The sequence below is a fragment of the Erpetoichthys calabaricus genome, chromosome 13, assembly GCF_900747795.2.
Source record: "Erpetoichthys calabaricus chromosome 13, fErpCal1.3, whole genome shotgun sequence".
Classification (NCBI taxonomy): domain Eukaryota; kingdom Metazoa; phylum Chordata; class Cladistia; order Polypteriformes; family Polypteridae; genus Erpetoichthys; species Erpetoichthys calabaricus.
The window spans coordinates 74,146,500-74,290,678 of record NC_041406.2 but is presented as its reverse complement, the minus strand read 5'-3'; the positions used below and the strand labels follow the sequence as shown (position 1 = coordinate 74,290,678).

The window sequence follows — 144,179 nt, the reverse complement described above, 5'->3', positions numbered from 1 at the left end:
AAAGAATCAATACAATTTTATAATTTACCAAGTACAGTATTATGTTGATCTATCAGATTTTGGTCAGACACAATATTAATAAGTTGTTCAGACAACTAACGTTAGTGATTTGTAAGTGTTTTTGATCAATTCTGAAATTTACCATACCATACCATACCATTCTCCAACCTGCCGAACGCTGAATCCAAACACAGGGTCACGCGGGTCTTCTGGAGCCAATCCCAGCCAACACAGTGTCGCAAAGCAGGAACCAATCCCGGGCAGGGCACCAACCCACTGCAGGACACACACACACACACCAAGCACACATTAGGGACAATTTAGAATCGCCAATGCACCTAACCTGTATGTCTTTGGACTGTGGGAGGAAACCGGAGCACCCGGAGGAAACCCACGCAGACACAGGGAGAACATGCAAACTCCATGCAGGGAGGACCTGGAAAGCGAACCCAGGTCACCTTACTGCGAGGCAGCAACGCTACCACTGCGCCATCGTGCCGCCCATTCTGAAATTTGTCATATGATACAAAGCAGACTACCAATATTGCACTCATTTAATACACTTTCACAGAATGTGTTTGTCTACAGCTATGCTGGGCAGTGGATAAACATGAAAATACATAAACAACATAAAAACAGAAAATAAAACATCATGTGTCCAGTGGCCAGAGTACTAGGCCATCTAATAAAAATGTAATAGAGATTGCTGTGGTACGATACATTTAGTCTTTTCTTAACAATTTAAATAGCCCCGTCTAGTGGTTTGTAGCTGAACACATTTGCAGGTTCAGCTGTAAGAAAACGTGTCTTGCATATAACACTGATCTCACCCATATGCAGGTTAGGTTGGTTAGCAGATCTCCACTGCTACATGTGAATGAGAGTGGGTGTGGGTTGGAGAACATCCGAGGTGGACTGGTGTCCGGTTCAGGGCTGGTTCTTACCTTGTGCCCGAGGCTGCAGAGTTTGACCTCAGGAAAATAAATGCATGAATGTGCTTCAGGAGAATGTTGAAAAAGAAAAAGCTAGATTAAAAAATAGACTTGAAAGACTTAACTAGTATTACAGTATCTATGGTGTATTCAACATTTGGATGCTACAGCAACTGACGGAGAGTATTTATAAGTTGTATTTGACTCTGTGCTTGATTATAACCCACTATGGAAATTCCAGCCACTTAAGCATTCCCTAATCTGCCTAAACCAGGTCAGGGTCATTGATGTTGCCATTTTATTTCAGCAGTACAAATACAATAGAAGAACCACTCTTGAATGGAACACCAGCCACATTCATGCACACATCCACATGAGGCGGGGTTAGAATGCCAGTTAATTGAACATACACAGTATTGGGGTGCAGGAAGCAATCTCTCCAAAAACACAGCCTGGGCTGGGATTTGAACCCAAGATTCTGGAGCTAAGAAGCAGCAAAACTGCCCATTGCAAATGCACTTATGGGGTGTATTGTTAATAGGGATGAGTGTGGGAGTCAGGTGGAGAAGTTTGTTTCTTGATGCAAAGAGAATTGTTTGCATCTTACCATCAACAAAACCAAAGAACCGGTTATTGAGTTTCACCTCTATATCAGGTCACTATTCAGGGGGGTCCACATCTATGACAAATTGGACTGGTCACATAAGAAAGAGGAACTACAGTATATAAGAAAGGAGAGAGCAGGATCTTTATCTTAGAAGACTTTGATCCTTTAATATGGGAAATGACAGCCTTCACATCTTCTACAAGTCTGTGATGGCCTGTACAATTTTCTATGCTGTGATATTATAGACTGGTAACATCACTTCAAGAGAGGCCCACCGAATCAACAAGCTAATTAAAAGGGCACGCTGCAGTTATGGGACACACTCTGGACATCCTGGAGGTAGTAGTAAAGGAGAGAATTAAAACAAAACTGTGTGCCATTATGAACAATCCTTTCTCTGACACACTAACACTAGTGCACTATGACAGAGCATGAAAGTGAAACTGATGAGCCATGGAATTAAAACTACATACCCTAACACACTGACAGAGCACTTTCAGTCAATGAATTACTCAGCAGAGGAAACGCTACTTTATACCAACAACAATATGTCTCCCTAATGGGAGCAGCCGAAAGAAGAAGAAGAAGAAGAATGCCTTACTGTGACAGCCAAGTCAGAAGTTTTTTTTTCTTTCTTTTTAAATTTTCCTTTTTTTTAGATATTCTGGTGGGTGCTTGTGTTGAGACTTTATTGTATGAGAACATTATTTGTTTATATATCTATTCATGTATCTATTTATTTAAAGAGCTTCTGTAAAATCCCTTGGGGACAAAGATCTATCTATCTATCTATCTATCTATCTATCTATCTATCTATCTATCTATCTATCTATCTATCTATCTATCTATCTATCTATCTATCTATCTATCTATCTATCTATCTATCTATCTATCTATCTATCTATCTATCTATCTATCTATCTATCTATCTATCTATCTATCTATCTATCTACACTGCCCCTCCTATGTAGCTAGTATTACTTAACTTTTAATCAAAACATAGGCAGTATACTGTATATAGCATTATTTTTTATATTCATCGATCCATTTTCAATTTTCCTATTGTCCACTTCGGTGTCATAGGTGGCTGAAGCCTGTCCTGACATTATCAAATATAAGACAGTAACTCATCCACAGTTGCTAACCCTTACTTACCTAATTATAGAGGGACAGTCAGTTTAATGGGCTTTTACTGTTCATCATGCAATTGCTACAGATTGCACAGCTGTGCTGTATGTGGAATGATGGAGCAACAAGTTGAGTGGTAGTGTGCCCGACAGTTCTTTGTGGATCCTAAGTGTGAGTCTAGCTTACATCCCTTCCCTATAGAACTTAACTGTTATTCCGATGTCTGTATGTGCCTTCTGCAGGATTTCCATTTTATCACACTCAAGTACTAGGGTCTTGTACCGTGTTAGACAGTTATGGATGTAGTGAGAAGTCAAGCAAAATGACACCTTTTATTGGCTAAATAGAAAGATTACAATATGCAAGCTTTCAAGGCAAGTCAGGCCCCTTCTTCAGGCAAGATGTAATCAATGATTAACAGGAAGGGGCCTGAGTTGCCTTGTAATCTTTCTAGTCCCTGTACCCAATGACCAAGAATGACATAACCATATGTTTTACAAATAATTGAAATAAATATAAGCATACATTGTAGACTGAAGTTATGACTTTCAGAATAAATTTCAGAGGCATAATACCCCAAATAACAATATGTATGTTAAAATTATTCACTGCCTTTTATTTAATTAATACTTCAGACTTAGTGTGTGGCAGAAAAAAAAGCACCGTAAACATTAACCAAATATCAAAAATTAAATCACTGCTGTTTTGATGAATGTCATAATTTTGAAAATATTACTGTGAACCTTTAGTTCCTCATTTTGTTAAAACCAAAAAATAAATAATTGTAACTTTTCTTCTATTTAAAATATACACCAACTTAATGCAGTCGCCTCACTAAAGCATATTAATTTTATCTTAACTACAATGTTCCTTGACAATTAATTAATTAAATAATTAATCAATTAATTAAATGTGGTTTGTAAGCTGTCTGCATTGTCAACTTAAGATCTACAATGCCATGCACATTTTTAGGAGAGATGTCAGACTGACATTTGTCAATAAACAGTGTCACTTTGTAAGAGGCAGTTTAACTACTTGATATCAGGACTGGCACAGTGTTTATACTGCCAAGTTATTACACAATTTGACGCAATTTGCTTTGTGCAAACATTTAATCATCTTCTATTGTTACATACAAATTCTGTAGATCTTATCATCAGATTAAATAAAATCCTGGATATTAATTTTCTTTACAAGTTGAAATAACACACAAATAATAAATAAACATTTAACATCACTAAACATCACTAAAACAATGCTTGAAGAAATATCGATAATAAGCAAAACTTAATGAAGGGGAAAGGTTGTTGGGTTAGTAGGACGCAGAAGATAAGCAAGTGTGAAAAAAAACAAAAAACAAAAGAAAGTCCCAGAAGACATTGCAGTGGGTTGGAATGGTTAGTTCTGTATGTCTGGCAAAATGAATTCAGATCATGATGACTGAAATTAAGGAACGGAAAAAGATTGATAAATGTTAGAATATTTTATAAATCGAAGATTGCTGGGAAAAGTGTAATGCAAGGAAATGGCAAAGCTGAGAACATGTTATGTGCATGTTCTATATTGTGACAGATAGAGGCACTCTCACTCCTTTGAACCCTCAGATTTGACTCCAGACACCAGGTAAAAGTCCAATAATAATATTTATTTGGACAAACACGTGCACAAAGCACCCTCCTCTTCACAATACTCATACAATAATAATAAACTACAACAATTAACAATCCTTCACACTCCCAGACACTTAGCCACCCTACCACCCAGCTCAGCTCATCGTGTGGGATTTCCCACAGTCCTTTTATATTCCCTGACCTGGAAGTGTTTCCAATCCCTCAGTCCATGTGATCTCCTACCACTTCCGGGTCAGATAAAAATCCTCTTCTTCATCCCGGAAGCACGTCATTTCCCTTGTCGCCTTGCCTATGACGTACTTCCAGGTTATAGGGCATGTAGAATTCCTTGAGCCTCCCTACAGCGTCTCCTGGAGGTCCCCATGGTATCCAGCAGGGCTGGTTGTAAAAACTACAAGGCCCATGAGGCCCTGCTGGAATTCGGGGAACCTCTATACCGCAGGGGGAGCTCCATCTGGCGGCCTGGGAGTGTTGGCCGGGATGACAGGCCGGCCATCCTTCACACTATATGCAATACAGATCCTGCCAAATAATACAAAGAATACATGACACGTGTTTCACCCTAATTGATGCTTCATTAGGTGTATGTACCTTAGCTTCTCCTTACAGGGATTGAACCTCGGATTTAAGGGGAAGCAAAGGTGCCTACACCTGATCAGCCTCAATTAGGGCGAAGCACATGTTGTGTACTCTTTGTATTATTTGGCAGATACTGTATCACATATCTATGATGTGCGTCTCACAACTGAGAGGACGCGGTGGATGTTTTCTAACTGGCCGACCAACCACAAACGTTGCCTGATAGGCAACCATCCAAAAAATCAGACTGCGATTTAGACCTATGAATATATATACATACACACATACTGTATATATACATATATGGTACACATGGGCTGGCATCTGGATCAGGATTGAACAAGGATCCTTGCCCAACCTGGAGGCCAGTATAATGTAATGACTGGGAGAAATAAGAGCTGATAAATATTTTCTCCCTCAATACATTGGGTGGTAACCTCCTTGGATTGATGGAATAGTATCATTGCAGGGGTGGAGTGCAGATCCTACCTCTACTGGGAGGCCAGTATAATGGATGGGTTGAATAATGGATTGAGTATTCCAATCAGAATGATTGGCATTCCTTTTCCTGGAGGTCAAAAGAAATGAGGGGCAGTGGGAGACTGCTTCCTACCTATTTTTTATTCCTCAGTATGCTGGGTGGCAGCATCACTCTTGGTGAGCACCATTTGTATACCCGCAGGAGAGCATGGGAGATGTAGTTCCATATTGCTAACCTGTTGGGATCCATAGGTGTCACTAGGGGGGGGTTTAAAGGAATCTTCTCTGTCTAATTGTGGTGTCGACAGCCTAGAAATGCTTCACGGAGACTATGGTGTGGCACTGGAAGTACTCCTAGGACTGGTTTAAAAGGGAGCTCTCCATGTCACCCAGGAAGTCAAAGGAGGGCAATGCTTGCATAGGAGGAATGGAGAAACTAAAAGAAATGGTATTGTTTATTGCCAGAGAAAGAAGTCTGTACATGGTATTTGGCTGAAAATAAACAGTCAGCACCTGTACCTGGGACTGTTGTGTGGTTGTGTTTGGGGCTCTGTAAAGCCCTCTGTGATTGCAATATACATATACAGTATGTATATATATTTATATATAGTGGATTCAGAAAGTATTCAGATCCCATCACTTTCTGCACACATTATTGTGTTGTAGATTGCATTTTAAATTGATATATTTGCCTTTTTTCCCATCAATCTACATTCAATAACCCATAATGACAACGTGAAGGCATGTTTTCTTAAAGGTTTACAAATTTATTAAGAATCAAAAGCTGTAATCTCTCATTGATGTAAGTATTTAGACCCTTTGTCATGGCACCCCACTTTGCAGTTAGATGCATCCTGCTTGCTTTAATTATCTTTGTCTAGAACCTGACTGGAGTCGTCCTGTGGTGATTTGGATTGGACACGGTTTATAATGACACATACCTGTGTATATAAGGTCATACAATTTGCATTGCATGTCAGGACATAAACCAAGCCATAAAGTCAAGAAATTCTCTGTAGACATCTGCGGTCAGATTGGGTAGAGGCGAAGATCAGGGCAAGGGTTACAAAAAAATCTAAAGCCTTAAATTTTTGCCAGGGGCACAGTGACCCCAGTAATTTCAAAATGGGAGAAGTTTAGAACTACCAGGACTCATCTGAACCAAACTGAGTAACTGGACAAAAAGGACCTTGGTCAGTGAGGTGACCAAGAACCCAATGGTCACTCTAACAGTGCTTCAGAAGTCCTCTACTCAGACAAGAGAACCTGTTGGAAGGATGGCCATCTCAGCAGCACTCCATTAATTGGGCTTTTATGGTAGAGTGGCTAAGCAAATAGCATATAACAATTTTTTTTTATTAATTTTATTGTAATCATTCCATACATATAGATCAATATTACAAAAAATAGGATTGAAAGCAAATCAAACCCCAACCCTTGCATATAACAATTTAAAGGAGTCTGAGAACATGAGGAAAAAGATTCCCCAGACTGATGAGACAAAAATTGAAATGTTCTAAAACAATGGGCCTCAGTTATAGTGGCATTGGTTAATCAGATGTATCAGAAGTACTATGTCACTAAGTACTTTTCCAAATACAATATTTTGTATTTTCATTTTTTCCACTGGCTAATATTATTAGTTCACTTGAGCTGTTTATGGTTGAACATGCTACATACAGTTCAATCCTTGGTGATGTTGGTGTGAAAGAGATTCCTGTTGAACTCCATATTAAAGGACATCACCAATAGTGATATTAAGTAATGTTACAACGTTGATTCATAATTGATTCATTCAAAGCTAAAAACTGCTAAAAATCACAGCTCTGCGTTGTAACCATCAGGTTGCTTGTTTCCTGGGATTGTGTTCTTTATTGATGCAGGACAGACATGAGCCATACCCATCCCTTTTGTAACCATGGTGGAAATAATCGACGAGTGAAATATGGTACAAAAAGAGATATTTGCATTTAGTTTGCTTTAAAAGATAACCTCCATTCCCAAGAAATAGTATTTATACATACACATCCAGGCTGGGATGAAGCCAATGGAACCGTATAATCATCACAGCCAGTTTGTCACTGGGAAATGCTGACGACCATACATCCATCCGACAGGAATGTTCGGCAGCATGGAGACAACTTCTGGCTTCATGATGGATCCTTGTCATTATAAACACTCACATATTTACAAATTCATAGAACCTTGGAAGGTATGTGCAGCTGCCATCAGAGCCGTCTATGTTATTTTTGGACTATGCCCAAATAAAACCTTCCCTTGTCCTCATGGCTTCTATGACAGCAGCCGATAGTCACTCTAGCCATATATTGATTCAGCAAACATCAGCATTTTAAAATAACCTGTCTGAGTTGTCTTTCAAATGTTTCTATCCATCTTTCTGGCCAGTTTCACCTTGTCAGCTGGTGTGTATGGCTTCAACTTTGGAATAAACGTCACAGATTACAGTGGCACACTTCAAACCAATTACTATATCCATTAGCATCAAAGAATAAAATTAGTAATTCCTCAGTATACAGTGCACTTGGATAAACATCTACCAACAAAAAGAACAACAGTTACTAATTAGTTTTACTCACTTGAAAACAAAATCCTGTTCTCTTCTTGTCATATTCTCAAAAACAGCATCTCCATCAGCTATAGAAAAAAATGATGCTTCATTCTCTTCAGTTGTGGCTTGGCTCCAACTGTTAATTGCAGTGTTTTTCTTTGTTTTATCTCCTCTGTTTTTTTAACTTCAAAAAGTACTTATGCTGATCATTCATTGGTATTGAGAACTTTAAGACGATATGCAGGTGGACAGCCCTGTTGGCTTTTTCAAAAACACAAAGCTATATGCTGATATATAAAATATGGTGTGTAATCAATATATCTGAGATTTATTGTCACATGCGGTGGACACAATAAAATGAAGTGCCTGCTTGGCCAAATGCATCATGCTACTGCTGTCCAGCTGCTCAAATTTCAATTTGCAGATTGTGAAATACATCAAAATAGTTAATGATAAGTAAAGCAGCTGATTACCTTTTGAATATATTTAATTTCATGTGTGAGTCTGCAATAGTGAAACTTACTAAAAACAGGTATTTGGGCTTGGGAGTTTTTAAAGTTTTTTTAGGGTGGATGGGAGTGCAGAAAGAAATAAAGGAAGATACTCTTTCAGGGTTTGGCAACACTGCATACACTGGTTTTGGCAACACATTTATTAGAACTGTACAGATTAAAATAAACTTGGGAAAAATGTCTTTTGTAAAGGCAGCATGTCTAAACACAATCCAAGATAAGACAAAAAGATGTACTTTAACATAAATGTTGTAATCCAGCGAGACAATTAAGTTGTTATCCTAAAGTAGTTGAGGGAAAAAAAGGCAACTTTGATGACATGCCACTTTTATTGATGCTCTTATTTAAATGTTGTGAGCGCTGATGAAGCAGCATGATGGCTGATGGGAATTTTAGTTCCCATGTTGGCATTTGCACAATGTTGCAGATAAGATGAAAATGACAAGGTATAATATAAATTAAATACCCTTCTTACTGGTTCAGTTGAGTGAACTTGACTATGCTACCAGCCATAGCACCTGGCAAGCACTTGAGCTTTATAGCACTTGCTAAAGGCGTCTTCTTGGAACTTCACCAAACTTCCTCCTTTCACTTTGCTTTTGCAGATGCCCCACATTTGTGCCCCATTTCTGTGTAGGATTGCTGGTAGCCCTGTCGTTACAAATGAATGAGGCTCGTTAGAATGTCCCACACGCTAAGAGCATTTTTAAAGACAATTATCAACAAATTTAAAAACATGAGTTGGCTATGTTTTTGTTTTTTTTTATAATGTCACCAAATTTCAATTAAATCAGTAAAACCATTTTTGAGATTTTGGTGTATTTAGTTTTTCTATTGTTTCTTTTTTTTACCCTTAATTATTGATATATTGAAATGTCCTTTCTTAGTGGATACCTACTGTCTTAGATGTACCATTCTGTCAAATTTCAGGTTTTCAGCTAAACCAGGAACAGTGTTTTTGTTGATGAGTGAATGAGTAATTCAGACAACTTTGCATTATATGTGATACAGATGACATGAAAAAGGAATGGGGAATGATACTCATAACTATTATGGTGTTAGGGTTTGAGGATAAACTGCCAGAAATAAATACAATGCCCTCCATAATGTTTGGGACAAAGACACATTTTTCCTTGATGTGTCCCTCTGCTCCACAGTTTAAAATTATAAATCAAACAATTCAGTTGTGGTTAAAGTGCACATTGCAGACTTTAAGGGTATTTGCAATTGCATACACAGAATGTAAAAATGACACCATTTTTTTCTACTGGTCCCCCCATTTCAGGGCACCATAATGTTTGGCACAATTGGCGTCGTGGGTGTTTGTGATTCCTCAGGTGGGTTTCCTGGCTTCATAAGATGCCTCAGCCTTGTTCAACATGAAAACGAGAGCTATGTAATGAAAGTTGAAGCAGCCATTAGACGGCTAAAGAAAAAGAATGAGACCATCATTCCTGGCATCAGTAAAACCTTAGCATTACCTAAACCAACTTTATGGAATATCACTAAGAAGAAAGCACAGTTCATTGATGATGCTCTGACAGAAGCTGCACAACGAATTCTGAAATGTATAGAAACATCAATTTCCAGTAAATGATTCCAACCATTAAATATTGATCCCAAACATACTGCTAACACAACACAGGAGTTTTTCAAAGCTAAAAAATGGAAAATTCTTGAATGGCCAAGCCAGTCACCCGATTTAAATCCAGTTGAGCAGGCCTTCCATATGCTGAAGAGAAAAGTTAAGGGGACAAACCCCCGAAACAAGCAGGAGCTGATGGTGGCTCCATTAGAGGCTTGGCAGAGCATCACCAGAGAGGTCCTCAGCACCTGGTGATGTCTATGAATCGCAGACTTCAAGCAGTCATTGCATGCAAGGGATAAGTGACAAAGTACTAAGTATGAAGGCTTTAACAGACCTGAAATTAAAAGAAGCACAAATACAAGCAAAATTGTGGAAGTTATTAAAGACAGAATGCACCATCTAGGCATGCAGCAAGATGCACCTTTCAAAGATAAATGAATGATTGAAGATATAAAGTGCATTGCCAGTACTAATGGCTGACAAGAGCTTGGCAACATGGACTCGTAATTCCATTTCCAAAGTATGGGAAGAATCAATCACCCAATAGTTCTGACATTCAATCTCCGTAAAGTTATGGTGAGAATGTTTAATCTGAGATTGACATTTTACCTAGAAAAGAAAATATTTATTATGACAGAACAAAGCTGATTTCATAGAGATTGAACTACATTACATCAAGTATGGGACTGCAAACTGATATAAGAAAAGCATTTACTGCATAAAAAGATTTGTAAACATCTCTGTTTATTGGATTTAAAAGATATGTTATGGGATGTTGAATATATATATATTTTCCTTAGGAATAAAAATGGAAATATTTTGATTAATACAGGGTTTCTTTTGTTATACAGAAGTATTCAAAGTTATAACACATTTTAATTCACAATTTATCAAATCGTGTTGGTTGCTCCATTGAAGATCGAGCAATATGGAAAGGAGAACTCTTGTATAGTTATTATGCAGTAAACAATTAAGGGGCTAGACCCTGGAATGTTTTATGGGTGCTTAAAACATTCTCACAAAAAACAGAATTAGTTTTCTTTTTAAAAAGTGAAATACCTGACTATAAACAATTATGTGATATCCCTTGTGACAGTAGATGGCACTATACCAGCACTTAACCCGACACAGACAGATGCAGGAGGCACACTTATAAAAACACAAACTATTTTTTATTTTCTTTTTGCTTGTGGAGAATGTCTTCCCCATTCCCACAAGCCCAGAACACAGTCCCAAACACAAGCAGAATCACAATTCCTTAACTTTCTTCTTCTCTTTCCTCCTCCACTCCGCCCAGCAAGCTTTGTCTCCCTCCTCCCGACTCTGGCTCCCCAAGTGGTGTCTGCTGGCCCCTTTTATAAGGCACCCAGAAGTGCTCTAGGTGCTCGTTGACCTAATTCTGGTAGCACTTCCAGGTGTGGCAGAAGAGCTGCTCTCCATGGCTCAGGAGCAGCTGCAGCACCCCCTGGTGGTGCCAACGGATCCCAACAGGGCTGCACCAAACTCCAACTCTCATGAAGACATGTGGGAGTCCTAGGCACTTCTGCAACCCGGTTGGGCTACCATCTAGCATTCTGGGGGAGGAACTGTTCTGACCACACTTGCTCCCCCAGTCCTCTCAATGAAGAGGCGTCTCAACTGAACAAGGACCCGTCTGTAACACCCTATTAAATGAACTTAGAATTGAGGACAAAATATCCAGAGATTAAATTTATGTTTTCTTAGTAATGTCAGTAACATAAACAAATTATTGACTCAGTCTTGCCATCACTATTGGATACCTTAACCAAAATGTAAAAGCAAGCTCTACAAAATTGTTTGGGGGCTTCTTCATCCATTCCATTAAAAGCACTGAACACCAAAGCTGGAACAGATCTGCTTAATCATTGGGAAAGTACGCTGGATTTCTATGATTGGATATATTATCATGGGCAAAAAGATTATTGGGCAGCATGGTGACACATTGGTAGCGCTGCTGCCTCGCAGTAAGGTGACCACGGGTCCTCCCTGCATGGAGTTTGCATGTTCTCCCTGTGTCTGCGTGGGTTTCCTCCCACAGTCCAAAGACATGCAGGTTAGGTGCATTGGCGATCCTAAATTGCCCCTAGTGTGTGCTTGCTGTGTCCTGTGGTGGGCTGGCACCCTGCCTGGGATTTGTTCCTGCCTTGCGCCCTGTGTTGGCTGAGATTGGCTCCAGCAGACCCCTGTGTTAGGATATAGCGAGTTGGACAATGACTGACTGACAAAAAGATTATTCAAAAAATGTATCTGACAACTGCTGGGAATTTAATTGCGAAAATGAATAATTTTACTAATAGATAATTGGGTTTGATCAAGGGTTTTCTTAATATGGTATACATTTCATAGTATCACAGCAAAAGGAAAATATTAATCAATAAGTGGAGTTTACATTAATCTATGTGCATCCTAAGAGCCTGAGCACTTATTAAATGGTATCTAATATATCGATATATACTCCTTTGTTTACCTTAAAAAAGGTGTCAGACTAATAATTTATCTCTTTATTTTGTTATGAATTTTGAGTGGCTGGTCAAAATTAGAACTCTACATGTTTAAAAGTTTATACAGTCATTGTTATCACATAAAGAAATTCTTACTTTCATATGCTAATCAACATGCAACATGATTAGGGAGCATAACAAAGTCACCTCGTAATTTCCTTAACACAGTTTAAAACAAAATCTACCATTAGGTCTTAGTATGTTATCACTTCTTCTGATTTTTCTGTCTGCTTTAATGTCATTTACTGTACGTCTATGTGGCTTACATGGAAATGCAGGCAGGATTTAAAGATAGAGATTAGACTTTTGGAGTGTGGTAGTAGAATTTGAATGTATTCATGTTAAGAAGGGCAGACACTGGCTGAAGAATCCTTGTAATCAGAATATGTACATATATATATATATTATGACTAAAATGATCTGAAAAATGTGCTGAAACTGTTGGAGCACAAGTACTAAGGGTAGACATTTATTTTCTTTTACAATGTCACTTACAAGAAATAGGTTAATAATGGGCAATTAATCAAAATGGTAGCCAGACTGAGAATAGATTGTTCTACATTAGAACAGTTTTACAATAACATATTACAGAAATATTCAATTGGAAGGTGTAGTATATATGATAGTGGAGAAACCTTGATATATAATATTTTAAATTGTAAGAGTTCTATTGTTCAAAGAGAGAAATTATTTGCTCAATTAAGTAAAGTATATATTGGTATAAGTGTAAAGAATATAATGTATAAAGTAAATAAAATATCTTATTTTTTCTTTATAATCTTCTGAACGGCACTGCTCATTACATTCCTTTACAGCAGGAATCCAATTGTTGTCAGAAAAAGGTCATTATATACTTTTTATTGTTTTAATATGTGTAGTCTTGTGTCTTTCTGTGCTCATGGTTTTAGTATATTAAACTCTTTATGCAGAGGGCATTGTCTGCAGACCTAATGAATGCCCTGAGCTTATCCTTGTAATCCCAATGAATCACTACTTATAAAATGAACTGTGATTATCTTACGCACACTCAGTCAGCAATGCCTGTAAGTCTTATTTCGACTTACCATTAAAGCAGCTTGAAGTCAAAATCCTCTTGTATTTAAATACAGTACAGCCATAAACTTAAATTATCACATGGAGGCAAACAAATCCATCAGCTTTTGGTCATATTTGGTTTTATTCGTTCCATCTCACATAGCTATTGTGAATATGAAGTAAGTCACCAAAAACACTTTGTGGTCCCAGTTCTACATTATGTAGCTGAAATTTGGCAGATAGTGGGAAAACAGTTGTCATGTTATTGTCTAACCCGCTTAATCCAGACAGTCAGTGTGATGTAGTGGTTAAGGCTTTGGACTTCAAACACTGATGACGTGACCATGAGCAAGCCACTTGACCTACCTGTGCTCCAATCGGAAAACCAAAAGAAATGTAAGCAATTGTATCATAAATGTAAGTTGCCTTGGATAAAGGCATCAGCCAAATAAATAAATCTAAATGTAATCCAGGCCAGCTAGCATAGGGTGCAAGGAAAGAACAAAACCTGGAAAGGGCGCCAACCTATCGCAGGGTGAACACACACTAAAACCAATTTAGCATTGCCAAAAAAACAGTTGGAGGAAACCCAAACAGACATGGGGAGAACTTGCAATCTCCACATGCGTTGGTACTATTCCAAAGCAACATTACCACATCTCCCCCTGTCCCCATTTTCTTTATAAGTGGACACCCGTTTTCTTGTTCCTGTTGGTCTCTATCAGGCATTACCCTTAGGGGTCATGTTTTGCAAGCTTTGACATCTGACATTCTATAGTCTTTGTGAAGATGATATTACACCCTTTCTATTTTTAATTACAACTGTGCTTGTGGCCTCTCTTTCAAATTTCAATTATCTGTTCACCCACTCTGTATTTCTTATCTCTCTCTTGCACCATCCGCTATGATAATCTCTGTTCTTTGCTCATTGCTTTGTAGATCATTTCTCAGATTTTTATTTGTTCCAACGTATTTGTATCATTTTGACATTTTCTGATTGTAGTGATATGTTTATGAATAACCAACATAGCCTTCAAATCATTTTTCCTTATTTTTCTATTATTGATTTCCTGATGTACTGTACAGTACATATTTTCCAATTCCAGCAAACTCTGATAGGAAACATGATCCATTAGTCATATTTGTGACATTCTGGCTTCCTTATTCTCAGGCCCGGTTCTAGAGGTGAAGCCGCCATCATGCCATTTAATTTCAGCCGCCCCCTCACCCTATAATACCTTCATTCGTTTTCTAAACCAGTGTATTTAAAAGTAAAAATTTTTGCAATTTTCTTAATGTCAAAACAAATTAAAGAAAATTTCTTCGTTGGTAGAAGAAAACTTACGCATTTAATGAATCGGCGACGAATTTGATTAATTAGTCAGTAAAATTGCGATTAACACTTCAACAACTTTTGATTGATGTACTGCGTACATGAGCTGCCACAATTCACATGTTGCAACTTGCCCGTTTTTCTTTGAATTACCGACGTTCGACGGGAAAAGACGAGCCCCACGCCGAGCCTGCGTTTTGTTGAGGGAGGCCACGCCTCTATGTTCGGCCGCCTTCGTGCATGCACCCTTTGCACGACCGCCAAAACCGGGCCTGCTTATTCTGGTAGAACAGTAAAGTTGTACATACATAACAGAAAGTACAGTAATGTATTTACTCTACTGTCCATGGTTTTATTTGTGAAATGGCCATGCGTGGTGCCTGGACACAGTGCTGTAGTAACACCTCTAAAATGAAATGAATGAACTAAAGGGTGTAATACATCAGTTTGAATTTTTCACTTTTTACACACAATGTACAGTTCAATGCTGACAAACTCACTAAATAACTATAATTTCTATGTAGAAGTTCATAGAAGTATAGGCAACAGAGCAGAGTAAACACAAACTTTTTGCGGAACTATGTGTCATCTTCGAGGCAATAAGGCAAAAATATGTAACATAAGTTAAAGCTTTCTTTTGGCCACATTAATCAATGAAAATCTTTAATAGTAATATAAATTTCAATAGGCTTATAAGGCAAAGGTACTGAACAACAAAAAAAAACAGAATTTTCTAACATTTTTTAGAAGAGAAATTTCAAGTATGACAAATAACCTTATCGCTAATTACACAGGAAGTTTAAAGGACTTCAAGGTAAAAAAAAATCCCTAGATAGATTAACTCTTGTCAATCTCATGTACCCTTTGGCAGTCTCTGAAACAAACTGAACGATGTCCAGATTTTATGGGATTTTTTTACCACGTCTTAAACTCACTAAATTTCTCCTCGTAGCTTGAATTATGCACATATAGAGTGGAATGATGCTAACGTCACACTCAGTGCAGCAACATAAAGTCTGTGTAACTTTGGGAATGCATCTTTATAGTCCTCTTCATGCATCCTAGGCAGTTTCTTCAGCAACACTGGTTTTTGCCGTAAGAATATTGTTGTGCAAGTTCAAATTGTTGTGTACTGTGCTAGCAAGCACCTGAAGTAAATTCAATGAAGTTTGTTCAAGAAATAAGGCAGACGTTGGCAGGAGATGTGATGTGCCTTTCATCAGATGTATGTTTCTTTTGGAAACAACGACTCTATCAAGTAGAGTATATTAAACACAGACTTTTCAGAGACTGAATCAGAGTGAAAGAGTAGCTAGCAGAATCCGTGTGTCAGCGGAGGAGTGCAAAAAATGAGTAATATCTAGCACATAGGTTGATAAATATTTTGTATGTCTTTATTTTTAAAATTAGCTTTATATTTGTATAATGTTTAAAGAACAAGGAAGCTAGACAAACCAGTTTTTTCTACCCCCAGGGTTTCATCACCAAACACTGAGCAGAGATGCTCAGTTGTCTGATTTAATTACATCCTTTCTTTCTTAAAAATTAGACAAAATGCTGGATTGGGGAGGGGTAGAATGCTAGCATTGATCTTTTTAGAACTGGTTTGGAAAGGATGTTTTGTTATAACTCTGTGCAAGACATTTTATTAGCCATCCTCTCCAGTTAGGCCATAAACTGGCCAGTTAGTCTGAGATGAAAGGGCAGTCTAGCTGGATGGAATGCTATTTTATTCCAGTCATGAGTCATGATGAAACAAGAATTGATATGATGCAGGGACTGGAGGACTAAGATGTGACTGTTTGGATTGGTCATTGAATAAGGAGTTGACACTCTGCATCATGACAGGAATTGATATAAGCTGGGTCTCTCTGCGTCTCTGTAGTTGTGTTTCCATTGCAGTTATGCGCAAAATGGAAACAATACCTCTGAAAAGTCAACAAAACACAAATGCGAATTGTCTGTATTTACACTCAGTGATTTTATGCAAATAAAGTTTGTTATATCAACTGTAATAAAAATGATGACCATGTGATGGGTGCTGGTTCTGTTATTTAAATTGCGTCTACAACCACCTTGTTTGTTTTTAGTTAACGAGAGAAACTAAATAAAATAAAGGAAAGGTGAACTGCTTATATTTGATAGAGGCCACATATTAGGGTTTTCTTTGAAATCGTTCGCAGTGATTTTACTGAGGAGCTGTGAGTACAAAAGTTTAGGATTGGCAGCTCAACATTGATGCATTGCAATAGGCCCACTTGCGCCCTCTGCCTTAACATGCATGATGGAGCCAATCTCGACTAAGAAGCACCTAGCCCTCACGTTTTATAAACTGGTTACCTGTGCGGAGTACTGGATTGTTGCGGAGACTTTTGGCATGAGCAAAATCACCGTTCAGGCCATAAGCTCCAAACTAATAAGGCAATACAGACGATCCCAGAAATTTGTGGGGGTTACGTTCTTAGAGCACCCGCGAATTGTGAAAAACCACGAATTTTGGATGTGGTCAAAAAATGTCTATAAATCAAATTAAATAAATTAATAAAAATACAGTAAAATGTACAGGTACTCACCAATAATGAATGATATTGATTGAAGATGTTGCTGATGATGATGAATTAGCTGGACAGTATGATGAAGGTATGTAATGAAGGTAATGAACTGCACAGACAAGCAAAGGATTTACAGCTCCTCGGGTGGCGCCACTTCTTCAGGCGCTTCAGGAGGAGTCATATCTTCTGGCGCTTAGGTTCATTGCCAGAAGCCTTAGAAGGTGCAGGGCATTTGGGCGGCATTTTAGGGCTTTAAGAAGAACAAAACGAAAAACACAAGAACACTCAGCGAAACAGTGGAGATAGCTACATGCGGTAAACTGTTATGATGCAGGAATGCTGGGCTGCATCTGCCAGGGATGTGTCACAGGGCAGCAACCAATCAGCAGCAAGGAGAAATGAATAACACTCTCAGATTGGCTACTTTCCCCATCCCAAGCCGCGTTTTCTTCTAGGGTTGTTTTGTGTTCTCTCTACAGTACAGTATTGCCATGAAAAAAGCCATAAAAAATTACGGAGGATATTTGCAGTTTCCACTAACAATTATTAGTTAGGTTTTAAGGAAGAATCCGCGAACAAATGAGGCCACGAATTCTGAACCGAGACTACACGGGGGTCTACTGTACGTCACTTTACCTGATGTGGAAGAGGCACAGCATATTTCACAGCACAATTACAAGGCACACAAGTGCACCAAGTGACGGGTATCGGAATTATGTTAACAGGAAAGGCTGGAGATCTATTGTTCTGCAAGCGGGTTGTTGATGACAGATTAATGATCAGGGGCATTTGTGTTGGGTCAACCGGTTTTGCTCATGATACTGCTGTATTTGCCACATCACATTTGTACAGGTACTGTATATTTGAAAATTTACTGTGACCTAAATGCGAAAAAAGTTTTTTCCATTGCTGTATTACAAAATACTGCTTTGTTGAATCGCCTGAAAAAGCACCTCAAACAGCGTATAAACTTTTTCGCAAATTTGGAGATTTTTTGTTTTGCAAATTCAAAATGCGCATTAAGGAGGTTAATGGAAATGCTGCTTATCTCTTTCTTGCCATTTCTAAATCTTGAAGATCAACTCTATTGAAGGCAGCCATATTGAGACAGGCAAGCTGCTTGCTCCTGTGAAGATGATGGGCTAGCTAAGAAGAAGAATCAAATGTATATCAGCACCAGAAAAATCAGTTACCAAAGTTGAACACTATGAGACCATATCAAAGTCAAAAATGGATTGCCAAGATCAAATTCAGTAAAAAAAAAATCAAACACAAATTCAATAAAATAAAGCACAAAGAAGGGTTTTGAAAACTGAGTGTTGGATAAGGACTTAAACACTGAATGACCCTTTTATCCTTTTGTGTCATGATTGACAAGCTCACGGCCTCTGAAATCATACCCCCTACTTGACAAATCCTGACAAAAAACTGCAGCTGAAATGAAAAACAAAATGTCACAAACTGAAAATAAACTTTAAAACAAAGTGTTGAATCGAAAAAAAAAATGACTCCATCAGATTCCTTGATGTCAAAAATTTCTAGAACGATATGCTAGAGTCAGAAAATAACCTGTAAATAATTTACGAAAAGTCCCAGGATTCTGATAGTAACTACAGTACATGTTTATGTACCTCCTGATACAGTACTTTACATCTAGCACTATCAGGTCATATTACCAACACTCACATTAGAACTCTTCTTACTGTTTTTGGGCATATCTTTTTTCATTATAAAAAAATCTTGGAAGGAGACAAGACGTGATTTTCTCACAGAGACACTTATATGTCCCACAAGAAAGAGATTTAATCATGCCCCGGGCTGGAAATAAAGGACAAAGAGTAGATGACAAAGTAGAACATCATAAAGAATTGAAAAATGTTGGCACGGTACACATGCAGAGCAGGTTAGAGATAATGGAAGTACGAAAATTCCAAAGTCTCAAAAAAAGGATAGGAAAGATCGCATTAGCGCAAACAAATAGAAATTATTACTCGGTGAAATAAAGGAACAGTGAAAAGAGATCGAATATATTGTTCGGATTTAAACTTTAAGTCAGAGACTTGTAGATCGTCTAATTCATGTTGCCAGCGAGAATTAAAAGATTCGAAAAACGTTGTTCCGGTATGAAGTCCTGTGAGATGGAGACTTTTAACCTGAGATTCTTTCAAGTCACACCCTACTTACAACTATTTTCAAACAAGACCACAGTCATCTAACCTCAGTCGTGAGAATGCTTTTGACAGACACACTTCCTGCACTCTCAGTATGTAATATGTAATATCAACTGAGTAACTCAACTTCTGTCTGTTCTTTTAGTCTAAGTGTTATTGAAGTAAAGGGGAAGGGGGGGAGCTTAGCTACAGTACCTGACAGTGTGAGAAGAGTATGAGATTTAAAGCATTCTGACATAGTCTACCTAATAATGAAGATGAAAGGGGAAAATAGGGTCACAAAGCAGTGTCCAATTGTTAACCACACTGTTATCAAACTGCTTGCTCACAGTTCTTTTTTTTAATCAGGATTTGAATCACACAAATTAGAAACGTACCTTCCAGAAAGCAAAATTGCAAAGCTCTTTGATGGTCTCAAATGAAGTCATCACAGCCTCCTCTGCAATAACATATCTACAGACCAAGTTAAGGACATTTCGACATGTCCCAGGATTAATTGTGAGATTGGATGACCAGGAGACATAAGTACTGAGCATGGTGTAATCTTGAACAGAAACACAGACAAACTTGAGAAGACAAACTGAATCAGACAAATAGAATCAAAAAGCAAAACGAGGCCTTATAGTCAGTGATTAAGAGAATGCTGCATCCTAAAAGTAAACCTACCACTGGGGATAACTAAAGAAGGCAAGACAGTAATGAATTTGTGCTTAATGAATATTAATTATTTGGACATAAAAATGACAAGAACTGATTCCTGAACATCCAACAACTTCATTTACAAAAAAAAAACCCAGCACTTAATAGTGACATCTTGATTCTCAATAGTGCACCTTGTCATAGCATAATGACTGGTCCAGCAAATCCCAACTAGACTCTTAAGGGATAAGGTAATTGTACTTCTGTGCTGCATGGTGTCTATGGCAGAAGATGTATAAGGAATTGAACCACAAAACTCCCTTGCATGTGGCTCTGCTTGATTTGCATTTTCATTTGCTAAGTACAGCTGGTGGTTATAGCAGCGCACATGGGTGTGTTACTATCAGGTTTGTTTTTTGTAGCAGAGCCTGCATCTCACCATTCACCCCACCTATCACAGAAGCAATATCATAACGTGGAGTGACTCAGTTCCCAGCATTCATGAGTCATACAGCTGGTTCAGAATTTTGGTCACCAATCAGATGTTCCTTTGGAACAGAACTGCAGCAAGAGCCGATCGTAACTGAAACATTTTTAACATTACAGGGAGCCATGGTGCCATCACTTTTGATGAAGAATCCAGGTGAGTATGTGTGCTCATACTTGCTTCTGATTTCTTTTTAAGGCCAAGGGTATCAATAATTTAATTTTGAATAACTTACATTATGCATCATTTCTATGTCTGCAAGTTGGGTTTTTTTGGAAGTTGTACTCAAAAAGCTTCATCAACAGCTCAGTCTCATCATCTTCTCCCTGCCTGCTATACCAATGGATAGCAAATTTGTTTATCATAAGAATCTAATGCATTTTACATCATAACTGATTGTTTTCTATCAGATATGCAACACTTTCACCAAAAGCCAATCTGTACAGATATTCTTGACAAGCTGACATAGCCCGTACGTGAGAGACTGGGCACGTTTTTGAAAGCTACTGTTTCAATTCTACTTAGTAAAACCACACTTGGTGAACATACTGTATCCTTTTTTATCACTACCACCACCACCACCACCACCAATCCTGCGATATCGAAAACCATATTGAATTCTCCAGCTTGCACTAAAACACATTTGGGGTAACCTCAATTCGCTAGAAGGGTTCCTTATATTCAGGTCCCAGTCTTTGACAGTGGAAGTATTCACTACTGTGTTAGTGACAGGTGGTGTGGTTCTAGTGTCCCACAGTGAATCAGGACCAGCCATATTATTTTTTGAAGTACTAGTCTAGCTAGAAGCAGCATTCATGTGGTGTATGGTCAAACACAAAAATGCAAAACACATGAGATAATCTGTACTTGACAGTGCTTATAACGTAGGTAGCCAAGTAGGTCAGGTAACCTTATAGCAAAGTAGTAAAGAAAGCAGCAGCTGTTCAGTCAGCATTGTTCAAGAAGACTCACATCAAGTCAGCTATGGCTGTATAATAAATGATGCTAGCCAGTACTAGAAACATGAGACAACATCTAAGTTTGATGAAGAAATAAAAAGGTTTATTAAAAATTTGGTTACACAAATTTTGGGAGCTCTCATTAGTAGTTGGGCAGCACAATAGCTGAAACTCACATTATACTTGCGACTGTTTACATGCCTGATCGTTCCTCTTCTCCTGTGTCACATATTCAAAATATCCAATAATCGGTTAGAGAAATATGTAAATAGACAAACTTTTATTTTTACTGATTTTTCATTGGATAGGAAAAAAACCCACTTGGCTTGTCACTGCCCCTCCTCTCCCCACCTGTAGCCATGTTCCTTCATGACCTAATAAATTAAGAAAACCCCTCCAAGCATGTCCACACTGATTCTGACTCTTCTGTCTCTCCCACATCTCAAAGATCTGTGTGTTGATAGAGCCCCATGTGAATCGTTGTTGGTATGTGCATCAGTGTGCCCTGAAATGGACTTCCTTGGCCAGAGCCAATTGCCTGTCGTGATGCTGTCAGAACAGCCTTTGGTTCCTGTGACCGTGAACTGGATTAAGTGAGTCTGAGAATGAATTGGTGACTGTGACTTCTTTACTCATCCTTAGTTTTGCTTGGTCTACATCCATCCATCCATTTTCCAACCCGCTGAATCCGAACACAGGGTCACGGGGGTCTGCTGGAGCCAATCCCAGCCAACACAGGGCACAAGGCAGGAAACAATCCTGGGCAGGGTGCCAACCCACCGCAGGACACACACAAACACACCCACACACCAAGCACACACTAGGGCCAATTTAGAATCGCCAATCCACCTAACCAGCATGTCTTTGGAATGTGGGAGGAAACCGGAGCGCCCGGAGGAAACCCACGCAGACACGGGGAGAACATGCAAACTCCACGCAGGGAGGACCCGGGAAGCGAACCCGGGTCCCCAGGTCCCCCAACTGCAAGGCAGCAGCGCTACCCACTGTGCCACCGTGCCGCCGCTTGGTCTACATTTTAAATATAAATTATTTTGTTCCAAAAATCTCATCCACTAGTTTATCCTGTTCCTTGGTTCATACACTATACCAGACCTCTTGAAGATAATAATAATAATAGTACATTTTATTTATAGAAAGGCACCTTTCTAAGCACTCAAGGACACCGAACAAATGATAAATAAAAAAGCACATTATATATACATAAACAGAACTTAAAGCACCAGAAAATACAGAAAATATAAAAAGTTAAAACCAAACAAAGCCACTGTAATCATTGAGAAAAAGCCATTTTAAACAGATGGGTTTTAAGTTTACATTTAAAGGTTGAAAATGATTTGATATTTCTAAGCTCAGTAGGTACTGAGTTCCAGAGCTTGGGAGCGGAATGGCGGAATGCTCTGCTCCCCATGGTGGTTCGACGAGCGAGAGGGACGGTCAGGTGGATGGGGGAGGAATATCTAAGGTTATGGGAGGGAATGGAAACATGAAGATGCACTGAGTTAAAAGCTTATTTTTATTCAGTTCAGTTTGTTCACCCACAGTACTGTATGTGGTTCAAAAATAAGAAGTACTTTAGCATCAGACTTCTTCAACTTCAAATGTGATATTACTTTTGTAGGGGGTAAATATCACATATTTTCTAGTGGTGCAGGACATAGACATTTTGGGAACTCCTAGTACAGATCCTATGAAATTTCTTTTCTTTTTGTATTCAAATTGCCATTGTCCTACCATTTCAAAATAAGTTGCATTATAAATATGGCCATAAACCACACACTTTGACTGACATTCTGATTCTACCAATTTTTCAGTTGTGCAGTGTCAGTATTTGTGACTATGAAGCCGAAGAAAGCATAAAATTCATGGTGCTGCATCCACATTACAGTAGCCCAGTCATAGTGTGCCAAAGATGTAAAGGCAATTCATTTAACAATTTCCTAACAAAGTTACATCAAACTATGTGCCATCTTAGTTGTTTCAGACATCATGTTGCTTTCAGTGAGTCCCAACAGCATCTTGACTTTATTGTGCCGGTGGCAAATTGTTTTCTTTTTAATATATTTTCAATTTCACACAAATCTGAAACAGTCCAGCCTGCTAAACTATCTTAGGCTTTCAACATGAGCAAAAACTTATAAGCCTCAATTTGCATCTATTCTGTAGTTTCCTTTTTAATTTATTTTGTTAAAATGATGTATGCTTTAACCAATCACATAACTTAATGGCATCTCTTGGCTGTTGTCATGGGTAGAGGAGGAATTATTTCTGAAATCCAGTTTTCAAAAAATTCACCTGCTGTACCCTTCAGATATAAAACATGTGGATGTGGCATACATCAGGACAAAATTCCTAGAGAGGTCTTAGTCTCCAGGTGACTGGATCTACATAACCAATTATACAATGTATTTAGAGATATATATTATACAGAGGTACTCTCTGCTGGTTTCTTTCGGTACCCCAATTAATTCCATGACACAAAAAATGTAAAAAAAATACTTGTATGTCTATTTAAAATATTAAAAAAATAATAAATATAAAAACAAAATAATAAATAAATACTCTAGCTGCCACTCAGGCTTAACTGATACAAGTTTGAACGTCCGTCTTTTCAAGGAAGAGGCTAGTCTAGTTTGTCCAACCTGTGCGTGACCTCGACAGCGATGCCTTTTGTCCAACTCCTTACTGTCTGACTCAAATGGACAATAAGGACCATCTGCTCCATATTGGGGATGGTGTGCTGCCACCAAACTAGCTCAAATGAATTGGTTCTATCTTACATGTCTTCCCTGTCCCTAATCTCACAAACACAATATCATCCAGCTCTCAATTAACAAATAGTAGTGGGCGTTAAAGTTTGTAAATAGCCTTGATGAGGTGGAGGGTGCCAATCCAAAAATCTCATTAAAAGCTTGGAAAACTGTCTGACAGCAAACTCCACCTTCCACATCCACATCTGCAACCCCGAGAAATGCTTCAATTGAGACAGAAGAGGGAGAAGAATACAAGGCACGTTTTTGGCAATTTAGAACCGGAACCTATCAGCTAACAGAGTCAACCACAAAGACAAATCAGTAATGCTTTAGTTTAGGTACTACAAAAATGAATCTTCATTTACTCTAATGTAACAAGACCTTAACAAAGGGTTCTTTTGGTGTCCATTACGCTTATAAAACATCCATAGATAAGGTATTCATCACTGTGCAATATGGCATATGGGCATGATGGTAAAATTACTTGGTAATATAAAGGATTCATAAGTCTTCATAACTAAATATGTATTATCAAGAGAAATGCGTCTCAGTTAAGCCATTTTAGACCACTCCAAAGTTTTGTTGGTAGGTCACATTGCAGGGATGAATAAACACTTTGCTGTAATAGATGCAGAGCCTGGAGCTAACACCCCCGCCTTCTAAGGACTTCATTTGTTCAGAGGTCAAAAGAGAGAGAAATAATTGGACTGATTTATTGAAATTGTCCTTAGTATTTATAGAGCCTTGGCCTTGAAGAGACTTGAGAAGTACAGGGTTGACATAGCAGCAATCCATGAAACTGTAGTATTTGGGGTTTTTATACATATAATTTTAGTCTGAACATGGTTTTTAACATCAGATATTCTTTTTTTGCAGTTGGATTTTTGCTTCATTTTGAATTTTAAAAGTTTGATTTGATTAACCTCTTGTTTCTGTTGTTTATATGACTCTCTGAGTAGCATAATGTGGCCTATTTGGTTGCATTATTGACATTGAGAAGTAACACTGTAAATAAAACAGCCTTCATATCTTTTGCCAGCCTTCAGTGGATATTCCTAAAAGAATCACTGAAATACTTTAGCATCAGTTGGTTTCAATTCAAATAGACCCCAGCATTAGGTTGATTTTGGTATTTGATCATTTTTGCCTGCTTATTAATGGCTTCTGTCTGCCTTTTCAACCTTGTTTCTGGCATGTATTGTATCTTCTGGTTATTTTTTCACCTCAAAATAATCATAGACTGCTTGACTCATTACAGGAACAAGGTGGAGTGGATCAGGTACCTATGAGGAACATGTTAAGTACTGTGGAAACAGAATGGCAAAAGTAGTGGGATTTATGGTTCAACAAAATGTTAAACTGGAAATTAATGATTTTAGACCTGCAAATGACCGACTTTCTATGTTGAGAGTGAAAAATAGGATTATAATCTGTGCATGTGCTCTTATAGAAAACAGTGATAAAGAGGATAGGGATTTATTAGATCTTAAAGTGGACTTGAGTACAGCTGCAAAAAAGTCAAAATCCTGCTTGATAACTTTAATGTGAAAATAGGAAGAGGAGAATCATACAAGATTGCAATTGGAAATTCTACATGTAGAACAGCAATGACAACAAGACGATGGCTCTAATACTGACCATTTTTGATCTGATTGTTAAAAGGATTGGTATGTGGATGAGCGAAATTTGGGGGTCTGGTTGATGATAATGATTAGAAAATGAAGATATGGACAAAACTATTTTGAGAACCTCCTTAACAGTGAGATCAGAACTACAGAATAAAATGAATTAAAAGACATCCTTGTCAGAAAGATTTAGGAATGCATGCATCAATGATGGAAGAGGCTGAAAGAGCTATAAGTGCCTTGAAAAATCATAAATCCTCCAGATGTTTTGGAATATTGGTGAAACTGACTTGGTGGGGGGTTCGGGAATCTGTATTCAGAGAAATATACAGTACTAGCCAACGCCCGCCGTAGCATACGGCGGTGTAAGAATAGGAACGGAAAACGGTGAGAAAGGAATTCAGAAATCAAGTAGAAATAAATACTTCTTGAAAGACACAGTGTGCAAGTAGAATTATCCGGCCAAGCAGGATTACATGTGAAAGTGATAAATAAATCAGGCTTTCCGAATTTACGTACTATGGCCATGGCATCCTAATAGTTTTGTTGCATGTATCTTGGACTTCCTGGAATTGTGGATGGTAATATGATCATTTTGCCTACACGTACGTTGTTATTTTCAGCGTTTGCTTGCTGTGTCTGTATTCAAACATTGTATTGTTCCACGCGCAGATCTTGTTGATGTATTATGAGTTAGTTGAGACGCACGCCCTCTGTTTTTGACATACGCATCTACGACGTACTGTTGGAATAGTTTGCTGGAGTGCAAAATACTAAATGTATTCCTCATTGCTAATCTGTACGCGTAAAATTGCCATTGAGTAAGCCTTATTCGCTTGGCAGTTCTTTTATCGGGAACATGTTGTAAATCTTTGTGCCAGCCAATGTCTCTGTAAGGGAATACAAGTGGGTAAACCACAGGATCGCAATTCATATTGAGCGTGGAAATCTGTTTACAGGAGTTGCGTATGGGATAGATGCAAATGTCCCTTTCGGCAGGCGTTTCACCATCTTCTCCGACGAAAATCGCTGCATTGTATCAGTAGCTTGCGCTGTTGTCAAAAACATACAATTGTCCATATCCTGGAGAGGTAGAAGTGTTAGCGTATAGTGGAGAGATTTGGTGATAAATTTGCCCGTGTATTTTAAAACAGTATGGTACGTGGCCAGGAGATTGAGTTATCTGTGCACCCATGGAAGCAAACGCTAGAGAAGAGTTGTATTCTCTAATGTATTCATGATCATTTTTAGCTTCTGATGTTTGCTGTGTAAGAAGTTGTAAAGACACAGCTCCTGCAAAGGTGGTAAAGCTACTTTACCGTTGTGGCAGCACCTCGAGTACATGTTGGATCTATTACGCTCAGCAGGCCAATATAGTGCATGACATGGAAGACGACAAATAGGAATCGAGAAATGCCGTGTCGGCTGCGTGTGGGCGGGACCAGTTTTGAAGTGGAAGCAGGACGAACCAGAAGAGAAATATATATAAGAGAGAATGCTCAATATTTAAGAAAGATCATAAACTTTTGTAAAACGTATAGAGGAATTTCACTCTTCTGTACTTCACACAAGATCTTTGCAAGTGTTTTGGACAAAAGATTGCAGGTGTACTGAGAACCATGTTTGGGAATTACCAACATGAATTTCACTGAATCTGCAACACATCAGATGTTTTCCTTAAGGAATATCATGGAAAACTGTTATGAGCACAAGGTTGACACCCATCAGCTATTTATCAATTACCAACACACTAATTGATTGCTTTTGTATACAGTCTGGATGTAGAAAGTGATGATAGTGTGTACTGGAACAAAATACTAACTGCAAGTATCAGCACACTCTGCAATTTGTTTGATGGAATTGAGCTCACCTCTTTTCATTTTCCTGAAGATAAACATACAATTCCTTTTTCCTCTTTCTTTCCCTATTTAAAGATTAGACTTGTTCTCAGGATGAGTGAAATAAGTTTTTCTGCCTCTGTTCCCAACCATCCATCATTTGACTATGTGTTTCTTCTTCACTCTCCACCGAAAATGTTTTCTCTTTGTATGCCTGCCTGATTCCATTATTACATCTATCCCAGTCAGTCAGAGGTGGATCACTGACCTATCCCTGTCAACACCATTATGTTGGAAAACAATTTCTGAAAACATTAAAAATTCCTCCAGAAGCTCTAATCATCAACACGTCCGATATAAAGCTATTCATTGAGTTTTATCAGTATCCTAGAAAGCAGTTCCTGATGGGTTAGGCTCCTGACCCAGTCTGTCACTAGTGTTCCCTTATTACGCCAGGCACTTTTCTCCACACATTCTGGGGTCCCACTATTCCAGTTCTTTGGGTTGCACTTCTGTGTGTGCTCTCCTTCATTTTATTTGTCTCTAATCCTTGCTTTTCTATCATTCTACTCCTTTTAGATTTCTTCACTTTCTCTCAGTCTTTTCATCAGCAGAGCATTATGTCAAAAGCTACAATGGCAGCCAAAGCTCTTATAGCTTCCTAATGGTAGAACGCTGACATTACTTTTTCTGTCTGGAGACCTTCCTTTTACAACTCTGCTCTTTTAAAATGGTCAGCCACATGAATTAATGGTGTACTGGCTCAAACCATCAGCATGTAGTTCCATGATTGATTCATGGATGACAGTGAACGAGCCCATGATCCAGCTTATTTTGTTAATTTTACTTTTCTCCCGTTTAGTTAGACATGTGGGCCTCTGGGCCTCCGTCTAATCTGGTTCAAATAAAAATGGAGCTTTTAATGGAAGGAATATTAGTACTTATAAAAAGAGACAAGATAAACAGAAGAAGAGTTGGTAAAGAAAGAAGGCAAAAAAAAACAAAGTTGGTGACCAGTGTGTTTTATTAATTTATTTTTTTAATCTGTTTTCTCTGGGGTGGGACTGGCTGAGTTGAGTGCCGGTAGGGGGAGTTCAAATTCATATATGAAAATGTTTCACTTTGCTTTCCTATTCCTGTTTTTGAAATAAAATTTAAAAATTGGTGTAAAAAAAGATAAAAAATATATTTTATGCACGTCAATGATCATATTCTTTTCTTCGTCGGTTAGCCGACTTGCTGACCAACCACAAGCGTTACCTGGTAGGTAACCACCCATACAATCAGATTGTGATTCAGACTACGAATGCCATGAATATATATACATATATATATATATATGCATCCAGTTTCCAACCCGCTGAATCCGAACACAGGGTCATGGGGGTCTGCTGGAGCCAATCCCAGCCAACACAGGGCACAAGGCAGGAACCAATCCTAGGCAGGGTGCCAACCCACCGCAGTATATATGTATATATATATATATATATATATATATATATATATACTAGGAGGTTCCCCCCTGCACGCTTCACTCGCCAACCCCCCTTTGCCTGCGCTATGCACCAGCCACTTCACATCTCTGTTATGAAGAGGGGAGCTGAACACACCCCAAGGAGATGCGGTCAATCCTCCGAAACTCCCTCTTAAATGGTGATACAATGGAAAACATCTGCATCTCGCGCGGCACTTCATTTAAAAGCCTGTACAGCAGCTGTCCTACTCTTTGTCTTTTATTTTCGGACCCGGGCGGGATTAAATCTCTTGGCACAAAGTTTCGTCTTGTGGGACGTGAGCTCTTGATATTTTTTAGTTTATAATTTAAAAACGGAATAAGAATCTGAAAATCTAACAACATCACATTAAAGATCAATAAATTCTGAAAAGAATGATGCCAAACATATATATGTAGGTTTTAAAATAAGCCCAATTTAAAGCCTGACAAAAAACATCACATAAAAACGTCACATGAAAAAGTCACATAAAATCATTGCACAAAATCGTTGCACTTTTAGGCTTAGTATTTTATATATAGAGAGTAGATATACATATATATATATATATAGAGAGAGAGAGAGAGGCAATAATTGAATGTTTAATGTTAATGTTAGAATTGTTTCATTTTAATAACAGAAAGCCAGTTTTTTTATAGTTACTTAGAATATGATATAGTCTTCTACTCCCTTTAAGTTAATATAAAATGGAACTTTCTTAGCTGTATCTGTCTTATTGCTCGCAAGGACTGTCAGATAAGTCTGTAAATCGGAGACTGGCATGCAGTTTTCTGACTCTGTTAATATGAGTGTTTGAAAGTACAGCTGTATGACCAAACATAGAGAAGCATGTAACAAGATAAGTAAGCCTTAAATAGGACTTTCTTCAAACAAGAACTTTTCTTCAATATAATTTTTTTCTCTATTTTTGTGTATATTGTTTTGCTTTGAAATTTTACAAAAGCGTTTAAAATGAAGAGTATTGGTTGGTAGAATTATTCAGAAATGCTTCATAGTGTCCTATGAAGCAAACTGTGTTCTTCTCTTCTATTTATGCAAGATTGGAACTGAAGGCTGTGCTCGAACCTAAAGAAACTGAGATAGAATATAAAAGCATCACAGATGATTGTTTCAGTCATTGACGTAGAATAAAGAAGTTTGACTAGCCTTTGCTGCAGAAAGATAGATACAGTAGCTACATCACAGCAATTGTGATGTAGCATCTCTTGAGAAGCCGTTGTTTAGAAATGCTGTCAGCTATTTGTGCAGTTTTTAAAAATATCAATACAAAGTACAAGTGAAGCCACAGGAAGAGATCTGAGTAGAGACTCAAATTTGGAACAGATAAATATACTTAAAAATCATATAAAGGAAAGGCAAGATCAGCTTTCCAAACTTATGGTTGAAATCGAAAGCCTTATAGGTGATCCTGTAAGAGCTGTTTGAAACAGACTTTAACAAAATACAGGATCAACTTGAATGATAGGTGGATACCATTATTGTCAAAAGAAGCAAGGAAATAGCAAAAATTAACGTTTGCATCCAAAGCAAAGACTCGGAATGAATATATTGTCTAAGAATAAGCACATGGCTTCATGAAAGAAACACACCACTAATCAATTTAGTGAGTTACAACTGTAACATAAAGTTTGCAAGGAAGTCAGTGTCCCACAGTTAAAGTATACAATTGAAAATAAACTATGCAGCTTGTCATTACAACCAACAGCTGCGGCAGCAGCACCTCGATCAACAGTCACATTTGAATGCTTAGAACCTGATAGCCTTTTTCCAAAGGCGTCAAGAGTGCAAGTCTAAAGTAGAAAGGCAAGAACACTTAATATCTATCACAAGGGCTGACCTCAGAGTTTCAGATAAGATACGTGGGATATGTGTCAATTCAAGCAGAAGCAAACCGAAAGTCAGAAGGCAGTCGCTGAAGTTGCTAGAATGTTAGCCCAGCAAAGAAATAAGGGAAATGAATCTCCTACACCGTGTATTGAAGTACCACACAGACAGGTTCCATTATTTTCAGGTGTTCCATTGGCCTATGCAGACTTTATCAGGGCTTTTGATCATGCTGTAGGTAATGTGTTAGAGAACCCTCAAGATAAGCTCGATTACTTAATACAGTATACCAGATGGTCCCCTCAAGACATGGTTAAAGGCCTTTTCTGGATGCCACCAAGTCTACTTGACAGACTAGATGCATATCTGGACAAAGCATTGAAATGGACTCAAATAAAGCAGAATGATGGAACATCTCTGAGAGATTATGCAACCTTTCTTGCAAGTTGTATGAGTGATATGTCCAATGTAGAGAATAGTGAAGAATTCAACAATAATTCAAATATTCATACTATACTTTTAAAACTCCCTTTCCTTTTACAAAATGAATAGGGAAGGTTTAGTTACAAACTTCAAGAAAGGGAAGACAAAAGGTTAGACATGGCTGAGCTAATTACCTTTTTACATCAGCAGGCTAAAATATTGTTTCATCCTGTGTTTGGAAGTACATCTCAAAGCCATGAATACCCAGAGGAAAAAGAAAAGACAGACAAGGGAAAGTTTCCCCTGAAGAGTGCCCAGAGAAGAAGTACTTTTGCTACAAGTATCACCGACACTGCTGAAAAGAGGACTCAAGACAACTCTGTCAAAAAGTCTGCAACAGCTGTCTGTGCATTAAAAAAAACCTTGTGTATTTTGCAGTGACAAGCACATTCTTGTGGAATGTAGTAAAATCAAAGAATTGCCACACAAACACAGAATTGACTTTTTAAAATCTAAAGGTTTACATTTTCGCTGTCTCAAACAGGGGCACCTTGGTAAGAATTGCAAAGAAAAACCTTGCAAAGAAAAGGCTGGCTTTCTGGGATAGGATCTGACACTGTGTATCCTCACAATTGGATTGGATGGGTTAAAGAAACAGATAGATGACTGGACAATATAAAATCATAAAACCACGTAACATCGAGAAAAGAAAATGCTCAAAATAAATTAATAAATATGAAAATTGATAATATTAAACATTGTGCAGTGAGCACATTTCATATATGAGAAGATGTTAAGAATATACACTAATTAATTTCTAAAATGCAAAAAGTTTGAAGTATTGAAGTTCATTGTACATTAAAATTAATATATCATGTAATGATGTTTTTTAATAACATTCCACATTAAAAGCTGACATGTTTAGAATTAAAATAACTGAGGGCTGACCTTAAAAGAGATTACTGCATCTATTAATAAAAAAAAGAAAAGTCCCACTCATAGCTCTTTAAACAGTGAATTTTAAAAATAGAAAAATCACAGATTATTAGAATTCTAGGTTGGTGCCCTCTGTGAATCCTTACAATGTGAACAATTATCCTTAACATTTAAACAAGGTGAGCAATCTCCAATTGCCCGCTTCATAAAGGATAATATAATATTAGAAAATAGGAGACCTATCACGTTATTGAATAATAACACAAAATTACTGGCACTGATATTCACAGATAAAATAAAGGAAAGATCACATCAAATAATTAATAAGCTAGTTGCAAGGTTTGTTAAAGGAAGAAATATTGAGAATAGTATTCATTTCATTTTGAATTTGATTGAGTCATGTGAGCTAATTAAAGAAGAAAGTCTAATTATTCTTGAAGATTTATTTGAAGCTTTTGACAGTTATTTTTTCAGTGTATGTTAAAAATACTGCATTTGTCTATATCTGAATCAGATTTTTTATGCATTACTAAAAACATGGGTGGCGTGGTCCTACTATTCTGGTTTCAAATACCCTGTCTCATCATTGACTGTGTGGTGTCTGTAGGTTCTCCGTCTATCTGTGGTGCTTATTCTGGTTGTACTCCAGCTGCATTCTTATTATGTGCACATTCAGTGATTGTGTTTGTGTTCTTTGATTAACTGCTCCTTGTCCAGACTGTGTTCTTCTTGACTGTTATGCAACTGACCCCATTATCCTGAAGAGGATAGAGGAGATTCTAAAATTTCTCCATGCATTATAATAAGTGTGACTATTACACTCCATTACATGAACTGGTTTACAGTAAACTCAAATGGGATAGAGAATCGGACTGGAACTCTAACTAGCCTCTTCAAGTTGTTTTTTTTTTGGCCCCCACCCCAATACATTCATGTTGCTTATATTGATTCTTCCCATTTATTGACAAAAGGTGACAAAAGAAAGATGACTAAGTTAGATAAATCCAGTTTAGAGTACTCCAGAAGGCTGTCTAGATACAATTTGAAATGTTTTTTGCTGTTGTGTATTTGTAACTCTTGGAAATGTAGATTAACTTGACAAAATGAATAGATAATTTTCAGATTTAAGTCTACCTGAAGAAGCATTAACTAACAAAAACTAATTGTTAAAAGTGTTAGCATATTTTCAGTTTTCACTGTTTAAAACATTCCTGTTTTTGGTCAGAAATAAAAAGATTGGTTGCAATCAGTTTCTAAAGCCCTTCACAATTAACCATAAGCTCTCCTGATCCTGAAGATTTCTTTTTTAGATAGGATCAATACCATTTTTTCAACAATTTAGAACAAAGCAGGAATTCTTTAATTGAGTGTGGATTTTGAGAAAACGCAGACAATTCTTAACCCAAATTTTAGTTTGTCTGAATGTGTTGAAAATGTTAAGGTGATTTTTGACTCAGACTTAACCACATGTCCGGCCTTTCTAAAACCTACTTTCTCAAGCAAAATTAAGTCAATTTCATGGACTTTATGATCTTGGAAAGCTAATTCAATCATTTGAACTAGGGACTCCTGTTATACTTTATAATCAGTTGTTGAATCTGTTCACTTACTACTCTATATTTAATTCACAACAAGACAGCTAGAATCAAAACCTGAACTATGAAGTCCAACTAAATAACGCCAGTTCTTAAATCAATTTGTAGGCTTACAGCAAAGCTTTCAGATCATTTTAAAATCCTCTTCACAAAAAAGTCACGAATGGTTTAGCTCCCACTTAACTTATAGAAACCTTTAGTGCCTACACTTCAAGCTGCACATTGAGAATTTAAGATCCCAGAAGGATTACATTTCCAAGTTAAAACTTGTTTAGGAGGCAGAGATTTTACCTATAGAGCTATCAAACACTAAATGGTCTACCTTCAAATAACAGAAACCACCAATTAGTACCCACGCTGAAATCAAGGCTCAACGCTCATTTAAATATAACAAGGATTTGCTAGAACATCTGCCAAGGCCTTTTTATAGTGCTTCTTATAATGCTTTGTTAATTAATTGCAGTAAATGTTTCATTTGCCATTACTAAGGCAAGGATGTTTGTCAGACTGGGATTTTTATTAATGATGTTATTTTTTCATTTTAGTGCTCCCTGTCTTTTTGTCTAAGTTCTTCATGGCCATAAGCTCCCGGGAATTGTTACAATTCAGACTATATTACACTTAATCCATTTTATATGCATGCTTTGTCTTACTCTTCTTAACTGTCCAAAGCCAAGTGCATTGTTTCTTCTTAGCTATACCAAACCCCTAGCCATTTGCTTCTTTACCTAATCGCTGAGTGACACTGAAATAGTCAGCCTTTTTAAAAATAGCTACTTTCTAAATGTTAATGCTCAATCAACATTGTGTTTTGCCAAAAAATGTAATATTTGGGAAGCTATGTGAACAAAAGGAGAAAGAAGTAAGAGATGGAAACTTTAGTAAAAACACTAATGAGAGTTGTAACCAGAAGACCAAATATCTTTTTTTTTAAACATTTTATTGATTTTATTGAAATCAAATAACATTCCATACAAGCAAGTCAAATTTAATAAAACTAGGTTTGAAACAAATCAAACCCCACCCTTGAGGCAAAAAGAGTAAAATTTTAAACTGGTAAAAATAAGTAAATAAATAAATTAGTAAATGAATAAAAATAAATAGAATAAAAAAGAGGGGAGAGAATCCGCTTCCTTAATTTAAATGCTTATTCTAAAATGTTATTGATTAGATCCTGCCAGGTTCTGAAAAAGTTTTGTACAGATCTTCTAAGTGAGAATTAGATTTTTTCCAATTTCAAATAATATATAACATCAGTTACTGACTGACTTAAGAGAGGTGGGTTAGGATTCTTCCAGTTGAGCAAGACAAGTCTACGGGCTAGCAGTGAGGTAAAGGCAATCACAGTTTGTTTGTCCTTCTCTACTTTTATCTAGTTCTACATTCTAGTTTAAAGTAGTCTGAATTAATGCTGTTAATACAAACTGAACCTTCTGGACTGGTATATAGTAGTTTGATCCATGCACAAATGCTCAGGCCAAACCCAAATTTCTCCAATGTAGTGAGAAGGTAGTTTCATTCAACCATATCAAATTGGTCTGTATGATGCACATTGTAATAAGTCCTTATTTTGCTTAGGAAAGATGGTAATTAATGTTTGGCAAAAAGTTTGAGGTAGAATTTTATTTACTCTAGCTCCTGTAAATGTTGCTAATAAAAGGGGAGCTATCTTAAATGAGATTTTTTATAAAATTCGGCAGGGTAGACATCCGAGCCTACTGCTTTCCCACTCTGAAGTGAATTTATAGCATCTAGTAATTCTGATAGTGCCAAATGTTTATCTAATTCCTCTGCACTAAGAGTATCTAGTTGTGGTATCTATAATGCATCCAAAAATGCATTAGGTTGTGTCTTGTCTTCTTTAAACTATATTTTTATTGTCAATGATTTTGTCTCTGTCTGTGTTGGTAATTGTTGGGATTGCATTGCAAACTTCCTGCTTGTGGATTTGTTGAGCTAAGATCTTATTAGCTTTCTCTCCATGTTCATAGTAATGATGTCTTGATTTAAAAATGAGTTGTTCAGTTTCTTTAGTTGTCAAGAGGTTGAGTTCTGAATGCAGAGCCTGTCTTTTCCAATGAAGTGCCTCATTTGGACATCTGGCATGTTCTTGATCTATTCTGGTAATTTCACTGATTAGCTCTGATATCTTCTTGGTTTCCAATTTACTTCTGTGGGAAAGATATGAGATAATCAGTCCTCTTAAGAAAGCCTTCAGAGTTTCCCAGAGCATTCCTGTAGAAACCTCTGAGGATGTATTTGTCTCTAAAAAAATCGATTTGCTTAGATATAAATTCTGTAAACTTCTCGTCTGCTAATAAAATTGGGTTAAGACACTAGTTGCGAGATGAGTATGTGGGGCATAATGATTTTAGCTCCGTGATCAAAGGGGCACGGTCGGAGATAACAATAGCGTTGTACTTACCAGGTTTAATCGTAGGAAAGAAATTGTAATCTACAAAGAAATAATCAATTCTTGAGTAGGAAAGGTTTAGAAATCTCCAGAGGTCTGATAAGTTGTGATCAGTTACAAACTGTGTAATTGTCTTTGCAGTGTTAAATGTCATCACCCCTGTGGCAGGAGACCTATCTAAGTCTGGATTTAAAACACAATTAAAGTCCCCAGCCATTATAATTTTATAGTGTTCACATTTGGAATGGATGCATATACGTTTTGGATGAAGTTCCTATCATCCATATTGGGTGCGTAGATATTTAACGAAATCACTGTACAGTTAAATAAATTACCCATGACGATCACATGTCTCCCTTCAGGATCAGATACTACATGTGATAAATGAGATTGTTCTATGTATATGAATTCCCACACCTCTGGTTTTCTTTGTAAAGCTGGTATTGAATATTTGGCCAGTCCAGTGTCTGTGCAGCCAAAAGTGATCCTTGCTTAATAAGTGGGTCTCCTGTAAAAATACTATTTTAGCATTTAGAGCGGTTAGTTGAGAGAATACTTTCCTTCTCTTTAAATCATGATTCTGTCCTTTAACATTCCAGCTCACAAAGTTAACAGTTCGGTCAACCAAATAGCTTAATACATAATACAAGAATTGCAATTATATAATCAAAGCAAAATTTCTGAATACCAAGGTTTCAAAAGACAGCACCAGTGAAAGATTTTTTAGATTTGACATTGATGAACCCAGCTTATATTCTGTTATGCCAATGATCTGATCTGATTTATAGGGCCACATCCCTGAAAACAGAGGATTGCATTTTAATAATGGAAAGACAAAATGGTGGCCCAGTAATTGTTTTTAATACTTAAATACACAGCTATTCCACTATTTTTTGTAATGTTATTTTTTATTGAGATGAACTAATACAGGAAAAATACAATCAATAATAAATAATGAGGTAATATAAGTAAAAAGACATACCCTCCCCTCCCAATCTGTGAAAAAAGTTGAAAGATAATAAATGGTTAATTGGAGCGTGGATAGTGTTCTGTTGTGGGTTCACATACGCATTCTCAGCTCACATATTTGCAGTGGCAACTGCCAACGGCTAGCCATGAATCCACAACTTCTGTGTACTAGCAGCTTATCTTTGGTGCTTCCTGGTGATGTCAGTACTTGCTCTACTGCAGGTTTTCATACACATAGCCATGGCAGTTGAGACTAATAACACTGACCTTGTAGTCAGTCCTTCTATTTTATAAAGTCACATTTCCTGATCTGGATAAGTATCTAGCAACAGTCTTACCAACAAATGGAATAATGTATGAGCCAGCCTTGGAAAGGATGCCAGTTCATCAAAGGGCACACTAACAAATACATCTGGACTAATTCCAAAGCAATTTACAGTTGACAACATTGTTGTGAAAGAAAAATGTAATTTCTGAAAAACCATAATATCACAAGATGATTATTTATCAACTGAATGGAAGGAATTATAATATATGTATCAAACAATTCTGCCCAGCATGCTTTTGATAAGGTATAAAAATGAGTCAGTGGTTTGTTTGCTGCATAAGACTTCTTCAATCATAGGTGACTTAAGTTGACTCTTGAAATTTGTGGCCCTGTTTCCAAGAGAGACACTAGACCCTCTGCAACCCTGAAATTTCTTAAGCAAACTTAGTAATTTTACATTTTGTGATTAGCATTGAAAATTGAATGTCTGTGGCAGTTTGGAGCTGCTGCATAAAGGTTTATGGTTTAATATCGCCCCCTACTGGTCCTGTCACAAAACCTGCTTTGTCAACTGAAGTTGCAGTCATAAGTTAAAAAATAACATAAAAATGATCTCCTACAGCAAGGCAACTTACAAATACAACCAACTCGGCACCTGGAAAAATGCGGGCCAACATCTCTGTGCTATACTGTAGACTTCTTGTGGAATTCAAGCCTGGATGTATAAATTTGCCATTCTGTTTATTTGAACTGAACATATAGTACATGCTGAATTGTGTTTTAAATGGTGTTTTATTTTAGTTATAGCTATGTACAGCTCTGTGAGCTTGTCTATGAAAAGTGATAGATAGATAGATAGATAGATAGATAGATAGATAGATAGATAGATAGATAGATAGATAGATAGATAGATAGATAGATAGATAGATAGATAGATAGATAGATATGAATGGCACTATATGGCAGCTCTATTAGCTTTTTTGCCTAATCCTACTTTGTGCATGCAAGGCATTGATATGAAACAGCACAGACTTCCTGTGGGAAGCCTGCTTAAAGTTGGTCTTGGATGATCTTTATTTTTAAATACAGTTGGTAACACAATCTGGAGATTCCTTAGAACTTTGTGTATTGCCATTGAATTTCCTTTTAGGAAGCTGCAGTTCCACACCCAACTAAAATAACAGTTTGAGTTTTCCGAGAATTAAAACATATTTGCTTAATAAACAATAACAAATGCCTCCATGGTTTGACATTTCTCAGATCAAGAACATTTTTTTAAATGTTTATTGCTGTTTCAATTTTGCTGCATTCTTGAGGAGGATTGGGTATCATTTATTTTCAGTGTGAGATATAAATATAATAAAATAATTGTATACTTTGAAGAAATATCCACATATACTACTGATTTTCTACAGTTTCTACAAAATATTTAATAAAAACAAATTTTGAAAGGCCATGTCACTTCAAACTAGCCATCCAAGTATTTTCCAAACCTACTAGGAGCCTACCCCAGCAAGCATAATGCACAAGGTAAGAACAATGCCTGGAAGTTGTATGGAAAACACACAGACACACAATTGGGACAATGTAGTCTTGCCAGTCCACCTAACCTGCATTTTTTTGGAATATGAGAGCAAACCCATGTAGACATGGGGAGAACATGCAAACTCCATGCAGCGAGGACACAGGATGTGAATCCTGCATACTTCTGAGTATTGTTATATAATCAACTCTCATTTTAAAATCATTTCTTGACATGATTTTGCATATTTATGAATTAATTATATATTTCAACAATCCCCCCATCATTTAGAATGCATTGCATTTGCAGAAAATGTAAATTTACCACTTATTTGTAAACAATATGGTTCCATTGTCATCCCTCCATGACTAAACACCTGCTCAGCAAGGTAACTGAATGTAAGCACCGCCAGTACTCTCACTGTGTCCTTGAACAATGATGGAGAGTCAGGTAGACTGTTAATGGTTCTGCTGAACTAAAGCACTGCAACTAAAAGCTTTTTTTGCATTTTATGGTACAATACAAACAACTCGGATTTACCTTGCTTGGGTACTGCTCTTTATTTCACAATCATTGCTAATAAACTATATAGAAATTCTGAAGGTAGTTATAAAAAGTTAAATACATTTAAAAAAAATACACCTACCATCACAAAAATGTAAAGACATGCCAGCTGTAGATTTCACTATATTAACTTTGGCAGTGTTTAGCTTTTGTAATGTTTGTATTTTCTTATCTCCCATGAAACAAATCAAAGTTGTCATGCTATAATGAAACAGCACAGGGGTCATAAGTGCCAGCTCTCCACACTGGCATGAAACCAGTGAATTAAAGAGTTAAAGCAATCTTTAATATTTGAATCAAGAAAATATTTCTAAATATATGTATATACAGTATATATTTATGCAAAAAGATTTAATAATAAAAATGTTTTCATTTTTCAAGAATAATAAATGAAAATGAGAAGGATGTGCTACCATTGTATGTCACAAATCATCAATATTTGGTGTAAGGTTTGTTAAAGACAGCTTTAATATAGGCATCATATTTAGCTTAAATTATCCATCCATCCATCCATCCATCCATCCATCCATCCATCCATCCATCTTCTTCCGCTTATCCGAGGTTGGGTCACGGGGGCAGCAGCTTGAGCAGAGATGCCCAGACTTCCCTCTCCCCAGCCACTTCTTCTAGCTTTTCCAGGAGAATCCCGAGGCATTCCCAGGCCAGCCGGGAGACATAGTCCCCCAGCATGTCCTGGGTCTTCCCTGGGGCCTCCTCCCAGTTGGACGTGCCCAGAACACCTCACCAGGGAGGCGTCCAGGAGGCATCCTGATCAAATGCCCGAGCCACCTCATCTGACTCCTCTCGATGCAGAGGAGCAGAGGCTCTACTCTGAACCCCTCCCGGATGACTGAGCTTCTCACCCTATCTTTAAGGGAAAGCCCAGACTCCCTGCGGAGGAAACTCATTTCAGCCGCTTGTATTCGCAATCTCGTTCTTTCGGTCACTACCCCATAGCTCATGACCTTAGGTGAAGGTAGGAACATAGATCAACTGGTAAACTGAGAGCTTTGCCTTACGGCTCAGCTCCTTTTTCACCACGACAGACCGATGCAGAGCCCTCATCACTGCGAACGCCACACCGATACGCCTGTCGATCTCCCGCTCCATTCTTCCCTCACTCATGAACAAGACCCTGAGATACTTGAACTCCTCCACTTGGGGCAGGACCTCTCTCCCAACCTGAGAGGGCACTCCACCCTTTTCCAGCTGAGGACCATGGTCTCGGATTTGGAGGTGCTGATTCCCATCCCAGCCGCTTCACACTCAGCTGCGAACCGATCCAGAGAGAGCTGAAGATCACGGCCTGATGAAGCAAACAGGACAACATCATCTGCAAAAAGCATTGACCCAATCCTGAGTCCACCAAACTGGACCCCCTCAATGCCCTAGCTGCGTCTAGAAATTCTGTCCATAAAAATTATGAACAGAATTGGTGACAAAGAGCAGCCCTGGCGGAGTCCAACTCTCACTGGAAACGGGTTCAACTTACTGCAATGCGGACCAAGCTCTGGCACTGGTTGTACAGGGACCGAACAGCCCTTATCAGGGGGTCTGGTACCCCATACTCCCGGAGCACCCCTCACAGGATTCTCCGAGGGACACGGTCGAACACCCTTTCCAAGTCCACAAAACACATGTAGACTGGTTGGGCAAACTCCCATGCACCCTCCAGGACTCTGCTAAGGGTGTAGAGCTGGTCCACTGTTCCATGACCAGGACGAAAACCACACTGTTCCTGCTGAATCCGAGGTTTGACTATCCGACGGACCCTCCTCTCCAGAACCCCTGAATAGACTTTTTCAGGGAGGCTGGGGAGTGTGATCCCTCTGTAGTTGAGACACACCCTCCGGTCCCCCTTCTTAAAGAGGGGGGCCACCACCCCAGTCTGCCAATCCAGAGGCACTGTCCCCGATGTCCATGCGATGTTGTAGAAACGTGTCAACCAAGACAGTCCTACAACATCCAGAGCCTTAAGGAACTCCAGGCGTATCTCATCCACCCCCGGGGCCCTGCCACCAAGGAGTTTTTTGACCACCTCGGTGACCACAGTCCCAGAGATGGGGGAGCCCACCTCCGAGTCCCCAGGCTCTGCTTCCTCATTGGAAGGCATGTTAGTGGGATTGAAGAGGTCTTCGAAGTTCTCACCCCACCAACACACAACGTCCCGAGTCGAGATCAGCAGCGCACCATCCCCACCATATACAGTGTTGACACTGCACTGCTTCCCCCTCCTGAGATGTCGGACGGTGGACCAGAATCTCCTCGAAGCCGTCCGAAAGTCGTTCTCCATGGCCTCCCCAAACTCCTCCTATGCCCGAGTTTTTGCCTTAGCAACCACCAAAGCCGCATTCCGCTTGGCCTGCCGGTACCCATTAGCTGCCTCCAGAGTCCCACAGGGCAAAAGGGTCCGGTAGGACTCCTTCTTCACCTTGACAGCATCCCTCACCGCCGATGTCCACCAATGGGTTTGGGGATTGCCGCCACGACAGGCATTGACCACCTTACGGCCACAGCTCCGGTCAGCTGCCTCAACAATAGAGGCACGGAACATGGCCCATTTGGACTCAATGTCCCCCACCTCCCTCGGGACGGAGGTGGGAGTTGAAGTTACTTCTGACAGGGGACTCTGCCAGACGTTCCCAGCAGACCCTCACAACACGTTTGGGCCTACCAGGCCTGACCGGCATCCTCCTCCACCATAGAAGCCAACTCACCACCAGGTGGTGATCAGTTGACAGCTCTGCCCCTCTCTTCACCTGCGTGTCCAAGACATGTGGCCGCAGGTCTGACGACACGACCACAAAGTCGACCATCGAACTGAGGCCTAGGGTGTCCTGGTGCCAAGTGCACATATGAACACCCCTATGCTTGAACATGGTGTTCGTTATGGACAATCCGTGACGAGCACAGAAGTCCAATAATAAAACACCACTCGGGTTCAAATAGGGGGGGCCATTCCTCCCAATCACGCCCTTCCAGGTCTCACTGTCATTGCCCACGTGAGCATTGAAGTCTCCCAGGAGTACAAGGGAGTCCTCAGAAGGTATGCCCTCTAGCACCCCCTCCAGGGACTCCAAAAAGGGTGGGTACTCTAAACTGCTGTTCAGTGCATACACACAAACAACAGTTAGGACCCGTCCCCCCGCCTGAAGGTGAAGGGAGGCTACCCTCTTGTCCACCGGGGTAAACCCCAATGTACAGGCTCCAAGTCGGGGGGCAATAAGTATGCCCACACCCGCTCAGCGCCTCTCACTGGGGGAAACTCCAGAGTGGTAGAGAGTCCAGCCCCTCTCAAGGAGATTGGTTCCAGAGTCCAAGCTGTGCATCGAGGTGAGTCCAACTATATCTAGCTGGAACCTCTCAACCTCGCACACTAGCTCAGGCTCCTTCCCCTTCAGAGAGGTGACATTCCACGTCCCAAGAGCCAGCTTCTGTAGTCGAGGATCGGACCGCCAAGGTCCCCGTCTTCGGCCACCACCCAACTCACACTGCACCCGACCTCCTTGGCCCCTCCCATAGGAGGTGAGCCCATGGGAAGGGGGACCCACGTTACCTCTTCGGGCTGAGCCCAGCCGAGCCCCATGGGTGCAAGCCCGGCTACCAAGCGCTCGCCATCGAGCCCCACCTCCAGGCCTGGCTCCAGAGGGGGGCCCCGGTGACCTGCGTCTGGGCGAGGGAAAACACCGTCCAAATTTTTTATTCATCATGGAAGGTCTGCTGAACTGCACTTTGCCTCATCCCTCACCTAGGACCAGTTTGCCTTGGGTGGCCCTACCAGGGGCATAAAGCCCCGGACAACAGCGCTCCTAGGATCATTGGGACACGCAAACTCCTCCACCACGATAAGGTGGTGGTTCGAGGAGGGGTAGCTTAAATTAGTATTTTGTTTTCATTGCAATGATAGTTGAACATCTACTTTCACATAAACATGTAAAAGCAAACTGGATTAAGAACCTAACTACTATTACTCACATAAAGTCCACATTCATTATGAGTTTTTACTTAAAATTTATCAAGAAGTAATCTAGTCTTCAAATTTTTTAATATAACATATGAGGAATGATCAGTCTATACAGTATATCTTCTTCATTTGTAACAGATCATTCTTCACTTGTTTATTAAGATTAAATGGATCCAAAACCCCAAAAAACTTCCCTTGAGTCATACCTTTTAGGAAAATATTATCCAAATTTAACACGTGACATTTTGCCAATGATTGATCACAGTCCGTTTAAGTTAGTTAGAATTGTGATCTTCATTTTTCTTTTCTGCCTCATTTATTTGGTCAGTCAGGTTTTGAAGTTATCAAAGACGTTGTTTTCAATTATTTGTATTGTGACCACTGGAGGGCTTTGCAGCACCCCCAAATCCCTGACACAAGATCCAGTATAAATAGTAATTTATTTGATAAAAAATACCTCAGCATATGCACAAACACAATATACTTTGTCCTTTCCTTTTTTCCACTCCTCCCAGGTTAACTCTGTCCTCTTTCATCCAATTCCAACTGGGTGAGGCAGAGCAACTCCTTTTATCTCAGATTTGGGAGTACAGTACCTCCAGTGCCAGGGCACAGTGCCGGGTCAGACAGAAGCCCCCAGAAGCAATGATCACGCATTCCTATAGCACCCCCTGGCGGCACCCATGGAACCCAACAGAGCTGCTCTACAGGATTACATCTTCCAGCAAGCCCTGCAGATGTCCATATGGGTATGCCAGGGATGCTGCTATCTAGTGTGTCAGGGGAGCCGATGCTACAAATAAATCGACTCCCCCTTCCCTCCATAACACAGGCCTCCCAGCTGGGTAAGAGTCTTCATCCCATCCATTTCCTGATGGCATCTTTCAATCTTCTGGCTGAGGCACAGAATAACTTGCCATCCCTCTTGGCCATTCACTATAGGGTCCTCTCGGCCAGGTAATGGTTCATGCACCATCCTGGTCAGGACGCCAACCCCTGACTGCCTTCCATCACAGTATCCTTTATTATAACTGTTGAATATTGTTTTAGGTGTTTCCAGAAGTGGTAGGTTAAACTTTTTTAAAACGTGAAATACAGTATGTCTGCAGGTAGCATAACTTCATGTTCCAATCTGTATCTTTGAAGAATTGCGGAAGGTCACAGTTTTTATTTTATAAGAATATAATTACTTCTGCTCTTATATTATCACAAGGTCTTTTTAAAAATGTGACCTCAACAAAAACAGCAAACATCCGCATGTAATAAAAAAAAAAAAACTAACTTGAGTTAGTTTTATTGGTCATAAAACAACAAAATAACCAAGGTGATGAATGCAACACAGTATACATCAAACAACAGAGACATTTAGTGACTATTATGACAGACAGTGGGACCTCTGCTTTTGGGTGAGTTCATATTAGTGTGGCAAGAGATACAATCAGAGTTACATCCAATTCTGGTTATTCATTTATCGCTACTACTTTTTTCAGCTGATATGTATTATGACTAATAGCTCAAAGAACACCTACTCATATGTTTTCAAAGTTTAAGAAACACTGATCTAATTCATGTGACTCAGATAGCATACTGCAATGTCTCAGCCCTTCTAAAAAAATAATCTAATGCAGTGAACTACAGATGGGGCGTCAACATTGGCATTACAGCAATAGCCTTGCACAGCACTTCAGGAAAATCACACACTGTATATGATAAAGCACTTATGATGCTCTCCACTGCAGCATCCCTTTGCGTGGCTTGGTGATGGCAGAGATCCTCACTTCGATCAGCAGTTCACAGAGATAGGAAAACAATTACAGTGTGTGTCATACTTGAGCCCTGTGTGGTGGCTCAAATCGGCACAGCAGATTGTGGGTTGGGATTAGAGAGGGGCAGCACGAACCAGGGGCAGCAGAGCTGACATGCACCTGAGGTGATAGCTGGTGGATCCTGTGGCTGAAGTTATTGGTACCCATCTGTGGCGGACGGCTGGGGTCCATGCCAAGTCAGGATGCCCCTTCGCTATATGTTCTGGGTGAGCAGCCATGGACTGTGCAATACCTCCCCCTGGACGCTAGATGGCAGCCCCCTGGATTGGAGCGGTGCCTCGGTTTCCCGCAGGGCTCCATGGGAATTGGAGTTGGGTGCACCCCTGTTGGGTCCCACAGGCGCCACCAGGGGATGCTGCAGCTGGGACTCCTGAGCCCTTATGGGAAGTGTATTCGCCACACATGTGAAGTGCAGCCGGAACTCAGCAGTCAACCACCTGGAGCTGGCCAGCAGCCACCACTCAATGGCCAGAGTCAGGAAGAGGAGGACAAAGCTTGGAGGAGGAGTGCTGGTGCAAAAGAGGACTGTGTGTGTTGGTGTTTTTGTCTGATTTGGGACTGTGTTGTGCCTTTGGGGATCACGGGGAAGACGTGCCCCACAGGTGAAGATAAATAAACGTTTCTTGTTTTTATATGTGCCTCCGATGAGAGTCTGTGTCGGGTCAGGCGTCTATAGATAGATAGATAGATAGATAGATAGATAGATAGATAGATAGATAGATAGATAGATAGATAGATAGATAGATAGATAGATAGATAGATAGATAGATAGATAGATAGATAGATACTTTATTAATCCCACGGGGATATTCACATACTCCAGCAGCAGCATACTGATAAAAAACAATATTAAATTAAACTTTACAGTATTTTTCGGACCATAAGGCGCACTTAAAATCCTTTAATTTTATCAAAAATCGACAGTTCGCCTTATAATCCGGTGCGCCTTATGTATTAATTCTGGTTGTGCTTACTGACCTCGAACCGATTTTATGAAGTACACGGTGCTCAAAAATCTGTCAAAATGTTTTAGAATGACTTTGGTAAGCTACGAAGCCGCACCGCTTGATGGATTGTTGGAGCATTACGGCTACCGTAGTCAGGGGCCTCGCGGAGTATTACGTACTGTACTTCAACATGCAGTATTACGGTGTGTTTATTAGGACCCCAAAATGGCACCTGTTAAGAGACATGCTTACGAAGTGGATTTCAAACTCAAGGCTATCAGGCATGCAGTAGAACATGGGAATAGAGCAGCTGCGAGAGAATTCAACATTAATGAATCAATGGTGCGGTAGTGGAGGAAGCAAGAAGATGACCTACGCCAAGTAAAGAAGACCAAACAAAGTTTCCGAGGGAACAAAGCGAGATGGCCACATTTAGAGGACAAAGTTGAACAGTGAGTTATTGAACAGAGAACAGCACAGGAACAGGAAAAAGTGATGCGCTGTGAATACTTTCTGGATGCACTGTATATAGCGCCTTGTTACACCATCATTGTTTACTCTGTATTTAACAACAGTCAGACTTTGCTTTAGAGTTTTGATCCAACAGAATATTTCAAATAATAACACAAATGAAAGTGGCATGGACAAAAATTATGGGACCCTTAACCTAATATGTTATTGCAGAACCTTCACAGGCAATCACTGCAAACAAGCGATTCCTGTAGCTCTCAATGAGACTTCTGCACTTGTCAACAGGTAGTTTGGCCCAATATTGCTGATCAAACTGCTCCAGCTGTGTCAGGTTTGAAGGGTGCCTTCTCTATGCTGCATGTTTCAGATGTTTCCATAGATGTGCGATAACATTCAAATCATAGAAGGCCACTTCAGAATAGTCCAATGTTTTGTTCTTAGCCATTCTTGGGTGCTTTTAGCTATGTATTTTGGGCCACTATCCTGTTGGAGGATCCATGACTTGTGACTGAGACAGAACTTTATGACACTGGGCTGTATGCTTCACTGCGGTGGGCTGACGCCCTGCCCGGAGATTTGTTTCTGCCTTGCGCCCTGTGTTTTGGCCTGGATTGGCTCCAGCGGACCCCCGTGACCCTGTGTTAGGATATAGCGGGTTGGATAATGGATAGATGGATGGCTGTATGCTTCACTCCACAATGTCTTCATAGTCTTGAAATTTCATTGTTCCCTGCATAGACTCAAGGAATCCCATGTCAGACACAGCAAAGCAGCCTCAAAACTTAAGTGAGCCTCTTCTGTGATTCACAGAAGGAACTGTGCTCTTTTCTTTGAAAGCTTAATTTTTTGTTTATGGACATAGAGCTTATGTGACTTGCCAAGAAGCTCCAGGTTTGTCTCATCTATCCAAAGAACATACTCTCAGAAGCACTGTGGCTTATCAATATGCATCTTGGCAAATTCCATTCTGTCTTTTTTTGTTTTTCTTTCTGCAGTGGAGTTCTCCTGTATCTTCTTCTATTGAATCCACTGTCACTCAGAAAATGACAGTGGGTACAATCAAACACTGATTGACCTTGAACTTCTCTTTGGAAGTTGTCCTTGGCTTTTTGTCTACCATTTTCACTGTCCTTCTGCCCATTCTGGCATCCATTTTCCCCTTGTGGCTGCTTCCAGGGAGGTTGCCTACAGCCCCATGGACCTTAATCTTCTTAATAATATTTGCAACTTTTGTCACAAGAACATCAACCTGCTTGGAGATGGTCTTATAGCCTTTACCTTTAACATGCTTGTCTATAATGTTCTTTTTGATCCCCTCAGGCAACTCTGTCCTTTGCTTTATCTTGTCCATGTTCAGTATGGAACGCGTGATACCAAACAGCAGATTGACTACTTTTTTCCATTTAAATAGGCTGAATGATGGATTGCATGATTAGACACATGTGTGGTACTAATTAAAGAAAACAGCTAGTTTGAAAAATTACTCTACTGCAATTATTTATGGTCTTTCCTAGGGGTACTAACAAATGTGTCCAGGTGCCTCATGTATACATGGTGCGTACTCACAAAAATGTTGCATAGGTCCATTTCTACACTCACTTTGAGATGTATAAAAACTAAACTTGACATAAAGCCATGCACATTTTCAAGGGAGGGTTCCCCCTTGTGTATGCACTTTTTTCCTCGGTTGCACCCAGCATCAAAGCAGTGCTAGTGTTTCCGTGGTCTACTTTTCTTTTTTAGATTCACATCTATGATGTGGGTTTTATCAAATACACATAATATAATTGCTTATCATTTATAAATGATTGTAATAATATAATGGTGCACAGAATGGCCAAACTATTCCAACTACCATGGCTGCTTTAGTGTTGTTAGAAGACATCACAAATGGAAGAATTAGTAGAGTGCATGTATTTAAAGATAATGACAACTGGTTTCTGAGTCGATTTTGATTTCCAACAGCTATCCTCTTGGAGGTGTGTGCTGAACTTTACAAAGACAGACTTTGAGGAATTGTGCTCTACCTGCTCCTTTGCAAGTTCTGTCCACTCTTGGGTTTTTAGCCGCAGGAACTTTTCAGCTTGAAGTTGCTGACTGATCGGGTATTTCACAAACATCACTGAGTCGCTCCATGCCAGTTGTATAGGATGGTATTATCCATTTGTCCTCCAGATATATAAGATTTCCTTACACTGTGGTTGAACTGGCAAACATAAAAACGCAATTCGTGGCAATGTCTGGTTTTCCAAATGTAATCTGAGTGGTCAACTGCACGCATAATGCTATTGCAATAACGTCAGACAAGTTACATCAACCAGGGATGAATCACCAAAAGAATGAGCTGACATATTACATCATATATAGCTGGAAAACCTATAAAAATGGCAGCTCCGCACAGTCGCAGGTGCTTTTTCCAACTAGTACAGCAAAAGCCAAGTAGTCCTTTTAAGGATTAGTGAGTCAGTAAAGAGCTGAGAACTGGTCAGTTGTTGCGCTTGGTGCCATCACTACACTATAAAAGGCAGCTTCAGAGAATGAATTTGCTTATGTACAGTAAATAGAAAGCATTTCCACTCTATTAATGTGCCGCTCTGTAGTCCACAGAAAATGTGTTGCAGTGTGCATGCATGTACCTGAAGAGATATGCTATGATGAACCTAACCCTGACCCACCAAATCACAGTTCATTGGTCGCATCTCTTACAGCATCCAATATTGCATTTTGTGACTCCTGAACAGTTCGTCAGTGCACAGCCAGATGGCCTCCCAGTGGTTTTTCGAGGCAGAGGTGTGTTTGCAGCCATTGCCCAAAGACATACTCGGCACAGCAGCACCATCAATGCCTGACCATCGCACAGGGGTCAGTTTTTGTAATATTGTCTGAAACAGAATAAACAGACAGAGATATCTGACCACTTCTTTTTTTCTTTCGGGCACTGTGTGACTTTCTGAACTTGAACTTTCGAGTGTCTCCACCATACTTGTTTCTTATACTGTACCACTGTGTAAGCCAACAAATAGTACTGTATGTTTTTTCTTGCCTCTATTTCACATTTGCTGAAGTTCTTCATTTTTTCACATGCCTTTTCTATTGTTTTTTTAACCAAACACTGAACGTAAGGTAATATTTATATTGATTTGCATATTAACATATATGAAATTCTGGGAGGAGTCGGGTGGGACTGTAGGCGCGTGCACATGTGTTAAATTTCACTTTCATTGGAATTTGTAAAGGGGTAGTGCGTGGAACCTGGCATACGCACAGATTCTCAGCACTCTGCAGCGCACCCGTGGATACTGAGAACAAGGAAGTGCTCATAATTGTCGATTCCATAGTGCAGAATGTTAGAATTCCAAAATATGTTAAACCAGCAGTTATGTTAAATGCCTCGCAGGGTCGAAGATTTCTTACATAGAGGCCGTATTGGATCATGTTGCTGACGATGAAGTATCTTCCTTATTGCTATATGTCGGCACTAATGATATTTATTTACAGCACTCTGATGTATTAAAGAGGAAATTCATCTTCTCTTTGCACCAAAGCTAAAAGAAAATGTTGGAATTTAGTTGTATCTGACCCCTTACCAAGATTATATAGAGGGGATGTTATTTATAGCAGATTGCGTTCCCTTCACTGCTGGCTAGAAAAAAGCATAGCCTTTGTGAACAATTGGGATGATTTTTAGGAAAGGCCTGGATTTTTCAAAAGAGATGGTCTTCATCCTAACTGGAAGGGATCTTATGTATTATCCCAAAATACAGCAGCAAAACTGCCTGGCTGACAGATTAGAGCGCCATCCTGGCCGTAGTCATGTGATCTTAAATCACAGGCTGTTGTTTATCCCACCTGTTACTTTCCTGAAGCTATTACCCATAATCCCTGTTGTGGGGCAACCAGTAAATTTAGTAATGATGCAGACCTTAAATTACTTGATAACCAAAAAATAAGGTGTATAATTAGACCAAGAGATAAAACCAGACCCTTAACCAGAGGAACCTGTAATAGAAACCTAGTTCAAATTAAAACAAAAAATATATCAGCAGTTCAGAAAGAAGTATACAGTTTTAAATGCTGCTTATTGAACATTCGCTGTCTTGGAAGTAACGCTGTTTTGGTAAATGATATTATATTAAGTACAAAATCTGATCTGCGTCTTCTAACTGAAACCTGGCTTAGTGAATCTGACACTGTTCCCCTAGCTGAAGCGTCACCAGATGGATACTCGTTCCTTCATAAGTCTAGAGATTCTAGAGGAGGAGGCCTTGGAATCATTGTTACAAAATGCAAATCACTTCTAAAAATTTAGGTGACTTCACCTCCTTTGAAGCATTCATTTTAAATATTAAAACAGATTCAAACACAATTATAGTGCTAGTCTACAGACCACCAGGGCCATATTCATTGTTCATGACTGAATTTAGTAACCTTTTATCTCATTTGGCTACAAATTATAATCACATACTGTAGTATTAATGGGGGATTTTAATGTACACATTGATGTGAAAGCTGACACTTTTAGCAAATGTTTTACTTATTTATTAAATTCAGTAGGATTTTGTCAGATTGTCAAAGGTCCAACTCATAATCATAACCACACATTAGATTTAATTATAAATTACAAAGTTGAATTCAATATTTAAATATTACTCCATTAAATGAAGTTATTTCCGATCACTACTTAATTACATTTGATTTGGTTCTGCCTTTACCAATACACTCACAGATTAAAACAAAGAAAGTACGACATCTAGATTGTAATTCTGCTTCAAAGTTTATAGATACTTTGACTCGAGTGTAACTGTGGAAAACCATTTAGATCAGTTAACATCAAATGTAAACGTGAAAAACCATTTAGATCAGCTAACATCACATTAAAAAGTGACATTGATAGATGCTCTGGACGCAGCGGCTCCCCTTAAAACAAAAGTGATCAAAGCACATAGAAACTCTCCCTGGTTTAATGAAAACACTCGAGCTCTTAAATTAGAGTGTCGAAAACTGGAGCGCAGATAGAGAGCAACAAAGCTACATGTCTTTCAAATTGCATGGACAGAGAGTGTTAATAAATATAAAAAAGCTCTCTTTAAAGCTCGCTCAGAATACTATTCTACAATAATAGATAGCAATAATTAAAAATCCTCGGGTACTGTTTAGAACAGTGACTAAATTAACAAATGGAAATTCAGATCTACAGTGCAAAATACCAACAAATATTAGCAGTACAGACTTTCATGAACTTCTTTAATGAGAAAATTAAAATCAATTAATTAATTAATTTTACTGAATCAGCCTGCAATCTAGGAGTTATCTTTGACTCTAGCATATCACTTAAAGTGCACATTACAAAGTTGTTCAAATCATGTTTCTTCCATCTTAAAAATGTTGGGAAATTAAGGCACTTTCTAAATGAACAGGATTCTGAGGAATTAATTCCTGCATTTATTTCTAGTAGGATTGACCACTGCAATGCTGTGTTCACTGGATGTTCAAATTGTTCTTCATACAGCTTCCAGTTAATCCAAAATGCTGTTGCATTAATTATTACAAGAACAAGAAAATAAGAACACGTAACTCCAGTTCTTAAATCCTTACACTGGCTCCTGGTTAAGTTTAGGGCATTTTCAAAATCCTATTTTTAACATATAAAGCATTAAATGGCCAAGGTCCGGGTAACTTATCTGAACTTATCATTACCTAGAAACCACAACGCGCATTAAGATCTCAAGATGCAGGTCTGCTTATGATTCCAAGGATTAATAAAATAACAGTGGGTGGTCGAGCTTTTAGTTACAGGGCCCCTAAACTGTGGAATGGTCTGCATGCTACTATAAGAGATTCCCCTTCGGTCTCAGCTTTCAAATCTCGTTTGAAGACTCACTACTTCAGTTTAGCATATCCTGACTAGAGCTGCTGATTAACTGTATAGACTGCATCTCTGTTGTTAGTCATTAGCACTAAAGCATAAGTAATATGTTAGTTATAATTTGTTACTAACCCTCACCTATTCTGTTTCTCTTTTCGGTACTCAAATGTGGCACTTGATGCCACGTCCAACCTGCCAAGTAGTTTTGCCTGCCTAAGGTAAAGTCATCCCTGATGGAGGATTGCAGGAATCATGGGACAGAGGGGTCCTTTCATCAGATTGGCTGGCCCAGCGCTGTTTCAGCTGTGGAATGGCGAATAGGGGGAGGCAGCTTGATGGCTGAGGTCTCCAGGAATCTAAACAAATCCAAATCATATTATGTGATATCATCTACTTTTAAATTCTGCTCTGTACTTGTAAAGTTTTTGTTTTACTATTATACTGTATTGAGGATTACCTGTGTTCTGTTCTGTGTATTGTATTCTATTGTTCCCCTTCTTTTAGATACCCACTGCATGCCCAGCCTACCTGGAAAGGGGTCTCTCTTTGAACTGCCTTTTCCAAGGTTTTTTCCATTTTTTACCTACTAGGGTTTTTTTGGGAATTTTTCCCTTGTCTTCTTTGAGAGTCAAGGCTGGGAGGCTATCAAAAGGCAGGGCCTGTTAAAGTCCGTTGCGGCACTTCTTATATGATTTTGGGCTATACAAAAATATATTGCATTGTGCTGTATTTATGCATTTGGATATTTTTGTGCGTTCACACATTTCCACTTTTGTCCGTACACCATGTTTTTAGTGTGAATTCTATGCACTGTGTTATACATGAGGCCCCCAGGCAATTTTAGAATATTTTTGTTGAATAAGCAGTTCTTTATCTCTTTGCACACTTGGCTTTGCTTTACTCAATACTATATCAAAGGCCTGCAGGTATGCATGGGTCAATTGCTTTTCATTTAATTATTTTTCAGGAGGCATATAGCACTTTTTCAGTGAGCTGTAGGGATACCAACAAATGTGTCCAAATCTGTAAGAAGTGGTCATAGAGGGAATCATGCTTCATGAACTTTCTCTACCCCAACCCACCCCCCATCACAGAAACTAACCATTCCCCACTTTTACCCTTACACAATGCCCACCTCACCACTTTTTATGCCACTGTGTCACATGTGTGGTTCAGCTTTGTCCCCTTTTTGTGATTTTTTTTTTCCTTGCATCTGTTGTTCCCTTCCCATGCCTGAAACCATACTACATATTGGTATCTTTCACCATCTCTCTTGCATGTCATAAAAGTAGACAAGGACAGCATCAGTAAATGTATACAGCCTAAAAAAACAGTATGAGATGAGATGAGATGATGAGAGTTTAATGCTTTCTCATATCACAGGACAAGAATAATTGGCCTTGCCTACTGAGATGTTTGAACTGTTGTGATGATGTCATCATTTAACTACCTGCAGTGTTATGTAAAACATAGTCACAAAATGATATGCATTAACTCTTTGTATATCAGACCAAATTGCCCACAGTGTAACATTTAGTCTTATAAAGGTTTGTTCATTTGGTGGCAAACTTTATTTAACAGTAACACTTATTAACCTCTTAGTTATTTAATTTATAATGTTCTAAACTTTTGTCATATGTTTTTGCTTAGGTTGAAATCATCTCACTTCAGTCTTTATATATTTATTCTTTCCCCGGTGTCTGACAGTAAATCTGATTGCTCTTCTTTGTTACTTCCTCTAGTCCTGTTATGTTCTTCCTACAAAACAAAGGAGATCTCCTGTTGGATAATATATCTAATAGGCTATATAACCCAGTATCATATTATGCCCAATAACTTAATCCTGTACATTTCCTTGTTGAGGACAGGAAAAAGTTAATTTCCATATTCTGTTTATAAGGTGTACTTCTAAAACTTGAAACCATCCATGGTCTAACAATAGTTATTTGATGTTTTCTTCCTTTAACTAAAATTTGACCTTTATTTACATTTCACATCCTTCAACAAAAATATCTCCCATACTTGGATTCTATCCAGGTCTTTCTGTAAGGACATTCCAGAGTATATATAAACTTAACTAACCTCTTATATGCCCATACTTGTGTAACACCAATAAAACATGACTAAGAGGGCCATCTTGATAAAGCTGATGTAATGCACTGTAAAGAGGTAGCTCTCACTTGAACTGCGTGCGCATTCGTCATATAACTTCCCAAATAAAACTAGAAAGTAACACACACACTCAGACATACTGCTCCCACACACACAGCCCCTTCCTTTTAAGCAGGTCCAAAGTCCAGTGTGTCTCTGGGCAGCTACAGTACTAAAGGAAACAGTGCTGTGATAGCAGATGATTTCAAGTGTGAGTGTGTGCGTGTCTGTGTCTTTCTCATTAGTACTGTAGGTGTGTAAGTGTTGTTTTTTCTTTTCTTTTTTTTTAATTTGCAGTATTTATTCCATTCAATACAACAACACCTTTCAGGATATTTATTAATTAAAGGTAACTTTTGAAAACCTATATATTTTTAATTTTGATTGCTTGTTGTTTAACCTGCTGTTTTGCAAACTGCCTGTTGTATTTAAGACTGGTAAAATCAATAAAGTTATTTATATTGAAAAATACTATATATACTTTAATTAAATCAGAAAAATAGCCCAGGCAAGAGGTTTACTCATTCACAAATACTAAAAAAAATGTTTGTACCATTCAAATAACATAAACATGTTTTTATTTTTCATTCTTAAACTTCTGTATAGCTTTGAATTATAACTTAAGTGTTAATGTATCAAACTGTTTAGACTGCTCGATTTCTCTTTAAAATGTTTTGATCCACCTTTTTTCATATTTAGTCCTATTTGTCGCAGACAACAGTTCTAAGAAGACCATTTTATCAGGCTTCCTAAAACAGCTGGGTTCAAGTTATAATTTAATTATTGTTAACATTTTTAAATTCAGTGATCCACTATAAATTCCACTTTAGCTGTTTGACAAGAATCTAAATCCTGAAAAATTTTAAACTATGTGATATTTAAGATCATTTGTAACTTTAGCAGTTAGGCTATTTAGTGGTAAAGTAGCTCAAGCAAATTAATTTTACAAGTGTATTGCTTCAAAGTTAGGGAATATTTACTGTGCCTTTCTATAAATATTTTCCTTTTCTTTTTATTTATATGCTATTTGTAATGCTTATAGACAAATTAATTAAAACATTTGCCTTGTCCTTGACGTTTGTGTTGACATTTATTTACATTGTTACATTTTTTGTGCTCTGTTTATGTGTATATTTGGTCCAATCCATCAATCAAATACTCAATATTTAATTTACCATTATTAATGACCCTGTGGTGGGCTGGCGCCCTGCCTGGGGTTTGTTTCATGCCTTGCACCCTGTATTGGCTGGGATTGGCTCCAGCAGACCCCTGTGACCCTGTAATTAGGATATAGCGGGTTGGATAATGGATGGATGGATGGATTATTAATGACCTGATGTTAGAAATAGAGAGTAACACACTGTACAAATATTAAAATCAAATGCTACAAGAAAAGCTAAAGCACACTCAAATATGATTTTAATTTTAGAGAGTTAATACAGAGAGAACAGTTCTTGTAATAAGCAAGTAACTGAAAAGAGGTGGTTTTAGCTTTGGTTTAAATGATGAAGCATCATTGACAGATGAAAGAAGAAAGTCCAAGAGTTGGGTTGTGTTTTTGGGGCAAAGAGAAGACCTGTGTCAGAGGATCTTATTTGTTTTTTGGGTGAATATTATGCTATAAGTAAGGACACAGATTCTGTAATGCTTATATTTTGATAGATTTGATAAGTTATCAGTGGAGTTTTATAGATGATGATGATTGGATGCCAGTGCACCAGGAAAAATTGAGCTGAAATTTTATCAGTGTGGGTGACCCAAGTCACGACTCTACTAGGGAGAACAATGTAATGCGTTATATTAAATCATATTAAGTTATATTCCCAAAAAATAAAAAATGTATGGTTTTCAAACTATTGTGGTATACAGTAAAGGTGATTTTCATGATTTTATGATATATCAGGGCGGCACGGTGGCACAGTGGGTAGCGCTTCATGGGTCCTCCCTGTGTGGAATTTGCATGTTCTCCCTGTGTCTGCGTGGGTTTCCTCCCACAGTCCAAAGACATGCAGGTTAGGTGCATTGGCGATCCTAAATTGTCCCTAGTGTGTGCTTGGTGTGTGGGTGTGTGTGTGTGTGTGTGTGCACCCTGAGGTTGGCTGGCGCCCTGCCCGGGATTTGTTCCCTGCCTTGCACCCTGTGTTGGCTGGGATTGGCTCCAGCAGACCCCCGTGACTCTGTAGTTAGGATATAGTGGGTTGGATAATGGATGGATGGTATATCAGCTGTTGCAGATGTTATTAAATCTGTTTGCCACTGCTAATACTGCTACATAGATTCAATTTTTAAAACTCCATCTCATTTCAATCTGAAATTAACAACATTTTTTAAACATTATTTTAGCAAGGAAACAGTCACTATGAGCAAAGAAGAAATAAATGGCACCATTTGTCAAAAAACAGAAAAGAAACAAAATGAAGAAACAAGGTAATTTTGGATCTTAGCATATAAATATTTAATAGACTGTGTATTATATTTATATTATTTATTACCACAGTTTTAATTGAACTGTCTGTGCAATTATATCCCAATTATAATAAATTCATTTTGGAAAAAATCTAATGATTAAAATTAATAAAGCACTTACAAAACAAATGCACAGGGACATTCAAGTAGGAGAGTGTCTCTTATATTACTTTATTTTAGCACAGAAAGAGAGGCCTTGGGTACAGTAGAAATGAATGGCACCACAGTTAAATAAATAGAAAATAAGGCAGGTGGAGATCAAAGGTAGAATGTAATAGCTCTTATTTTTGTTACGGTAAAATGCCAAATTGTGAATCTGAATTATGGGCTACAGCATATGTTTTTCTGGATGTCTGGTACTTAATATTTATTTATTAATATAATTAGGATTTTGTTCATACTAAATCTCAACAAGAATAAATAAGTTAAAGAAGCTATTAATCTGATTAGCATTGATAATGTAAAGAAATAAAACAAATAATAGTACATTCTGTTTTTGAGTATTTGTGCCTTACTGTGTTTCATGAGATTCTCTTTAAATTTAATTTGCTCAGTTTAGAAAATGTAATGGCTCTTGTAATGGTGCATGTCTATGTTTTAGTGACAATAATGAAAAAGAAAAGAAGGCTAACGTATCCCTGGTCAGCCCAGCAGCTATGGTAAGCATCGTTGAACGTTGGCTGATTTCGTTTGTATGCTTTGCCCCGAGTAAAGAGAATGTAATTGGCAGACTGGAGTTTTCTCAGCCATCTGTGTTGTACAAAGTTAATACTGACTTGTAATCTTAACGACTGTCACACTATGTGACCCAGGGTGCGCCACTTATTCTGCTTGTGCATCACCCATCATGCTAAAGTAGGAGCTCATAATAAAATCCATCCACTCATTTTCAGGCTGATTAAGTTCATGTAGGTCAGGAGGACTTCAGCCTAATTCAGCTCCTCCAAAAAACAGGATGCCATTCTATGAACAGAGCGGTTTAACATAATGTAACATTATGACTTTGAACAGCAAGACAAAGCCATCTTGAACACATTAAAACATGATAGGGAAATCTATTCAGTACAAGAACTGAACCTGGGAACTATATAATAAGAGGCTACACAGTACTGCCAAATAGCCAGCGTAGCTTCACATAATTGGATAATTCAATCCTTTTAAATAAGTAAAGTGAATGTCTGTTTAAGAGTTACTTTGTAATTTATATTTAAAATGTCTGTTACAATGCTAAAAATATTTTTAATATGTTAAATAGTTCCACTATGCTGATGGAAAAGATATATTGCTGATGGTACTAGGATCACTGATGGCTGTGGCCCACGGAGCAGCACTACCCAGCATGATAATTGTCTTTGGAGATATGACAAACAGTTTTGTTGGCAATGCCATTCCAATGCCAAGTGAGTAAAATACAATAGAATACTAGCAACTGATCAGAATTAAAGAGCATTTTAGAGTTTAAATAAATTTAAGGTAATCCTTATATTTCCTGCATTATGACATATTTTACATTGTGAATTTGCTCAGATTATTTGTTAGGGTGTAGCAATACATCTGATAAAAAAATGACTTAAGTGACAGCAGTAATCAAAACGTGCTATCTGGAGGCGTTATAAAGTTACTGCCACCTTGGTGAACTCAACAAAATAAAAAGGTAATAAAGGTCACCTATTGGAACAGTTTAGTTACCAAGTGTAATATAGAAGGCTGACTTTGACCCTTAAGTTCTGGAGGCATAATTTCCTAGAAACAAAATTTATAGAAACAGGAAGAAAAAAATCTTACAAGTTACCCAAGTATAACCTCCCTGGAGGAAAGCCTAAAGTTGTCCATGAAGTCGCAAAATGTAGGGATGTGCAGGTCTTGGTTTCTTTGTGTAAGGTTAGTGTTCATGACTCCTCTCTATGAAAAATACTGGACAGAAGTGGGGTCAGAAACTACTACTCAGTGACTTGAGTGTTGACTTCACATTTAACACAGTGCCCCCTTCAGAAGGACTGTAACAGTGCAGAGGAGCCCGAAGGGAAACTTTTGAGCTACATTGGCCCATTTTGTCTGGACAAAAGCTCACCCTGAATACAAAAGTCAGCCATTGTGGTGGTATTGTCACATTTTGGTGATTATTTGATTACATTTTTTATTTAAATTTTATCAAACTCTTAAAGGAGATTCATGCTGCAAGACAGTCATTTCAAAATATTCATTGAAATATTTGAAGAAATTAAAATGTAGATTTTTTTAAATAGTCCACTTAATGTCCATAATTTAAATGTTCTGGTACAACTGAAAATGAGACATTCACGATGAATTGTGTTGAAATCTCACGGAGCTACAGCAGTGGGGTAATGAGAAGTGGGCCAGAACTCTGGATGAATGATCTACAGTATAACTACATGAAACGGCTGATTGTTGTTAATGAGTTGCTGCTAAAAGTGGTATAATCATCTTTTTCAGAAAGCATGGCCATTGGGTTTTTCATAATTTCCTAACTAGCGGTCTAAGTATTAAGACTGTGTTAATTGTTCACTTGGGGATGCATTTATCCAGTTGTGTTCTGGTTGAAGCTCTCAATCCTTTCAATGGGAAAAATGTGAAAAAAATGCAATAATGCAGAAATTCAGATGGGACAAACCTTTTTTCGCAGCACTCTCTGAAGTATACTGATAAACGAGTAATCTGGTAATAATCAACCTTTGATTTTATTGTGTTTTATTGTGCGTTGTGTAACATGTTATTCAAGAGGTAAGCCATAAGCACAGTGAACTGGCTTCATGCTACTAATGACACTTTGAACTCCATATGTTTTTGGCTCTGGCTTAAATAAAGTATATCCTGGTTAAGTAGTGCTTATTTAAGAAATAGCTTTTCTGTTGAGAAATTACTTGTATTTCTTCTGGTAATAATCAGAAAGGTTATTATAAGATCTGTCTAGTTTTATAGTTTGTAAAATAACTACCTGCATTTCTTTATATTACTCGTTTAAAAACTGCCTTCTAACTTGTGAGCAACTGAGTAGAATAGGATGAATAAAAGAAGTGCCAGGGCCAATACTTCCAATGTGTATTTTTTTGTTCCTTTAGCCATTGGGATGTTGTTCCAACAGTGTGTATCATTTATAAATATAATTCATTTTAAATTCTGGATTTTATAACTATTTTATCTTCTTCCTGTAGATGATACTGATACAAACAAAGAAACTTTAGAAGAGCAAATGACAAGGTAACCGAACGAACAAGTGTTCTTATTCCAAGCAGTCTTCTTGATTAGTGTGTGCACCTTTACGATAGACGCTGCTACATTCTTTCATTGAAAAGACAAACATAAAGATTACCATTTGGTCTTAAATGAAGCCCTAGTTTAGACTGCTTACTTTAATAATTTTTTTATTTGACATGCACATTTTGGACAATTTTTAATTCTCACCTAGAGAGATAATTTAATCATTTGTATCCCTGGGACTACACCAAACATGGCTGTTTGGAGTGACTGTGACACCAAGGCTATCTGACAAGCATTCAAAGTTTTTTGCCCAAAATTATATTAACTTGTTGTTGGATTAGGAGGAGAAGGAGGAGGAGGTTGGGAGCATGATCTGATTAGAGCGTGCTGCTGCACCCACCACATGCCAAACCCCCATGATTGAGATCCGAGTGCAACGGGTGACACCTCAGCACCACACTGAACTGTGGGAGTTTTTTACAGTGGCTGGATTAGAGATGAGTATATTAGAGGGACAACACAGGTATGACAGTTTGGTGACCAAGAGGTTAGATTGAGATGGCTTGGGCATGTGTAGAGGATAGATGATGGGTACTTTGGGAAAATAATGTTCAGGATGGAATCACCAGGTAAAAGGAAAAGGCCAAAGGAGAGGTTTATGGAAGTGGTGAGGAAGGACATGAAGGCAGTCTGTGTGTAAGAAAATGAATAAAAGACAGGGATAGATGTAGCACTCGAAAGAAGAAGAACAAGACATTCCCTTGTGGTATACAAAGCAGTGTTTTAACAGAAATGAATTACTTCTTTGTAAAGTTGAGAGAGTTAGATGCCACAAACAAAAATATTAGCAGGGGTTCTTTAGTAACATGGTTGGTATCTCAAGAAGAATGCTCAATATGTATTTACAGCAATGCTGGCAGCTCTATGAATGAACCACTACTTTTATTTCTGTGAAAAAAACAACATAAGAAATGGACAGGTTTATGTTGTAAATGGTTGTGGTTTAATATGAAATTTATTTCAGGTTTGCCATTTACTACTCAGCAATTGGGGCTGGTGTGTTAGTCGCTGCATACATGCAAGTTTCTTTCTGGGCCCTAGCAGCTGGAAGGCAGATAAACAGACTGAGAAAAGTGTTCTTCCATGCAGTAATGCGACAAGAAATTGGCTGGTTTGATGTCAATGAGACAGGTGAACTAAATACTCGACTGACAGAGTAAGTACAATCAGCTTTTTCTTGAGTTACCATATGTTAGACATAAAATTGGACGTTTACTCAGTATATTAGGTACAGAATGATTTTATGTATATTTCATTAGAGTATGACACAAGTATCTCCTGTAGCCTATACTGCAGTAAGCTTTCAGTTTATGATACAATTTAAATGTGTTCTGGATAAAGGCAATTAGCATAATTTTACTCAAGAGTTGTGCATTTAGGTTAATTGGCCATTCTAAATTGGTTTTCCAAGAATGTCTATGTTTGTGTACTCTGTGATGGACTCATGCTTTCTGCAAGGTTTCCTCCTACCTTATACCCAGTGATTCCTGTGACCCTGAATGAGTATATGGGTTAAAAAATTAATGGAAGTATGAATGAGTGTTTAAGGGGGTTAATGTATAGGGTAAAAATATTAATATGCGGAGACAGATTCTTTCTTTCATAGGACTATGCAGAATAAGATATTAATATTCTTCAGTTTCAATAATATGTTTAATGTTCTGCCAGGGTTAAGATAAGAAAGCAATGGAAAATGCACACCTGTCACTGAAGGATGTTTGGTGCCAGCCTGAGAAACTTTTGTTTCTGGATAAGACTGCTTGGAATTCCAGAAGAGACTGTCTGGTTTTAGGAAATCATGGGACACTCTCTGAAAGCAATATTATGTTTACATCCTATACTATATTATGGTGCACCTGTTGCTGTATAACCACCAGTGTCATGACCCATGACATCATCATGTATAGGATATTTCAGGTGGCAGCGTGGTATCAAAGCTTTTGGATAATTCTAAAACAATCTAACACACATATCTTTCATTATGTACAGATTTCTTTTGGGAATCCTCTGGTTAGTTCCGTTAATTTCGACTGTAGCCTGCTATTCTGACCACTGATGTTGATCTTTGGTTTACTTGTTAGAATTGTTCTACTTCCTCTCAATGACCTGTACCTGCCTTCTGACAATGATGTTGCCTATACCCTTCCAATAGTTTAGATCACCTAATTCTTCATGTCTTCCATTATTAGCACCTTAAAAAGTATATATAGTGAAGCATCAGTTCAGAAGTCATAAACATGCACAAACTTTGCTCATGTCTAATTTTTAATGAAGAGTATATTCACCTGACCTGGACTAAAACATACATTTGCTATCTCAAGCACTGTCATAATTCTTCATTATGAAAAACACAATGTTGGCAATATTTTCTTCTGTCAATGATCTCAAATACCAGCCACACGTCACGTCATCTTTGAGAAACATCCTGCCATGATGAAATTCTGCAGTGCATCTCTTGAATGTGGCTTAGGAAGAAAACTAGGCCAGGATTAATTTGCCAAAAGGTATATTATTTTCTAGAGTTAGAAACTGAACGAAAGCATGACAGCAGTTTCAGCATTCATGATGACTTAGATTTGAAGCAAGAAATATGCACTAGAAGCTAAAAAGCTAGAAAATTGTAATTCACATTTTCTAGCATACAGGAACTAATCGCTGGTAACTTAACAATTCAGTAATGTACAATACACTTTTCAGGTTAAGCCTCCAAGCTTTGTCATCACTCCTCCTGCATACATGATATTCATGGCTCAAAGTTGTGCTTCTACACTATTGCTTTCTAGTATATCACGGTTAAACAATTGAACTTAGAAAGGTATTTTTTAAAATTTCTTTATAAATCTCTCTCTCTCTGATCTATTTCAGTGACATAGCAAAGATTAATGAAGGAATTGGGGAGAAAATCTCAATGCTGATACAATCTCTTTCCACCTTCATAGCGGGATTTGTAATTGGTTTTGTATATGGATGGAAACTAACTTTAGTTATACTAGCAATCAGCCCAGTCCTGGGATTGTCTGCAGCATTGTTCTCAAAGGTATTTATTATAAATATATTCAAAATGATTGCAAGCCACTTATCTAACTTTACCATTTAATTCCATACTAAGGTAGATGACTAGTGAAGTGTTCACTGTAGCTTTAGAGATTTTGAAAATTACATTGTGATAATCATTAATGTATTCTAGACTTTAGTTTTTGTGGTAAATGTACAGTATGTCTAGATCACAACATATTTCTGTACATATACAGTGCCTATAAATATAATCACCTCTTGGAAGTTTTCACCTTTTTTGTTATAAAGGATTGAATCACGGTGGATTTAATTTGCTTTTTTGGTACTGATCAACAGAAGAGGATTCCTCAATGTCAAAGTGAAAACACATTTCTGCAAAGTGGTCCAAAGTTAATTACAAATACAAAACACCAAATAATTGACCACCTAAGTATTCACCCCTTCAAGTCAGTATTTAGTAGATGTACTTTTGGCAGCCATGACAGCCTTGAGTCTGTGGGCATAGGTCTGTGTCATCTTTGCATGTCTAGACACTGCAATTTTTCTCTTTGCCACTTTCCCATAAAGCTCTGACTGGTGAAGCGCCCAGTCGTAGCTTTCAAAAGCTGTATATTTTGCCAAATTAAATGTTACATCTTTGGTTTTTAAATTGTCAAGGTTTTATAGTTCTATATGTTAAACCTTATATAACTGAGTCCACTTTCTTTATATTTGTGATGCCTAATCTTAGATCTTGAGCTTTTTCCTTTGTATTTCTTGCTTAGCAGACCTGCACTGAAATTTTCTGTTATATTTAGAATATTTTGTTGCTTTAATTCAACTTTAGTTTTTAGCTTTAATAACAGATAACTCAAATACAAACCTTTGTGTTTAAATAAACTATTTCATATCTGGAGCCAAAGTATTAGGTATGAAAAAAAAGAGAAAATTATGCATTTATAAACACATGGGGTTTTTCACAGATCCTGACTGCATTTACTAGCAAAGAACAAAAAGCCTATGCAAAAGCTGGAGCAGTAGCAGAAGAGGTCTTGGGTGCCATCAGGACTGTAGTAGCCTTTGGGGGACAGAAAAAAGAAATGAATAGGTGAGTTGACATTTTAGCTGTGTCTTTCATCTTTATTTCTATGCAGCAAAACAACATTATTTAAAAATGTGATGATGCCGGTCCGCTCCATACTCCCATCGTCCCTACGGGAGACATGAACTCGACACCATTGGTAATGTCACTGAAATGAGCTGACATATGAGGACAATTCTCAAATGAAGCCAGGGGATATTTCCAAAAGTGCCAATGTGCTTTTATTTCAAAACAACAAACAAAACAATGTCCAAATAAATAAATCCATAAAAACAGTGAAAAGTTGGGATAAAAAAACAATAAATAAATCTGATAAAATCCGAGGTTAACAATCAGAAGTTAAAATGCAGTCTCTCTAATTACTCTTTCATTTTCCCCGGTTCACCCATTGGTCCCACAGCCAGCGGAGACCCAACAGCCTTTCGGCTCCTTTCGGCCGACTTCCATCTTGACTGCCTTAAGGACATCATGGCCAGACCATCCGAGGTCGGTTCTTCTCCCTTCATCATTCGCGCTCACGCAGTCGCTCCTTTGCTCACCCCACTTTAAAAGAACATTCAGTGGGGCGAACTAGCCGCTAGAGTGCTACAAACAAACGCTCCTTCGCGGGGCCCCAGCTCGTGCTGTCTCCTCCTTACAGGTGGCCAGATCTTACATTCCAAGACTACCTTTCATGTCCTTTAACCTCCTTTTTTCCTCGATCCCTTCAATATCCCCTTTCCTGGTGCCGACCCGTAAACATACACACATACACACACACACCTCCGTGGACGCAGCGCCTTAATCACACGCCGCAGGAAGCCAATGAAGCAATTGCGAATGATCACACCCACGCGTGCAGGTGCAACTCGCTCCAACTACTCCAATTAACTCCCCACGGCCGTGCAATCGCGCCCACGGAGAGTGACACGGCTTTATGGATTTAAAACCTGGCCCCTTTTCTTTTGAAGCCGCAGACCCGCTATACCACAAAAAGTACCTGTGATTGTATTTACTCTACATTCTGGTCATTCATACAGCGAGTGAAGCTGAAGGAGAATCTTTTGGATCAGAGTTCAAAGGCCGAGGACCTTCTCTGTGTACATTCTCTCCGTATTGTCATAAGTTTTGTATAATTTGCCCAAAGTGATACGTTTAAGCTAGTTAAGCTAACTGATGACTCTGAGTTTACTATTAGTGATTCTTTATGGATGTGTGCATGTATCAGTTCTTGTCTGTTTTTGATGTAACTGAAATACTCATTGGTTGACTTTGAAACTTGTATGTGTGAATTTATTAAAAAGATAAGTGAATAGACTGAAATTAGCACCCTATATGATTCTAACAGTTGTTTTATATCTGTAGGGTTTTTTTTTTAAAAAGAGAAAGCCATTTTATCATTGTAACACATTCAGTCTTGTGTCCCATCCTGTTATATAACAGATTATCGCTACATTGCTTCTTTCTTGATGGTTTCTCTTTTATTGCCACTGATTTCCCTGTCTTCTTCAATACCATTTTATCTGTGTTAATTTTAAGTACTTAATTTTTCAGGGCTACCTTTTCAGCTTTGCTATGTTGTATGTATGTACAGTATGTAGTTTGCAAAAATTACATCTACGGTACTCCATAATCAGAATGGACTAAGTGCAGATTTTCTTACTTCTTCCATAATCCCAAGAGATACTATAGCAATTTTATAGAAAAGAAATGGATACTGACACTAGTTTATGGTAAATTTAAAAGCAATTATTTTCACAAAAAATAAATATGTAAGTATGGAAGTTGTTGTCAAGAAGTGAATTAAACAAAAATAACCAGGAGCCACGTTACATAGACATTCATCTTGGTTCAATTATTGGCATATATCGTTCTTTTTATATATATATATATATATATATATATATATATATATATATATATATATATATATATATATATATATATATATATATATATATATATATATATATATATATATATATTTATATAGTTATTGTGAAAAATATGTATTGTTAAACCCACTGGTTCCAAAAACAACAAAATGGAGAAACAATACAGCAGTGTAGAGCACCATACACAGTTATAAGAAACAATAGAAATGAACATTATTTATTCTGAAATGGTATTGAATTAAGCACAGTCCAATTGTGTATACTGAAGCATTGATTCTATAGGAAAAATGCAGTTAGGTTCTGCTGGACACTATTCAGAATACACTTTTGCTACTCGCTGTCATAAACACATACTTTTGTGTCCCATGGACTGACTAGGGGAGACCAGAGTGTGTGGACGCACTAGCCCTTCGCTCTCACACCTTCCATACTCAGTAATGATCCTTCTGCAGGTTCACTTAACGGAAACCTTGTTACGGCTTTTACTCCATCTTGAAAGTGTTTTTTTTTTTTTTTTTGAGGCCTATTTTGAATTTAGAGGGTTTAAATTTGAAACAATGAATCTTCTTTTTCAATTCACTCCGCTTCCTTAGGAAATTTGGTCTTTGGTTTCATTAGTTGTTCAAGAAAAATAAAATGTAACAAAGATATAACTTTTTCTTATTATATAGCACAACCTGTTAAATTTTCTAGTGGAAAAGGTTATTCCCCTGTTTCTATCTTGCGCATTAGCCTTCATCTGTCAAAGCCCGGAGTTGTCTTTTGTAAGCGTGCAGAAGTTGTGGGCTAGGCTATATTGATTAGTACTACAGTGTATGTTTCTAGAGGATTCAAGCCTTAAAGTTCACTGAAAAGAGAGCATACAGCTTGATTAAATACTGGTGTGAGGTTCTTCCTTTTTTAAAGTGCCCTTTTGATTCTTCTCCTTCGAAAAGCTTCGTTGGTAACACATACAGTATGATGACAGCAGGAAGGCAAGTGTAGCCTCTAACCAGCCGTCTCCTCCTAGCAATTCTAATATATTATTAAAATTGATTCAGCTGGTGTCCAGGACTGTGGTAGTTATATTTGAAATGGATAAAAACTGTAGCAAAAAAAACAAAAAACTGTTCTTTCATCTAGCTTCAGTGAAGGCAGAAAATAATTAAATCCATTACACATGGCGGCCATAAGTACAAAAATAAAGAAGATGTGAAAATATGTAGCAATCTGTAATGCATACCAATACAGAAGTCAGGTTCAATGAATATACTTTGTAATGCTGCAGCAATATTTAAACTGTAATGATTTTTGAATGTTTGTGAAGTAGCACAGTTTCATAATGGAGCCACTGCTGCTTTACAGTAAGGAGAACAAGGTTTGCATTCTGGACATTCCTTGTGTGACATTTGCCCGTTTTTCCCCATGTCTGAGTGGGTTTTCTCCTACTGTCCAAAGACTTGTAGACTAGGTGAATTGGCCTTGTTAAACCTGCCCGTGTGTGCTCACCCTGAGATAGACGGGCACCCTGTCCAGGTGTTGTTCCTGCCTTGCACCCGATGATTGCTGGGTTAGGTTCCAGCTGCCCTGCATACTGCCCTGAATAAATTGGTTAGGATGGATGGATGTGTAGGTGTGTGTGTGTGTTTACTGAGAAACTGCTATAATTCTATATGATTCTAATGCTTGAGAAACAGCCATGGCAGTAGGTTTTGTTAGGTGTTCTGATATTAAATGCCAAAAAAACAATACTAACCAAACTTATGTTATTTTTAAGATTTAAAAATAATTGCCAAGACTTTCAAATTCTGTTATATTTGTATTTGCAAGGGACACAGCATAAAACAGGAAAGGCCTGCAGTTAAACTTCAGGGACAATGTTTATTTTCAAGGATGAACTCTGATTGTTTCATTAAAATACAATTGAAGTTCCCCTCTTGCCTTTATGCACAGCAAGAATTTCCCAGGGCACTCAGGTCAGGTTTGAAGAGGGTTCCTTTTATGGCCCTTTGAGAACATGCACTGCAAAACATCACATAAACAACAGCAATAATGTTTAGCTAAAGTAGAATGTTAAGAACTTGTTGAGGTTATAGGGGTTCAGGACTCATTTTACCCGTGGCAAGTATAAAAGAGTTCTGGAAAGAAAGCCAATCAAACAGGGCCTTTGAGAGAAAATCTGGGCCCCGGTGCAAAGAAGGTGTGTGGGCCCTTATACAGAATTCTACACACATGTATGTCTGTATGTTATTATTTATTTCTAACAATCGTAGATTACATTGAGACATTTAGATAAGTATGTGTAGGTATAAATGTAATAATAATGTAATATATTTATAATAGTAAAAGACGTTTATAATAGCATTTATTGTCTTCTGAACAAAGGTGCTTTCCTGGCCTTTTTCCTGGCGAAACTCTGAATTATATTTAGTTTCTATAAATTATTATGTATAGTCTTGAATCTCTCGATAACGTAGACAAAAAGGCACACGATGTCAGTGGGTCCTTTGTGCTACAATTACAGCATTTACAGGGAACTTTACCTGTGGAATTATTTCTTCCTTCTCTGTCCTGTAAAGTCTTCTTTGCAGTCCACGATGAATCAGCGTGGCTCGTATCCCATTTTCAAGGAGGAGTAATCTGAGCAATAAGTTTGAAGCTAGGAATGAACACATGAGAACACTCATTGATAGTCACTTTCACAAGTTTTTGAATCTTGAATGCACCATGTTATGTCACTCTAAAGTATTTTATCATTGTCACAGCCTCCAATTGCTATGCGCTCACTCAACGCTTCGCAATCTTGTACACGAAAATTCTCGCACCATTCTTTGTCTTAGTTTGTAAGGACGTCTCCTTCTCGAGATAACGACATGTTTCAGGTTTCGTGATGTTTCTTTGTATTATGCTCCTTCAGCACTTGTTTAATTTCTCGACTGTTCACAACAGTTCACTTAGTCCGCTTTCCTGAATTCGTGGTGTCTAAGAACGTGGCGACCACGTGACGTATTTGTTTGCCGGATGATGACTTTTTTCTTCCACCTCCTCGTCACTTCCCACTGGAATACCTTTGTAAACCAAGTGACTTCTCTCCCAGGGAGGCCTTAATGAATGTCTCTTACGTCGTAAACTGTTGACCGCTGCTAAGTACCCTGTGACCCACGTGCCTTTTTAATTTTGAAACTGAACAGACTTGCAAAATTTTAAAAAAATACAATAAAAATTAAATAAATTACATAAATAAATGTTCAAATTATAATAAAAATTATGGGACACGTTGGGCTTCATGGACCCCCTTGAGCTTCATAGACCCTGGAGCAATGTAACGGCTGCACCCACCCCCCCCCCCCTTTTAGGGCCTGCAATCAATTTTTCGTATTCCAAAACACATGGACATTTACTTTGAGGCAGTTTAGAGATAAAGGGGCCAGTTAGCCAAACATGAGGTTCAAATTTGTATTACGGTCAGAAAATAATTAAACTGGAATGATTCTGAACAATGAGGTCCCCTTTTAACATAACTTACACGGCCCTACTTAATCCAGTTTAGGGTTGTGGTGACGCTGAAACCTGTCCTGGCAGCACTGGGCACAGATCTTCTCTTAGTATTTTTTAATTATATTAATGTGATTCTGTTCTTGTTTTCTTTTTTTTCTGTTTACTGTAATATTATAAAACAAATTACCATTTACAAATATCTGGAAATGTATTTCAATATATAATAAAATATATTCCCAAGTTCTTAAAATACATTTTGAAATATCTCTAAATGTTCATTTGGCTTGTCATAATTTCTAGATGTGCATTTCAAGTTATCTTAAAATAATTGCATACAGTATTTTGAGATATCTCAAAAGCTACAGAAGATTTCATAAAATACATTTCAAGTTTTTTCACATTGTTTTACATTGTGTGAATGTATCTAATTTTTCAGATTATCTCATATTCACTTCCTCATATATTGACTGGGATTCTGCTCCATTTAAGAAAACTTAAAATGTATTCATTAAAGATTTCTGTGTATGATTTTTTATGATATCTGAAATACAACGAATAATAACTCAAATACATTACAAGATATCTCATAATGGACAGTAAGTCCCATTAAAAGTGTGGGAAATTTTAAAGGAAGTGATTTAGACATACCGTATATATTCACATATAAGTCGAGTCTTGAAACCTGAAAAATCGATCATAAAATCAGACCCCGACTTATACGCCCGTTTAAAAATGCGACACTTACATTTTTTTTTAATCTTCTTTGCTCCTCCAATCTCACATCAGTTTCTCACGTGCATCAAATTTTGTTGCAGCAGTTACCAATTTCTTTCGCTACTTCAATGACATTTAATTTAAAACCAGCTTCATATTTTCTTCTCATCGAACGCTCCCTCGCACATAAGGGATGCTCTTACGATAAAAGTGTATGAGGGTGTGAAATACAAAAAACACAAATCAGTGCAAATGTTGCTTCAGAATAGTTCGGTATTACTGTGTGGTCACGTAGGCATAATAGGGAGAGAGAGAGAGAGAGAAGGAGAGAGAGAGACGTCAGGAGCATGCACTGATACAGCGCATTGCCGCACCCACAAAGAAAAAAGGCAGAGTGCTCCGTGGTTACTCTCTCAAGTGGGTGTTAGCATATTGTAATCTCTTGGACCAATAGCATGAGTTTTCCACATTCAACTTATACGACGACATTATAAAATACCGGAAATTATACTGTAAAATCAACTCCCGACTTATCTGCCGGAGAACTTATCTGCGAGTATATACGATATCTTAAATTTCAGATATCTGAAAAGGTTGACTACAGATTCATTTCAAGATATCTCTAAATTCATTTCATTTGTCTTTTTATGCTGTATCATTTACTAGGTAGGTTGTCCTATCTCCTCACGGGATATATCTAAAGAATACAGTTAACACTGGAGAAATTACCATTGATAAAAAATAAAAATGAGTCAGCAGAAGTTCTGGTTTTGAAAGTGCTGCATAGAAAAATTCATATCTTCAAAAATATGAATTTTCTCAATTAACCTCAGAAGATAAAAGTTGTGGAGAATAACTGAATTATTAAATCCTCTGAGTAAAAGTGAGGTGTTATAAACCATCCAGACTTAAAATTTTTGGCTCTAAGGTCAAGCACATAACTGATGAGAAACATGAACAGAACCTGGTGACCTACCAACATCAACATGTTATTTTATGAAAAGGTGCAAAACATTTGAAATTGTGGTTGTAATATACAGAAAAATTGACTAGCTATAACTCTAGTCCTTTTTTTAACTAATCAAATGAGTGTATAGTTAAATTGCAAGTAAAGTTTTAAAATACCAGGCAGGCATGTTTGGCTAGTTAATATAAAAAACATTTTTTCTCGTCGATATACATATGTCATCCATCCAATGTGTTCAGGTGTTTAAGGGTTTAGATTGAATATCACATAGTTACCAATTCATTTCCAACAAATGACACCACATTACACTGATTAACTTAGCCTTGCAGTGCTCAAGCAGCTGTAATGTATAGAGAGTTATTTTATTCTGTTCCAGTAAAATGCCTTAGGAAAGGCACTACATAAAACAGAAAGATTATATTTGTTCATTAGTTGGATGACTCAGGGGTGCATTAGTTGGTGCTTCTGCTTCATACTTTCAAACACATAGTCTTGAGTACCTTCTGATCTTTTGTGCAACTGCATGTTCTCTAATTTTTTATTATGTTTTATCAGTGTAGTCTAGTCTGTATATCCCAAAAACGTGAATATTAGGTAATTAGTGGTATTACATGGGCCTGCTATGAGTGAGTGATGGTGGCTGTGTGAGTGTGACCTGCTGTAAACTCGCATCCCATCCAGAGCTGCATTCTGCCCTGTGCCCAAATCTTCAGGCGTAGGCTCCACGTTAGACTTGACTCTGTAATGGAAAAAGAGAATTCAGAAAATAAATAAAAAGTCTGTGTGTACAGTGTATGTAGAGCTGGTGTAGAGCATAAGCACAGATTACACTTGAATATAATTAAATAAAACTAAACAAAACAGGAAAATGTGCTTGATTAACTCATTAGATTAGCTAAAATCTGAAATGACTCTTTAACTGCTAAAATCAGTGCTAAAGATGCCAGCAGCATATCAGCTTCAGTAAGATAGCTGTGCAGTCTGTCCCCAACTCCCATCACCTTGTGTGTAAAAAAGAACTTCATGTTTTTTATCATCAAAATATATGTCTTCTAAGAGCTAAATCGACTGAAAAAATGAATTTAGTTTATTACCATATAATGAATAACTATTTTGCAGTGTATGCTTGTCTTCTTCAGGGCATACAGCTAGTAGTAATGTGCAATAGTAAATAAAGATAGATAGATAGATAGATAGATAGATAGATAGATAGATAGATAGATAGATAGATAGATAGATAGATAGATAGATAGATAGATAGATAGATAGATAGATAGATAGATAGATAGATAGATAGATAGATAGATACTTTATTAATCCCAATGGGAAATTCACAAGTAAAAGTAAGTGTTTCCAGGGAACAAATCCTCATAAAATAAAGTGATAAGAGTGATCAATAAAAAAGAGAAGAATAAAAGTAGAAAAATAAAAAAGTAGAAAAATAAAGTCATACACAGAGCTGCTGAAAAGGCTGCCACTCTCGGCGGCGCCTGAGTCATGAGTGCATAAATAAATTTGACATATAAATGCAGATATATATAAAAATGACATATAAATGCAGATATTGTTAAAAATAAGAAAACTGTAAATAAAGGGATTTTACAAGATTGTACAAATATCAAGCCCCCTTTTGATTGATTAGATAGACAAATAAAAAATGTATTTGGCCCCATGGGGAAATTTGGCTTTTTACAGAAGCTTTTTAATTAAATAAATAAATGCACACATATATAATATAATATAATATCATATAATATAATATAATATAATATAATATAATATAATATAATATAATATAAATAAATAAACATAGAAAAATAAATATATATACATATTCACACATACATACGTGTACATGCAATGGTTTGAACACACACCAGAATGACTGAAAAGGAAGAAAATGAAAAGACTTGTTGGCAGTTCCAGTCACAGTGAGGAATTATGCAGACGTATTGGTGCTGCTATACTCATTCTCATCCCCCTTATCAATACACCCCACAAGTACAGAATCATTTGATAATTTCTACATGTGACATGAAGAGAATAGGGAACCAGGTCTGTTCCTTGTTGTGCTCCATTGTTGTTGACTATTAAAAGGGTACTATGAACATTTTCTTCCCTTTAGTCTACTGCAGGGAACAAGTGACATCCAACACTTACTGTATTAATGTCTAATAACATTATAATTAAATATAATGAACATATAATATTGTACAGTTTTGTAAAGTCAAATATTTAAATCAGGTTAATGCATTTGTTATCAAATTCTCAGTGCTTCCTCCTTCACAGTGTAATTTACTATTTTGTGTCAATGACAAGTATAGGTAACAATGGAGATTAAATAAATTCTTCATTATACTACAAATTAAGACTTTAAAACTACTACAAAACTAACGGCACTTTTAAAGTGAACATAATGAAACGTGTCTAACAATTCTTTGTAAGCTTCTGTAGCTGGCATGCAAACCTTCAGATAAAGATTTCTAATTTAACTTGATCAATGTGTTTTTTGTTCTGGCAGATATCACAAAAATTTGGAGCAGGCCAAAACAATGGGAATTAGAAAAGCAATTAGTACGAACCTCTTACTTGGGTTTGTTTTCCTCATCATTTATGGTTCTTACTCACTTGCTTTCTGGTATGGAAGCAAACTCATTGTAGAAGGAGAATATTCAATTGGACAAGTCCTCACGGTAAGAAATAAGGAATAATGGGTATATGAAAATAATGGTGGTGAACAGTTTCTTTCTTTCTTTCTTTCTTTCTTTCTTTCTTTCTTTCTTTCTTTCTTTCTTTCTTTCTTTCTTTCTTTCTTTCTTTCTTTCTTTCTTTCTTTCTTTCTTTCTTTCTTTCTGTCTTTACCTGTCTCTTTTGCTTGTGGCATCAAATAACAAGTCTTTACTTAGATATTAGACAATAGTACCCTTCTAAAATGTGTTTATATAAGCTAAGCATAGGTGTATTAAAAGTAACTAGGACTTCAGATCACAGTGCCATCTTGATCATTAGTTGTTGTTTATATCTACCAGTATATGAACATTTTGTAGTCTGCCAGTCATTCTTAAACAGTTCACGCTGGAGCCTATCCTCTGATAGCATGGGGCAGAAGACAGAAAACAACCCTGCCTGAATGCCCGTTCATAACAGTACCTACTTACACACACAGTTACACTCACGCTCACACTCTGAACATTTTGGAAGAAAAACCAGAGTACTAAGAGAAACACTCATGCAGATATGAAGAGAATGTGACCTGTTTTATAATAATGTCAGACACAAAGAATGAACCTGGTTTAATATTTACAGACATACACTTTACCGTACCTGAGCTATCGTAAAACTGTAAAGATCACAATGCTGATAAATAAATAGTGAAATAAACTACACTTGTCAGGCCTGGCACACCATAAAGATAAAAATGAAGAAGGTAAAAGGTGAAAACAGACCTTCTCAGAATTTGTTCTCCAAATTTTATTTTAAATTCTAAAATATTCTGAACTTGAGACAACAACCACTTAAGAAACACTGACTGCAGATTTTCAGTTGTCATTTTTGCTTTCTTAATACAATCTTTATAAAGTTCAATGTTGATTATTAGAGAGACTGATTAATTGAGTGGTGAAAAAAGGTAAGGAAACATTCTGCATTATCTATTCCAGATAATATTTTCTGTCATTATTGGAGCTTTTGCAGTAGGCCAAACATCACCGAATATTCAAGCCTTTGCAAGTGCAAGAGGAGCAGCCCATATAATTTATGGTATTATAGCGAATGTAAGTTTAATATTATTTATTTCATATTAAATTAATAAAGCTGGAGCAATAAACTTTAATAAACACACACTGGTAAATATTCTGTATTGTTAATTGGACTAATTTTAGTAAATAAATTATATTTTGTAAGTAATATTTGAATATGATAATAAAAAGGGACCAGCCACCACAACCTGCTTGCTTGGTTGGTCACTTGCTTGCAAGCTGTCAGTCTGCGACATTGGTTTAATATCTGGGTGTTGTCGTGCTGACAATCATTGAGCCATGCAGATTTTGGACATTTTGTCCTAAAAGATCCACCTGGACACAATTATAGAGCCCAAACCTTTAGCCACAGACAATTACTTGCCCTGATAATTCAGAGACTCTTGTTTTGTTTAGATGATGTGCTCTCTTTGTATGCCTTAGATGAAGTGTTATTTTTTTCTCCAATGTTCAAGAGTTTTGTAGTTCAGTGCCTATTTTAAGGGTGTCTACATGTTTTTGTACAAGTAATAAGTTGCGCGGTCCATTTTCAGTGAGGTTGTGTATGTCTCTTGCCAAAAATATAAACAGCACATTATCAAAGTCCAAGGAGTTGCATAAATTATTTGCCCTGAGTATTACTTAAAAAATACGAAGAATGCTCTTTGAAGAATAAATAAAGCACGTTTCTTTGTTTAGAGTTTCATTTTCATGGTCTAGCTTTCTTAACTACAGTTTCTGTGTATTCGCTTATTACAATAGTCTGCCCGATCAGATTGTCTGCAGCTTGTCTTATGGCTTCAATTTCAAGTGATTATGCCTAAATCTCTGCCATCTAGGACTAAAAATAAATAAAGCTACCAGGGATACACTTCACTGAAATGAGAGATTGATTAGTTCCTGCTCTGCAACTGTGTGTACAACAACAGGGTCAGTTTCCCCATGATCCAATGCTGCAAAAGATATGTGCATGTTTATTGCCTGTTGTTACACCAAGATCCAGGCCTTTAATGACCTCTTAGGCACAGCCATCAGCAGTGTGTCTGTCTGAGGAGAGAATGTTGATCTTGTTCAGAAGTTTATCTTATCTCGGTAGCTACATTCAGGTCTCTAGTGACTCTACCTATGAGAGAGCATGGAGGGTCATGAGGTCGCTGGAAAGGGGTGTGTGGTGCTCCGGATATCTTTGCAAAAGTACAAAAGTCCAAGTCTTTACAGTCCTGAGACTTCCTGTTTAGCTATATGGTTGTGAGACATCGACGCTATCCTGAGATGAAGACTGTACTTCCTCGGTATTGTGTCTCTTCGGAGAATCTTTGGGTACTGCTGGTTTGATTTTGTGTCGAACAAGCAGTTGCTCATGGAGTCCCGAATGAGGCACATTATTTGCATTGTGAAGAAGTATCAGTTAATGGCACTACGGCCATGTGATGCGATTCCCCGAGGGTGATCTGGCTCTCAGGTTCCTCATTGCTGAGGACCCGAATGACTGGACCAGGCCAAGGGGTAGCCCACATAACACCTGGCTGCGGCAGATGGATTGTCATTGCTGAAGGGTGGGACTGGACCACGTGTCTGCCTGGGGGGTTGCCAACCGGGATCCCGAGTTGTTTCGTCGTGTGGTGGGTGCGGCAATGCGCTGTGTACCAGTGCATACTCCCTAACCTGACCTGACTTGACTGTGAGATTGATTAGCGCTGCCTCCTCACAGCACGTGGCACTGGTTTGTTTCGTGGCTGAAGTGTTCTCTGTTTGAGTGTGCCATGTAATCGACTGACTTCAAGCTGTGCATAATGTAGAATCAAAAAATGAAATAACTGATTATATTAGCAATGTTTTGTATACATCTGTTTATCCATATCTTAACTTGATTTGTTCCTTTTACAATAGCGGGAGGATAGTGCTTATCTCAATAATAATGGCTGCAAGGACGGAACTAACGCAGGAAAGTGTGCAAGGCACACACACAAGCATCCACAATGGAAAAAGTCAAAGTTGGAAAAAAAGCATAACCTGAATGTTTTGGGAAGGGGTAAAAAACCCCAAAAAACATGAGGAGAATATGCAAACTCGATAAGAGTGTATACACTGTCCAGGCTGGATTTTAAACCCAAGTTTCTGGAGCTGTAAGCAAGGAGGGCTAACCACTGAAACAACGAAGCTGACCAGAATAAGAAATGCTAAAAATAAATTGTTAAAGTGTAATAAAATAGCTGTTACAACGTCATTTTATATTTTTTATTCATTAACAGGTACCTAAAATTGATAGCTATTCAGACAGTGGCTACAAGCCCAATCGCATCAAGGGGAATATTGAATTCCGCAATGTACACTTTACTTATCCATCTCGTCCGGATGTTAAAGTAAGTGAAATTATTATTAGATAAGCTTCTTGCTGAATCATTCTGTTTCATTTAGAGCAGCCAATTATTGTTTTAATTTAGGTTACTATTCTATGATTAATAATATTTGAAGAAATAAATGATTAGAGCTAGGGGTATGAAAGCTGCATAATTGTAAAATGCCATTGTAATTGAATTAAATAATTTTCCTCAATATGTAGAAAACAAAAAATCCATTTAATGGGTATTGACGGGTTTACATATAATGCTAGTGAGTGGGCTTCCTTAACACTTTTGAGAAAAAAAATTCTTATGGATTTTGGCCTGATGATCAAATAATTCTGTTATATTTCATCCAAGGTCTCTCCCCTGGGTTGGGTTTAAATTTCTTTTTTATATATTTTTGATCATTTTTTTTGTTGTTTTGGTCATATTAATACTGTTGCTTCTCTTAATTATTTGCTTGTATGCACTGGTGATGGTGAGTCTTATGCTTGTTATTATTATTATTCTTGATTTACTGGCCTCTTTGCTCTCTTTTTAGCTTTTCCCTCAGATTTTTGTTTTGGGACCTGTTTGTCACTGGATTGCCTGTTTTTAGAAAGGCAAGTCCTTCTGTGCTTTTTTGTGCTTGTCTGAGCTTTTGTGCTGGAAAAGCATTTTTGTATAAAATAAATCTTTTTATTTTATAAAGATTCATTGTCTGCCCTTCACCTTTTTACAAGCCAAAGACAGACAGGTCCTTCTTCTTCTGGGGCTTTTGGCAACAGTTTGTTGGATTTCATAAGGAAGTGCCCTCCACACCACGACAAATTCACCTTTAAATGTTCCTACCATGTACCATTTTTTTTGCAATCACTTATTTTTGTGATTTCCTTTCATGTTTTAAAGGTGTTGAGCACTGGTGTCACAAACATGGCAAAAAAGGTTTAACCATAATGCAGGCCAGGACCTTCACTTTCTAGTCCAGGAGAGTCTCATATATATTATCTCATATATTATAAGTACAACTGGAACACTGGTGGGGATCTAAAAGAAGTGACAGTGCTACAAAGAATGTTGTGCAGAAATACCAAATACTGTTGTTTCATTTGAAAAGAGGACAGCCATGATAAAGAGTCTCATTACTTTTAAAAGAAATGGCCGCTCCATAAGCATTTGGTTCCAGGGAAAAGTAGAAAAGTGTGGCATATAAACCACTTGTCAACCTAACATATATGTATTTGCCTACACTTCATATAAAAATCGGAGTGATGACAAAAATAATCACAAGGAAGGCATTCAAAGATGTTGAGAATTTTTTTGGTAACTACAGATCATCAAATAATGCTTAGTTGTTTGCAAACATGCTACAAGCATACAAAGTTTTCTCCATTCACTCTTGGATTTCGGACTTCTTCCTTACTAATCTTTGCATAGTTAGTGACAAACATGGTGAAAGGTTTCACCAGGAAATCCCAACAATGGAAAACTGGTGTCAGGGCAAGTGGAGTCCATCAATGCTGTCTGAATATTGATGGAGACTGAAAAGAGAAGGATCAGAGTACAATCGAAAACCAGTTGAACTAATGAGTGTGTCACCATCATTACGCGTACTATTATACGTACTACTGTACATCACGCTAACTTCCATAAAAGTTCATTTCATTTTACTCTAAATTCCTTTCTTACTAAGTCAATCTGAAATTATCTTTGGATTCACCTTGAAGCTGTTTATCAGAATGAGGAAGCAAAACATTTGAAAAAATGTGTTGTCCAGTGTTGTATAAGAAGCTGTTAAAGATGCCTAAAGATGCGGATGACTACTCCTGGCTGCCTAGTTCTAACTGGAGTGTGATTAAAAACAGGAAGTTATTTATTTGACACATACAAGAAAGCCATTTTACACCAAGAAAGTGTATCCATTTAAATTAGTGCAAATCACTATGCCCTGCCAGATGTCCATATATTGATTATTTCAATATTTGTTATCTTTTATTCCAAACACTTTATATTGCAGATTGTTTTAATTGTTTTTCTGTCTTTGCAAGATAATGAAATCTTGTCTTCAAATGAAACATCTTTATCCTTTAAACATGAAATGAGCTAGACATTAACAAAAAGCTTATGGGGGTGTTGCTTGATTAAAACTTTTCCTATATCATAAATTATAAACACTGTTTACATCCATAGTCCAAAATAATCCCGGTCTAGGTTGTTGTTGTTGCAACTGGTGAGAACGGAATGAATGTTGAAGGCCAGCGTGGAGAACCAGGCGCAACTATACTGTGCAGTAGTTGATCAGAAGAAAAGAAATCGGTTTGCTCTGCCATGGTTCATCACAACTAAGGTTGTCGAAGGTAGTCACGGCTGAGGAGAACCACCTTCCCTCGATAATGTATCTTGATCATTTGCTCACTTTAAACCTGCTCCTATAACTCAGTTGTGTTTCCATCAAAACATACATTTTTTATTTAATGAGCCATTGCTCGAATAACATTTTTGTTTTTTTATCACATACCCAGTCTTATTAACTAAGTCCATCTAAGATTGTTGAGCTATGCCCTTCCAGTTTAACAGGTAGTTTGGGTCATTGGTAAGGTACTAAAATTTTAAAAACAGGAACTTTGTTTGGTGAAATAGTATGTAAATTTGATAATTACATTTTATTTATTTCTTTGTTTGTTTGTTTGTTTTTGCAGGTGAATTACCAGTCAAATTTTAATGTATATTTATTTTTAATTTCACTAGAAAATTCCTCATTAGTCACCATGAAAATGTCTCTGGTCTCCTTGCATACATTCTTGAAAGCAGCAGTCACTACTGTACCTACCTGTAAAATGAAAGCACACAATAAAAGGTTTAATCTAGATTTATGTATTTATTTAAGTCTTTATACATTTATAGTATTTACACCTAATGTAATTGCAGTAGCAATTCAAAAACTAAAGAAGATATTTCTGAAACTATTATACTAAAGGTGAACTAATATGACACTAAATATGACACTCTTTAGTGTCCGATAAAACAGATGAGGAATAACACAGGACACATGGACTCTATCTGTATGCCTCCTTGTATTTTGCCAATTGAAATATCTTTGCATATCTAATAACAGTATAGTTTTTATGTCTACATTATTGTGAACTGCTGCCATTTTCAGAAACATTCTTTTATGGTGTAATCTATACATATTAATAAAAGGCAAAGCCCTCACTGACTCACTGACTGACTGACTGACTGACTGATTGACTGACTGACTGACTGACTCACTCATCACTAATTCTCGAACTTCCCGTGTAGGTGGAAGGCTGAAATTTGGCAGGCTCATTCCTTACAGCTTACTTACAAAAGTTAGGCAAGTTTCATTTCGAAATTCTACGCGTAATGATCATAACTGGAACATATTTTTTGTCCATATACTGTAATGGAGGAGGCGGAGTCACGTATCGCGTCATCACGCCTCCTACGTAATCACGTGAACTAAAAACAAGGAAGAGATTTACAGCACGAGTCAAACGTGGGAACGAAGGTAAATGACGTTAATTTTTGACTGTCTTTTAATACTGTGTAAGCATACATATTAACACGTGCAATTAAAGGTGTGCATTTACGGGGTGATTTCTCAGGCTTAAAAGCTCGCCTTTTATCAAACGCGTGAACAAAGGTAACTGACGTTGTTCACTGTCTTTTAATACTGTGTAACCATACATATTAACACATGTGCAATTAAACGTGTGCATTTACGGGGTGATTTCTCAGGCTTAAAAGCTCGCCTTTTACTAAAAAGGTAAATGCAAAACTATTTTCAATCAGTTTATTGAAACGCTCCTGTTAAGGATTGCAATAACATACCGGTATTCGCGAGATAAAAGAACGAAGTAGGGGGAAATGAAGGAAGACCCGCAAACAGCGAAGAGCAAAAAATTCATTAAACAATTGAGAAGGGAGCGAGTGAAGCATACAAGCATGTTCATAAGGGAAACAAAGCACGGTGTAAAACGTAAGTTTGAATTAAGTTTATAGAAACGCTCCCGCTGCGGATTGCAATAACATATTCGCGAGATAAAAGTTTAATGAGAAAACACGAGGTATAAACGAACCACACGCCATGGCGCAACGTTAGGGGCAACAGTTTCAACCATTTTATGATCTGCTTCTCGCAACTGAAAGACGGCACATGGTGGATGTTAGCCGACTTGCTGACCGCAACGTTAGGGGCTTCAACTCTGGCGCTGACGATAGAGATTCGATTCACGAGAGGGGATGCAGTGAGTGTGTATGCCTGATGAGCCCAGAATTAGGGAGAAACACGTGTCGCCTACTCTTTGCATTATTTGAAAGTAAACTATTAAAACCATTCTATGATCAGCTTCTGGAAACAGAAAGAGGGCACGTGGCGGATGTAAGGTGACTTCCTGACCAACCACAAGCGTTACCTGGCAGGTAACCACCCATACAGTCAGATTGTGATTCAGAAAACGAATGCCATGAATGTAATTACCACGATCTACATTCTGTCAAATAAACGAAACACACGCCGTAGCGCGACAGCTGTGAAAAGCGAGGTTCAGAAAAAAACAGATCCTTAACAAATTGTTATTGGTATATTTTCGATCTGTTTAAAAAGGTTTTCTTTTCTTATTAAAAAATTAAAAGCAGTACTTCGCCGGAACGAACCGCGAGAATTTGGCTATATATATCTGCTTCTCGCAATTACAAGAGGGCACGTGGCGGATTTTAGACGACTTCATGACCAAACTTAAGTGTTACCTGCCAGGTAGGGTTACCACTTTTAATACAATAAAATAAGGGACGCATACTGCAGCGGGTGCTACATCTCAGTGCCAACAGTTTGCAGACTCTACTTAAAAGACCCGCCCACCTCACTGGACAGTTAAAAACACCAATCAAACTAACGATGACATCAAGTATTACCCAATCAAAAGTAGGAAAGGAGGCATCTTCATAAAATGCGTGTGGGATGATTTGCATGAGATGCTGCTTTAAAAAAAAAATGATAAAAAAAATACGGGACAAATCCCATCCCGTATTGATTCAAAACGGGACGCGCAATTTCATTCTCAAATGCGGCACGATTCCGTATTTTAAAGGACGGGTGGCAACCCTACAGTGCCAGGTAACCACCCATACAATCAGATTGTGATTCAGACTAAGAATGCAATGAATGTAATTACCCCGATCTACATACAAGGCGAAAGTCTTGCAACATTCAAAGATGATGGTTTGGGATAAGTACACCATACAACATAAAAGAGCTTATGAAGCCTTGAACCGAAAAAAGCAAGATCTCAGAGATCGTAAAAAAAAAATAGGAGGTAATGTCGTTTTACTCGCTGTAGATTTTAGTCAAACATTACCAGTTATTCCACGAGGGAGACCAGCAGATGAACTCAACGCGTGTGTAAAATCCATGCTTCTCCCACGCTCGGTTATATGTCGCGTGTTCTCGGGTAGGTACACCAAAAAATGTATACATTTAAGCATGTAATGGGCAAACAAAAAATGAGGTATACCCGAAGGCACTGCAGTAGTACTTAATGTAACTTTACTTCTTAAATGTTAATGTTTTACTGTTTAATAATTTATACGCTTCTTATATGTTGTTCAAATTCTTTTATCAAAATACCAGTGACAGCGCAATGCACGATAACATGGAGTGAATACACCATACGCATCCGCCCACGGCCGCCCTGGTGTGCGCAGATAGGAGTTGATTCTACAATAAAATAAAATAAAGATAAAAAGAGTAATACAATCATCACCCATAAAGCGGATAGTAGACGTGACGTACTATATGTGTACCAGATTTCAAGTCAATAGGTGAAACGGTTTGCGAGCTACAGGTGATTTAAAATCCTGGACAGACACACAAATTGCCACGGTAGCAAATTACAGAAGAAGATTTTACTGTTTAATAATTTATATTTATATGAAATGTGCTTCTTATATATTACTTCATATTTTCATATGATAATGATGTTAATGTTTATATTGATTTCTATGTTATTGAAACTGCATGTATGTGTGTATATGTATGTATATATATATATACTAGCAAAATACCGGCGCTTCGCAGCGGAGAAGTAGTGTGTTAAAGAGGTTATGAAAAAAAAGGAAACATTTTAAAAATAACGTAACATGATTGTCAATGTAATTGTGTTGTCATTGTTATAAGTGTTGCTGTCTTTTATATATATAAATATACACACACACATAAACATTTATATACATATACATATATATACATATCTACATATACACATATCTACATATATATACACACATACATAAACACACACATAAGACTTATTGACTGAAACGGGCTTTCACGAAAAAAGTTAGGGCTTTGCTACAGGATACACCCTCCACAAGTTAAGCAAGTAAAAATAAAATATATATTTCTGTTTTATTTAAACCTTTAAAGTTCATATGCATAGCCCCATTTGGCTGTTTAATTTTTTTTTTCTTTCTTCAGTAATATTTAATCTCCTTAAAGAAAGAGAACATATCCATTTTACTTTTTTTGTATCTCTTTAGTAATATTTTACTGTAAAAGGATAACCAGTATTTAAACCTTTTATGTTACTTTATACATTTATTTTACACAATGTTGAAAAATTAATAAGAAAGCTACATATTTTGGCAGCTGCTGCTTTCATTTTCAATGAAATGATAAAAGCTCTCCAAGAGAAAACGTCAATGAAGAAGAAACAGTTTGCACTATCTAAAAATCAGAAACCCTCATTTATAAAAGTTTGCTGCAGATGACTTAACTGAAAATAAATGAATAGTTCCTATGTGTATAATACATATTTATCTATTTTACTTATGCCTTTATTCCACCAACTTACAACATCTGAGGTACAATTTGTTACATTACTTTTGTTTTTTGCAGCACAGGCAGGTGAAGTGACTTCCTCAGGGTCACACAGTGGTGTCAGTACCACGATTTGAACTGACAAGCTCCGGGTTTGCTGAAATATTACTGAAGAAAGAAAAAAAACGAAAACGGGCAAATGGGGCTATGCATACAAATGTCCATCCGTCCATTATCCAACCTGCCGTATCCTAAATACAGGAGCCAATAAGTAGATATGTATACATACAGTATATATACAGTATATATATATATATATATATATATATACAGTATATATATATATACAGTATATATATATATATATATGTGAATGTATGTATGTATATATGTATGTCTATATATATATATATATATATATATATATATATATGTAGATATGTAAATTTGTATATGTATATATATGTTTATGTGGATGTGTATATACGTATGTATATGTAGATATGTATATATATGTATATATGTATATGTATATATATGTTTATATGTGTGTGTGTGTATATTATATATATAAAACACAGCAACACTCATAACAATGACAACACAATTACATTGACAATCATATTACGTTATTTTTAAAATGTTTCCTTTTCTTTTTCATAACCTCTTTAACACACTACTTCTCCGCTGCGAAGCGCGGGTATTTTGCTATTTATCTATATATATAAAGGAGAGTTGGGATCCGAGAGACTGTGTTTGTGTGTTTGTGGAGGGATGGAGAGTTAAGGCGGGTGTTGGAGTCACGTGATCATCTCCCCTCCCATTCACCTCATTTCATTCACTTCATTTCGCTCCAAGCTGAGCTCCGCAGCTGGCGCGGTCTTGCTGTTCTTGATTTGCTTTTCACATGGCCAAGTATACGTTGCATGCTCAAGAGTAAGCTCAGCGCACAACTTGGTCATATTACAACCGGAGGGGCGAACTGACAACATGGTATACAAAGAGATCCTTAACAAATAATTATTGGTATAATTTCCCTCAGTTTATTATTTAAAATTTTAAAGCAGTACTTCGCCGCTGCGAAGCGCGGGTATTTTGCTATTATATATATATATATATATATATATATATATATATATATATATATATATATATATATATATATATATATATATATATATATGTGTGAATGTATGTATGTCTATATTTATATCTATATATATATATGTAGATATGTAAATTTGTATATGTATATATATATATATATATATATATATATATATATATATATATATATATATATATATATATATATATATATATATGTATATGTGGATGTGTATATGTATATATATGTATATGTAGATATGTATATATGTTTATGTATATATATGGTTACATAACCTCTTTAACACACTACTTCTCTGCTGCAAAGTGCGGGTATTTTGCTATATGTATATATATATGTGTCTGTATGTGTATATATATATATATATATTTATATATATATATATATATATGTGTGTATGTATGTATGTGTGTATATGTATGTGTATATATATATGTTGATATCTATATATGTATATATATGTGGATGTCTATATGTATATATATATATATATATATATATATATATATATATATATATATATATATATATATATATATGTAGATATGTAGATATGTGTATATGTTAATATGTATATAAGTATATATGTTTATGTATACATATGTTTACATAACCTCTTTAACACACTACTTCTCCGCTGCAAAGCGCGGGTATTTTGCTAGTTTGTAATAAATTAAGCATTGTTTCTTGTAAATTCCCTGCAGATACTGAAAGGGGTGAATCTCAAGATAGATAGTGGCAAGACAGTGGCTCTTGTTGGCAGCAGTGGATGTGGGAAAAGCACAACTGTACAGCTCTTGCAAAGGTTCTATGATCCAGATGTAGGAATAGTAAGTATATTGTTGGTAATTTGTAATTAACAAATTCAATCATTTTTTACATTTTTGTTTAAAATGTCTTAGTCATGATTAAGGATAGAGGCGATTGCTAAAATAACCAGCCAATTAGTGTAGTGGTTTCATAAATGTTGTATTGGACTGTGGTGGTGGAGAAGGAGCTAGGTCCATAGACAAAGCTCTCGATTTTCTGATCACTCTGCATTCCCATCCCTATCAGTAGTCACAATCTCTGGGTCATGACTGAATTAATGTGATCTTGAGTATAACGGGACGAAATGAGGCTCCAATGCGGGTTTATTGCTACTGTATCACTCTCCATGTTAGGTCGAGGAGTTCAGCAATTTGAAAGGACTTCAAAGTAGAATAGCTGCTTCTCTGGATTGAAAAAGGCCAGTTGAAATGGAGTGGGCATGTAATTGGGATGTTCCCAGGCACCTACCCATGGCAGGAATGCAAGAGACAATTGTCTTTTGATCATCTGGACAATCCACAGGAAGGTACTGGGGAAGTCAGCCACTGTGACCCTCACCTGGAAAAATGATGAAGCTTGAATTGTGTTAACAAGAAAATAGTCTTGTATAACTAAATGTTGTATAAAAAATATCTGTTAACTTTTTTTGAAAACTCAGTTAGTGGAGGTGCAGTGGCCTTTCTGAAATGTTAACGTTGCTTTGCCACCTGATTTCTCCATGAAACTTTAGCTGTAGCCTAGCTACATTTATTTATTTAGCAAATACGTTTATACAACCGATCCATGGAAACTACCTGTGACAAAACAAAGGTTTTTAAATGCTGAAAGGAAACAAGTGTACATTCATAATCATAGGACGGAAACTGGACATGTCAAAATCAACAATTGAGAATACCTACATAAACAAAGAAATAACTAATAATAACTAGACAGCTAAGGTAAGTGGAAAAATAGTCAGAGCCTTAAAAAAATAATAGAACTGTTGCTGAAATCAGGCTGATTTGTTAAAAAGTATGGAGATAAGGTAATAGAATTCTTCAACAAAGTGTAACAGACAGAGTCAAAGATAAATCTCTACCAAAATAATAACAATTTGAAAAGGCGATCAAAGGAACAAACTGCAGAAGATCCAAGGCCTACTCCTATAGGCATTAAACAAGTATGAACAGTTCTTCTTATTTTTATTGGCCATTTTGTAGAAGAAGGACTTAAAAAATTGTATGAAAACATCTTGACTTCCAAAATAGAAAAAACACCGCCATACCTCAATAGAAGACAGTGGAAAACATGTATGCTACTTTTACATTTTGATATATTTAAATTCAATGTTGGATTCATTTCCATTGTTGAAGTGGATGTTGAAGTTAAAAAAAAAACAAAAACAAACCGAAACTGAAAATGGCCACTGCAAGGTCTCAAAAGGTCTGCAAGGTCTCAAAAAAGCAAACCCAAAGTTTGATGAAGTTGATTTGTTGTAGGTTTGGTGTACTTGTTGTGTAATAAGGGTGTGCCATCAAGTCATTTATTTTATGTTACCTTAACCTATCTTAAGTTAATTTGCTTAATACTTAAATGTGTACCTTAAACAGGAATATTGAGCACATAACATATTATTGCCCTATTGTAATTATATGTAGAAAATAGCTAGAAAAAAAGGTTGCATTTGATATTTTTGTGTCACACTTCTTTGAACAACGGTTCTAACACTTGATAAATGCCCTGTATGTATTTAATGTGTGTAGGTTAAGAGCATCTGCCAAATTATATGGTCCTCTTTTGGATGTCATGTTTTTGCATCCTACAAGTAATTAAGCTTCAAATTTAACTTCTCATCAAAGCAATTTTTCCACTACTTTCAAGCTGGAAACTTTACTAAAACTGAAACTCCCCAATTTTCTGCACCTACCAACTATTTGTATTCCAGAAGAAATATTGATCAGTCTGGAAGACTCATATAGCATCTCCACAATTTATAAAAACATTTTAAAGTCCCTTCCTTTCAAAGATCACAGGGCACAACAGAGAAATGATCATTCACTTAACATTTCAGAAAAGGAGTGGAAGGCAGCCATGCACAGAATACACTCTAGCTGCATATGCGCAAAGTTCTCAATTACTCAACTTAAAATCTTTTCTTGAGTGCATTTATCTCAATTAAAACTATCCAAACTGTTTCCAGGGCAAGATTCAACCTGTGCACACTGGGCCACATGTTTTTGGGTGTGTACAAAATTAACATCATTTCTGATAAAAATCTTTGAACGCCTATCAGACAGCCTTGGTGTCACAATCACTCCTAACCCATTAACAGCTGTTTTTGGTGTGTTACTTAAAGTGGATAGATAGATAGATAGATAGATAGATAGATAGATAGATAGATAGATAGATAGACAGACAGACAGACAGACAGACAGACAGACAGACAGACAGACAGACAGACAGACAGATAGACAGATAGATAGATAGATAGATAGATAGATAGATAGATAGATAGATAGATAGATAGATAGATAGATAGATAGATAGATAGATAGATAGATAGATACTTTATTAATCCCCAAGGGTAAATTCACATTCTCCAGCACCAGCATACTGATAACAACAATATTAATTAAAGAGCAATAAAAGCACGATCAAAGAGATAGAGGAAAAGATAGAAAGATAAAGTCGTACATGGAGCTGCTGGAAAGGCTGCCACTCGCGGCCAAACAAATCGTAATTGCCTTTACTTCACTTTTAGCACGTAAAACTATTTTGCTCAACTGAAAGAATCCCAACCCACCACCTTTAAGTAAGACCTGAGGTCCTATACAATCTAAAATTGGAAAAAATCAAATTCTCACTCAGATTTGTTCAAAACATTTTTTAAATATGGCAGGACCTAATCAATAACATTTTAGAATAAGCCTCTATATCTGGGAAAAGGGTACTCTTCCATCCTTGCTGCTTCATAGATTTGCTTTGTCAGTCAGCTCTCCTCTCTTTCTTTTGGGTGGGGGTTGAATTTTAGTTTTGTTAAGTTTGATTGTATGGATTGATATTTGCTTTTTTAATAAAAATTAAAAAAAAATACCGTTCTATATTTTTGTGTCATATTTCTTTGAACAACGGTACCCTTCAATAAGGGCGCGCACAAAAAGGCGAGCTTCAAAAGGGCGACCTCAATTGAGCGCGGCGAATAAAAACGTTCGTAAATAATTTAGATAATAATAGATAGATAATAATAGTAGATTTTATCTAATAAATTTTCTATAATAATTTTGTTGCCTTTGCCTTAATTCGCCGCGCCCAATTGAGGTCGCCCTTTTGAAGCTCACCTTTTTGTGCGTGCCCTTATTGAATAGAACCTTGAACAACGGTCCTAACACTTGAGGAATGCCATGTATGTATTTATGTGTGTAGTTAAGAGCATCTGATAAAACATACAGTCCTCGTTTGGTTGTTATTTATTCTTAAAGTAATTTCAGAGTATTTAGGATGTCATGTGATTGTAATCTTTGAATGCTTGACAAGGATATATTTTTGCTATTGCTTTTAACAGATTACTATTGATGACCAGGATATTCGATCTATGAATGTCAGACACTTGAGGGAATTTATAGGCGTTGTTAGCCAGGAGCCTGTGCTTTTTGCTACAACCATTGAAGAAAATATCCGCTATGGAAGAGAAGATGTTACCCAAGTTGAAATTGAAACAGCAGCAAAGGAAGCCAATGCATATGATTTCATAATGAAACTGCCAGATGTAAGTATAATTAAGCATTCAGGATCATTTTCTTGATTTTACATGCATTTTATGATAGAGATGTTTCAGGCGAACACAGGAAAATACATCTGACAGGTCTATTAGATAGATAGATAGATAGATAGATAGATAGATAGATAGATAGATAGATAGATAGATAGATAGATAGATAGATAGATAGATAGATAGATAGATAGATACTTTATTAATCCCAAGGGGAAATTCACATTTACATAACAAGTTCTAACAATAACATCAAAAACTGTTGTCTAAATTAATATTTCTATTATTGATGTTTATCAATTTAAAAACTTAGAATGATGATATATGTTGTTAACAATTGATATGCAATAAACTGAAAACTATTGCTTAAGCAGCCAGTTAATTGGAAGCATTTTTCCCAGCAACCCTATTATAAAAAGTTTCCAGAATGTACCTTATAACCTTGACAATATAATTCGTTAACTAAACAATCATGTATGGAAAACTAGAAGACAAACAACTAAGCAAACATATGTAGATTAATTCAAAATCAGAAAACACATTATGAAAAACAATATATCAAATCACAGAGCTTTAAAAATGAATGTAGAAAAATAACAAGAATACTTAAAAACAACAAATAACAAAATAAACAAGAAAACAGAGTTTGGGGTGGAGACTTGGGTTAAACAATTACACTGTCAAGCACAACATTATCTGCAAAAGGCAGAAGTGAAACCCTCAGGTTCTCAAAATAAATAATCTCTGAGCGTTCAGCTATGTCATAATACACGAGCAATAAAAACCAGGAACAGGACAAAAGGCAAGAAGCAGTCCAGACAGAATGGCATGTGAATGCCAACAATGGGTTTGGTGAGTCTATAAAAAGGGTGACTTTCAGATTGCTACTAAGAGGTTTGTAAGGAGATGGAAGTTTTGGAAATGTTGAACTGCATGGGTGTGAGTATTGAGAGATTGAAAAAGCACTTTGAGAGGTTGAATTAACCAGAACAATCCACATTAAAATTCACACAGGGTAAATTTTTCTTTTTTATGTCTGGTTAAAGTTAAAACTGTATTTATCAAGTGAATTGTAGATAACAACACTCAGCTGCTCACAGGAGAGGTGTGTTCTTCTGTTCAAGCCAAGTTGAGCTTTGAGTACCTGGGATCACTTAGCCTTCTGTGACATACAGTATGTAGACAACATGATCTCTAAAAATAACAAAAATTTAGGAATTAATCCAAAATATTTTGTAGTAAATGATCAAAGTAAATAAAGTTAATAGTTTTTGGTGAGAAAGGTACTGTGGTTTGTCTATCTAAATCTTTCCTTTTTAAATACTTTATAGAAATACTGTTTTACTTTAATATAGTTTGAAAAAGGAAAATCTGACAATTTCATTTTTGTTTTGGAATGTTTCAGAAATTTGACACATTGGTTGGAGATCGTGGAGCCCAACTAAGTGGAGGCCAAAAACAAAGAATTGCTATTGCACGGGCCTTGGTTCGCAATCCTAAAATTCTCCTTCTTGATGAAGCTACCTCTGCCCTGGATGCTGAGAGTGAGGCAGTTGTGCAAGCAGCTCTTGACAAGGTAACTTTAGCTGTTATGTACACCACACTCTCATTTTGAGTAACATGCCTATAAGCAGAATGGATAGCTCGCATTTAGTTTCTAGTGGAATACATAATAAAGGAAGGTAAGGATGTGATATTGTACTATAGACAACATTTAAAAAATGTAATTTGACTATGGACAGACCTTGCTGCATATAATTTTAACAAAATCTCATATAAACAGTCTTACATTAGTATTTTCAAACAAAAATGCTAGTTTTATTTAATGCTTTTGACAAAGTGGATATTGGCTAGTTTCTACAAAGTCTTGTTTGGTTGGTTGCCAGAAACAAATATTTCTCTGATCATGTGCTTAATATACTGTAGCCACAGTTGGAGAACTTGCTTCAATCAGCTTGTCATTGCTAAATTTTCCATATAATTGTCTCCAATTCATGGACACAGGTTATTCAGGTATATACAACCAGCTCTTGCTAAAGCACAGATTTCAAATAACAGTGTGCAGCATGGATCATCCATCTATCTATCTTTTTCACGAAACATCATGATTCATATGTCGGATTAAGTGAGTTGGCACTTATCACTGCTGTGTCAAGCATCACAGGGAAGACAATGTTTTGCTTAGATTTGTGAATGGTAACCACAGTTATTTTGGTCACCGATTTTATTAAATGAATAAAATATGTGAAAGATTCAGCTAGTCATTTATATTCATTATATATAAATATTATGATTTTAAATTTAAAAATTGGGAATCAGATAATTAGCATTTATATTATGCAAATGAATTTAAAGATATACATAGTTAAATATATGGGATTGGGGTCAAAGATGAATATGAAAAATATGAAAATAGAAAAAATAGGAAAAATGAAAAGATGAATAGTCTCACTAGATTATAATGAACTCCTAAGGAAGATTTTTTTTTTCAAAACACCTGGTAAGTACCCTTTATGTACAAGTGTGCAGTGTTTTCTTTATTCTTTATAATTTTTATCACATTTTCACGTAAAAAGTAGTGTAACTTTAATGCAGTAAAATGAGCAGTTTATGTAAAGATTACAAACCTGCTGACTTAGCATTATATTTATTTTATGTTAAGAATCACAGTATTATATAAGAGTAAGTTTAGCCTCTGATATTAATTGAAGTTTAGTAGGTCAGTGCCCAAATTTATCGAGCTTCCCAGAATTACTCTTACACTAAAAAGTCCGATCAGGATAAGAATTTGTCCTACCCCAGAGTAGGACATGAGAAGTAGTTATGGTGCATCCTACAGCCACCCATAGCAAGGAGTAAAAGTCAGTCAGTCAGTCATTGTCCAACCTGCTATATCCTAACACAGGGTCACGGAGGGGTCTGCTGGAGCCGATCCCAGCCAACACAAGGGCGCAAGGCAGGAACAAACCCCGGGCAGGGACGCCAGCCCACCACTGAGGAGTAAAAGTTCACCGTTTAAAGTGAAGGATGTCACCATTTTTCAAGACCCTGAACCATAAAATGGCACTCATGAAAGCATTTTTAGTTTTCTTGGAAATCATCATGATGCTTTGTAGTTTACTAATACTAATGCTAAGGCTTCACCACAAAGATAATAATAATAATCATCATCATCATCATCAAAAGAAGGTGATTCCATTCATTTGTACCACTCTCATGAAGTAATCTAGTTTTACTCATTGTCCATTCACAAGAACATCAAAAATAACACTGTAACTAACACCAAGATGGAAAGACACACATTGAATAAGAGTTAAGGCCAATAACAGGTGTGTTTATTTAACAGTAAATGATCCACAGAGGAAAGATGTTATAACAGTTACTGCAACTAGCTACAGCTATTCTTACACTGTTTCTGAAGTTGTGTCCACTATTGCAGTGTTCCCAATGATCGTCCATATTTGCACCTCCTGTCTGTTTATATCTGCGATCCCTCCTTATCTTCTGTGAGGCTCTATTTTTCCAATGCCCCTGGAGTCTTAACCTGTCTTCTTGAACTTTTCCAGTCTTGTAAGATTTAACAAGAATATTCCAGGGGTCCATGAAAAGCAAAGCTCGGCCTATCTGGCTGACATTTCTCTGTCATATCACTTGTCCTGTCCTGCCTATCTTAAGGGTACTACAATATAGTTTGTGTCCTGTCCATCTATGTGTTGATACTGTTATATTGTTTGCGATTCCCATATGCATGCTCATGCGCACGACTCACAAGCTCTCCTAAATCCTGGTGTAGTTTGGAGTAGTTTCCTGATAAAATGCTATTTACTCCTTAGTGTAGGACTAAATTTGCATCACTCTGAGATTTCTTTTTTAGCCAGGTGGGACCATTTTCCTAATCTGAGATGCTTGATAAATACGGGCAAAGATCCCCATCTTATTCAGATTACAACCAGTGATCAATACCCCCGAAGTAGCCACACTACCCAGAAGACTGCTTACAATTAAACCATCTGTAGCTAAATGTGTGGCTGGAGATGAACATATTTAGAGAGCATGCAGATATGGTCCAAAGTTTTATTTATGGTTTGTCCAAACATTAGAATGGCCAAAAATGTGATCTAACATTTTGTGATCTTAGCACATGTGCAGGAATTGAGTAACGCTGAGGAAGGCAGGGTCTATTGTAGGCATGGAGCTGGACAACTTAACATCTGTGGCAGAGCGACGGGCGCTGAGCAGGTTCCTGTCAGTCATGGAGAATCCACTGCATCCACTGAACAGAGTCATCTCCAGACAGCTTCAGCGACAGACTGTTGTCACTGTCCTGCTCCACTGACAGAATGAGGAGATCGTTCCTCCCCCACACTATGCGACTCTTCAATTCCACTTGGGGGGGGGTGTAAACGTTAACATTATACAAAGTTATTGTCTGTTATACCTGCATTTTTATTTCTCTTTAATTACTCTTTAATTTAATATTGTTTTTTTCAATATGCTGCTGCTGGAGTTTGTGAATTTCCCCTTGGGATTAATAAAGTATCTATCTATCTATCTATCTATCTATCTATCTATCTATCTATCTATCTATCTATCTATCTATCTATCTATCTATCTATCTATCTATCTATCTATCTATCTATCTATCTATCTATCTATCTATCTATCTATCTATCTATCTATCTATCTATCTATCTATCTATGCAAATCCTTTGTCTTTAAAATGCAATTTTCTTGATTTGTTTACCACCACTTCTGTTTATCTTAAATAACTCACTGATTATCTGACAGACTGCAAATGACTTGTGATGAATGTATTCTGTCTTCTTTGGATGTGACAGGTAAGGCAGGGCCGGACTACCATTGTTGTTGCACATCGTCTGTCTACCATTCAAAATGCGGATATAATCGCTGGCTTTCAAGATGGAGTGATCATAGAGCAAGGCTGTCACAGTGAACTCATGAGTCGAAAAGGTGTCTACTTTTCCCTTGTTAATACACAGGTAAGTTCCAATTTATTAGTGCAACAAGTCCATGTCAGGTAATGTTAGAGAAGACTAAGACTGTTGGAGACAGACAAGAACTCAAGGACAAAATTAGAACCAAGTCTGAGAGTACTAGTTAATAGTACCAGCATCAGGGATGGTGAGCTTTTGACCAAATACAAAGAAAGTGTCAGTATGGTAACTCTCACTGAAAATTCTCAATGGGTTAAATTTAAAAAAATCCTTCCAACCATGCTCACAGTGAATTTATGCCATGGTTCAATATATGTAAGAATTAAAAAAAAACAGGAACAAAATGTAAAGCAGCCCACTGGGGCAGTGTTTTACCCGGTTCTATTCAATAAGGGCGCGCACAAAAAGGCGACCTTCAAAAGGGCGACCTCAATTGGGCGCGGAGAATAAAAGCGCACATAAATAAAAGCGATCTTCAAAAGGGCGACCTCAATTGAGCGCCGAATAAAGGCACGCATAAATAAAGGCGAGCTTCAAAAGGACGACCTCAATTGAGCGCCGAATAAATGCGCGCGCAAATAAAGGAGCGCTTCAAAAGGATGACCTTCAGAGCGAATTAAATTAATTGTCCTTGATTATGTTAATAGACCGCATCTCGAATATCTACGTGGCATTGCACATAATCTACAGCTTCAAGTGTAACTTGCTTTCACCTTTTTATACATTCAGTCATTGCCTTAATCTAATTTTCTGTAATTCTGAAAACAACGAAATATGTTCAGTCATTGCCTTAATCGAATTTTCTGTAATTTTGAAAACAACGAAATATAGAGAGCTTTAGAAATAGTTCGTTAGAAGTAGTTCGTTAGAAGTTCATGCATTAATTAATTGGATGTTTTAATATTCTTGCTTTCACCTTTTTATACGTTCAATCATTGCCTTTATCTAATAAATTTTCTGTAATTTTGTTGCGTTTGCCTTTATTCGCTGCGCCCAATTGACGTCACCCTTTTGAAGCACTCCTTTATTTATGCGCGCACTTATTCGGCGCTCAATTGAGGTCGCTCTTTTGAAGATCGCTTTTATTTATGTGCGCTTTTATTCACCGTGCCCAATTGAGGTCGCCCTTTTGAAGGTCGCCTTTATGTGCGCGCCCTTATTGACGGATACCGTTTTACCCTGTACCCTCTAAACCCTGCCCTATCAGATAAACCCTATATTCATAAGCCTTTCTAACTGCTTTTTGTCGATTACATCAGCATGCAATAAGGCAACCATCATAGTGGCACTTCCAAAGATGTGGCATTCACGAAAGTCTTAGAAATGGATCACATGCACAGCACTAGTTAAGACTTCCCAGATTACTCCAGGTTTCATATCTCTCTATTATAAAAAAAATTTTGGGAGGGAGACTAAGGAGACGAGACATGATCTTCTTGGAAGACAATTTGACGTCCCACGAGTGACACTTTAACGTCACGCAAGATAAGGCAGTGAGACAACATTTAAAACAAGTTCATGAACATCTAACCTAGCAGTCGTTGGAATGCTCTTGGCAGACACACTTCATGTGCTCCCAGCTCTTAAAACAATGACAAGCGACAAGCAGAACACACAGCTCGCCAGCAGCAGCAATCAGCAAGCCAGAAGATGATCCAACCGCCAGTGCAGGATTTACGTATAAGCTACACAAGCTACAGCTTAGGGCCCCTGCCTTCTTGGGGGCCCCCAAAACAAATTGTCCGAGTGAGCAATTGTCATATATACTTAAATATACTACAGCATTATTTGTCTCAATCAGGCCCGGCCTTAGGCATAGGCGAAGTAGGCGACCGCCTAGGGTCCCGGCATCCGGGGGGCCCCGGATCGACTCCTTGGTCTAATTTTCACGCATTTCACAGAGCTTCACCCTGGACCCCCCTTTCGCCTAGGGCCCCATAATACCTAAGACCGGGCCTGCCAACCGCTTTACCTTAGTGTGTGTTCAGCCCCCCACCTTCACAACACGAGCGGCAGAGACGCAAAGTGGCAAAAGGACAGCTGCTGTACAGGCTTTGAAATGATTGACGCGCAGCACGACAAGAAGAACACGCAGCTCGTCAGCAGCAACAAGCCAGGACACAGAAAGACAGCAGCTGATCTTTAGCGTGCGTTCAGCCCTCCACTTCACAATGCGAGCAACATTATATGTCCTGCGAGAAAGAGATGCAACCATGCCCATAGCCGGAAATAAGGACAAGTATTGTTTTTACAAATGTTTTAAAGTAAAAGTGAAAATAATGCATATGTAACAATTCCCATGAAAATAACAATCTCTTTAAATTATATATCCGGTAAACCAAACCCGGGGGTGGGTGAGCGAAGCGAGCAGGAGACAGAGCCCCCTAGTATTATAAAGAAATCAAAAATAATAGTTTCTCTCACCCTACATTTAACCTTTGAATATTTTAACAGGCAAATATCCTACATTAGAATGCTACCTTTAATGCAGTTGCCTACTCAGAGCTTGCATCTTAGACATCTTAGGGCCTATGTAACACCATCTTCACAACTGAATATTGGATTCAGTAGATGAAGAACACTGGGATAAAGACAGATTAGATGATGTCATGTGTGCAGAAATTAAAGGAAAAGACAGTGTTCTGCTGTAACAAATGAAAAAGAACAAAATCAAATGTAGATAATGTAGATGTGTCTCCCAAGGTGATGAAATTTTAATAGCACTTGAGTGCATCAAAACCAATGGTTATTTTAGAGCTGAACATTTTTTTTAAGTTTGTTTCCTTTTTTCTATGTACTGTTACATTTTACAAGTACATTGTTAGATATAGTTTTCATTTTTTTCAGACGTTTAGTAAAGAAAGCTCAGAAGAGTATCTGGAAGAAAAAGGAACAGATGAGATGAGCCCATCAGCAAACTCTCTAAATGAGCTCACATTATTCCATAGAGGAACAAGTCAGAAAAGTGCTGAAAAAGTGGAGACACCTGAAGAGAAAGCTGATGAGCAGGCAACTGGTTCATCTGTAAGCATCTTGCTTTATCGGCCCTACGTTTACAATTACTTCAGTGTTGGATATGTCATCCTAGGTAGAAACTATGAACAGTGTTTATTTCCTAAAAGTCCACTTGTTAATCACCAGTTTTTTTCTTTCATTTCTGTCTATAGGATGAAAACATTAAGCGTGCCTCCTTTTTTACAGTTCTCAAACTTAATAAGACAGAGTGGCCCTATCTGGCTGTAGGAACTTTCTGTGCACTTGTGAATGGCGGCATCCAACCAGCATTTGCTATTATCTTTTCTAGAGTTATTGAGGTTTGCAACTCATATTTTCAAGAATTCAGCTATATGAATGAATGAATGGTGAAGTTTCTTGTTACAGTTATCAATGAATGTTGTGCTTTGGTGTCCTGTGTCTGCTGTTTCTGTTCACCATGTATCCATATGGCTTGCTTCCAGTTTGTTTCTCCATTTCACAGCAAAGATAAAAAACAAAAATTGTGTGAAGTTATTATATTATCTACACCTGGGGTCCCCAACTCCGGTCCTAGAGGGCCCCAGTGACTTCAGGTTTTCATTCTAACACTCTTCTTAATTAGTGCACTGTTTTTGCTGTTAATTAACTTCTTTTGACCTTTTTTTAAGATTATTGCCCTCAATTTCTTCTTCATTCCTCTGAATTGCTTCATTTCTTTCCTTAAATGGTACCCAAACAGAAATGAAATGTGAAGTGAGTGAGCCAACAGAAGACCAACTAAGTCAGGGCCTCAAACTCCAACTAATTTCACTCCAACCAGTTGCTTAATTAGGCGCTGATTCTTGTTGTTAATTAAACCCATTCTTTAATTCAGTGGCTTGTTGCTGCTCTCATGGTGCAATGGCAGACATTTCTGAAATTATTCATTTTCTCTTTTCTAAGAGCGCTGTTAAAATGTTTTGGGGACCTGGGGAGATCAACATTCCTGAGATCTTCACCTTTCTTTATTTTCAGATATCGTATGATGGTCACAGTTTGCTGGTCATGTTTTGGCTCATTTTGTATCTCATTACTGTTTGGCTGGAAATTAAGGGAAAAAATAAACAATTAAGGGGTCTGAGACTTCAAGAGCAAGTCAAATAAAATTAATTCAAAAGAAGTTAATTAGGTGCAGAAACAGGTCACTAATTAAGAAAAGGGTTAGTAATGAAAACCTGCAGCCACTGGGGCCCTCCAGGACTAAATATAGCTCCATTTTTCAACCTATATTTACACAAACAGATTTTAAAACGCTTGTAGGCAAAGTAAAAGGCAGCATTTGAGAATGAATGGCCAGAATGTAGAAAGTAAACAGCAGTAGGTGATACTTTCCAGCACTGATTTTTTTCACTTCATAGAAGTATAGCATTGTAATAGTAGTAGTAGTAATATTGTCATGTGTACTTAGTACAGCGAAATCCCTACTTGCAAGTCCAACCAACATTCAACACATCACATCAGGAAAAGTCAATTCACAGTGAACATGGCAATGATATTCATAAACTTCATGACACAAAGCTTAAAAGTGTAAAATCCATTATTAAAAAGAAAATTGGAAAACGTTTTACTACACTGATTTATAAGCTAGTCAGATTCCTGTGCATTGCGGTGTGAGACTAATCTGTTGAAGTGTGGTGTACTGTAGAATACTTTTGTGCATAAACTGTAGTATGTTTTAAGTAGATGGTCTGGCCATTATAAGGAAAAGAAACTTTAAAGATAATAAGGACTAAATAAGTTGGTTAATTGACAAAATCTGAAGATTTTTAATGATAGCAATAAGAAGCATGTGTTTTCTTGAATATCAGTGATTGAACCTTCATGGCTGATCAGATATTTGCTTTGTGAAATATGTGTACCTTCTGTACCAGCAAAGTACTGAAAGGTGATCATTTCCTTTTCCCTAAAGGTTTTTGCGGAAACAAATAAAGAAATCATGCAGCAAAGAAGTTACATGTTCTCCTTGCTCTTTCTGGCTTTAGGTGGCATTTCATTCTTCACATTTTTCTTTCAGGTAAGTGTAAGAGAACAGGCTTGCAATTAACTCTGTTGATGCAGCTTTGTTCTATAACATACTGTAATAGAGCAACCTGTTGACTATAAAGCAGACAAATGCTATTCAGTGAAACATTTAAATAACAATTTGTGATGAGAACAAATTGTCCAACTACTGAACAAGAGGATGAAAAGTCACATCTCTGTCAAAATTTCACCTGACACTGAAACACTTAGCTATACAAGGAAGACAGAGAAATCTATGCTTCAAGACTTATCATTTCCTCAAAGTAGTACTAGGGTGTTGTACCGTGTTAGCCATTATGAATGTAATGCCTGAAGAAGGGGCCTGAGTTGCTCGAAAGCTTGCATATTGTAATCTTTTTAGTTAGCCAACAAAAGGTGTCATTTTGCTTGGCTTCCCACTACATGTCCTCAAATGAATTGCACAGTTCAGTGATATGAGTTGACAACCACATTTTTGCCAGATTGTACATGTTTTCTAGATATCCTTTAAAATTATTTAATGAAGTTATGAGACCTTTGGAGGTGTGGCACATTCTGCTTAATGGTTTTTGATCTTGTTTGTTAGGGATACTGCTTTGGGAAGGCTGGAGAAGTTCTCACTATGAGACTGCGATTACAGGCCTTTAAGGCAATGCTCCGACAGGTTGGTAGCATTTTGTGTTTTTACTCACTCACCTAGGAACTCCTGACTAGTTTCATAATGGCTTAGATGTTGGCAACCACTTTTTAAAACTGTAGCACCTATTTATACATTTTGAAGAAAAATATGCAATTTATACTGTTGAATTGTGTCAGAATGTACTCGATTATACATACTGTTAGATGTGTTTTAAGCTATTAAAATTAAAAGTTTTTGTGCATTTTATTTTTGACAAACTGGTAATTAGAAATTCTGTCCTGCAGTATCAGGGATCAGAAATCAGGTAACCTGGCTTCATCTGATCATCAGAGCAATGATTTTTGGCACATTTACTTTTCACTGAAAGTGATTTTTATGAATTAACAAACACATTTGTTTGTGCATTGCACCTTATGGAAATGTGGAGGATGGCAATTGCATATTTTAATAAGCATTTTTCACAAAGTTTAATTAATAGAACTTTCCTGCCATGTTCAACTTTAAAGGGGCCTCACAAAGTAAAAAATATAAAAAAAAGAATGCATTTGGACATTATATCCTCCTTTCCCTGGTGGAACTAGCACACTGTATTAAATATAGTATTCTGCAGTTAAATGTATTGCTTTAGACTTAATAAAATTATGTTGTTTAACACTAGAATCCCTGAAGCCTACGAAAAAAGTCGTAATCCTGAGCCACCTTAAATTCCTTCACACCTCTCCATTAGCGTCTTTTGTTTTGTGGCAGATTCACTGCCAGGATGATGCCCAACTTGTTGCTGCATCCAAACGGTGCCACCTTTCGCCTTTATGCCTGGTGCAGCTGCGTTGTTCTTATGTGTGAGTGGACGTTTCTTGCAGGGAGGGCTTCTGTTCTCTTTCTTCGATGTAGAACCCTCATCCTCATCTGAGTTCACCTCTGTTATAGCACATCTTTATTTGAAAACAGCAGTGTCAGATCGGGGGGAGCATGAACGAGACTAAGAGAATAAAAGAGAATTAAAAAAAAAAAAAGCTAACCTTTACAAGTGCCATAAATTTACACCAGCTGTTACAGACTCAAATCAAATATATGTTTTTATTCTATGATAGTAAAGCAAAGGAATTTAAGGTGGCCTGGGATTATGACTTTTTTCATAGGCTTCAGGGATTCTACCGGCAGTTTTAAAGAATGAATGTAAGAAACTATTAGGTGCTACAAGTACATGGCTTAAACATCACAAAAGACTGAGTAAAATCTGGTGGAATGTGAAGATGATATCATTGATTTTGTAATTTACTTTGTTTTACTTTGATTACCTCTATAGGATCTCTCTTGGTTTGATGATCACAAGAACAATACTGGTGCGCTGACAACTCGACTTGCAACTGATGCTGCTCAAGTCCAAGGTGTATGTATTCATATCTTAAGTTCACATTGATGGGTACAAAATTCCCATATGTGGTCCAAAAGTATTGGACCACCCTCAGACATGCATGTACACAAAGCAAGAATGCACAGTCTATTATGATTTGTTTATTTTTATTTGCAGGCAAGTGGGGCAAGATTGGCGACTATTGCCCAAAATATTGCTAACCTTGGAACTGCATTGATCATTTCTTTTATATATGGCTGGCAACTTACTTTGTTGATCTTGGGAATTGTGCCAGTCCTGGCTGTCGCAGGTTTGATCCAAATGAAAATGCTCACTGGCCATGCTGAGAAAGACAAAAAGGAGTTAGAAAAGGCTGGAAAGGTAGGTTGCTATAGAAATTAAATTACTACGTGTAAACCATTATATTTTATAACATTCTTAGATCCACTTCAACCAATTCAAGGTTGTAGGGGGGTAGAGAAGAAAGATAATCAGGGCATTAGCCTACTGTAGGATCCTCACTTACACCCACTCTCATACTCTTTTAAAATGACCTGTTAACCTAATAACGTTGGCAGTGTTTCTTTGCAGCTTTTCTCGTTTTTCATAAAGTGTTCAACTCAATTGATTAAGCTACACGGTGGGACATCCTGAGACTTCATGGGAACTCCCCAAAGTTGCTGGATATCATGGCCAGCCTGTACACTGGTACTGTGAGTGCTGTACAGAGTGCAAGCAGAACCTCTGCGTTTTTCCCAGTTGAGTCTGGGGTTCGTCAGGGGCGTGTTCTTGCTCCTATTCTGTTCAATGCTTGCATGGACTGGGTGTTGGGCAAGGTCGTGGGGTCCAGCAGCTCTGGGGAATCTGTTGGTGAAAAAAGATTCACTGATCTTGACTTTGCCGACGATGCTATGATCTTCACAGAGTCAATGGAGGCTTTGATCAGGGCTCTTGAGAGACTGCCACACATACTATTACTTAATCAATAAGCTTTTACATTTTAAAATAATTTCTAAAACATCTGTAGACTTAAGTAGTTACTTAAGAACTCTACATATACAGTCTTATGTTATAGCCCAAGGTATGATATATGCTGCAAGTACTTTGAATTCACTCCTGGACACCTATGTTAGACTGTGGTAAAAAATGAGAGCCTAGATTAGGGTGAATTTTGAAGACTCGTGCATATTTTCTGTAAATATATTTTGACAATAGTTGTAATACTGTACATATTTGGCATAAACCAAAAAGCATTGCAGAGTATAACGTAACTAAGCATAACATTTTCAAAACTGTTTAATCCAATTCAGAATTTCAGGGGCCAGAGCCTATTAAGGCAGCACTTGGTGCAAGGTGGGAAATAGCCCTAGACAGAACGTCAGTCCATCGCACTGTTGAGTGTAATGTGACAACATCAAAACATTTTCACACAGCATGGGTTGAATCTTAGCCCTTCAAAATACACTGCTCAAAAAATTATAACACATAATCATCACAGTCTAATACCAAATCAGTTAAGTTTCAGGGATATCAATCTTTCCAGTTAGGAAGCAGAAGCAATAGTGAATCAACTTCACCTGCTTTGGTGCAAATAAAGTGACAACAGGTCCACTGGAGAGGCAACAGCAAGACACCCCCAAAACGGGAATGGTATTGCAGGAGGTGGCCACAGACAATTACTCCCTCCTTATCCTTCCTGATTCTTCTCTAGTTTTGTGTTTTTCTACTGTCCTTGTCACTACTGGTAGCATGAGGTGATACATGCAGCTAACTCAGGTTGCACATGTAGCCCAGCTCCTCTAGGATGGCACATCCATATGTGCCGCTGCAAGAAGATCTCGAGAGCATGGAAGTTTTACAGATACTGATTGATAAAGGGGTCGCTTAATGCATCTGTCCAAATCACCCTTTACAGATCATTGTGGTGCATTTGTGTTTGTGTCTGTTCATTTCGTTTTGTTGATCATCCAGCAAGAGCTCTGGTATGGCAAACAAGTTGTTAGCTATCTTAACCTATATATTTTTTTAGTGTGTGCCTCCCAGTGTGGGTATTTAAATAAATTATGTAACTCACAGATTACTCATGCAGAAATTTTGCAAATCAATAGGCTTCTCCCTATGCCGAAGTCTATAATAGTCTGAATTTTTTTTGCTTGACATTTTGATATTTATGAAATAGCAATGACAGGTGGATCGGAGTGTGCAATATTTGGCAAAAAATTATATCTTGATATTTTCTGGGACTTAACAATAATTAGACAATATTTTTCATCCTTTAAAAATGTGTTTGTAAAAATATTACTGATCTAGCTTGGTCTTGATAATGGGATATTAATTGTAGCTTATTAAGGAGATTAATGAAAGGAAAACAGATCTTATTTATTTACTTAAAACTGAAGTAAAATAACACAAAAACATTAAAATCACCTGTCAAAGTATTACTGAGATCAAACAGTGCACGTATGAGTAAACCATTTCAAAGTGGCCTACAGGATTCACACAAAAATACACTAAGACCAACAAAAAAATTGAAATACAGGGCATGAACATTACAGTGTGGATAAACATAAACTGGTCTGCTGTAAGGTGAACTTTGCAGCATACAAGCAAAAACAAAAAATTAACATACTGTACTATTGTCTGAAAATCCAAAGTTCTGTCTAACACTGCATAAGAAGAAAAATTACAATTTGTTAACAAGTTCTGTCACATATTGCACAAAGATACAAAACAAACCCAAACCTGTAACATTTTTAAATAAATTACTAACTTCAGGTTCTGCCCAATATTGCACAAAGATATCAGAAAAAATCAAACAATTGTAAAATTCTACTGCGGAAACTCTGTCCACATCATAATGGCTTCAGAGCAACATGGTTACCTGTTACAACATTTCCTCCAGTGCTGAAAGCTCTCCCTGAAGGGCTGCTTGAAGCAGGGATATACAGGTACTTTTCTGCAAGTTTTCTTAATTTGGGGAAGTTTACTTCTTGTGTTTTCTAGCACTCAAGGATATTTACATCACTGTCCATCTCAGGTATCATCAAGTAGCTCTTGATCTTTCTCAATGGCAGTGTGCAGAGACTCGTCTTCCCTGAATTTCTGTGTGTTTTTTTTAAATGCCCATTAAAAGGCTTTTTTCTTTTTTGCCACCTCCCTTGTGTCATCACCCGGGGTTAGGAAGTGGGGATCTGTACGAGTGTTTAAATAATGAAAGAAATAAAATTGCTTTGGAATCAAGGAACCCCCTCCCCCCACACACACACCAACCAAGGCAGCTTGCGAAATAAAATGCACCCAATAGACATATGCTTTTTAAGGAAATAAAAATAATCTGTTTGAACAAAGTGAGTAATTTGTTCAAATGGATATAATAATTCGTTCAGATTTTTTTTTTTGTCTTGACACCTTGTGGCTCCGTACTAGATCAATTTCACTTTGCAGATGCCGTTGAGCTGTCTTTAATAGTAAAAGATTTTTCAACAAAATTTTGCTGTCTGCTTCGAAAAACTTAAATGAGACATGCCCAGATGGTCTAGCATCCATCTTACTTTAGCAGGGAGAATTAACACTATCAAGATGAATATCCTCCCTAAGCTTCTGTTTCTATTTTCAAAACATCCCCATATACATTAACAAATCATTTTTGAAGAAATTAGATTCAATCATAACTTCATTTATTTGGAATTCAAAATATCCATGCATCCAAAGGGCGACCCTACAACGACCTAAATCAGAAGGTGGCATGGCTCTACTTAGTTTTCAGTTTTATTACTGGGTGGCAAATATACAAGCAACAAAAACCTGGACATGGACACAAATAGGTGAACACACACTAGCTTGGTCTGCAATGAAATCCTGCAGCACTTCTTTATATTCCTTACTTTGTACACCAGTAAACACAAGGTATCGCCAATATACTAGCAACCCAATTGTCCTTCATTCACTCAGAATATGGAACCAATGTAGGAAGCACTTCAAGTTAGAGAATATTTTATCTGTGGCACCTCTGCATGATAACCACCTTATTCCAGCCTCTCAAACTTACACAGTTTTTGATGTTTGGAAAACATATGGGATTAAATCATTTAGAGATTTGTATATTGTCACAAACTCGACTCAGAGTCATAGAAAGGTTTGGGGCAGCCACCCATGTAATTGGTATTCTGGCTGCAAAGTCGCAAAAATGTATACAGCACTGATGTGCACAAAACCCGAGTCCAAAACAGAACTGAAGGAATAGGGAAATGGTGGAGGCTTTTAAAGGGGAAGACAGGAAGTGAGATCAAAGGGGTCGGGCTCATGAAGGTCTTCAGCCATAGGTTCGAGCCCGGACCTGAAATCACAGGGGTCGGAGCCGGCAAGGTCTCCTTCCATAGGCTTAGTCCCGGAAGTGACAGGTGGGGTCAGGTGGAATCTCCCGTGCTTGGTCTACAAGAAAGGGAGAAAAAGAGTCAATGCACTCTGTCACATCCCGGTATGACTCGGAACTGCCCTTACTCAAGCCCTTTAGCTGCCTCCCATGCACACGTGTGTGACAATATAAATAATGTCTTTGCATCCTAAGAACTATTACACTCCAAATTTAGCTTCCCATCAACACAATCTTTTCACTATCTCCAAATTAGAAACGTTGCTAAATAAAATCTGCCTAGTTTTCCTCACCTCCCACCTATTTTTATTCTAAAAGAAATATTGACCAGTCTTGAAGACTCGGACAGCATTTCTATAATATATAAAACCATTTTAAAGTCTGTTCCTTTTAAAGATCCCAGAGTACAGTGGGAAAAGGATCTCTTACTCAACATTTCAGAAAATGAGAAGAAGGCAGCCACACACAGAATTCACTTGAGCACCATATGTGCAAAGCATTCAGTTGTTTAACTTAAAATCTTCTATCGAGCACATGTATCTTGTTTAAAGTTGTCCAAAATGTTTCCGGGGCATAAGATCCAACCTGCGAATGTTGCAATCGAGCTCCAGCCTCATCTGGCCACAGGTTCTGGCTGTGTAGGCTACCAAATTAATATAATTTTGGACCAAAATCTTTAAATGCTTTTTAGACAGCCTTGGTGTCACAATCAATCCTAACCCATTAACAGTTGTGTTTGGTGGACTCCCAGATGGGCTTAAAGTGGAGAAGGACAAACAAACTGTAATTGCCTTTACTTCACTATTAGCACGTAAACTTACTGTATCTTGCTCAACTGGAAGAATCCTAGCCCACCTCTTTTAAGTCAGTGGGTAACTGATGTTATATATTATTTGAAATGGGAAAAAATCAAATTCTCACTTAGAGGATCTGTTCAAAAATTTTTAAAACCTGGCAGGATCTAATCAATAACATTTTAGAATAAGCATTTATATTGGGGAAAAGGACTTCTTTCCCTCTTTACTACTCTCAAAGTTTTACTCCGGCTGTTGGCCTTCCTCTCTTAGTTTAGTTAAGTTTGACTTGTTTGTATGGAACATTACATGCTTTTAACAAATTCAATAAAAGATTAAAAAAAAGAAAACGGTAAATGATTTCTAACATAGTTTGCAGATTGCCATCTTTTAAGCAACATCAGCCTTTTCAAAACCAAACCAACCTTCATGTGAGTGAGGATGATCCACGTCTTGCAATTAAATTTAACAATGTAGATTGCAAGACTGTTTTATCCTGTGGCGCTGTTTGCTCACTCATGTTTAGGCAGCTTTGCCAGCTTTGCTTGCTGACCTCTGCACTTGCTTTGTGCAAACGCGGTAGTCCATCCTGTTAGGTTACATGAGACAGTGAACGCATGGACTCTCGAGGTGTGTTTTTGATTGTTTTTTGCAAAGTGAGTGACATACTCGATTTCAGCTCACACATTGTTAAAACAACAATTACAATTATCATAGACGATACCTATCGCATACTCCTACAGGAGGGACCTTAATCAAATATTCAAGAAATCTTCATTTAAAAAATGGAGTCACCACCGTTTAATGTTATTATAACATGTACTGTAATAAGGGTCAGACACTGCAATTCTTTCTTAGGAAACTCAATTGTTTGAAGTGGACAAAACCATAATGACACCTACAGTATTTGCCTTATATATTGGCTTGATAACTTTTGTGTTAAGAATATAACAACATTATAAAAATTAGCAGTAAAATTGCTGGTTTGTAGCAGACCTCTGTATCTGAGCTGTATTACAACAGATTGGAAAGAAGGCCGACTCAATTCTGTCAAACGGTAGCCATAGTTGTTTTCCTAAATTTCAGCTGTTGTCATCAGGATGCAAATTTAGGTTCCTGAGGGTAAAGAGCAACAGATTTAAGGACTTTGAATTCTGTTACTTACATGCATATATCTGAATTCTGAATTGTTGTTGCTTACTGTTAAAGGTAACTGTTCTTCTTTGTACAAATCTTGAGTATGTGTGTCTGTGTAACAATGCCTTATGTTTTTTACTTTGCTGCCGCAAACAGTTTTCCCTCTGGGATAATAAAGTCTCTCTTTCCTATCCACTATGCTGGATACTTAATCATCTTTATTATTGCTAAATTAAATTGATTAACTTATTGGAAGAGTGATATGTGGTCATATGAATAGCACTACTGTCATTTAGCTGCAGAGGGCTCAGATCAAACCCTTGTCTAGTTTGTTTTGTTGTGGAGACGACACATTCTCACCATCTTCATGTCAGGGTTTCTCTTGCCACTGTGGGTTTTCATCTTAAATCCTAAAGATAAGCTGATTGACATCATATGAGTCAGTGTGGATGTGGGTCTTAGTATATGTAGTATTAAGTAGCTTCAGTAAAAGAACTGACCATATTGTATTAGGTAACATGAAAACAGCTGTTGTTGTGTAAACTCTAAGAACGTATGTATTTATCACAGTGGTTTAACTTAGTTTGCTTACTTTTCATTCTCTAGATTGCCACCGAAGCTGTGGAGAATATTCGAACAGTTGTTTCTTTGACCAGAGAAAGAACATTTGAGAAAATATATGCAGCAAATTTGATTGTCCCATTTAGGTAAGTATTATAAAAATAGAGGTTTTCCTTTATATTCACAGAAAAACACCCTTTTGATTTCAGTATGAAATGTACTGTTTTGTTGTTTTTATTCCTTACCAGTTCTACTGTAGCATATTTGCATTCTAAGATGTTGTGGGGTACAGCCCGGACACAGACAGGTAGACATGATGTTTCACCACACACACGTTTATTTACACTATTTATTTATTGTGAATTTACCCTTGGGATTAATAAAGTATCTATCTATCTATCTATCTATCTATCTATCTATCTATCTATCTATCTATCTATCTATCTATCTATCTATCTATCTATCTATCTATCTATCTATCTATCTATCTATCTATCTATCTATCTATCTATCTATCTATCTATCTATCTATCTATCTATCTTTACAATAATGATAAATTGCAAAAACCCAGTGCCGCAGCACCAATCACCCCTTAAGTCCTGGCCTTTCACAACGCCTTTCACTGAACTCTTGTCCGACTGTCTTCCGAGATCTGTCCTCTTCCACCCGACTTCAGCCTTCGAATGGAGGGAGTCGGCTCCTTTTATGCACACCCGGATGGGCTCCAGGTGCTTCCCGACACTCCTCCGCCAACACTCCCCTGTGTGGTGGAAGTGCTGGCTGCGCACCCGAAAGGACTCCAGGTGTCCCCGATCCTCTTCCCCCCAGCACTTCTGGGTGTGGCAGAAGTGCTGAGGTCCAGGGCTCCCAAGGCATCGGGGCACCCCCTGGCGGTGACCACAGGCCCCTACAGGGTTGGGCTTCCAAGCCCTGCACCCATGGTCCCCAACACAACCAGGGCGGTCGCCCCCTCGTGATCTGGAGGAGGCACAAGCCCTCCTCCGGTCCTCCTGGGCGTCCCGGCTGGGTACCACCCCCAGCCGCGTGCCACAATGTGTTCTACTGAAGATAATTATTTATTTCTGGAATAAATTAAAATGCATTCCACTTGAAAGAGACTTTAACCTAAAACACGATGAAGACATTATATTGTATTATCTATCTTGACTTTCTGAAAGCATTTGATAAGGTGTCACATGAGAGCTTGGGCATCAGACTGAAAGAAGTGGAAGTTCAGGGTGTGGTGCGTAGCTGGTTAAGTTTGCAGATGATACCAAGATAGGTGGATTGGCAGATAATCTAGAATCCATTAAATCATTACAGAGGGACTTGGACAGCATTCAGGCTTGGGCTGATTTGCGGCAGATAAAATTTAATGTAAGTAGATATAAAGTAGTACATGTAGGAAGTGAAAATGTTTGGCTTGAATACACAGTGGGAGATCTGAAAATTGAAAGTACTCTTTATGAGAAGGATTTAGGAGTCGTAGTGGACTCGACACTATCAACTGCCAGACAGTGTTCAGAAGCCATTAAGAAGGCTAACAGAATGTTAAGTTATATAAGATGATGTGTGGAGTACAAGTCCAAGGAGGTTATGCTCAAGCTTTGTAACACATTTGTTAGACCTCATCTGGAGTTTTGGTCTCTGGGCTCTAAATTGGACATAGCAGCACTGCAAAAAGTCCAGAGAAGATTAACTAGGCTGATTCCAGGGCTAAAGGGGATGAGTTATGAGGACAGATTAAAAGAGCTGAGCCTTTTCAATTGAAGCAAAACAAGATTAAGAGGAAAAGAGGAGACATGACTGAAGTGTTTAAAATTATGAAGGGAATTATTATGTTGGATCAACACTACTTGCTTTAAAATGAATGTGTCAAGAACATGGGGACACAGGGTAAATTACACACAAACATTAAGAAGATTTCTTTACAGAGAGAACCATAGACACATGGAATATATTACCAAGCAGTGTGTTGACAGCAGGACTTTAGGGACTTTCAAAATTAGACTTGATGTTATTTTGGAACAATTAAGTGGATAGGACTGGCAAACTTTGTTGGGCTGAATGGCCAGTCCTCATCTAGATTGTCCTAATGAACAAACTCAATGATGACCAACTCTGGACAACAGCAAATGATGTGGAAAACATCCACAAAAAATGTAAAAAATTCTTACGTAACTCGTGCCACATAATTCACACGTCAGTTTTCCATTTGTATTCTCAGAATGCGCAAAATGGGTGCGTTTTTCGCTAAAGTTTTATTAATACTTCCATAAAAGATAAACAGGAAAGACACACTCCCATAATTCTGTGGGTTTGAACTGAAGACAGGATTCTTGAACAGTGAATGAGTGTATCCAGCAGGGTGCTTGTTCCCTGAGATCATGTTTTTTCTTGAATGCAGGACAAACACGAGCCTTATACCCATCTCTTTCATAAGTACAGAGTACTAGGGTGTTGTACCGTGTTAGCCATTATGAATGTAGTGAGAAGTCAAGCAAAATGACACCTTCTATTGACTAACTAAAGAGATTACAGTATGTATTACATCTTGCCTGAAAAAGGGGCCTGAGTTACCTCAAACACTTACATATTATAATCTTTTTAGTTAGCCAATAAAAGGTGTCATTTTGCTTGACTTCTCACTACATAAGTATAGAGGAAATAATCAGATAAGAACAATACGGTACAAAAAGAGAGATATGTATTTAACTTGATTTAAAATGTAGCTTCCGCCCCCAAATTAGAATGCAGCATACATATTTATACATACATATCCAGGCCAGAGAAAAGTCAAATGGAATGTATAGTCGTCATCCTGTTCTTCACTGGAGAATGCTTGACAGCTATACATGTCTGGTCCATCAGAGTGGGGGCAGCATTGGATGACATTTGGCTTAGTGATGGATCCTTGTCAGTATAAATACTCACATAGTTGCATGGTCATAGATTTTATATGAACTTTGCCATGTATGGGCAACTGCCATCTTAGCTGTCTGTTATTTCTGTACTTCTGTACACCTTCCAATGTTCTAATCACTCATGGTTTCTGCAGACAGTGGCCCAAGACTATATAATGACCAGCTAGGGCAACAAGGCTACCTGAGTCGTCCTACACCTGTTGTAACTGTCCATCTTTCTATCAGGGTCTCTGTGTCTGCTTATTTGTGCGTTTTTTAAGCTCAGATGATGGGTTTGAAATAAACTTCACAGATTACGGTGGCATACTTTAAACCTATTACTACTACAGAGTGGAAGAAGCAGATCTTCAATTCAAAAAGTCTCTCCCTTGAGGTTTGGGGTTTCCTCTTTATGTATGCACTGATAATTCCAGAAGTAACAAAATTTTAGTAAAACAAAAAATGTTTTTTCCTGTTTTGAACAAGTGAGTAGATATTGAACATGAGGATTAGAGGTGTTTTTCGTTTTTCCTTTGACAACTTTCACATTGTTAGCCATTGTGCAGCACTGTCCACCATTGAGTTCTGTTATGTCATAAAGTTCAAGAATTTTTCATGATTTTTTTTTTCGGTCATCACTACAAAGTATATGGGGTAAGTAACATATTAAAAATATCATCTTTGGGTAGAGTATTCCTTTAACTCTTGTAACGGGTGCCCGGGTCCCATGCCTGGCCGGGATGCCCCTGCTGAATATGTTCAGGGGAAGCAGCCATGGGCTCCTCAGTACCTCCCCCGGGACGCTTGGTGGCAGCCTCCCTGGGTGACATTGGTGCCTCAGTTTCCTGCAGGGCTCCATGGGAGATGGAGTTCTCCACAACCCTGTGGGGATCTGGGGTGGCCGCCAGGGGGTGCTGCATGGATCCCGGAACCTTTCTGGACACCTACACAGCCCCGGCCGGAAGTGCAATAAGCAACAGGTCAATAAGCACCTGGAGCACTTCCGGGTGGACTATAAAAGGGGCCAGCAACCACCACTCAGGAGCCAGAATCGGGAGGAAGAGGACGAGGTTGCCTGGGAGGAGTGGTGGTGCCAAGGTGGAGAGTTTTGTGTTTTTGCAGTTAAGTGCTTTTGGGACTGTGTTGTGGCTGGGGGTTCACGGAGAAGACGTGCCCTCCAGCTGAAGAAAAATAAAAATCTTGTTTGGATTTTATACGTGCCACTGAGTGAGTCTGTGCCGGTCAGGTGTTATATAGCGCCTTATTACACTCTATAATCCTGTTTTGTGTCTTTAGTTCTCTTGCAAAAATTGCATTTATAATATTGTGTAATTGTTTTTGCTATTATTTAAAAAACAGCTGTAAAGTTCCTTTTCATTCATTTTTTTTCCTTTTTTTCCAGAAATGCTGAGAAAAAGGCTCACATATATGGGATAACATTCTCTTTTTCCCAGGCCATTATATACTTTGCCTATGCAGGCGCCTTTCGATTTGGAGCCTTCCTGGTTACAAAAGGTTTAATGAATTTCGGAGATGTTTACTTGTAAGTATTTTTTTCCATTCTGTAACAAAGGAGCATAGCTTCACAGTGCAGGTGTACTGGGTGCTGTTTCTTTCTAATTGATACTAATGATCGCTTACATTAGTGTTCTCATTTTCATAACTCTTTGGTTTGAAATAATTCAGCAGTGTTTGTTTTATTCTGTCCTAACAATTTTGCAAAGGTGACTATTTGTGCTTTAGTGTAAAATTTTGCATGTGGAGATGCGTTGTATTTTTGATCTTTTTAAAGTGTACTAACTCAATGACAGCAGTCCCTCACTAATACTACAAATTAAGGTTTATTTTTGAGGAGGACACAATGCATCTTTTATAGATGGGATAAGATAACTCACATTGTCACATAACCAGCAACTGGCATTAAAATTGTTACAAAAGGGCCACAACAATCCAGAAAAACAGAATATAAAATGGGGTCAAAGCAACGTCACCACCATAATGTTAAAATAAATAAACAGCAAGAAATCTATATAGTATATAATAATCTAAAAAAGATAATAAAACAATTCCGTGGAAGCCACAATGCTAAATCATGACAGGGAGTTCGGCTGCAGTGGTACACCTCTGACACTGTGCACAATTGTCCTAAGATGGCCTGAAGAAGGCTACAAACCTCTTTTGGGGCAGCAGGACAAAAACTTGCTTGAACATGATTTTCATTGTGTGTACAGACCGTGAAGGAAGGGCTTTTTGGGTTTTAAGCAGGAAGGTTTGTAAATGTCCTACACTGCTTCATGGTTTGTGGTAGCCAAACATGTATATTGATGTCATTTTTGGATCAGCTCAACTGATCAAAAGCAGTGAAGAAGAAATCACAAAGTGCTGGATTGTTCACCTAGTTATGCGGAATGTGAGCTGTGATTAGGCCATCATTAAACTGACTAGCTTTACCCTTCTAATGAGGGGTTGTTGTATTAGCAGTTCTATTTAGTATAAGAGAAACTAACAACTGTAGATTCAGGCTTTGTCTCAGCTGAGCTGCAACATGTTCCCCTGCTTCCACACTGATCAGCCACCCCCATATCAGGACTCTGCTCACTCTTTTTATGCATATTTTATGAATACAGTAGAACCTCTGGTCACAAACATTTCCAAACACATACAAATCAGGTTACGATCAAAACGTTTGTCAAACTTTCGCATTTGTTCACGAACACACGCTCTGGTGGCGAACAAAAACACTGGCGACCAGTTTCCCTTCCGGTTCGTACGTGCCAATGATTTCAGTGTGTTCAGTCTCTCCCTCAAAACTATAACCTCCTCTCCACCCAGCTTCCTCCTCACTTCCTTCACGTCAGAACTTGACTCATGCAAAGTTAGTTTTCTTGGTTGTTTAGGGTTAGTTTTGTATAAATTAAGGATTTTAACCCTGTGCTTAAAACTCATAAAAAAAGTGTTTACAGCGAGCGGTTCATAAGGGTCTAGCGCGAACTCTTACAATGTTAGTTTTCTATGTTGTTCATGGTTTTCTCATTGTTATTCAATGTTTTTTGTTTTTAATTTTTTATCGATTTTATTGAAATCACACAACAGTCCATACAAATAGATCAATTTTACAAGAATAGGACTGAAAACAAATCAACCCCCACCCCTGGTGTTATTCAATGTTTTTTGCATTTAGTTTACTATTACACTGTGCATTCTATGGTATAATTAAATATTTTTGTGCTTACAAATCTTAAAAAAAATATTTTCATACAGTTCGTGCGGTCTGGAACAGATTAATTGTATTTACATACAATCTTATGGGGAAATTACATTCAGGTGGCACCCAAATCGGATCACATCCAGAGTTTTGGAATAAATTACGGTCATGACCAGAGGTACCACTGTATAAGTTTAAAACCTTCTTTAGGCTTTTTTTATGGTCAGAATTTTGCTTGGTCTATGGTTATTTTCGTAAATAAGGACACTTCAAAGGATGAAATAGAAATATTGTAAAATAAGCCTTATAAAGCATGTAGTCCACAGAAGTGCAGGCATTAGCCACTGATTAAGAGCTTGATTAGAATGAAAAACCAGTAGAGCCACACTGAAGATATAAAGCCCAGAGTGTTCAGAAATGTAGCCAATAAAACAATAAGTATATTTTTCCATAAACTTATTGCTGAAGAGATTAGACTGTTTGGCCCATGTAGGTGTCATTGGCCTCAGATTTGTGTCATTATGTTCTAACACAGGTGGCATTCAGTTGTCACAAATCTTTATAGTGACTGTCTGAGGCCTCTCTATCATTTCTCAATGTGACAATCTTTAATGGCTGAACCATTTGACTGATAATGTGGAAAAAAGAAGCCACACTTTCAGAACCTGACTGCAGTTGCTATTTGCTAACCTTGTCATATCAATAGCTGTGGTCAAAGGTTTATTGGTTCTTGTTTAGTCAAGTTAATGATTAACTTATAATGCCTGTCCTTTTACAGCATCTTTTGACTACATATACTGGTTTTAAGACACTGGCTTTAACATTAAAACAGTAGCTCAACCTGAATTTATTCATTTCACCAACAACACCATAAAAGCAAATGTTCACTTCCTAAACCCCTTCTTCATGCAGTCATAAAACATTGCATTTCTTTAGTATAGATATTCTCTGAAGTAATGAAATGATATGACAATGTAAAGGTGAACGTTTGATATATTTTTAATATTGAACTTGTTACCAGCTTGATTGATGCATCAATTATACTCTAATTCAAAGTATGTCTTCTTCTTCCCTCCACTCTGCAGGGTGTTTTCTGCTGTGGTGTTTGGTGCCCTTGCCTTGGGAGAGGCGAATTCTTTTGCCCCCAGCTATGCCAAGGCCACGGTCTCTGCTGCTCATTTGTTTGCCTTGTTTGATCAAGTGCCTGCTATAGACAACGAAAGTGAAGATGGCAAAAAGCCGGTATGATTACTGTACACTTTATTTTCAGAACTGTTGTTTACACTCAATCCATAACATAGCATTACAAGTTGCTTACCCCAAGTACTTTGTAGTGCTATAGTGGTGATGTTATTTCATAAATGTTTTTCTCTCCATTCTGCATAAAAACATGAGATTAAATTTTTTTCTTAGCCACCACTATAAAGTACATAGGGTAAGTAAGATATAAATAATGCCATTTTTGGGTGGAGTATTCCTTTAAAAAGGAGGAAAACAGCAAGTCCTAAAGTCATTCTTGGGCCTACTTCTAGGGGTCTTGAATCTGCTTAAACAATTCAGTATGGTCACCTTCTTTCTTTATGTTACGTTAAAAACATCACATTTTTCTCTGTTCTCTGGACTCTGTTCTTTCCACTAGTTTTGTTGAGCTCTTCTCACCTCCCTACTCCATCACTACCATCTGTTAGGGAGTGAGTTATATGAACAAGCTAAAATTGAAAATAAAGGAACGATTTCAATTTGAAATGGATAGGGACAAAAGAAAGGATAGTTAAAAGCTAAATAGTACAAGCTTCCAAGCTAAAAACAGTTATCAAAAATCAGAGGTCAGACAAACATATCCAAAGATACCTTACTACCTTTTAAATCTTTTCTATTCAGGTACCACAGACCACAAGTTTTTAGTTTAAAGCTTTATCCAATGTAATAAGAACACAAAGAGATCATAAAGGGTTGGAGCACCGGAAGGTGATGCCTGTATAATTGATGGCAAACTGAACGTGCTTAAAGTCCTTATTTCAATTCGCTGAATTACTGTTCTGCGTGACAGGTTGATACTTTTCGAAGTTCTAAAGGGAGGACAGAATCTGCTTAGAATACCGAAATACAGAAGCAATCCAGTGGAGAGTTTCAGCTACTGCCGAATGGTTTAAAGATTAATAATATTTAGGGAACAAATGACCGGCGGGCAAGTTTCAACAGTTTGAGGTAAATGGCCGGTGGACTGGATTAAACTAAGTGGAGGGCCAAATGCAACCCATAGGCCATAGTTTTCCCATGCTTGTGTTAGAAGGTGGCTGGTGCCCAGTGCAAGCCAAATGGAACGGCACAGTACTAGTAGTGTCCACTGAGGATACTGAACGTGTCCTTTTCCTTGGCTGATTCCGTTAAAGAAATTTGCCAGAACCCATTTGTGATGTCAAAAGTGGTCAAATATTGGAAGTTCCTCAGTTGCTTGAGGAGTTCAACCACTTGCAGCATCAGGCTTTTTTGACCTCTATGTTGCTACAAGATCTCAATAAGGGTATCCATATTTCTCCAGGTTTGCTTGTAGACCTGCTAGGTGAAAGACTCAGGAAAAGAATTAATCAGGAAATCACAATCAACAAATTCTACTACTTTATTGGCACTGTCAGGTCCTGGTTTTAGCTACCCTTAAAGCTCTGACACCTGGTAGTATGCCAGCCATTCCAGGTCAAATTGCCACTCCCCACCCTGCCTTGCCAACTGGTCCACAGTAACACCATACCAGGATAGAATTTTGGCTTTGACCTTATAATATTCCCCAGTACCCTGCTCATCAAGGCCATAGTATGCCCTCAGTGCCCTCCTTTCAGGAACGGCAACAATATGTGAGCCCAGCCCCTATATTCCCAGTGCTGTTAGATTGCAGTGGGTACAAAAATTAAGAAATATGTTTCCACATCCTCTGTCGGTCCAAATGGTACAAGTACCTGCAAAGAGCCAATGGTCCATATGATTAGCTTGTGTTTTGGCACGTTGGGTTTACTGAATTGCGACTTGCACCTGTTAAGTGCTTGTATCCTCCGTTAGTGCCACCACCAATGCTCTGAGGTCCTCTGGCTCCATCATTTCCAGTTCAAATCCTGCCGACTACGCCACTGCAGTAAGAACAAAAATAGATCATGAAGGTTTGGGACACCAGAAGATGATCCCCATATAATTAAAGGCCTGTGGTACAAAAAAAAAAAGACTTTGACGGTCAAATGTTTTAACATCTTTTCAATTTTGGGTCAACAATGACTGAGGACAATATTGCAGTATATAGCAGGGTTACAGTAGGAGGTTTCAAATGACCGGAAGCTGGAAGTTACGTCATGCATGTTTGCGTCGTTGATTTTCAGGTCTGCAGTCAAAGGAGGAGCATTAAGTGATAGCACCAACCCTTGACTCTAGGTGGAATTAACATTTGACAAGCCCTGAAGTTGTCTCCCAAGAATGCATGTGTGGCACTGGACACTTTAATATTAGTAAACCTGCATTTCCCTCTTAAATACTAGCAGTAATGATGCCATCATATGCGGCACCTCTGCACATAGTATTTTTGGTAACAATGTCTTGCGAGAATACATGAACACAAAATGATGCACAATGATGTGATGAAAATAACACAAAGAATTGTAAACACAAAGAAAAACAAAAAATATGCAAAATAACAACTAAATTGACTCCAGGGAGTACAAAAATGAAGACTTACTTCAGGGACTATAAAGCCACTATTGGGGAAACTTCTGGTTTACGGTAACTCAGCAAGAGCTCCTCGTAGTGGCTGCTGGTGTCCTTGCACCCTTGATTTATCTGAGGCACTTAAAAGTCTAGATGACTTATTAAGTATTGTTAGGAACTTGAACTTGAGCTTTGTATTTTTTTGCTACACAACATAGATTATCCCTGATGGGGAAGACCAATACCACCAAAAACACCTTTCCCAGAAATAATGCTATTTAATTTCACTTATTTCGTTAAATAAAGAAAACGAAAAAGCAAACAAATGAATTAAGAAATTCAAAAGTGAAAGCATTTTTGTTTAGAAAATTCCTAAATAAAGGATTACATTTGTAAAATACAAGATAACAAAACTAATACTAGAAAAAATATATACAAAAGAAAGAATGAAAAATGAAAAGACGATCCAATAATTGCTGTGGTGGGCTGGCGCCATGCCCGGGGTTTGTTTCCTGCCTTGTGCCCTGTGTTGGCTGGGATTGGCTTCAGCAGACCCCCATGACCATGTGTTAGGATATAGCAGGGTGGATAATGGATGGATGGATCCAATAATTGATGAAACCCATCCTGTTAAACCAAGTTACAAGAGCAAATTCAAAAGCCAAAAAAATCTAAATAAAAACAACTTTAAAAAAGGGAGACAAAGAACACTTACTCTCAAGCTACCCAATGTCACAGTAAAGTGCCTTAAATGGGCCTCTTCAAATAGCACAAAAAGGCCCAAACTGAGTGATTCTGGGAGAAATATTTTGCAGCAAATTTACCAAAAACACAAAAAAGAAACTAAAATAAACAAAGAAGATGTTCAAGTTAAAAAAGATAAAAACAATAAAGGATAAAAACAAATACACATCCTCAACAATTATAATGGGTGTCATGCGCCCACTTAGTCTTCTGTTAGGTGACAAGGTCCCTAGTAGCTAAGTAATATTTTCTACTGCGTATTCTTTTTCTGTTTAGTGGAACGGCACAGGCAACTTTTGAGGGAAATGTCACCCCCGGTACTCACTCTTTGTGCTTATATTTACCCTGTTCAGCCATAGATCTACTGTTCATTTTCAAGTATACCCAAGCCAGCTATAGTAATAGTAAGTGTCATCCTAAAGGTAATATGTCCAGCTGTTTATAAGTACATTTTTTGATGGTTTAATTTGGGTGCTATTTTACTTGAATCCATTTGGATAATACAGTCATCCCTCACCTATCGCAGGGGTTACGTTCCAGAGCCCCCCGCGATAGGTGAAAATCTGTGAAGTAAAAACTATATGTTTATATGGTTATCTTTATATTGTCACGCTTGGGTCACAGATTTGCACAGAAACACAGGAGGTTGTAGAGAGACAGGAATGTTATTCAAACACTGCAAACAAACATTTGTCTCTTTTTCAAAAGTTTAAACTGTGCTCCATGACAAGACAGAGATGACAGTTCCGTCTCACAATTAAAAGAATGCAAACATATCTTCCTCTTCAAAGGAGTGCACATCAGGGGAAGAAGAATGTCAGAGAGAGAGAAAAGCAAACAATCAAAAACCGATATGTGCTGTTTGGGCTTTTAAGTATGCGAAGCACTGCGCGGGAATCATGTCGCGTGACAAAGCAGCCGCAAATAAGCCCAGCAAGGAAGGGTGCGATGTGAAGATAATCTTTCAGCATTTTTAGACGAGCGTCCGTATCGTCTAGGGGTGCGAACAGCCCCCCTGCTCACACCCCCTCTGTTGGAGCAGAGAATGTCAGAGCAGGAGAGAGAGAAAAGCAAACAATCAAAAATCAATACGTGCTGTTTGGGCTACTAAGTATGTGAAGCACCGTGCGGGAAGCATATCACACAACAAAGCAGCCACAAGTAAGCCCAGCAAGGAAGGGAGCAGTGTGAAGGTAATCTTTCAGCGTTTTTTGAGGAGCGGTTGTATCCTCTAGGGGTGCGAACAGCCCCCGTGCTCACAATATATTTGAGGAGTTTTATTTAATAGGTAATACGCGCTCTGGTTGGGTAGCTTCTCAGCCATCTGCCAATAGCGTCCCTTGTATGAAATCACCTGGGCAAACCAACTGAGGAAGCGTGTACCAGAAATTAAAAGACCCATTGTCCACTGAAACCCATTAATCAGCGAAAAATCCACGATATATATTTAAATATGCTTACATATAAAATCCACGATAGAGTGAAGCCGTAAAAGTCGAAGCGCAATATAACGAGGGATTACTGTACTTACATGTAAAGTCTGGGAGGTTGATGGGAAATTTCAATAAAAATTTTGACAGCATATATATAATGACAATGGCACGACTAGACCTGACAATTTGAAAAAAATTTACTTTATGTTTGGAGGACGTGTGAAAACCAGAGTGCTCCAGTGCTTCATTTTTGTACAGTCATCTCCATTTCGCCATACTTGGCGTCCTGTTGTCTATGTATTTAACAAGGACACCTTTCAATTTTGAGTATTTGATTAAACTGCAATGAAGGAGTTGAGGTAGGGCTGACCCTGAAATTGAAGTCTTGAGTATGCCAGTTTAGGGTGTGACCAAAGCCACTACACCAGCACTCAACCCGGCACAGACAGATGCAGGAGGCATACTGATAAAACAAATGTTTTCTTTTCTTCGCCTGTGGGCAATGCCTTCCCCATTCCCACAGGCACAACACAGTTCCAATAAGCACAAGCCCACACAATTCTTCTTCTCTTCCTCTTTCTCTTTTCTCCACCACTCCTCTCCGGCAAGCTTCATCCACTACCATCCGACTCTGGCTCCCGGAGTGGTGACTGCCAGCTCCTTTTATAGCCCTCCCGGAAGTGCTCCAGGTGTTTGATGACCTATTCTGGGTGTGGCAGAAGAGCCACCCACATGGGCTCAGGAACAACTGCAGCACCCCCTGGCGGCACCCCCGGATCCCAATAGGGTTGTAGAGAACTCCATCTCTCATGGAGCCCTGCAGGAATCTGAGGCACCATTGCCACCCAGGGGGGCTGCCCTATAGTGTCCCCGGGTAGGTGCTGTTCAAAAGAGGCACCCCAGTCGTCCACCACAAGGGTTAATATCTGGGTGCATCTGAGGACAAAATAGAATATTTACAATTATTTTGAGTTTTTAATTTAAATATCAACTTCTCTTAAACAACACCTGCACCCTGGTATATCACAATAAAACATGTCTCTCAAGTCTACTCTGGTGCATGACACAGACAATCCTTCTAAATCCGAATATTTCAATTTTAGGGAAGTTTTGGAGGCAATGTCAAGTTTGATGAAGTGTGCTTCCAGTATCCTTCTCGTCCAGACGTGCAAGTGCTACAAGGGCTCACCCTGAAGGTCAAACAAGGTCAGACCTTGGCTCTCGTGGGCAGTAGCGGCTGTGGGAAGAGCACCACCATTCAACTGTTGGGAAGATTTTATGATCCACAGAATGGCAAAGTGGTAAGCTTGCTGCTCATCAGAAGGATTTTCTTCAGGTTACCTGTGTGTACTTTATAGGCAGCATATCTGATAGCAGCCTTGGAAAAAAAATGTTCTTGAAAAAGTAGAAATGTTATGTGATACCGAACATTGTTGTGTTGATAAAGTGTATATAGTAGGTCTTTATCAATAATCTGAAGATCGCAGAACAAAAGAATGACTCTTCAAATAAAAAAAAAAAAAAAAATTCACTTTGAAATGTGAAGAATCCAAGTCTGTGTGTAATTGTAAAATGTGCAATGAGGGACTTGACAATCGTCTTAGGGTTAGAATTCTGGGAGAATCCTGACGATTTGTGATTTATGATGTACTAATCTCTTTTTTATTTCCCTCTTGTTTACTGCTGACAATGACTTCAAATTGCCAATTTTTAAGGTGATCAGCATCCCTGATGATTTTTAGTGCATTGAGCCATTCCTCTGTGTACACTGCTATATTGAAATGTATTGTTACTGTCATACTTTTGAATGTCACAGTAAAGAAAAGTCAGACTTTCCAAAAAATGTCTTTCTTATGTTGAAAGGTTCTTGATGACACCAACGTGAAGGATTTAAATATCCATTGGCTTAGAGCTCAGATTGGTATTGTATCCCAAGAGCCAGTGCTATTCAATTGCAGCATTGCAGAAAACATAGCATATGGTGACAACAGTCGGCTGGTGCCACATGAGGAGATCATAGAGGCAGCTAAAGCAGCAAATATTCACACCTTCATTGAGAGCCTACCTAATGTAAGTAGATCTCTTCTTTATAATTCAAAAGGAAAGACCAAACACAAAAATTATGTGTCTATCTGCATACACATTGATGTTTCCAATCAATTAAATTACTCAATAGTATATATTGAGTTGTGATTTTCTTTCTTATTGATAGGTATTTGTTTTTGTCTAAATTCAATATTTTTTCACATGTACCACACATTCATGAATCACCCATAGAAGAGCAAGGTGCAGCTTCGTACTCCTCATGGGACATACTTGCATATACTCAGCTCAAAGTGAAGGCTGTTGGGTCTCATTTTGTGTCTGGATTCTTTTGAAGTGTACTGATGTATTGCTTCAGCTTTCAGGAAAATGTGGCAGCTTGTCACTGTTTCCTACGATTTGGCCTGAGGAATTCAAAAAAGTGTTGAAAAGGAGGTATGGAGTCACTTTAATCTGTTGAAGCTTAAGGGTAAATCCTGGTGAAAGACTAGGTCAGGCTGGTACCCATTTGATAGGTGTTACACCAATATATTAAACCAGTGATGGCGCACTGCACGATACAGTGAATACACTTCACTTATAGGTACCATACTCTTTCTCTGTATGTTTAGCATTCATTTGCTCAGAGGTTGATGCGCTTGTTGCTTCCTGAGCAGCTCTTATTTTCTCCACCTTAGCGGTCCGCTTCTTCTCTTCTTTCGTCGGCATCTTTTCACATTAAACCGATTAAGTCACTGTTTGTGTTGCAATTACTTAGTACGTTTTCTTTAATTTTTCACTTAAGCTGGCACTTAAGTCTTCAATCTGCCTAAAGAATGATTTAAGATACAGTGCATCCGGAAAGTATTCACAGCGCATCACTTTTTCTACATTTTGTTATGTTACAGCCTTATTCCAAAATGGATTAAATTCATTTTTTTCCTCAGAATTCTGCACACAACACTCCATAATGACAACATGAAAAAAGTTTACTTGAGATTTTTGTAAATTTATTGCAAAAATCCAGGAACTGAGAAGGACAGCTGCAAGGGCTCTAAGGGCAGATAAAGAGGCGTTTGTTAGAAGAATCTGTGAATAAGTGACACACCATCTATGGTCTAGTGACCCACATCCTGCTTACAGAGGAATCGAAGCATTACACACATCTGAATCTGTTCCTCAGAGAGTCACAGTCAGGGTGGCTGATGGAACGATCCTTATGGATGACACTGCAGTTGTGACCTGCTGGGCTGGCTACTCTGAGCAGCTGTTTAAAGCTGATTCTCCGGCTAGGACGTTGGATATCTCTGGGTCCACTGTTTTTGAGGATGATCTACTCAATCTCACTGAGATTGCACAGCTGGTGAATCAGCTGAGGGTAGGGAAGGCTGCAGGTATCTGTGGTATCCGGGTTGAACTTCTCCAGGCTGGTTGTAAGGCTGTCCTCCTGGCATTGCAAGCTATATTTGCTTCCATTTAGGAGACAGTCATCATCTCAGCTGACTGGAAAACAGGACTTGTCGTCCCTATCTGGAAAGGAAGGGTAATCACCTAGATTGTGACAACTACAGGGGGATAACACTGCTCTTGGTGTTGGGTAAGGTCCTTGCTAAGTCATGTGATCACTTGGTCACATACCAGTGTCCGGAGCAATCTGGTCTTATGCCTAAGAAGTCTACGGTCGACCGCATCCTAGCACTGAGGGTTCTCATGGAGCACAAACGCGAATATCAGCAGAGTTTCTTTGCAGTCTTTGTCGATTTTCATAAAGCCTTCGACTCAGTTGATCGAGCTGCCCTGTGGGACAACCTGAGACTTTGCAGGATTCCCTCAAAGTTGCTGGATGTTATGGCCAGCCTGTACACTGGCACTGTGAGTGCTGTGCAGAGTGGAGGCAGAACCTCTGTGTTTTTCCCCAGTTGTTTCTGGGGTTCATCAGGGGTGTGTTCTTGCTCCTCTTCTGTTCAATGCTTGCATGGACTGGGTTTTGGGCAAGGTTGTGGGGTCCAGTGGCTGTGGGGCATCTGTTAGTGAAGAAAGATTCACTGATCTTGACTTTGCTGACGATGCTGTGATCTTCGTGGAGTCAATGGATTCCCTGATTGGGGCTCTCAAGAGACTGAGTGAGGAGTCTGAGTGTCTGGGCTTGCAAGTGTCCTGGATAAAAACCAAGATCCAGGCCTTTAATGACCTCTTGGGCACAGCCATCAGCAGTGTGTCTGTCTGTTGAGAGAATGGACGCTATCCATTGACCTGAGACAGAGACTGGACTACTGTGTCCAGTACTGTGTCTCTTCAGTGAATTCTTGGGTACTGTTGGTTTGACTTTGTGTTGAATGACCGAAGTCCCAAATGAGGCACATTACCTGCATTGTGGGGGAGCATAGGGCCATTGGGCCAAGGGGATGCCCACGTCACACCTGGCTGCGGCAGATAGATGGTCATTTCCAGAGGGTGGGACTGGACCGCGTGTCTGCCTGGGGGGTTGCAAACCGGGATCCCCAACTGTTTCATCATGTGGTAGGTGTGGCAACGTGCTGCACCAGTGCATGCTCCCCAACCTGACCTGATCTGACCTTTCTTATGCATTTTAATTCAAGCTTAAGGTGAAATCACTTTAGCTAACCAGATGTGTCAATGAAACACAAAGCTTACCCTGGCAGCACTAAGTGCAAGGCTCCAGTTCATCACACACTGTGGTTAATTTAGATCTTTGCTGTAGATTTTTGGGGATTTGGTGCAAAAACTTAAGCAGAGCACATAAACTCCCCACAGACCACTCCAGCCCACTGTGCCACCATATTAGTGAACATTAAACAAGAATATACTGAAACCAGCATGCGTTTGCATTTATGATTGTCTAGTGTAAACATTATTATTTATTAAGTTTGGATTCAAAAGTTTGTATAACTCTTATATTGGTTAAAATTAAAAATCCAATATAAATGGATTACTTTAACCTTTTTTGAAAATAACTGTTGCTATAAATGGACATAATATTTGAATATTTGAGGTTATTAGAAATCCCACTCCCTACAACAAGAGCTGGGAATGAAGTTAAAGAAAGCTTTTGGAGCTTCAGAATAATATGATTTAATTATTTGTTTGAATCTTATCTTGAGTTTTACTATTAAAGAATTCATCAATAAACTGAAATGCTGTGGTGGAAAATGGATTCAAATTTCAGGATAATAATCAGAGAACCGTGTGTGGGCATAGCAAATTTATGTCCGAGTCTGTCCCATCTCTGCAACAGAAGAAAGAGTACAGGGAGGAGAGAATTCAGTAGCCATGTATCATGTCATGATCCTTAACCTTTTCAAGATTATTACATTCACACATATGGGCACAATTTGGTTTTATGCTCATTTTTCTGAAAAGGCATTGTTTAGAGACATGAGAACGAAAGCATATGAAAGGCTTAACAACATCCCCACAGGGCATAATACAGTGTGAAACATTCTGCACATAATCTAAAAAGTGCAGTTACTTTAAACACTTAGAAAGTTATGTGATGATTCCTTTGTAAAAATACATACTAGCCAACTCAAATGAATTTGAAACCTGCAGAAATCAATGTTACAGCCCTTTTTCCTATTTTTCATCACCTTTAGTAAATTTGAAACTGATGTTGAATTTATTATTGAATTTTCATCTACAGTACACCAAAAAAACCTAAGCAGCTATAGGACTGTAACAGTGGCAATGAGATTACTCTTACTGATCCATTTGTCCATTATTTAACCTACCTGACAAAGGGTAAGCAGAGATGGAGTGAATCCCTGCAATGCAGGGGTCAACCCTAGATGGGACGCCAGTCCAGTCACTTCTTCAAACAGTTCTTCAAAATGGCAGCAAAATAATAAACCTATATTGTAGATATACCACTGGATTGAAGGCTCGGTGTAATGTTTGCGTAAAAATCCTGATTTTGCATTACTTTAATAAAAAAAACATATAATAGAAATTGACGGTACTTGCAGTATATATGAGGGATGAATGCATCGAAGTTATCTGTAAATTCAACCATTTTAAGAATAGCATCATCAGCAAGTGCCATGAAGATCCACAAGAGGAGTGCCTGGGGTACTTTCTATTGTTTAGAATGTAAAGTATATTTAAAAAGTAAAAAATCTAGGAGAAACTTTCCATAAAGAAGGATACCTCAGTCAGACTGCAGTGTGTAAAACCCTTATAAAACTTTAAATTAACCTTTAATGGTACAAAGAAGAACAGCAGTGGAAAAACCACCTGGTCAATTGAGTCTTTTATCAACCACCTTGTCAACCAGAAGATGAACTACATGTATGGCACACACAGAAAAATATTCAAAGGCTTCCATCCATCCATTATCCAACCCACTATATCCTAACACAGGGTCACGGGGGTCTGCTGGAGCCAATCCCATCCAACATAGGGTGCAAGGCAGGAACAAACCCCGGGCAGGACGCCAGCCCACCACAAGGCACACCAACACACCAAGCACACACTAGGGACAATTTAGGATCGTCAATGCACCTAACCTGCATGTCTTTGGAGTGTGGGAGGAAACCCATGCAGACATGGAAAGAACATGCAAACTCCATGGAGGGAGGTCTCCTTACTGCGAGGCAGCAGTTCTACCACTGCGCCACCGTGCTGCCTTCAAATGCTTATCTATATGATATTGAATTATTCTTGTGGCTGTGATACAGTGTTGGGTGGTAAAAGTCCTCAATTTTCTTAGAAAGTAATTACAAAACCGTTTGAGTGACCCCATGCAACCTATGGGAACCCATTTTTAATGAGAGGGGTTCTTCAAGGGTGTTAATACCCTGAGATAAAAAACATGAATTAGTAGTGAATGGTTTAAAAATAGTGAATACCAGCATTACATAGTAATTCAAATTACTTTTATCAGCCCATTTGAGCACTTCTCGAAGACTCTGGAAGGGCAGTAGAGATTTCCCACTACCATAATCAAGATATACAAGTGTGACATTTCTCGGAGTCCAGTACATTCCTAGACACTAGAAGAATCCATGACATGGCATATTAAAGCTATTTTATTGTAATATGGTGGACAAACCATTCTGAAGACAACTTAAACGGGCGTTTCTTTTATTTTGGCAGTCACCTGTCATCAAGGAAGATCCTGAACAGCTTGCAGTTACCTTCTATATATAATAATAATGTTTAACATTAAATGGATCAGTCATGTTTGCAGATGACTAAGTTCTGTGCCCATCTTGACCAGGATACCCTTCAACTACACTTCAGAAGGCAACTGGCATTAACGGTCTCTGTGCTGCCAGCAAAGAAAACTGATCTTATTCAAAGCTAGGCAAAGAGCCTCATTAAAGAACATTCTGGTACCTCCAGACATGTGTAACCAGTGCCTTATAAACATTCGAGAATGTTGCTGCTTTATAGATCCCTAATGCGCCCTATGTACAGACGTGAGCACGACATGTTGTGTGGATGTAGTGTATGTTTTAAGACAAGGGAGGTACACAATGACTCACAGTCAAGTGCTTAAGTGTCTAACTGCAGCATCAGAAAGTAAAAGAGTGACTGTTAATGTACAGGAACAGGTGCTGGAAAGGACCAACATAATTGTAGAATTGTGACGATGCGGGTCCTGCTCCATGCTCCCATCTCCCTTTTGGGAGCTCTTGAACCCAACACTGTTGTTAATGTAACTGGATGAGCTGGATAATGAGAACACCAAAATGAAGCAAGAGGAAAGTTGCAAAGTGTAGAAGTGCTTTTATTAAAAACGGACAAAACAAATCCAAAGTGTTCAAAAGAAAGTGCACTGCTCCAAACATCATTAAATAAATAATCCATTAAAAGCAGTGAAAATGTGGAGGTTAAAATCCAATAAATAAATCCATGAAAACAAGGTTAAAACAATGTCTGGAAGCTGTCCTTTTTAAAAACCAAACCCAGTGCCTTCTTCAGCGGGTGGCTCCACTGCTTCTCTCATTCAGGCCCTGCACCAGGGGAGTCGTCTTACCTGCAGCCGACCTTCTCCTGTTGGTCTGGAAGCCTTTCGATCTCTGGCTTCTGATGGGCTCCACCAGACCGAGACTTGGGTTCCCGAGCGACCAGGGCACTCACGCTGGGGCTTCCACCTCCCAAGCCTCCGAATCCTGCTGCCTTCCTCTGTCTTACGTGGCGAGCCATCCTCGATTGTGGTCACTCCTGCTCCTCTGCAAAACTCAGCAGGAGTGACCCAATCCATTTGCCCCCTGGGTGCTGACCAAACACCCTGCTAGGGCTCACTTCTCCCAGCTGCCTGTCCTTCTCACTTGCTCTCTCACACCAGCTCCTTCGCTTCCTGCCTTTTCTCCTTTTTAACCTCCATCCTTTTCTTTTTTCGTCTTTTCTTTCTCTCCTTCACACTCGCGCTTCTCCTATTTATACTGGGGATGTGGCACAGGTGTGACGATTAGCAGCTCCCAGCCTCAATTACGGATACGGATGATTCCTCACCTGTGCACTAAGGCAAGGAAACGCCCGCACCACATTTCTTCCGAGAACTGCTCTGGCCACACTACCGCGCTCCCTCTTTAAGCCGCGAGTGCACCGATTATTTATTTAAAAACTGCCGTTTTATTCTGAGCCGTGGACCTGCTATACCACAAGAATGTGATGTTATTTTGGAGGAATTAAGTGGATAGGACTGGTGAACTAAATATTTCTAATGTTCTAATAATAAACTTTGTTCATGAAAAGGAGAGGGGTGACCTACTTAGAGGTAGCTCTGGTCAACTGAGTGTTACCAATAATTGGAGATTGTTGGTGGAACTGGAAAATAAGCTTGTTATCCCTGGAATATTATAACTACTAATGTGAGCCCACACATGGTTTTGTGGTTGCAGCAGCAGCTCACTGTATTTCTATGATGTGGAATATTAGTGAAACATGGACCATTAAGAATGAGCTTGCAACAGATATCAGGCAGCTGGAATGGAAAGTGTTGGTCAGAGTGGTTGATATGAGATCAATGAGCAAGCTCTTGTGTGAACTCGGGTTCTCTCAAAATGATTCTAAACAGACCACACAAAGGATGGCAAATGTGGTGGAGGACACAAGCAGATGGCTGTGATTATGGTCGGAAAAAAGTCACCTGAGCAGAGAGCCAATGCCAGGTGAGCTGCACTGACTAATGTGTGTTCAGTGTTTGTTAGTAGGTGGGGAAGGGGATACAGATATATTGGACAAGTGTACTGTCGAAGCCTTCTTGATGTCATGGGTCTTAATTATGACAAAACATCATGTATTAGAGAAGAATGCCCACCTGATGACCATGAAGAATCGCTTGCTCACAAACTTTTTCTGCCAAATGTATTTGTTGATGTTGAGTTTGTAGAATTGTTAGTGCCAAGGGCTTACAGTACAAGCGGTGCAAATGTGGTGGGTTAGTTGTAAAGGAAGTTGGCAGGTTTTGAGAAGTAGTTATTTAATGTATGACCAGTTTGTTGTTGTTGTTGCTTTAAACAGTACATTTGAGGCATGTGAAGTAACAGTTTCTGCTGTAACATGGGGAGGTGTGAGGGGGTTGTAAGCATAATGGCTGTTGCAGGTAATACAATTAGCTTCTGTGAGCTGTATCTGTTTTTGAGAGCAGTGGATAAGTTATTCCTGTGTATTGTGTAATAATTGTAAAGAAAATGTAAAGTCATGTTTAGGCTTAACTAGATTAAAACAAGGTATATTCATGGTCCACAAAGCTGTACCAATACTAGAAACAACTGTAAAATACTGTTTTTCCTTTTCTAGAAATATAACACAGATGCAGGAGACAAAGGTGCACAGTTGTCTGGTGGGCAGAAACAAAGAGTTGCGATTGCTCGGGCCTTGGTCAGGAAACCCAAGATCCTCCTATTAGATGAAGCAACATCTGCTTTGGACACAGAAAGTGAAAAGGTACTGGTGTATTATTATTTCTTTAAAATTTCTTTTTTTTAGAGTGAGTTTGTGTGGATTGTAAGCACAAATTCAAATGTACAGAACAAAATTGTTTTAAGAAGCATTCTAAAATGATACTTTTTAGGTTAAAAATGAAATAATATTTTGCAGTAATTTCTTGTGGTGATCTTCTTGTAGGGCGGCACAGTGGCACAGTGGTAGCACTGCTGCCTCGCAGTAAGGAGACCCGGGTTCGCTTCCCGGGTCCTCCCTGCGTGGAGTTTGTATGTTCTCCCCGTGTCTGCGTGGGTTTCCTCCCACAGTCCAAAGACATGCAGGTTAGGTCGATTGGCAATTCTAAATTGGCCCTAGTGTGTGCTTGATGTGTGGGTGTGTGTGTGTGTCCTGCGGTGTGTTGGTGCCCTACCCGGGATTGGTTCCCTGCCTTGCGCCCTGTGTTGGCTGAGATTGGCTCCAGCAGACCCCCGTGACCCTGTGTTTGGATTCAGCGGGTTGGGAAATGGATGGATGGATGGATCTTCTTGTAGCAAAAAAAACCAAAAACATTAAAATCATTACGAATTTAAAATAATATAAAAAGTTGACACCACAGGAAACACCCACTTGGCATAAAAGCAGCATAATGTATAACAACAAATATAAACACTCTGTGTGGGGGGCACTGTGGCACAGTCCTGTGTATCTAATGTCCTGGGTTTGAAGCCTATGTCTAGTTATTGTCAGTGTGGAATTTGCAAGGATGTTTCTTCAGTGCTCCAGCTTTCTTCCCACATCCCAAAAACATGGATGTTCAGTTACCATTATAAACTGGTTCACAAGGTGTGTGTTTGAATGAGCCTTGGAATTGATAGGTGCCCTGTTCAAGGTTGGTTCAATTCTTGTCAGGTCTGGCACAGGAGCCGGTTGGCCAGTGAGCCCAATTTAGCCTCAATGTTGGAAGCCCTGGCACCTGGGAAGTGTTTGCTTCAACTGCTGAGTTTACATTTTTTGGAATTCTTGCATCTCACAATACGTAATCGCTAATGGTGAGCACCATCCTTGTGTGAGCCAAAACAGATGTGCTGCTGAATACGGAGTTCAAGTTCTGGGTAAAAATTGGTGTCTTGGACCCCTATCTTGGTGTTACCTGTTACCCTCTGGTTACATTTCAGCCTTAAGAATGAAGATGAATCAGAAATGGCCAAATTACCTACACAAACCAATCCAAACCAATGTTTGGTTTGCCTAACCACCATCAGGTTCCTAACATGGTGCTAAGTGCATTTTTTCTCACCAACTTTAAGTTAACTATTTTTGGTGAGGCAATCTGGACTGTAAGCAGGAAATACTAAATACTACTGGATGTACATAATACATAATTGTCCTGTCAGTAGGTAGAGAAGAGATGGAACTTACTTCAGCTGTTTGTAGCTGCAGCAAAGTTCAAAGATGATCCTCCTGCTGGGAATTACCGCTGGATCTCCATGTCACACTCACATTTTGGCTTTTACCACAAGCCGGACAATCAGTTACAAGCCGCTCAGTGCCCTTTGTTTAAGGTCTATGCCTGGTTTCCATAGGTGTAGAGTTTGCATCTTCTCCTTGTGTTTTTGAGGGTGTTCTGCTAGTGCTCCAGTTTTTCTGTCCACATCCCAAAATATGTGGTTTTACCCAGACACCAAGTTCAGCTGAGATACACTTAAATCCCTTGTGCCTTGAATTATATGTGGTAGCTTTGGGATTGCTATACACAATAGTATAAAAAGTAAAATATTAATCTTGCAAATTTAATAATATAACATTTAACTAGATGAATGGATGAATGGATGCACAGGATAGCATTATGGATATCTCTTGGCCACAGACCCAGTCCAGTTACTATCTGTGTCAAGATTTCCCTTATGATAGACTGGCCTCTTCACCCTTGAGCCATTCCCTTGCTGTCCACAATTCCAGTAACAGCGAATGAACGGATATATGTACTCTTTGTCTAATATACTGCTCAAAAGGGAATATTTAATCATCTCAGTATAACACCAAGTCAGTTAAGCTTCAGGGACATCAGTCTGTCCAGTTAGGGAGAATAGTGATTGTGAATCAGCTTCACCTGCTTTATTGCAAATGAAGGTTTACCACATGTATACTGTAGCCGATTCATTTTGCACAGGTAGTCCAGCTCCTCTAGGATGGCATATCCATATGTACCATCACAAGAAGATTTGCTGTGTCTCCCAGAACAGTCTCAAGAGTATGTAGTAGATACCAGTAGATGAGCCATTACATGAGGAAAGCTGAACAGTGTTGTAGAATAGTATCAACCCAGTCAAGGACTGGCTCTGCTCCATTGTGCAAGGAGGAACAGGAGGAACACTGCCAGAGTCTTACAAAATGACCTCCAGCTGGCTACTAGTGTGTATGTTTCTGACTAAACTGTCAGAAACAGACTCCATGAGGGTGGCATGAGGGCCCAACATCCTTTAGTGGGACCTTTGCTCTCAGCCCATCACCGTGCAACTCGATTGGCATTCGCAAGAAAATACCATAAGTGGTAGCTCCGCCATTGGTGCGCCATTTTCTTCACAGATGAGAGCAGGTTCAAACTGAGCACATATGACAGATGTGAAAGAGTCTGGAGATGCTGTGGTGAATGTTATGCAGCCTGTAACATCATCCAGCATGACCGGCTTGGTGGTGGGTCAGTGATGGTCTGGGGAGGCATACCTTGCAGGGTCACGCAGACCTCAACATGCTCAGAAACAGTACCCTGACTGCTATTATGTACCAGGACAAAATCCTCAGAGCCATTGTTAGACCTTCTGCTGGTGCAGTGGGCCCTGGGTTCCTCCTGGTGTAGGGTAATACCCGGCTTCATGTGGACAGAGTGTGTAGGCAGTTCCTGGATGACAAAGGCATTGATGTAATTGACTGGCCCACACATTCCCCAGGCCTGAATTCAATTGAGAATCTCTGCAACGTTATGTATTGGTGCATCTGATGCCACCAAGTAGTGCCACAGACTGTCCAGGACCTCCTTGATGCCCTGATCCAGGTCTGGGAGTAGATCCCCCAGGACACCATCAGCCGTCTCATCAGGAGCATGCGCAGACATTGTTGGGAGTGCATACAGGCACGCTGGTGCCATACACACTACTGAGTCACATTATGGGTTGCCATGCTGGAATTCATGCAAGTTGCATCGGACTGTGATTTCAAGTTTTTCTTCGATTTTTGGTGTGAAGTTGAATCAAGCCCTCAACAAATTATACAATAATACTCAGATTTTCAACTTGAATATTTTGTTCAAGATTCAGTGTGTCATTTAAGTGTTCCCTTAATTTTTTGAGCAGTGTAATTAAATACATTGTAAATATTGTGTAGCTGACTAGAACTTTCGAACGTTGGATCCCTTTGTGAAATCGCAGCACTGGACAATGTTCAACTACCTCCAGAGATAGTCAGAACACCATTGTCTAGTGAATCAGCTCTGCCGACAGGTAGGCAAGATCATAAACAAAGGAGAAGAAAGCATGGAGTTATTGGGGTGAGGCTTCAGCAAATCCCCATCATCTACCTGTGCCAAGAATTTTTCTCGCCAGTGTTCAGTCTGTAGCGTACAAACTAGACGAACTACGACTCTGGATCACCTCATACACATTACAACATTATGATTTTCACAGAAACATAGTTAAATAAAAGTATCCCGGGCATCGCTATTGAGCTGGAGGGGCACACCGTCTTCAGGGCTGACAGAACAATAGACAACACCATTTAGATCAAAGGTGGAGGTCTGTGCATTTATATGAACAATGCTTGGTTTGCAGACAATGTTGTAACTGAAAGTCATTGCTCTGCTGATCTGGAATATTTGATGATTAAGTGTAGACTCTTTTACTTACCTCAGGAATTCAGCTATATTATTATCATTGCTGTGTATGTACCATCGGATGCCAATGCTAAGCTTACAATCAAAGAACTGCATGCTGCTGTTAGCAGGGAACAAACAGAACATCCAGGTGGGGCTTTCATTACTGTGGGTGATTTCAGACCATTGCAACTTTAGTAGTAGAGAAAAGCCAAGCAAAATGACACCTTTTATTGGTTAACTAAAAAGATTACAATATGCAAGCTTTCGAAGCAACTCAGGCCCCTTCTTCAGGCAAGATGTAATACAGAGACTGGAGTTCCCTGTGTTTATATACACACTCTAGGACAAGAAACAACATTGGTAAATCTTTAAATGAGAAATTTTAAATGTAAAAAATTAATAGATTCATTCCGGCTAGGGTTAATTTAACAAGAGAGAAAAGAACAATGTATGGTCAAGACCTCTGGATAAGATAACTGTCCAACAAAGATGTCATTTTGCTTGGCTTTTCTCTACATTCATAATGGCTAACACGGTACAACACCCTAACTTTAGTAGTATAAACCCCAAGTTTCATCAATATGTCTCCTGCCTTACCTAAGGAGACAGAATCTTAGATCGCTTATATACAAACATTACTGAAGCCTACAAGGCCTTTCTGCTCCCCCACCTTGGATAATCAAATCACCTCTCCCTGCTCCTCCTCCTTAAATACACACCACTTATCAGATATGTGAGACCTTCAGTGTGAACGGTGCAAGTCTGCCCTGAAGAGGCAGACTTGCTTTACAGCAAAGTTTCAGTACACAGACTGGAGCTTATTTGCCACCAGTGCCACTTGGGACTTGGAAGTGGACAAGGTACACCCCTTCTGTCCAAGATTACATCAATACAAGCATTAATGAAATCACAACATACAAATAGATTAAGACCTTCCCTAACCAGAAGCCTTGGAATGAATAGAGAGGTTAGACTCCTGCTTAAAGCTTGTGACGCTGCTTTCAGATCTGGTGACGCTGAAAGGTTAAGCACATACAGAGCCAACCTGAAAAAGGACATCAGGAGAGCAAAACAGAAATACAAGCAACTAATTGACGATCATTTCAAAAACTCCAACCCCAGACATACTGTAGGTGGTACGGTATCCAGACCATCACAGAATACGGGAAGGTAAATACAACCTCAACAACAAGTAATGTCTCCCTTTCTGATGATCTAAACAACTTTTATGGTTGTTTTGATCAGGACAATAAAGCACTTGCAAACAAAGCTACCCCTTTTTCAGGTGACCAGCCCCTCGCACTTACCATCTCTGCTGTACACTCTGCACTGAGCAAAGTGAATACACGCAGGGCTGCTGGTCTTGATGGCATTCCTGGGTGCATGCTTAAGTGCTGCGCTGGGCAACTGCCTAAGGTCTTCAGTAGTGTCTTCAATGTGTCTGTGGCCCAGGCTGGTATTCCTGCATGCTTTAAGTCCACAATGACTGTACCAGTACCTAAACTGTCCTCTCCAAGGAGTCTGAATGACTACTGCTCTGTTGCACTCACTCCCATCATCACAAAGTGCTTTGAGAGACTGGTTCTGGCCCACCTAAAATCCTGTCCACCTCCCACATTAGATTCCTACCAGTTTACCTATCATCCCAATAGGTCAGTGGAGGAAGGTGCCATATCCTCAGCTCTTCACCCTGCCCAGACTCACTTGGACAACAATAACTCCTACATCAGGTTGTTATTTGTTGATTTTAGCTCAGCATTTAACACCATCATCCCCTCCAATTTGATAAATAAACTCAACAACTTTGGAATTAGCACCCCTCTTTGTAATTGGACACTGGACATTCTAACTGATAGACCCCAGTCTGCAGGGTTAAACAACCACACATCCTCTACCCTGATCCTGGATTCTGGCGTTCCACAGGGCTGTGTACTCATCCCACTTCTCCCTCCGTCTTCACCCATGAATGTGTCCGCAGAAAACACCACAGAAATACTGTAGGACTGATCAGTGACAAGTCAGCCTACAGAGATGAGGTTAAGCACCTAGCAACATGGTATACTGACAATAACCTTGCCCTCAGCACCAAGAAGACCAAAGATCTCATTGTGAATTACTGGAAGACTAAAGGCAGCAGACTTGGTCCCTTCCATATAAATGGGGCTGAGGTGCAGTGCGTTTCAGCTTCAAATTCCTGGGTGTCCACATCTCCAAGGACTTTTCTTGGACAATAAACACTTCCAATCTGGTTAAAAAAGTGTAACAATGACTTTACTTTTTGTGAAGGGTAAAGAAAGCCTGCCTGTCACCTCAGATTCTGTTGAACTTTTACCACTGCACCATTGAGAGTATATTGACTAACTGCATTACAGTATGGTATGTCAGCTGCACCGTAGCTGACAGAAAGGCCCTGCAACGGGTGGTGAAAACTGCCCAGCACATCATCAGCAACCCACTGCTGACTATCGCTGACCTGCAACTTACACAGTGTCTGCAACGGGGTCGCAGCATCATCAAGGATTGCTTCTCATCCCAACCATGGACTGTTCACCCTCATCCCATCTTGGAGGTGCTATAGGAGTTTTCAGACCCACACCAGCAGGCTTCTTTCATAACACCATCATCATTCTGAACTTTCAACCTTTACCATTCAATAGCTGACCTTTCTAAATATCAGTAACTTCTGACTGTACTCTATGTATATTTTCACCTGCTTACACATATCTATTCTGTACATAATATTTCATATATCTATATTTATTCATTGCCCTCTGGTGGGCTGGCGCCCTGCCCAGGGTTTGTTTCTGCCTTGTGCCCTGTGCTGGCTGGGATTGGCTTCGGCAGACCCCTGTGACCCTGTATTTGGATATAGCGGGTTGGATAATGGATGGATGGATGGATATTTATTCATACCATGTTATCTGTACTCGCTGATCAGTATTCATACCTATATACTCTTCCTTGTATATCCTACTACCTGTAAATTTAAATATTATATAGATTTATATTCTCATTTGCATGCTGCCTTATTGCACCTTACTGTCTATTGCACCTTACTCTACTACTTGCACTTTCTGGTTAGATGCTAAACTGCACTTTGTTGTATCTGAACAATGACAATAAAGTTGAATCTAATATAAAAAAACCAAAACTAATAAATGTGGACATCCACCCATGTATCCACTGACAATTACGTATTCCAACAGCCCGGCAGTATCTGGGGTCCGCGTTTTTGTTCCATGTGGTATTCAATGATATTTGTTTGAACAAGCACGAGTCAATTTTTAGATCATTATTTCTGGTCCCCTATCCCTAAATCCCATCTGTTAAGGGTAACCCAACCAGGACCTCCAACAACCTAGCGCTATAGATTCCTGCTGCATTCAAGCCCCTCCACATTTTCACATTCACAGTTTTAGGTGGGGCTTACGGTAAAGTGTTTGTTGAAAAGATTTCTATGGAAAACAACGTAAATTCTGGTGGGTAAAAGATGCCTTTGATAACACGTATAAAGGAAGGCGGTGGGCCGCTGATGATTTAACAAAGATAACTATGTCAAATTCTCCACAAGCAGAGTATACATTTTAGTTTTCATAAGTGGCATTAGATCTTAGGGTTTGCCATTAGCCCACTCGGCTAAAATGACTCCTTGGCTAACATGTTTTCTTTTCTTTTCACCAGATTGTACAGGAGGCCTTAGACAATGCCAGAGAGGGTAGGACCTGTATAATTGTAGCACATCGACTATCCACCATCCAGAATGCTGACAAGATCGCAGTGTTCCAGAATGGGAAGGTAGTGGAGCAGGGAAAGCACCATCAGCTCCTCGACCTCAATGGCGTTTACTATGCACTGGTGAATGCACAGATGGGGCAGACCTGAGGAGATGATTGGCATACCAGCCTTTCCCTTTGTCAAGATGTTAACTTTTCACTCTTCCATAATATTTAACTCAAACCTAATCTATTGTTATTCTGTATGTTATTTTATATTATTTTATGGCATTTATGTTAAATATTTGAAATGTACATGTCAAAAAAAATGTTAATGTTTTATATTTATATACAGTATACAGTACAATATACAGCTAATAAGCTGGCATCATTTCACCACACGCACACAGAGTAAACCTCATTCTGTGTTATGAGGTAAACCGACGCAAGTTCTCAATTATTTATTTGCATCATAAAATGTAACAATAGCAAGAAACATTTTGTCAAATAATCCCAAATGTCTGTGCCCGCCTTCTGTCTTTGTATACGACAGAAAAAATGACATTTGAATTCATTACTTGAATTCGTTCAACTTGGAAGCAAGTTAAAGAATATCATGAGGAACATTTTTTAAAACATGCCATTAAGTCAGTGCATTAATCACTCAAAGAGCACACTCACACACAACACATCCCAGGCCAAATGAGAACGGTTTCAGCATGTCTTTGTGGCCCGTGACCACCACATAGCAGTGCTTTCTGAGAGCCTGCAGTGATAAACCCAAACCCAACAAGCAATAACATCCATGTTTAGAAACTGGTGGCTTTATAAGCTGAAGTGACCCAAAGACATGGAGTCAGGGGTCCTTTTCCTGGAAGCTGAGGTTTAAAATGGCAAATGGATTAATGGCTGTGAAGCCGTGAAAGCCTTCCCTGGTGTACCCAGTGCACTGTTCCATGTTTTATTCTAACAAGTTTCTTTTCATACTGTTCATTCAGTAGGACACAATTTGAATCGTTTTGGCAAGGAATGAACTTCACATTTGATACTCTCAAGTTTTAGCCCAACAGATGGTTTACATGAAGCAGTTCACATTTTAACAAACATTTTACTAACATTCCGAAAAATCAGAAATTCAAAAGCTGTCGCTCCAACGTATTCCTTTAGTTCTCTTTGCATCCTTTGGAAGTTTTGAATTCTTCTTTTAGGTTCTATTGTACTTTGCTTTAATAGCAAGGCACCTTATAATTATGAAATATAACACTTTATTCAATTATAGAATGACATTCTCAAGTTTGCTTAATCAATCCCAGAGACTCAGCCTTGGATAAAAGTGCAAGTCCAGCACAGGGACCACTCCCACCCAGCAACACGTATTCAGTTTGGGTCCAAACCAGCACATCTTTGTGAATGGACAAGGAGGACAAGCACACAAGACATGCATGTGGGGATCTGTAAACCCCACACAGATGATGACTGGGTGATAAAAAGAAATGAAGTATTCTCTCAGTACGTGGAGAAAACATAACAGAAAGACCTAACAGTGTCATCTTATGTCCAGACTCATCCCGCCAGACCAAATATTAATTAGCTGTAGAGGTTGCCACTATTATCAGCAGCACAGCGTCATCAGTCTCCCTCAGTGATGGCTCTTCATAACACATGGACATAGAGAAGAGTTGTTTTTTTTATCATTCATGTGTTGAACCCCAAACAGAAAGTTAAAAAAGGTTCATTTTAGTTTAAAAAAATTACACGGATCACTAGTGATACTATTAACTAAAGAATGTACACTCAAAAAAAAAACTACTGGGGTTGTTCAATGTATGTATTTAACATAACTATTTTAAAATTAAATAATCTATTTGCTGCAATTACTCTAGTTACATTGACTTAAATTTGTTAGATGTCACACTAACAAACTTAATTTGTGTTTTAACAAAACAATCAGAATATTTTCTTTCAACTGAAGCATAATGTGTCACAGGGACTGTTGTCCTTACTTGCTAATTCTATATTAATCTTAACTCAAAATTAATAGTTTTCTAATCTGCATGGTATTCCCATTTTTCCTCTGCACAGTTAAATTAAGTTGATTTAACTTAAAATAATAAAGTTGTATGTACATAACTATCCCAGATTTACAAAAAGTAAAATAATTAGCATCAAGAAGTGCCCCTTTTGTTGACAACACACTCCAAAGTACGCCCATACTTTTGTATACTTGGAAAGAAAGTTAAAGACTTTCAGTAAATTGATTTTTTTCCAAATGCTGTGAGTTTTGTGGGATTGTGGAAGCTGATTTATGAAATTTAAATGCATGTTGCCCACCCTACATCAGAAAAGCATTTTTTCTTTGTCTGCAAAGCACCAATTAATGCTATTATGGCTTGAAAAATGCACTCAACTAAAATATAACTTGTGCAGAAGCTCTGAATCGCACAGTGAAAAAACTTATGGGATAACCCTTATCTCGTAAGTATGTGAAAATGTCTCATCCATACAGGATACTTTCACATACATACAAGAAAAAGTTTGCTTTGGGTATCCTAAACATATGTGAAAACATCTCATATGTACGTTAAAGTATCCTGTATGTAAGAGCTAAGGGTTATCTCATAAGTTTTTCCATTGTGCGGTGCACATGATTACCTTATGTGGTAATAATTGAATGACTACACACTTAATAAATTAAACAGTGCTCATTTAGTATTTATTACGTTAGATAATTTGTTAGTATTGCTATCTACAGCTACATATCTATCTATCTATCTATCTATCTATCTATCTATCTATCTATCTATCTATCTATCTATCTATCTATCTATCTATCTATCTATCTATCTATCTATAAAGATAAAATGCTGTTATGTTACGTTTATGTAAGCCCATTTAGTTTGTACATTAAATGCAGTAAAATAAAATAATGTTGAGGTTGTGTTAGTTTAGTTTGCAGAACATAAAGAAATGTATTTGATCTAACGTGACTACATTGTGTTGACTGAGTGTAAGTCATTTAAGGAGACAGTACTAAATACTTTTATTTACAATTTACACAACTTAGTTTTGTGGAACGTGTTGACATAACACAGTTATGCAATTCCAGACAAATATTTTTAGAGTGAAAAGGAACTTTGCAAATTTCAAGCCAGCTGCTAGTTTCAGTTTCTAAATATGTTCTCCATATTTACCGTTCCTTGTTATCTCATGGACTGTTGTGGACTACAGATGTCAAATCTGGTAGATGAACTTCTGAAATTTGGGGAGGAATAGAAAAGAAAAAGAAATAATAAGAAATCATTTCCTTTTTTTAATACAACCACATGTGCATTATTGCGTCAGGCAACTGAAAAACAGGATAGCATGTCAAGAATGTGTGCCTTTAATTTTTTTAACATTATTTGTTTTCTCATGAAAATACAGTATGTGGTCCATTTTAAGAACAAGTTTAAAATGAATGTATTGGGTAAGTTGTAAATCTGTTGTTTCCATCCCCTGTACAGTACAACTTATTTTTTGTATAGCGCTCTTCACTGAGTGCAGGCGTAGAGCGCTGTGAACAATTCTTATTTAAAATACCAGTAAAGATTACACTAATTACAAAATACAGAATGGGTACACTTAAAAATATAAAAATGCGTATTTGTTATAATGCACAAAGAACAATAAAGAAACTAATTAAACATAAATGGAAACCAACAATATTTGTCCATTAATTAATTGATGAACTATGGTAAGTTGACAATGGAGGGGGTTAAAATTGTGAAAGATAAAGTCAAAAATAAAAATTCACCATCCCGGAGACCCCGGCCAACTTGCTGCCTAGCCACTCCTGGGTTTTCTATGGTGGAGTTTGTGCTGGCCGTCCAATTGGCCGACGAGTGGCCAGCTGGTTACAGCTGAAAAATTTGTCAGATTCATACATGCAGTTTCACAAAACAAGTGTATGGTGCAAAATAACCAGCCATAATTGTAAAAACTAAAAAATTATTTAAAATATCAAACTTACCCAAATTTCAATGCTGTTTTTTTTGTAATGTAGGTAGCAACACAGCACATAATATCACAGCATTTTTAATCCAAAATGTTTACAAATAGTTTAAACCTGCTGCCGTTGTGGTCCGTGGTTACTGTAACATGGCTTAATTGAAGTCAGCCTACTGTAGGTTATGAATTAACATGTGTAGTCGGTTGCTGTATGAACATTATTCATACACTGGGGGAGGGGGGCCGAAAAAGTTATTGTAATCAGTCAATAGCAATGGAGTAAAGAGTAGTTACCGAATATGCCTCTAGGTATCGTGTTGCACTGCTGAACTGATTGAGTGCGTATTTCTGATGTTTATTCTACAGTTGTGCAGGTGGCTTTTGCGATTTTTTTTTTTGTGCAATCCATTGTTCTGGATGTTCAAGACACAGTGATGATCACGTTTTTCGACACTGACAGGCTTGTTCCTAAAGAAGTTGTCCCCGTAAACAGACTGTTACTCAGTGACATTACACTGAACTCCTGAGGCGTCTATGGGAAAGCGTCACTAGAAAACATCTGAAGCAGTAGGGTATACAGAACTGTATATTGTAGCGTGACACAGCACCTGCACAGACCACTGCCTCAATGACAGAGTTTTTGACCAAAACAAATGTGGTTGTTGCTTCACATATATTCACCAGATCTCGCTCCATGGGATTTCTCTTTGTTCCTGAAATTAAAACTGAGAAGCATCTCCCAGCATGAAACATTTTCAGTTTTCCTCATTCATATTGAGGACCCATGTATTTGAAGAATCAGGGAGGGGACACTGGTGCGCACATGTTGCTCCCACTCCTCCTTGTTAACAACCCTTTTCATTAAACTTTGCATTAAATCTGCACTTCTTACACTTCTTTCATTTTTTTATTGTATATATAGTTCACAGATCCATCCGACTTGAACTGCACTGATTTGGATTTATTTTTATAGACTTTATAGGTTTTGCCTTGACTGGGTTTGCTGCGTCTCAGGGACAACCGAATCTTTATGTAGTTCACAGGACAAGTTTTGTGAACATTTCTTTGTACCATGGCAATCTAGAAGCCGGGGATGGTCTGTCTTCTTGATCATAATGGATATACTGGATTGCTATCAATTACTTATATATACATGTTTAATGACTGAGAAATTATCTGATTTTACACCCACCTGGCTTGTGGCTCTGAGGAGATCACGCCTGT

The 144,179-nt window shown here is 38.2% G+C and overlaps 1 protein-coding gene across 1 annotated transcript; it reads left to right on the top strand.

Moving 5' to 3' along the window:
- The first annotated feature begins 55,396 nt into the window (after positions 1–55,396).
- On the top strand, positions 55,397–142,773 carry abcb4 (ATP-binding cassette, sub-family B (MDR/TAP), member 4). Its single transcript, XM_028817130.2, has 28 exons — positions 55,397–55,560; positions 57,555–57,638; positions 58,279–58,336; positions 58,933–59,077; positions 60,851–60,896; positions 61,921–62,112; positions 63,822–63,993; positions 64,934–65,058; positions 74,606–74,777; positions 75,744–75,857; positions 78,074–78,184; positions 86,817–86,942; positions 90,464–90,667; positions 92,076–92,246; positions 95,509–95,670; positions 98,473–98,649; positions 98,793–98,939; positions 100,550–100,654; positions 101,228–101,305; positions 102,588–102,671; positions 102,813–103,016; positions 109,545–109,645; positions 113,806–113,946; positions 116,694–116,850; positions 122,576–122,773; positions 123,336–123,542; positions 131,262–131,408; positions 138,937–142,773. The coding sequence occupies exons 2-28, from the start codon at positions 57,571–57,573 to the stop codon at positions 139,135–139,137; spliced, it is 3,813 nt and encodes a 1,270-aa protein (XP_028672963.1). The 5' UTR covers positions 55,397–55,560; positions 57,555–57,570; the 3' UTR covers positions 139,138–142,773.
- Positions 142,774–144,179: the final 1,406 nt, after the last annotated feature.

What these genes read in the sequence shown, in the direction of transcription:
- abcb4 (XM_028817130.2), top strand. Translation starts at nt 57,571, where the DNA reads ATGAGCAAAGAAGAAATAAATGGCACCATTTGTCAAAAAACAGAAAAG. An exon ending in CTAAATACTCGACTGACAGA is followed by an intron (nt 62,113 to 63,821) that starts GTAAGTACAATC and finishes GATCTATTTCAG; the next exon opens with TGACATAGCAAAGATTAATG. An exon ending in TCATTGAGAGCCTACCTAAT is followed by an intron (nt 123,543 to 131,261) that starts GTAAGTAGATCT and finishes TTCCTTTTCTAG; the next exon opens with AAATATAACACAGATGCAGG.